The sequence below is a fragment of the Salmo trutta genome, chromosome 39 (genome assembly GCF_901001165.1).
Source record: "Salmo trutta chromosome 39, fSalTru1.1, whole genome shotgun sequence".
NCBI classification, from domain to species: Eukaryota; Metazoa; Chordata; class Actinopteri; order Salmoniformes; family Salmonidae; genus Salmo; species Salmo trutta.
In genome coordinates this window covers 19,018,158-19,134,788 of record NC_042995.1, presented here as the reverse complement: position 1 = coordinate 19,134,788, position 116,631 = coordinate 19,018,158, and the positions used below count along the sequence as shown (strand labels likewise).

General features: G+C 42.5%; 4 protein-coding genes and 1 pseudogene across 7 annotated transcripts; 4 read left to right on the top strand and 1 right to left on the bottom strand.

Moving 5' to 3' along the window:
• LOC115179269 (signal transducer and activator of transcription 1-like) overlaps nt 1–1,017 on the top strand; it is an 8,286-nt pseudogene extending 7,269 nt beyond the window's left edge.
• A 5,904-nt stretch (nt 1,018–6,921) lies between these two features.
• Nucleotides 6,922–18,298, bottom strand: LOC115179273 (formimidoyltransferase-cyclodeaminase-like). The gene is made up of 13 exons (XM_029740651.1): nt 17,566–18,298; nt 17,035–17,218; nt 15,522–15,650; nt 15,250–15,338; nt 12,612–12,791; nt 12,260–12,397; nt 11,894–12,087; nt 11,676–11,805; nt 9,770–9,931; nt 8,748–8,791; nt 8,082–8,220; nt 7,283–7,378; nt 6,922–7,112 (listed from the first exon to the last, which is right to left on the bottom strand). Exons 1-13 carry the CDS (start codon nt 17,617–17,619, stop codon nt 7,029–7,031), a joined length of 1,623 nt encoding a protein of 540 aa, XP_029596511.1. The 5' UTR covers nt 17,620–18,298; the 3' UTR covers nt 6,922–7,028.
• A 125-nt stretch (nt 18,299–18,423) lies between these two features.
• LOC115179274 (CCR4-NOT transcription complex subunit 9) lies at nt 18,424–31,238 on the top strand. Of its 2 annotated transcripts, none has more exons than XM_029740652.1 (8): nt 18,424–18,637; nt 19,074–19,253; nt 19,369–19,484; nt 19,607–19,716; nt 19,899–20,008; nt 30,031–30,129; nt 30,225–30,316; nt 30,542–31,238. In XM_029740652.1, the coding sequence occupies exons 1-8, from the start codon at nt 18,620–18,622 to the stop codon at nt 30,720–30,722; spliced, it is 906 nt and encodes a 301-aa protein (XP_029596512.1). In that variant the 5' UTR covers nt 18,424–18,619; the 3' UTR covers nt 30,723–31,238. The 2 variants fall into 2 exon arrangements, with proteins under 2 accessions (XP_029596512.1, XP_029596513.1); XM_029740653.1 differs by having other exon boundaries at nt 18,431–18,637; nt 30,554–31,238.
• A 1,316-nt stretch (nt 31,239–32,554) lies between these two features.
• LOC115179479 (1-phosphatidylinositol 4,5-bisphosphate phosphodiesterase delta-4) lies at nt 32,555–54,144 on the top strand. 3 transcript variants are annotated; one of them, XM_029741029.1, is made up of 16 exons: nt 32,555–32,692; nt 39,809–39,859; nt 41,930–42,088; nt 43,215–43,443; nt 43,683–43,812; nt 43,915–44,149; nt 44,382–44,583; nt 44,804–44,948; nt 45,686–45,838; nt 48,919–49,092; nt 51,234–51,390; nt 51,668–51,784; nt 51,937–52,115; nt 52,247–52,379; nt 52,518–52,667; nt 52,801–54,144. In XM_029741029.1, the coding sequence occupies exons 2-16, from the start codon at nt 39,835–39,837 to the stop codon at nt 52,890–52,892; spliced, it is 2,280 nt and encodes a 759-aa protein (XP_029596889.1). In that variant the 5' UTR covers nt 32,555–32,692; nt 39,809–39,834; the 3' UTR covers nt 52,893–54,144. The 3 variants fall into 3 exon arrangements, with proteins under 3 accessions (XP_029596889.1, XP_029596887.1, XP_029596888.1); XM_029741027.1 differs by having other exon boundaries at nt 39,806–39,859; XM_029741028.1 differs by lacking the exon at nt 32,555–32,692 and having other exon boundaries at nt 39,576–39,859.
• A 210-nt stretch (nt 54,145–54,354) lies between these two features.
• Nucleotides 54,355–79,665, top strand: LOC115179204 (protein FAM207A). The gene is made up of 6 exons (XM_029740597.1): nt 54,355–54,675; nt 54,926–55,046; nt 69,119–69,190; nt 73,890–74,058; nt 78,685–78,753; nt 78,969–79,665. Exons 1-6 carry the CDS (start codon nt 54,487–54,489, stop codon nt 79,096–79,098), a joined length of 750 nt encoding a protein of 249 aa, XP_029596457.1. The 5' UTR covers nt 54,355–54,486; the 3' UTR covers nt 79,099–79,665.
• The last annotated feature ends 36,966 nt before the right edge of the window (nt 79,666–116,631 follow it).

The window sequence follows — 116,631 nt, the reverse complement described above, 5'->3', positions numbered from 1 at the left end:
GAGTATATTCACACCTGCTCCATTAACTCCAGACATCGTCTCATACAATTCAAGGTATTACACAGATTACACTATTCCAAAACCAAACTGCATAGGATATTTCCTGGTACATCCCCTATGTGTGATAAATGTCAGGCGGAGCAGGGTACACTACTCCACTGCGTTGCCCTATGCTCTAACTTGTATTGGTGTGGAATTTTTGGGGTCCTCTCTGAAGTTCTGGAGACTTCAATAGACCCAGACCCGCTTCTGATAATCCTGGGAGTGTCCGATTCCCTAAACGGATTAACCAACTCCCAAAAACAATTAATCTCTTAGTCTCATTTCGGCAAAAAAATGTATCTTGTTGTTTTGGAAAAGGAGGGAAGCGCCCTCTACCAAATTATGGCTCAGCGAATTGGCAAACACTGTACACTTAGAAAGAATTAGATATATTCTGAACAATAAATTATCAACATTTGATCAAATCTGGCAGCCTTTCCTCTCTTACTTGGACCGCTGTGAATTTGCACTTTTTAACGCACTCTCAATTGTCATATGGTAATCTACCTTTGGGCAGCGTGTGCTGGTCCCGCCACCCGAGCAGTTGGGAGGGGAATAGGGTGGAATAAGGGGGGATAGAAGGGGGGTATAAGTGGGGGGGTTACATCTACCCTTTTTCTTTCTACCTGTCCTTGTTCTGTATGTCTTGTTTTGTAACATTTGTTTTGTGCCCAGAACTCTGGGTCTTGTGGTTAATGTCTGTTCTCTTATGTTTAGATAAGAACTGTAAATTTGTCTTTTATACCTATACACCATTCTTGTGTGTGTGTTCAATAAAGAAAATATTTGAACGAGAATTGATGAACAATGCCATCATTTGCGAATATGTCTCTTGCGTTTCTCGTCCATTATTGTTCTTTATCATACTACTTGCCTCAGGCGTCTGATCTCAGAGAGTTTTTACCTCAAGACTTTCAGGTATTGTGAATGGTGCCCCTTTCTCCGAATAAGCATGTCTTTGCTAGTAATAACAGGCTGTGGGTGACGTTTCAATTGTGCAAAATAATCACTTCTGCTGGCAAACCGTACCTACTGTAGTATCTTATAGTACTACGTGCAGTACAACTGTTTTGTGTTTTCAGCATGAGGCTCATGTATGCATGATTGTCTGTAGTCTGCCACATTTCCTGACCAGTAGGCAACATCCTCTAAAAATGCTTAAATCCCTTGAGATTGAATTTGTAATATGCACATTCATTCCAATGTCATCATGATGGCATTTATTTTGTCCCTCTGACCTGTGGTAGTTTTGCATCCATAAAGACATTTTGCTCATGTTGACTTTTTTATCATCCTCTGTAGATGACACCTGACTTGGACTGCAACTGAGCCAACAGACATGTGTGACCTGATCTTTTAGTCCAGAAGATGTCACGTCCTGACACGAGTAAGATGTCATTTTCTATAGTAGAGTAGGTCAGGGCGTGACAGGGGTTGTTTTGTGTTTTTCTACGTTTTCTATTTCTATGTTTAAGTTCTAGTTTTCTATTTCTATGTTGGGGTTGATCTCCAATTGGAGGCAGCTGGTCCTCGTTACCTCTAATTGGAAATCATATTTAAGTAGGTTTTTTTTTTCACTTGTGTTTGTGGGCAGTTGCATTCTGTTTAGTCATTGTACCTGACAGAACTGGAAGTTGATTGTTTCCTTTTGTTATTAGTGTTTTGAGTTAATAAATATCATGAGCACTCAACACGCTGCGTTTTGGTCCCCTCTATACGACGCCCGTTACAGATGTTTTATACTGAAGCCTATTTCATTTTCATCCTTTACTCTCCTTGAGCTTCAGTAGTCACGGTTCAGAACAAATACACATTATATATTACACTTTACTGAACTGGGAACAATTAATTTAGTGATATGTATAAACTTAAAGCACTTAACTACATTGCCTTTAGAAGGTATTCCCACATTTTGTTGTGTTACAGCCTGAATATAAAATGGATTAAATTGATATTTTGTGTTACTGGTTTACACACCCCTATCCTATAATCTCAAAGTGGAATTGTTTTTACAAATGAATTAAAAATTAAAAACGGAAATGTCTTGAGTCAATAAGGATTCAACCCCTTTGTTTTGGCAAGCCTAAATAAGGTCAGGAGTAAAGATTTGCATAATAATTTGCATGGACTCACTGACTACCTCATGTCGGTGTCTGAAAGGTCTTTCAGTCGAGAGGTGAATATCAAACAGATTCAACCACAAATGTAACGATGTACGCTGAGAGTCTGGAAGCAAGTTCAGGGAGTGAATACATTTTAATAAATAAATGAACAAAACAAGAAACACGAACAGCGCACCGACATGAAACAAACAATGACGACTGGGGAAGACGCCAAAGGGAGTGACATATAAAGGGCAGGTAATCAAGGAGGTGATGGAGTCCAGGTGAGTGTCATTATGCGCCATAACCAGCAGCCTGGTGACCTAGAGGCCGGAAAGGGAGCACACGTGACAACGAAGACCAGAGAGGTTTTCCAATGCCTTGCAAAGAAGGGCAACCTATTGGTAGATATGTTTTAAAAAATGACATTTGAATATCCCTTTGAGCATAGTGAAGTTATTAATTACACTTTGGATGGCGTATCAATACACCCAGTCACTACAAAGATACAGAAGTCCTTCCTAACTCAGAGAGGAAGGAAACTGCTCAGGGATTTCATTGTGAGGGCAATGGGGATTATAAAACAGAATTTAATGGCTGTGATAGGAGCACTGAGGATGGATCAACACCATTGTAGTTACTCTACTATACTAATCTAAATGACAGCCAAAAGGAAGCTTGAACAGAATAAAAAATGTTCCTGTTTGCAATAAAGTAAAACTGCAAAGAAATTAACGTTTTGTCCAAAATGTCACGACTCCTACCGAGGGTGGCTCCTCTCCCTGTTCGGGTGGCGCTCGTCGTCACCGGCCTACTAGCTGCCACCGATCCCCTTTTCCTTTTTCTGTTGGTTATGTCTTTATTAGTTGCACCTGTGTTCATTTAGGTAATTAGTGGTGTTATTTAAGCCCGCCTCTCCACCTGTTCTGTGTGCGGACTTGTTACGTTTAGTTTCACTGTGTTTGTGTAGAGGATCGTGTTTTGGACTTTGGGTTTTTGTTACGCCCTGTTGTTTTGGACATATTCTCTTTTGTGGTACTTATTAAAGAAGTATTGTACCAAACATTTTTCTGACTCCACACCCACGACATCCAAGCGTTACACTAAATATAAAGCATTACCTTTAAGTCTTTACTGAAGACATATCTCTTCAGTAGGTCCTATGATTAAGTGTAGTCTGGCCCAGGGGTGTGAAGGTGAACGGAAAGGCTGGAGCAACGAACCGCCCTTGCTGTCTCTGCCTGGCTGGTTTCCCCTCTTTCCACTGGGATTCTCTGCCTCTACCCCTATTACGGGGGCTGAGTCACTGGCTTACTGGTGTTCTTCCATGCCGTCCCTGGGAGGGGTACGTCACTTGAGTGGGTTGAGTCACTGACGTGGTCTTCCTGTCTGGGTTGGCGCCCCCCCTTGGGCTGTGCCGTGGCGGAGATCTTTGTGGGCTATACTCGGCCTTGTCCCGGGATGGTATGTTGGTGGTTGGAGATATCCCTCCAGTGGTGTGGAGGCTGCGCTTTGGCAAAGTGGGTGGGGTTATATCCTACCTGTTTGGCCCTGTCCGGGGGTTTCATCGGATGGGGCCACAGTGTCTCCTGACCCCTCCTGTCTCAGCCTCCAGTATTTATGCTGCAGTAGTTTATGTGTCGGGGGGCTAGGGTCAGTCTGTCACATCTGGAGTATTTCTCTTGTCTTTTCCGGTGTCCTATGTGAATTTAAATATGCTCTCTCTAATTCTCTCTTTCTCTTTCTTTCTTTCTCTCTCTCGGAGGACCTGAGCCCTAGGACCATGCCTCAGGACTACCTGGCTTGATGACTCTTTGCTGTCCCCAGTTCACCTGGCCGTGCTGCTGCTCCAGTTCCAACTGTTCTGCCTGCAGCTATGGAACCCTGACCTGTTCACCGGATGTGCTACCTGTCCCAGACCTGTTGTCCCAGACCTGCTGGAACCCTGACCTATTCACCGGACGTGCTACCTGTCCCAGACCTGCTGTTTTCAACTCTCTAAAGACAGCAGGAGCGGTAGAGATACTCTCAAAGATCGGCTATGAAAAAGCCAACTGACACTTACTCTTGTGTTACTGACTTGTTGCACCCTCGACAACTACTATGATTATTATTATTTGACAATGCTGGTCATTTATGAACATTTGAACATCTAGGCCATGTGCTGCTATAATCTCCACCCGGCACAGCCAGAAGAGGACTGGCCACCCCTCATAGCCTGGTTCCTCTCTAGGTTTCTTCCTAGGTTTTGGCCTTTTTAGGGAGTTTTTCCTAGCCACCGTGCTTCTACACCTGCATTGCTTGCTGTTTGGGGTTTTAGGCTGGGTTTCTGTAAAGCACTTTGTGATATCAGCTGATGTAAGAAGGGCTATATAAATAAATTTGATTTGATGTATGTTTGGGGCAAATCCAACACACCACATCACTGAGTACCACTCTTCATATTTTCTAGCATGGTGATGGCTGCATCATGTTATGGGTATGCTTGTCATCGGCAAGGAGTAGGGAGTTTTACCAAGACAGCATTGAATGTTCCTGAGTGACCTAGTTACAGTTTAGACTGAAAATAATTAGGTTGACCTGCACCTACACAGATAAACAATATAAACACTCATACATATTATGCTTCTTGTGCAACAGGGACTGGGGATACAAATCCAATGAAAGCAACACTGAACACTTGAGATGAGTTATTCAATAGCAATATCATATTCATTCATCAAATCACAAGTAAGTTGCCTTTAATACTGGAAGCATTAACTAACAATGACCAAGAATGGAACTAGAAGGAGGCACAGATCACGAGTGGTACCAATTGCTTATGTCCCTGTACAACAAGCCAGAGCAGAGGTCACCATCGAAAGTGTCTGCCAATTCTGTAGTTCTAGTTTAAACCAAACACCATGCAACTGTATCAAACCAAAACATTTTTTGGAAATGGTTAAATTTCCTTTTTCCTCAAACCAATAATCTACCTCAATATGATTTCCTTTCTTCCAATCTTTCATGTTTGGCCCCTTGGACAGACGTAGTCGGCGGCTCTCATATCTTTATCATTGAATGTGAGATTAAGTTTTGTCTTCTCACCTGTATAACAGGATCAACTTGTCATTGTGGGTGTTTACTGTGCTATGAAACCTGGCCTTTGTTGCCATCAAAACAAGTCCCTCAGGGTATTGTTTGGATTGTGGGTTATGTCAATGTTAGCTCCATGGCTACTGAGTAAATAAGGGTAGGGCACAATATTTTGACCATGAGATAAGGTTCCTTGTTGTTTGTGTTACTGTAATTTTTGTAAATCTTCAAAGGAAAATGTAATTTGCCCAACGGTTTGCTTCAATGGATTATTATCAATTTTACAGATGATTAAAATACAATTGAAAGCATGTTTATACACATTACAATGCAAAATACATGAATGATGTAGAGTGTTATTGGGCCAAGGTAATTCAGAAAATCATGGCTGAATTTCCCTTTGAGAGTAAAGTGTATTACTCTTACTCTTCAGTGCCTCTAAAGACCACCCCCAGAGTGGTGGTCTTTATCCCCAGGAGGACAGCCCCCTGGTCCCTTGGTCCCCCTGGGGCTGTTTCTGCTGATCTACTTCATACCCTGGGAGAGAGAATCAGTCAAAAGGAGAATTATCATTAAAACACTGCAAGGCAAAATATGTTCATAAAATGTTATATGCAGAGCAGACAAAACAATGAGGATATTTTACCTGAGCTGCTGCCAAACATTTTCAAGTCCCGGCGATGAAATATGTTACTTTGGTAAGAAAATTGCAACAAAGGATTCAATTTTATAATCATTGTTTTATCATGTTAATATAAGGCTATAAAACAGATTAACCTGCTCAAAAGTTCCTTGTTCAAAATCTATAGTTATTCCAATACATTACATGTAATCAAAAGGACGAATACTCATTTGAGATATACAAATACTGAATATGTGCCAGAAAGCAAAAATAAGTAATGCATATATTTTAGTTTTAACATAGAACGCAGATTAAATGAATCACCACCTTCCGGAGACACCTGAAACCCCACCTCTTTAAGGAATACCTGGGATAGGATAAAGTAATCCTTCTAACCCCCCCCCCCCCCTTAAAAGATTTAGATGCACTATTGTAAAGTGGTTGTTCCACTGGATATCATAAGGTGAATGCACCAATTTGTAAGTCGCTCTGGTTAAGAGTGTCTGCTAAATGACTTAAATGTAAATGTAAATGTAAGAGTGTACACGCCTGTAACTGGTTGGTCGATTCTGTCCTTTGTCTTGTGTGAAGGATGTTCTCTTACTTAAAGGAACTGGATAAACTACACCCTTTTATTCCCGTCATGTCATCCTGGCTGTTGTACTACACAGGTGGAGCTGAGGTATGGACAGAGTTCATATCCCGAAATGCATCACTTTGTCATTCAGAAGCAAGTAATACTACTCTATCGTTTTAGCTTCATGTGGAAGAGAGAAGAAGAAACCTTGTAGTACTATTCTATTTCGTGTGATTCAGGGCGGCAGGTAGCCTAGAGGTTAAGAGGTTGGGCCAGTAACCGAAAGGTTGCTGGTTTGAATCCCAGACCTAAGTAGGTGAACAATCTGCTGATGTGCCCTTGAGCAAGGCACTTAACCCTAATTGCGCCTGTTAGTCGCTGTGGATAAGAACACTGTGACATCCTGGCTTGGTGTAGGCTGCTGCTATACAGTACATTACGTAAGTATTTAGTGAATTCCTAACAGAGCAAAGGAGCACCATTGAGGAGTAGTTGATAAAGCATGTATTTATGTGAACCCAGTTTATTTGTAATAGAATTGATGGTTGTGAAAGCCTGGTTTGAGGCCGAGGCAGGCAGCGGGTGATGCTTTGGTAATGTGGTAACTTCTTCACTTTTTTCTCTCTGCAGTATCCAGGACTGCATTAGCACTCTCCCTGGCCTCAGTAAGCATAGCAGATGCTCTCTGTTGAGTCTGTAAAACACAAAACACGATTGTATGAGTATAACTATGTAATAAGCCACTGGCTCCCACCAATATCTGGTTTTTGATTCATTTCCCAGTATTGATAGATTACCTACGTTGTAACCTAGGCAGAATCCTTTTTGGAGTCAGAAAGACCTACAGGCTACATTGTAACTTACAGTCACTTTGAAGGACTCATCTGTGATATCCTTGAGGTTGATCACAACGTTGTAGTAGGCTCCAAACACTGCTGTTTCCAGGGCTTTAGCTGCTACCTGCAACGCCACGAAAAAGAACCACATAAGGAAGATGTTTTTGTAGGCTGTCTACAGTATAATGCATGTCATAGCTCTGGGGCATCTGTCAGAAAATGTTTTGCAACCATAATGGAGACACTTATGGGTGTCCTGGCGTTTTGAAATGCTGTTTTACAGTATGCCAGTAGGGTGGTTTGTGTGTATAAGCAGTTGGCACTTTCACGTCTGCTCCCGCTCTTCCCCCCCGCCGGCGCTAGAGGGCGCCAGGCTGCCCTGCATCACACACTCCTTCCATCTATTACGCACACCTGCCTCCCCTCGTCACGCGCATCAGCAATATTGGACTCACCTGGACTCATTCATAACCTGTTTATTTCCTCCCCTATATTTGTCAGTTCCCCAGCTCTGTTCCCTGCTGCTGCATTGATTGTTTTTTTGTCAGTGTTACCTGTTTGCTGACGTTGTTACCGTCTCGTTCTATGTCCATTCTATATTAAATGTTTTACTCCCCGTACCTGCTTCGTCTCTCCAGCGTCATCCATGTGACAGGCACAAAACAAAATGTTCCAAAGTCATTTATGCATGTCGGTGTCTGCCCTCAAGCAAATAAACAACTGCATAGAAGTCACTCAGGTATGCTTGCAAAGTTGCAACGCAAAGTCCATAGACAGGGACTCTGTTCATGGTTTCAGTCACTGTAAAACCGTCTCTCATACAGTACCTGGAGGTCAGACTTGCAGGCCACATTTCCGTAGATCACCATTTCCTTTAGACAAGGCCACAGCAGGTTGACTCTTTCAGCCAGAGACAGTGGGACCGCCACGGCCTGCTTCAGACCCTCCTGCATGGCAGCTTCCCTCCTGCGGCAGGAACAGGGGTAGGGGTAATGGGAAGGCAGGAGTAGGTAGGAATAGGGGAAGAGGCAGGTCAGAAGCAAGACCAGGGTAGGGGCAGAGGCAGGATTAGGCGTGGGGATAGGTATAAGGTATAGGAAAGAGGAAGAGCAGAGAGGTGAGATAGATTTGGAGCATGACAAGACTACACCATGACTACACCTTACGTACTGTTAGACCAAATGAGCTGACAGTAAAGGAACTACAGTAAACCAGTCTTCTTCAGGAAAGCCTGCTTTATGTGTTTACAGGGATGGGCCAGGTTGCTTGCCAGGTAAAACGAGGTGACGTGTGAAGACAGGTGAGGGCGGGATACAGGAGAATGTACAGTAATGAGTTTCCATAGATATCAATCTGAAGTAAAGATGGTTTGAAATAGTTCCAACGTGCTCTGCTGTTTGTGTGTGTGCGTAATTACACATCTACTTTAATGACATGCTTCTCTGACATCTTGGATTCGACAGAACTGCCATATATTGTAGCATGGCAATCACCTTTTAACTTCATCTGTTGTGTTTCTTGGCATCTTCAATGCAGCCTGAAAATGAGAAAGTTAAACCTTTAAAACAGGAGTGAAAGAGAACTGCATACAGTGTCAGCAAAGCCTATACAAGCCACATTCCTTTTCACATCACAATTAAACACGTAGTGTAATACCATCAGCTTTCAACAAAATTCAACAATAGCACCACCACACCTTGTGGTGAAAATGCAACAAACTATGACTAGTATGTTAGATGGAAGTAATTCATTGACAGGTTCATTGACAGAGTCAAAAAGATTTAGATAGTTGTACTAAACTCTTCTTTGTTCCCGGAAGGTTATATCAACACTCCTTTTCCACTAAAAGATTACATTCCACGACATTTTCATAGCAAAGCCACAAGACAGCAAACATCAAGACCATACCTTGGTTCGAACCTTCAAAGTAAGCATTTACAAGAAACAAAAACAGTTTTTATCACTCGTTCGTCACCTGAACTTTTATCATCAGAAGAAATATTCATCGTATTTTGTATGACATTCTGCTTAGCTAAAAGGCTGGGCATGGTCGCATCAGGTTGTGTCGCATCGAGCGGCAGGTAGCCCAGCAGTTAGCGCGTTGGGGCAGTATTCGAAAGGTCGCTGGTTCGAATGCCCGAGCCGACAAAGTGAAAAATCTGACGATGTGCCCTTGAGCAAGGGCACTTAACCCTAATTTGTTCCAGGGGCTCCGTACTACTATGGCTGACCCTGTAAAACAACACATTTCACTGCACCTATCCGGTGTATGTGACAATAAAACATTTATTTTTTCTAAATAAAATTCAAAGCATAAGTTGAGCTAAATCTTTTTTTCTTAGCCTGGAATCCAATCTGAAAATGCTCTGAAACGGAATAAAGTGAAACAATAGTGGAAAATATTCAGTTAGGATTTCAGTCTAGTTTTTCCCGGTATAGTTCCTGTTTTCCCTAGCCCGGTTAACCCAGACTGAAGGCTTCAATCTGGTTTAACCATGATATGTTTTCCTCTCACCATATAGCAACTGAACGCCTTGGAGTCTGCGTCCACCATGACCAGCAGTTCATTCATGGCCTGATGGAAGGGAGGGATGAGTCTCCTCATGATGCTGTCCAGGCTATCAAACTGCCTCTTCCCATAGGTCATCTGACCCACCATGGCTCCCAGAGCAGCCCCCTGAAATGCACACACACACACACACACACCCTTGACTCCTCCTTGTATTGTACATACTTTATATTGGTTTATTCATACAGTGAGGAAAAAAAGTATTTGATCCCCTGCTGATTTTGTGCATTTGCCCACTGACAAAGAAATGATCAGTCTATCATTTTAATGGTAGGTTTATTTGAACAGTGAGAGACAGAATAACGACAAAAAATCCAGAAAACGCATGTCAAAAATGTTATAAATTGATTTGCATTTTAATGAGGGAAATAAGTATTTGACCCCCTCTCAATCAGAAAGATTTCTGGCTCTCAGGTGTCTTTTATACAGGTAACGAGCTGAGATTAGGAGCACACTCTTAAAGGGAGTGCTCCTAATCTCAGTTTGTTACCTGTATAAAAGACACCTGTCCACAGAAGCAATCAATCAATCAGATTCCAAACTCTCCACCATGGCCAAGACCAAAGAGCTCTCCAAGGATGTCAGGGACAGGATTGTAGACCTACACAAGGCTGGAATGGGCTACAAGACCATCGCCAAGCAGCTTGGTGAGAAGATTACAACAGTTGGTGCGATTATTTGCAAATGGAAGAAACACAAAAGAACTGTCAATCTCCCTCGGCCTGGGGCTCCATGCAAGATCTCACCTCGTGGAGTTGCAATGATCATGAGAAAGGTGACGAATCAGCCCAGAACTACACGGGAGGATCTTGTCAATGATCTCAAGGCAGCTTGGACCATAGTCACCAAGAAAACAATTGGTAACACACTACACCGTGAAGGACTGAAATCCTGCAGCGCCCGCAAGGTCCCCCTGCTCAAGAAAGCACATATACATGCCCGTCTGAAGTTTGCCAATGAACATCTGAATGATTCAGAGGACAACTGGGTGAAAGTGTTGTGGTCAGATGAGACCAAAATGGAGCTCTTTGGCATCAACTCAACTCGCCGTGTTTGGAGGAGGAGGAATGCTGCCTATGACCCCAAGAACACCATCCCCACCGTCAAACATGGAGGTGGAAACATTATGCTTTGGGGGTGTTTTTCTGCTAAGGGGACAGGACAACTTCACCGCATCAAAGGGACAATGGACGGGGCCATGTACAGTCAAATCTTGGTTGAGAACCTCCTTCCCTCAGCCAGGGCATTGAAAATGGGTCGTGGATGGGTATTCCAGCATGACAATGACCCAAAACACATGGCCAAGGCAACAAAGGAGTGGCTCAAGAAGAAGCACATTAAGGTCCTGCAGTGGCCTAGCCAGTCTCCAGATCTTAATCCCATAGAAAATCTGTGGAGGGAGCTGAAGGTTCGAGTTGCCAAACGTCAGCCTCGAAACCTTAATGACTTGGAGAAGATCTGCAAAGAGGAGTGGGACAAAATCCCTCCTGAGATGTGTGCAAACCTGGTGGCCAACTACAAGAAACGTCTGACCTCTGTGATTGCCAACAAGGGTTTTGCCACCAAGTACTAAGTCATGTTTTGCATAGGGGTCAAATACTTATTTCCCTCATTAAAATGCAAATCAATTTATAACATTTTTGACATGCGTTTTTCTGGATTTTTTTGTTGTTATTCTGTCTCTCACTGTTCAAATAAACCTACCATTAAAATTATAGGCTGATAATTTCTTTGTCAGTGGGCAAATGTACAAAATCATCAGGGGATCAAATACTTTTTTCCCTCACTGTATGTGCTGGGCAAGGTCATACGGGGAATATAGTCATCTACATGATATTAAAGATGGTTGTACCATTGCAGCGATGGCAGCAGAGACTGACCCTCCTCCTGGAGCAGCGGTTCTGGCTCCCACACTGCGGACAAACTGCTGCAGAGACAGAGACACCAAACGCTTGTCCTCCTCAGTCCTCTCCACCATGTACCTAGAGTCACAACCATAGAAATAGATTTGAATGACTAGAATGGAAAAGTCCCATAGGCCATGGAAATAGTGCACTCATTGGTACTCACTCTATGATTCTCTCTTTGGGGACGAAAGGCCCAAGTGAATCAAGCCCAAGTTTACTGATGACCAGACGGACTTTGTGCTCCTCCTCCACAATGAAGAGCCTGTCTCTCTGGATGTAGAAGTCAGCACAGTCCAGCACAGCTCTCAGAGGCATGAGGCCTACAATCTGAGAGCCCACCACTGGCAGGTTCATGTCCTGGGGAGAAGAGGAAGGAAGGAGAGGTGTCAAATTGGCTCAACTTATTGGCATTATTAGCTACCCTTATGTCACTGGTTCAAACCACCAGATCAGTGAGAGGGTTTTGTACAATAATGCTGTACTGTTTTCAGCTGCGGTTGTTGGTGTTGTGGTTGTGGTAGCTCCTTACCTTGGCCGCACTGCAGATCTCTTCGTAAACAGTGTGGACGGGCGTCAGCTCAAAGTCCAGGATGTTGGTGGACACCTGGGCTATGTTCGCCTCTTCCAGGTACCAGCCCATTCCCTGCACCTTCTTCATCAGACCCGGCTACAATACAAATCAATCATGTTACTCTCTTTGGAAGCAGACAAGGCATATGACTCAAAAATAGACCTTTATTAGTTCATCGTCAGATATAAAAAAGAGGAAAACAATAGTGTCTTGTAAAAATGAGAGGAATCTCTTCCAAAGCCAAAGTAGCTGTGTGTCATTCATCTCTGACATTGGGCGATCAAGATGTACAGTAGCGAGCCTACCCTACCTGGTCTTTGCTTCTGCCTTTTTCCCGGATATCGAGTGCAATCCGATGGGCTTGTTCCTTGGTGCTGAGGAGGTTTATGTTGTAGGCAACAAGGAATTTGCGAGCCCCTGCTACTGTAGCTCCCCAGGAGGCCACGAAGGTGGCAGGGCCGTAGTCAGGAGCCCACTCTGTCCTCTTCAACTGAGGACAATAGACACATCGGCATCATTTAGTGCTTCCAACCCCTCTTAATCATTGTGTGTTTGAGCTACAGACTTTGTTTTTTTACATTGGATTCGTCTATTTCTTCTGCATCAGCCGATACCAAACATTAGCCTGGGGGTTGAACCATTAGCCTGGGGGTTGAGCAGTGTTAATGAGACAAAGGCGGATCCAGAAAATGGTTATTCTCACAAAAACATCTGTAAAGTCTGAACAGTTTAAGCTACAAACTATTATGACCCCAGTATGAAAAGCTAAGACTCTCATGGGCATTGCTCTATGACGCGCACAAGCCACACAAGAGTCATTAGAAAGGTAAGGGATCTCCTACATAGAAAATCATACACAATTATTGCACATTGTGTATAATACTGTAATAAGCTCACATAGTTGCTGTCACAAACACCAAACTCCACATAGTTGTCACTGACTAATTATTAATTTCCCACTGACCAAACAATCTGTACTTACAGGATTCTTATAAATAACATTTTTATCACGTTTTTGCTTGGCGGACCTTATTTTTTATTGACATTTATTGACAATAAAACGCATGAATGCAACTGTTTATGTCAACCTGTTTTGTGTTCCACGTGTATCCCTGGTTGTCTTGAAAACAAAATTGTAAAACACTTCAATGTGAGGATATAGAGTTGAAGTCGGAAGTTTACATACAGTTAGGTTGGAGTCATTAAAACTCGTTTTTCAACCACTCCACACATTTCTTGTTAACAAACTATAGTTTTGGCAAGTCGGTTAGAACATCTACTTTGTGCATGACACAAGTAATTTTTCCAACAATTGTTTACAGACAGATTATTTCACTTATAATTCACTGTATCACAATTCCAGTGGGTCAGAAGTTTACATACACTAAGTTGACTGTGCCTTTAAACAGCTTGGAAAATTCCAGATAATGATGTCATGGCTTTAGAAGCTTCTGATAGGCTAATTGACATAATTTGAGTCAATTGGAGTTGTACCTGTGGATGTATTTCAAGGCCTACCTTCAAACTCAATGCCTCTTTGCTTGACATAATGGGAAAATCTAAAGAAATCAGCCAAGACCTCAGAAGAAAAATTGTAGACCTCCACAAGTCTGGTTCATCCTTGGGAGCAATTTCCAAACGCCTGAAGGTACCACGTTCATCTGTACAAACAATAGTACGCAAGTATAAACACCATGGGACCACGCAGCCGTCATACCGCTCAGGAAGGAGACGCATTCTGTCTCCTAGAGATGAATGTACTTTGGTGTGAAAAGTGAAAATCAATCCCAGAACAACAGCAAAGAACCGTGTGAAGATGCTGGAGGAAACAGAAACAGGAAACAGAAACAAAAGTATCTATATCCACAGTAAAACGAGTCCTATATCGACATAACCTGAAAGGCCGCTCAGCAAGGAAGTAGCCACTGCTCCAAAACCGACATAAAAAATCCAGACTATGGTTTGCAACTGCACATGGGGACAAAGATCATACTTTTTGGAGAAATATCCTCTGGTCTGCTGAAACAAAAATAGAACTGTTTGGCCATAATGACTATCGTTATGTTTGAAGGGAAAAGGGCGAGGCTTGCAAGCCGAAGGACACCATCCCAACCGTGACGCACAGGGGTGGCAACATCATGTTGTGGGGATGCTTTGCTGCAGGAGGGACTGGTGCACTTCAGAAAAAGATGGCATCATGAGGAAAGAAAACGATGTGGATATATTGAAGCAACATCTCAAGACATCAGTCAGGAAGTTAAAGCTTGGTCGCAAATGCGTCTTCCAAATGGACAATGACTCCAAGAATACTTCCAAAGTTGTGGCAAAAGGTATTAAAGACAACAAAGTCAAGGTATTGGAGTGGCCATCAGAAAGCCCTGACCTCAATCCTATAGAAAATGTGTGGGCAGAACTGAAAAAGCGTGTGTGAGCAAGGAGGCTTACAAACCTGACTCAGTTACACCAGCTCTGTCAGGAGGAATGGGCCAAAATGTACCCAACTTATTATGAGAAGCTTGTGGAAGGCATTTGACCCAAGTTTAACAATTTAAAGGCAATGGTACCAAATACTAATTGAGTGTATGTAAACTTCTGACCCACTGGGAATGTGATGAAAGAAATAAAAGCTGAAATAAATCTTTCAGTCTACCATTATTCTAATATTTCACATTCTTAAAATAAAGTGGTGAGTCTAACTGACCTAAGACAGGGATTTTTACTAGGATTACATGTCAGGAATTGTGAAAAACTGAGTTTAAATGTATTTGGCTAAGGTGTATGTAAACTTCTGACTTCAACTGTATATGAGGGCAGAGCAAGCAGATAACTGAAAGTAGTGAAAGTACTGCCTTTGATTTTTAGCTTATTTTTCAGTGATCTATGCTCTTCTACAATGAGGGAAATGTTGCCCATAGTGTATGAATACAATGAAGTTAGGTCAAACTCACTTTCTCAGACAAGGCCTCATACTCTCCTGCCCGGACAGAGGGAAGAGATCTCCTGTTCTCTTTCCTCGCTGCTTCTCCAAAAAGATACACTATGGAGAAACGACAACGTGTCTTATTCACCTGTATGTGGCTTTTTGAGAGTAATACCATATGGGAAAGAATACACAGAACCAACGGGCACTGCACTGAAACTGACCTTGTGGCTTTGTCTACAGCAAAGTAAATGGCCAATATGTTAACTATTGGTCAATGGGTCAGAGAGGAAAACCTACCAGGTACATGCAGCACATCTGTTAAGTGTTGGGCAAAAATGTTGGCACAGTTGACACAGTCCTCCATAGTGACATTCTGGACAGGGATGAAGGGACACACGTCCATGGCTCCCATCCGTGGATGCTCCCCTACAACAAACGTACATATGATTCCACTAAACGACTTATCAACAGTACTTAGCCACACCTTATTTGCACTTAAAGTGAGGTGGAGTCACCCCTTATTTGCACTTAAAGTGAGGTGGAGAGGAGTCGTGGTATTTCTGAACTATGGCCTTTGAACATACACTACCCTTCAAAATTTTGGGGTCACTTTGAAATGTCCTTGTTTTTGAAAGTAAAGCACATTTTTTTGTCCATTAAAATAACATCAAATTGATCAGAAATACAGTGTAGACATTGTTAATGTTGTAAATGACTATTGTAGCTGGAAACGGCAGATTTCTTATGGAATATCTACATAGGCGTATTGAGGCCCATTATCAGCAATCATCACTCTTGTGTTCCAATGGCACGTTGTGTTAGCTAGTCCAAGTTTATAATTTTAAAAGGCTAATTGATTATTGGAAAACACTCCTGCAATTATGTTAGCACAGCTGAAAACTGCTGTGCTAATTAAAGAAGCCATAAAACTGGCCTTCTTCAGACTAGTTGAGTGTCTGGAGCGTCAGCATTTGTGGGTTCGATTACAGGCTCAAAATGGCCAGAAACAAATAACTTTATTCTGAAACTCGTCAGTCTATTCTTTTTGTGAGAAATGAAGGCTATAAATGAAGGCTATTCTCAAACTAGACACTCTAATGTACTTGTCCTCTTGCTTAGTTGTGCACCGGGGCCTCCCACTCCTCTTTCTATTCTGGTTAGAGCCAGTTTGCGCTGTTCCGTGAAAGGAGTAGTACACAGAGTTGTACGAGATCTTCAGTTTCTTGGCAATTTCTCGCATGGAATAGCCTTCATTTTTCAGAACAAGAATTGGCTGACGAGTTTCAGAAGAAAGTTCTTTCTTTCTGGCCATTTTGAGCTTGTAATTGAACTCACAAATGCTGATGCTCCAGATACTCAACTAGTCTAAAGAAGGCCAGTTGTATTGCTTCTTTAATCAGTACAACAGTTTTCAGCTGTGCTAACATAATTGTAAAAGGGTTTTCTAATGATCAATTAGTGATAAACTTGGATTAGCTATGATAAAATTGGATTAGCTAACACAACCTGCCATTGGAACACAGGAGTGATGGTTGCTGATAATGGGCCTCGGTACGCCTATGTAGATATTCCATAAAAAATCTGCCGTTTCCAGCTACAGTAGCCATTTACAACATTAACAATGTCTACACTGCATTTCTGATCAATTTGATGTTATTTTTTAACGGACAAAAAATGTGCTTTTCTTTCAAAAACAAGGACATTTCTAAGTGACCCCAAACTTTGAAGGGTAGTGTAACTGTTTGACTAAGTCATGTGAGAGGTCAGCAGTTTCTGTCTCTCTTTTTAGCTCTTACTCTCTATCTCCTACCTGAGTGTTTGGTCATATCAATGAGTGGGAAGGCAGTGCGTGCAGCGTTCAATGCACCCTCCACCACAGCCTGTGGCGAGCCTACGAAGGTGTAGACTGTACGGTTGGTGGAGGATCCAGGGTCCACGTCAAGAAGACTGCATCCCTCCGTGCTGGAAATGGCCTCTGCTATGGCATCAATCACCTGGAAGCAAGTCACATTGACTCTTAAAACATTTTCAGAAAACATTTTGTTGGTATCTCGAGATCATATTCAGGATTGAGATTATACTGTAAAATTGTTTGGAATTGGCTTGTTTGTTTGCTTAGGTATTCACAGTCTCCATGAGCCCCCCTTGATTCATAAATATAAATATGTAAATATAGAAAAATGTAAAATAAAAATGTTATTGGTAATCAAGATTGATGTTTCAGACAGAAAGTCTTCTTACATGACCAATATAAAGCTATCACACCACAGACTACTACTAACAGCTTCCTTCTGCTGTGCCAACAGGTAATCCACTTTCTGTATCTCCCATGCCTACTCACCTTTTTGTTCCGGCCCTCTGAGAAGTTGGGCACACACTCCACCAGTTTAGCCATGATGCGTAATAATCCCAGAGTCGGGTAATCCGAGACAAGGAATCAGACCAATTTAAGGCATAAGTTTATTCCCACTTTCTCTCTGCTCCACGAACACACACCAACCCATCCAGTCTCTCTTCATCCCCAAACGGGACATTTAAGCAGTCTGTCCATCTGTAACGCTGGTTGAATCATTAACTTGTTCTATTGTCCTCTTATCTAGGGCAGCTGGCAGTGATTCCCAGGCTACTCTAGTCTAATATTTACCAGGACCTGGTGCGGATGGTGCCAGCCTCACATGCAACATTCACAGACACAAGTCCCTGATTCACCATAGGTTAGACTTAAATACTGGAGCACCAGATAGGAAGGGTGAAGGAATAAATCCAGTATGATCAAAGGAAGTGTCCAGGCTGACAGACGGATAGCTTGTGAACTCTCCACTCTAGCTGTTACCTCTGCTTTCTCACCACAGCCACAGTAAACACTTGGCTAAGTCCTATTGGATGATATCTCAGGATCAGAGATGGCAATTTCAATAATTATGATTGAAATGTGAAGTGGTGCACAGATCTAGACCCACCACTGCATTATCATATTGCATTCATTGTGTATTCATCTCTTGTATTTATGGTATGCAGAGGCGCCCCTAAATGTGGAGTATGAATTAATTTTTACATAACTAATTTTTGCTATTACATCTACTATTATTATAGTGGCAACGCGGAACACTAATGATTATGAACATGGTATTTTGCCTACTAATGCCTGCAATGCAGTGAAGAAAACGATATAACAACAATAACGTCTAATGTAACTGGCCCCTCTAACAGTACAACTGACCCCAGAAAAAGGCGGAAATAGTTACGACACTTTCCCAGCGGATCAATTGAGGCACGTCTGAGTTGAAAAGTTAAACGCAGTTGCGCTCTCGCGAGATTCGTTGTTTGTTTTCACAACAGAACATATTTTTATATTTTACGAAACGTTTTTCTAAAATATCCAAGCGCTGCATATAATGCTGGCTACAGGAGCAGTAAGTACACAAACGGTATTGCTAGCTTGCATGCGTTATCTAGCTAGGTTAACAAGAGCTAACACAAGGCTTTTTTTATTTTTCTTGCTAGCACAAGGCCAATTACTGGCCTGACTTTGGCCAGTAGAGTTGCTATTAGCTAGCTAATGCTAAACTTGTTACAAAGCTGTTTAGAACCCCTCTTGTGGTAAACTGTTCGGATAATACTTGCATTTGAATGAGCTAGTTATGGTAGCTAACTAACTTTGTGGTAAAGTTACTGTATCCATGAAAGTAACGTGAATGTACATATTGTTGTTGACAGTTGTTAGTTACCGTTCGGTAGCTACCTAGCTAACTCATTCATTCATGAAGGTGGCTAGAAACGCATTGTTAACTGCATAATTCAAACACAATGTCAATTTAGCTCAATGTGTCCACCTCTCCTGTAAAACAGGCTGTAACCACGGCTCTTGCCCAAGTGGATAGGGAAAAGATCTACCAGTGGATCAACGAGCTGTCCAGCCCAGAGACCCGCGAGAATGCCCTGCTCGAGCTCAGTAAAAAACGGGAGTCCGTGCCAGATTTGGCTCCAATGCTATGGCACTCCTGTGGGACTATAGCTGCTCTCCTGCAGGTAAGATTGTGGACAACACTCACTGGCTAGTCTCCAGCAGGATGGAGCATGGTTTTCCTCTGTGAGTGTGGCACTAAACTTGATGATGACCCGCTTCATACTCTTTCATAAATAGGAAATTGTCAACATCTACCCCTCAATAAACCCCCCAACCCTCACCGCTCACCAGTCCAACAGAGTATGCAACGCATTAGCACTCCTGCAGTGCGTGGCCTCTCATCCAGAGACAAGGTGGGTCCCTTGATTTTTCTCTCATCATGATTGAATTGTACAGTGCACTTAACCAAAACAGTCAGTGTATTTTCTTCTATATGATGTGAAATGTGCAACTTATGTACTGTTGTTTTTCACAGATCGGCATTTCTGGCAGCACACATTCCTCTTTTCCTGTACCCCTTCTTACACACTGTCAGCAAAACACGACCATTTGAGTACCTCCGACTCACCAGCCTAGGAGTCATCGGTAAATATCCTTTATATCATTTTTGTGGTTCTATTGCTGTGATGCCTTCTCTCTGTCTTTTCTTCTCTCTATCTCACTCTCTGATGTTGTCATTGCCTAAGTAATGAAATGATCCAATTACTTTGACAATACACTATGTGTCATGTATGTTTCTCTGTAACTTGTTCCTGTTTGATTGGCAGGTGCCTTGGTCAAAACAGATGAGCAGGAAGTGATCAACTTCCTGTTGACGACAGAAATCATTCCCCTGTGCCTTCGCATAATGGAGTCCGGCAGTGAGCTTTCCAAAACGGTATCTCTCGCTCTCTCTCTCTCTCTCTCTCTCTATCTCTCTGTAGCTCTCTCTGTTAGAGGTCGACCGGTTATGATTTTTCAATGCCGATACCGATTATTGGAGGACCGAAAAAAGCCGATGCCGATTAATCAGCCAATTATTTTTTGTAATAGTGACAATTACAACAATACTGAATGAACACTTTTATTTTAACTTAATATAATACATCAATAAAATCAATTTAGCCTCAAATAAATAATGAAACATGTTCAATTTGGTTTAAATAATGCAAAAACAAAGTGTTGGAGAATAAAGTAAAAGTGCAATATGTGCCATGTAAAAAAGCTAACGTTTAAGTTCCTTGCTCAGAACATGAGAACATATGAAAGCTGGTGGTTGCTTTTAACATGAGTCTTCAAAATTCCCAGGTAAGAAGTTTTAGGTTGTAGTTATTATAGGACTATTTCTCTATACCACTTGTATTTCATATACCTTTGACTATTGGATGTTCTTACAGGCACTATAGTATTGCCAGTGTAACAGTATATCTTCCGTCCCTCTCCTCGCCCCTACCTGGGCTCGAACCAGGAACACATCGACAACAGCCACCCTCGAAGCATTGTTACCCATCGCTCCACAAAAGCCGCGGCCTTTGCAGAGCAAGGGGAACAGCAACTTCAAGGTCTCAGAGCGAGTGATGTCACCGATTGAAACGCTATTAGCGTGCACCCCGCTAACTAGCTAGCCATTTCACATCGGTTACACCAGTGTAATCTGAGGGAATTGATAGGCTTGAAGTCATAAACAGCTCAATGCTTGAAGCACAGCGAAAAGCTGCTTGCAAACGCACAAAAGTGCTGTTTGAATGAATGCTTATGAGCCAGCTGCTGCCTACCACCGCTCAGTCAGACTGCTCTATCAAATATCAAATCATAGACTTAATTATAACATAACACACAGAAATACGAGCCTTAGGTCATTAATATGGTCAAATCCGGAAACTATCATTTCGAAAACAAAACGTTTATTCTTTCAGTGAAATATGGAACCATTCCGAAATTTTATCTAACGGGTGGCATCCCTAAATCTATTGCTGTTACATTATGTACAATTCTGGCAAATTAATTATGGTCTTTGTTAGGAATAAATGGTCTTCACACAGTTCGCAACGAGCCAGGCGGCCCACACTGCTGTATATACCCTGACTGCTTGCACGGAACGCAAGAGAAGTGACACAATTTCCCTAGTTAAAATAAATTAATGTTAGCAGGCAATATTAACTAAATATGCATGTTTAAAAATATTTACTTGTGTATTGATTTTAAAGAAAGGCATTGATGTTTATGGTTAGGTACACATTGGTGCAAGGACAGTGCTTTTTTTGCGAATGCGCTTGTTAAATCATCACCCGTTTGTCGAAGTAGGCTGTGATTCGATGAGAAATTAACAGGCACCGCATTGATTATATGCAATGCAGGACAAGCTAGATAACTACACATGGTTGATGATATTACTAGTTTAACTAGTGATTGTTAAGATTGATTGTTTTTTATAAGTTAAGTTTAATGCTAGCTAGCAACTTACCTTGGCTTCTTGCTGCACTCGCATAACAGGTAGTCAGCCTGCCACGTAGTCTCCTCGTGGAGTGCAATGTAATCGGCCAAATCGGCGTCCAAAAATACCGATTTTCCGATTGTTATGAAAACGTGAAATCGGCCCTAATTAATCGGCCATTCCGATTAATCGGTCAACCTCTACTCTCTGTAGCTCTCTCACTTTCTATTTCAATTCAAGGGGCTTTATTGGCATGGGAAACATATGTTAACATTGCCAAGCAAGTGAAGTAGATAATATACAAAAGTGAAATAAACAATAAAAATGAACAGTAAACATTACACTCATAGAAGTTCCAAAACAATGAAGACATTACAAATGTCATATTATGTGTATATATACAGTGTTGTAACAATGTGCAAATGGTTGAAGTACAAAAGGGAAAAGAAATAAACATAAATATGGGTTGTATTTACAATGGTGTTTGTTCTTCACTGGTTGCCCTTTTCTTGTGGAAACAGGTCACACATCTTGCTGCTGTGATGGCACACTGTGGTATTTCACCCAGTAGATATGGGAGTTTATCAGAATCGGGTTTGTTTTCGAATTATTTGTGGATCTGGGTAATCTGTGGGAAATATGTGTCTCTAATATGGTCATACACTGCTCAAAATAATAAAGGGAACACTAAAATAACACATCCTAGATCTGAATGAATGAGAATCTTATTAAATACTTTTTTCTTTACATAGTTGAATGTGCTGACAACAAAATCACACACAAATAATCAACGGAAATCCAATTTATCAACCCATGGAGGTCTGGATTTGGAGTCACACTCAAAATTAGTGGAAAACCACACTACAGGCTGATCCAACTTTGATGTAATGTCCTTAAAACAAGTCAAAATGAGGCTCAGTAGTGTGTGTGGCCTCCACGTGCCTGTATGACCTCCCTACAACGCCTGGGCATGCTCCTGATGAGGTGGCGGATGGTCTCCTGAGGGATCTCCTCCCAGACCTGGACTAAAGCATCCGCCAACTCCTGGACAGTCTGTGGTGCAACGTGGCGTTGGTGGATGGAGCGAGACATGATGTCCCAGATGTGCTCAATTGGATTCAGGTCTGGGGAACGGGCGGGCCAGTCCATAGCATCAATGCCTTCCTCTTGCAGGAACTGCTGACACACTCCAGCCACATGAGGTCTAGCATTGTCTTGCATTAGGAGGAACCCAGGGCCAACCGCACCAGCATATGGTCTCACAAGGGGTCTGAGAATCTCATCTCGGTACCTAATGGCAGTCAGGCTACCTCTGGCGAGCACATGGAGGGCTGTGCGGCCCCCCAAAGAAATGCCACCCCACACCATGACTGACCCACCGCCAAACCGGTCATGCTGGAGGATGTTGCAGGCAGCAGAACGTTCTCCACGGCGTCTCCAGACTCTGTCACGTCTGTCACATGTGCTCAGTGGGAACCTGCTTTCATCTGTGAAGAGCACAGGGCGCCAGTGGCAAATTTGCCAATCTTGGTGTTCTCTGGCAAATGCCAAACGTCATGCACGGTGTTGGGCTGTAAGCACAACCCCCACCTGTGGACGTCGGGCCCTCATACCACCCTCATGGAGTCTGTTTCTGACCGTTTGAGCAGACACATGCACATTTGTGGCCTGCTGGAGGTCATTTTGCAGGGCTCTGGCAGTGCTTCTCCTGCTCCTCCTTGCACAAAGGCGGAGGTAGCGGTCCTGCTGCTGGGTTGTTGCCCTCCTACGGCCTCCTCCACGTCTCCTGATGTACTGGCCTGTCTCCTGGTAGCGCCTCCATGCTCTGGACACTACGCTGACAGACACAGCAAACCTTCTTGCCACAGCTCGCATTGATGTGCCATACTGGATGAGCTGCACTACCTGAGCCACTTGTGTGGGTTGTAGACTCCGTCTAATGCTACCACTAGAGTGAAAGCACCGCCAGCATTCAAAAATGACCAAAACATCAGCCAGGAAGCATAGGAACTGAGAAGTGGTCTGTGGTCACCACCTGCAGAACCACTCCTTTATTGGTGGGGGTGTCTTGCTAATTGCCTATAATTTCCACCTGTTGTCTATTCCATTTGCACAACAGCATGTGAAATGTATTGTCAATCAGTGTTGCTTCCTTCCTAAGTGGACAGTTTGATTTCACAGAAGTGTGATTGACTTGGAGTTACATTGTGTTGTTTAAGTGTTCCCTTTATTTTTTTGAGCAGTGTATATTTGGCAGGAAGTTAGGAAGTGCAGCTCAGTTTCCATCTCATTTTGTGGGCAATGTGCATATAGCCTGTCTTCTCTTGAGAGCCAGGTCTGCCTACGGCGGTCTTTCTCAATAGCAAGGCTCTGCTCACTGAGTCTGTACATAGTCAAAGCTTTCCTTAAGTGTGGGTCAGTCACAGTGGTCAGGTATTCTTCCCTTGTGTACTTTCTTTTTAGGGCCAAATAGCATTCTAGTTTGCTCAGTTTTTTTGTTAATTACTTGACACATTGGAAAGAATTATCTTTTTGTTTTCTCATGATTTGGTTGGGTCTAATTGTGTTGCTGGCCTGGGGCTCTGTGGGGTCTATTTATGTTTGTGAACAGAGCCCCAGGACCAGCTGCTTAGGGGACTCTTCTCCAGGTTAATCTCTCTATAGGTGATGGCTTTGTTATGGAAGGTTTTGGAATCGCTTCTTTTTAGGTGGTTGTCAAATTGAACAGCTTTTTTCTGAATTTTGATAATTAGTGGGTATAGGCCAAAATCTGCTCTGCAGGCATTATTTGGCGTTTTACGTTGTACACGGAGGATATTTTTTGCAGGATTCTGTATGCAGTCTCAATTTGGTGTTTGTCCCATTTTGTGAATTCTTGGTTGGTGAGCGGACCCCAGACCTCACAACCATACAGGGCAATGGTTCTATAACTGATTCAAATATTTTTAGCCAGATCCTAATTGGTATGTCAAATTTGATGTTCCTTTTGATGGCATAGAATGCCCTTCTTGCCTTGTCTCTCAGATTGTTCACAGCTCTGTGAAAGTTACCTGTGGTGCTGACGTTTTTTTTTTATTTGTTTATATATATTTCACCTTTATTTAACCAGGTAGGCCAGTTGAGAACAAGTTCTCATTTACAACTGCGACTGGCCAAGATGAAGCAAAGCAGTGTGACAAAAAACAACACAGAGTTAAACATGGGATAAACAAAAGTACAGTCAATAACACAATAGAGAAATCTATATACAATGTGTGCAAATGGAGTAAGTAAGGAGGTAAGGTAAGGCAATAAACAGGCCATTTAGGCAAAGGAATGTATAGTTTTTTGTGTGTTCTAGGGCAACTGTGTCTAGATGGAATTTGTATTTGTGGTCCTGGCGACTGGACATTTTTTGTAACACCATTATTTTGGTCTTACTGAGATTTACTGTCAGGGCCCAGGTCTGGCAGAATCTGTGCAGAAGATCTACGTGCTGCTGTAGGCCCTCCTTGGTTGGTGACAGAAGCACCAGATCATCAGCAAACCGTAGACATTTGACTTCAGATTCTAGTAGGGTGAGGCCGGGTGCTGCAGACTGTTCCAGTTCCCTCGCCAATTCATTGATATATATGTTGAAGAGGGTGGGGCTTAAGCTGCATCCCTATCTCACCCCACGGCCCTGTTGGAAGAAATGTTATTTTTTCAATTTTTTTGCCTATTTTAACGGCACACTTGTTGTTTGTGTACATGGATTTTATGTTGTATGTTTTTCCCCCAACACCACTTTCCATCAATGGGTATAGCAGACCCTCATGCCAAGTTGAGTCGAAGGCGTCGAAGGCAACAAAGCATGAGAAGACTTTGCCTTTGTTTTGGTTTGTTTGTTTGTCAATTAGGGTGTGAAGGGTGAATAAGTGGTCTGTTGTACGATAATTTGGTAAAAAGCCAATTTGACATTTTCTCAGTATGATGTTTTCACTGAGGAAATGTACGAGTCTGCTGTTAATGATAAATCAGAGGATTTTCCCAAGGTTGCTGTTGACGCATATCCCACGGTAGTTATTGGGGTCAAATTTGTCTCCACTTTTGTGGATTGGGGTGATTAGTCATTGGTTCCAAATTTTGGGGAAGATGCCAGAGCTAAGGATGATGTTAGAGTTTTAGTATAGCCAATTTGGAATTTGTTGTCTGTATGTTTTATCATTTCATTGAGGATACTATCAACACCACAGGCCTTTTTGGGTTGGAGGGTTTTTATTTTGTCCTGAAGTTCATTCAAGGTAATTGGAGAATCCAATGGGTTTTGGTAGTTTTTTAATAGTTGATTCTAAGATTTGTATTTGATCATGTATATGTTTTTGCTGATCTTTGTTATAGAGACAGATTGTAGAAGTGTTTTACCCATACATCTCCATTTTGGATAGATAATTATTCGTGTTGTTTGTTTAGCGTTTTCCAATTTTCCCAGAAGTGGTTAGAGTCTTCAATTATGTTGAGCTGATTTCTGACGTGCTGTTCCTTCTTTTTCCGTAGTGTATTGTTTTAGTGATTCACCATAGTGAAGGTGTAGACTCAGGTTTTCTGAGTCTCTATGTTTTTGGTTTGACAGGTTTCTCAATTTCTTTTAGGTTTTTGCATTCTTCATCAAACCATTTATCATTTTTAATTTTCTTCGGTTTTCTGTTTGAAATGTTTAGATTTGATAGGGAAGTTGAGAGGTCAAATATACTGTTTAGGTTTTCTACTGCCAGGTTTACACCTTCACTTTTACAGTGAAACATTTTGTCCAGAAAATTGTCTAGAAGGGATTGAATTTGTTGTTGTCAAAATTGTTTTTTGGTAAATTTCCACACGTCTCTCCTTCCATCTATAGCATTTCTTAATATTATTCAGTTCCTTTGGCTTTGATGACTCATGACTGAGCATAGCTCTGTTCAAGTAGAGTATGATTTTGCTGTGATCTGATAGGGGTGTCAGTGGACTGACTGAATGCTCTAAGAGACTCTGGGTTGAGGCTAGCGATAAAGTAGTTTACAGTACTACTGCCAAGAGATGAGCTATATGTGTACCTACCATAGGAGTCCCCTCAAAGCCTACCATTGACTATGTACGTACCCAGAGTCCAACAGAGCTGCAGGAGTTGTGACCCATTTTTGTTGGCTATGTTGTTGTAGTTGTTCCTAGGGGGGCATATGGGAGAGAGAATGTTGTCCCCTCCAGGTAGGTGTTTGTCCCCCTGTGTGCTGAGGGTGTCAGGTTCTTGTCCAGTTCTGGCATTTAGGTCGCCACAGACTAGTACATGTCCCTGGGCCTGGAAATTGTTGATCTCCCCCTCTAGGATGGAGAAGCTGTTATCGTTAAAGTATGGGGATTCTATTGGGGGTATATAGGAAGCACACATGAGGACATTTTATTAATTTCTAGCCAGATGTAAAATGTTCCTGTTTTGACTAGTTTAACCTCTCTTGGGGAGACCCACGGTTCACACTATTCAACAGCCAGTGAAAAATCAGAGCGCCAAATTCAAAACCACAAAATGGCATAATTCAAAGTTCTCAAACATACGACTATTTTACACCATTTTAAAGTTACACGACTCCTTAATGTAACCACATAGTCCGATTTTTAAAAAGGCTTTACGGCGAAAGCATAAAGTTAGATTATGTTAGGACAGTTCCAACACAAGAAAAAACACACAGCCATTTTCCTAGCAAGGACAGGCGTCACAAAAATCAGAAAACCAGCTAAAATTATGCACTAACCTTTGACGATCTTCATCAGATGACACTCCTAGGACATCATGTTACACAATACATGCATTTTTTGTTCGATCAAGTTCATATTTATATCCAAAAACAGCATTTACATTGGCGCGTGATGTTCAGAAAATATTTTGCCTCTAATACTTCCGGTGAATCAGCACAACAATTTAAAAAAATACTCATCATAAACGTTGATAAAATATTAAACTGTTATTCAAAGAATTATAGATGAACATCTCTTTTATGCAACCGCTGTGACAGATTAAAAAAAAGTATCACGGGGAAAGCACACTTTGCAATAATCTGAGTACTGCGCTCAGAAAAAGACATCAAGCAATACAGATACCCGCCATTTTGGAGTCATCTAAAATCATAAATAGCATTACAAATATTCACTTACCTTTGATCGTCATCAGAAGGCACTTCCAGGAATCCCAGGTCCACAATAAATGTTGTTTTGTTCGATAAAGTCCATAATTTATGTCCAAATATCTCCTTGTTGTTTGCGCGTTCAGTAAGCTACTCCAAATGTAGGAAGCGCGGCCAAAATTTCACGACGAAAAGTTTAAAAAAAAGTTATCTTTACGTTCGTTGAAACATGTCAAATGTTGTATAGCATCAATCTTTAGGGCCTTTTTAACATAACACTTCAATAATATTCCAACCGGACGATTCCAATGTCTTGAAAAACGTTTTGGAACACAGCTACCTTCTCACGTGAATGCGCGCCAATGAACTCATGTCCTTCCCTGAGTCACCAACTCCCCGGCCTTCTTGTTTGCTCTCTGTTCACTGCAAAAGCCTGAAACAAGGTTCTAAAGACTGTTGACATCTAGTGGAAGCCTTAGGAAGTGCAAAATGAACCCTAAGTCACTGTGTGTTAGATAGGCAAAGACTTGAATAGACTACCAGCATCAGATTTCCCACTTCCTGGTAGGATTTTTCTCAGGTTTTTGCCTGCCATATGAGTTCTGTTATACTCAGACATCATTCAAATAGTTTTAGAAACTTCCGAGTGTTTTCTATCCAAATCTACTAATAATATGCATATTCTAGTTCCTGGGCCCGAGTAGTAGGCCGTTTTAATTTGGGTACGTTTTTCATCCGGCCGTGAAAATACTGCCCCCTACCCAAGAGAGGTTAATAGAGCATTCCTAACCTAGCCCGCAATGTCTGCTGTGTGGATTGAGCAGTCAATTGAAAGAGTAAGACATTTTCAGCGAGACAACTCAAAGGCGAAACCCATTAAAGCCTTGATAATCAACCGTTCTCTGCCGTGGGTGATGTTGGCTTTCGCCGACTGGTCGAGCACCGGTACACACTACGAAATGCGCTATTTTTCAGATGTTGCCTTACCAGAGTTGCACAGTAATAGCGTCTCTGCTATTAGCTTCACGACATACATACTATGGAACGCCGTTTGGGTCTTTGCGTGTGAAAAAAGATACAGTAGCACTGTTAAAGCTTTACAAAAAAGTCTGCAAACACCGGCCACGAATGATGTGTTTACAAAACCGCGTTGGTAATAAAGCATAATTTGTTCGACCGCAACTTCTGGGGTAGCTAGCTTTAGCTTGGTACCAAGCTAGCACCAATACAACTAGCCTGAAAACAATGACCAGTAGAAACTGCAGTCATTTTCATTATTCTTAGCAATGATTTAGGAATCCTTGTGAGTAAGTATTACCTAGGTTGACATTTGTTGAATGCCTATTGAAATTGAACTTCAGTTCATGAAAATAAATAGCTAGCCAGCTACTTAACCCTGTTTCCCAAAGCTAACGTTATAAGCAGCCAGCTCGCTTCATCTGGCTAGTGAGGCTCGACCGGACCGGGTTATGTGTTGTGAAGCTAGCCACAATAAGGATTAGGCACAATAGTGGAATTTGCAGTTTGCCTTCAAAATAAAATTATGACATTGGCAGTGATGCAAATGAATATAAATAGTATTATGCCATACTTTTATTTTGAAGGCTAACGGCAAAGTCCACTATTGTGGCTAATCCTTATTGTGGTTGGCTTCACATAGATGGGTCCGATCACCATAAGAACTGTCTCATAAATGAGGGTTATTTTAGCTGATGACAGCTAGCTATATAGTTAGCTAGCTAACTATAGCTACTGAAACAGATTATGTTGTGATATTTGACACGTCAAATAGTGTTATTTGACATGTATCTTTTTTGACACGCAAAGACCCAAACTGCTTTCCATAGAAATCCTGGTTGAGAATGAAACGACTGAACAACAAAACAGCACAGCAAGTAAGTGAAAGAAATAGGTTTTGATTATGTTTTACTGGTAATAGGGATCTACGTAAATGCCACCAAAATAACTTTTTGGTCTGTTTTGTGTGTGTGTAACCTTTTATTTAACTAGGCAAGTCCGTTAAGAACAAATTCTTATTTACTATGACGGCCAAACCCGGACGATGCTGGGCCAATTGTGCGCCGCCCTATGGGACTCCCAATCACGGCCGGATGTGATACAGCCTGGATTCGAACCAGGGATTGTAGTGACGCCTCTTGCACTGAGATGCAGGGGCTTAGACTGCTGCGTTCGTGTGTGTGTGTTAACTATTTAACTGTAATAGAATGCTTAAAAGGCCGCTAAAATGTTAAATATCGGTTATCGGTATCGTTTTCTGTTTGCAAGTAAAATATCAGATATCTGTATCAGCCAAAAATGTCATATCGGTGCATCTCTAATTTCAGCCCTCATTTTTGTTTTTTTGTCTGACAGGTAGCAACTTTTATTCTACAGAAAATACTACTTGATGACACAGGGCTGGCATACATTTGCCAAACGTATGAACGCTTCTCCCATGTGGCCATGATACTTGTAAGTTCAAGGTTAACCAATATTCAAAATATTCTACTTTTCTAGACATTGGTTGCCTCCTGAATAATTTTTTTACACAACTGTCTCTCTTTCAGGGCAAAATGGTTCTTCAGCTCTCCAAAGAGCCCTCCGCTCGTCTTTTGAAACATGTTGTCCGCTGTTACCTACGCCTGTCAGACAACTCCAGGTATTGAAATCAACTCTTCGACCCGCTGTTGCTTGTCTCATTTAGCCTGCGTTCAGTCCTTCAGTGTTTTTGAAGTAATTTTCCAGGAATGACTAAAAAAACATATTGGGGAAATGATGTTGGGAACTGAAAACAGTGGATGTGATCATGGTCTTGATAGATAATAGATTCTGCTGATAGTGACTTACTATCATAACTAACATGACTTTGTTTTTCTCACCTCTGCCCCCACACCAGAGCCCGAGAGGCCCTCCGTCAGTGTCTACCAGACCAGCTTAAAGACACCACGTTTGCCCAGGTCCTGAAGGACGACACCACCACCAAACGCTGGTTGGCACAGCTGGTGAAGAACCTACAGGAAGGCCAAGTCACAGACCCCAGGGGCATCCCTCTGCCTGCACAGTAGCTCTCCTCACTTCTTCAGCAGGATTGCACAATTATGGTAACTTTCCCATGATTCCCAGGTTTACGAAGACTTTCCTGGAATCCGTATGGAATAATCAGAAAATCTGGGAATTTTCTAAATGGAATTTAGGGTAAACCTGGGTATTTTGCCAAAGTTACTGGAATTTTGAAACCCTACTTACCATGCAGCTGCACTGAGTGATACCCACCAGCAAGGACCCAGCTTCCAGAAACAGGAAAAAGCCACCAGTTTGAATGACAGACGGACTCATAAAGGGGTGCATATTTTGTGAAGAAAGACTGTATTGAATGAAATCCCTCTACTCAGCCGTTTTCTTACAGTATCTTTCATTCAGATCAAACTGTCTGCCCTATCTCCAGAAATATATGGATGCGTTTTCACTTGGCCTCAAACTATTAGTTCTATATTGTTTCTCAAGGACATTTGGAGTCTTCACTAAGTGTTCTGAAATTGAAGTACACGGCACAATAAAATGTTAAACCTTGACATACGTGACACTGTTTATGTGGCATACTTTCTCATGTAATGATTCATTGTAATAACATTACAAAGTAACTGCTTTGTAGTTACATGCATGTGTTATAGATATACACATCTCAAATAGGCTAGTTTATGGAAATCAACTGAAATCAAGCTGCTTCTGTGTTGTGTATATTACAGAGGTTGCTGCAAGGTAAACGTGTTGGCGTGCTTCAGTGTTAACAGATAAGGGACCCCCCATTTGAGCCTTGGCCCTGTCTATGTGAAACCTGAGCTGCTGCAGTGTATTATTGATGCTCTGGAACCTGAGTGGAGACTCGGTCAGAAAAATAATTTCATGTTCTGAGTGCTAAACTGTAGAGGAAACTCCGGCCTCAACACAGCCTTGTTCTCTGTCAGTGGCAAAGCAGGTTGCCTAGTTGTTAGAGCGTTGGGCCAGTAACCGAAAGGTTGCTGGATCGAATCCCTGAGCTGACAAGGTATAAGTCTGTCATTCTGCCCGTGAAGAAGGCAGTTAACCCACTGTTCCCTGGTAGGCTGTCATTGTAAATAAGAATTTGTTCTTAACTGACTTGCCTAGTTAAATAAAGGTAAATAAAAAAAAAAACATGATTGAGTAATGCCTCTTCTCTTTACACTCTCCTCCTCTGACCTGGCTTATTCATCATTATAAAAACACTGACCTGATGTGCCAAGTGGGAGTGTACTGCATCTTTGATGAGTAAGGTGTCTCCCTTTAGGTAATCGTCCCCTGTCTGTTGATCGCTTGAAGTTTCTTCGTGTGTGTTCACTTGGGCTCATTGCAGCAGGTTTAGTTGTCTTTATCTTGAACAAATCTCAAATAATTTCAATGCGTTAACATGTTTAAGTTCTGTTTTTATAAGTCCTTAAACACTGTATACAAAATCAACTCAATGATGTGTGGTATCCTGTACATACAGTAGAGTAATGCTGGTAACATGGGGTTAGTCATTTATGGAAAAGTATGACCCCAGTTGTTCAGTTTGGGGCACCTACATAACCTTTCACTGCGTTTATGAATGAATAGTGCCTTTTTATATTTATCAAAAGAAGACCTAAAATGTGTAGCTGATGCTTAAAGTAATAACATACTTTTTGATCTGGGCTGTTGGCTCAGGTACTTGATCTTTGTACAGGTCATTTCATTTCAAACTGACTGGTCATTTAACACTAGACAACCCTTTGAATGGAAAAAAACTAAACAAAGACGAGGTTGGATGAATGGAGGGGGGGAGAGAGTGGAGGATGGTAAGGGTGTGTCAGAGTGTTGTTGACTCAGTAAGGATCAGCTATCCCTGCCCGCCTCTCTCTCAGCTCTCTACAGCGGCATGCAGAGCCAGAGCTGACCCAGACAGACAGACAGGGCCAGCTCCCCTCCCTGTCTCAAGCTCCGGAACCACAACAGGCACAGGACGCACCTGGACCCAGCTGAGATGCCCCTCCATCGGGTGAGTCAGTAGCTATCCTCTCTCCACCTGCTGTCCCTTCATTTTATGTCTGTCAATACATTCATTCCTCCATGTTTGCTAGCCTACTGACTGTTGTACATAGGGAACTTGACCAGCTTCAATTAGTAACATTTAAATGTGTTGCAGGGTTCTTGGTGAGGATGAATTCAATTATTTAGGAGACATGTTTTTTTTCTGAACCCAGTGAAATGATGTGGTCAGACGGTATTACAGAGATTTAGAAGAGGTAGAGGAAATGGAATCAGTGGAAAGGATAGTTTTGACTACTATCTATATATCTATCTATATCTATCTATATATATATATATATATATATATATATACACACACACACACACACACAGAACCAGTCAAAGGTTTGGACACACCTAGTCATTCAAGAGTTTTTCTTTCTTTACTATTTTCTACAGGGTAGGCCATCATTGTAAATAATAATAATAATACCTTTAAGTCTGCCTGTCCTCTTCTCATACTGACACCAGTTATACACAAGTATAACACACTGTGTGTATATTCAGTACCAGTCAAGAGTTTGGAAACACCTACTCATTCAAGGGTTTTTCTTAATTTTTACTATTTTCTACATTGTAGAATAATAGTGAAGACATCAAAACTATGAAATAACACATGGAATCATGTAGTAACCAAAAAAGTGTTAAACAAATCAAAATATATTTTACATTTTGTAAGTAGCCACCCTTTTCCTTGATGACAGCTTTGAACACTCTTGGCATTCTCTCAACCAGCTTCATGAGGTAGTCACCTGGAATGCATTTCAATTAACAGGTGTGCCTTGTTAAAAGTTAATTTGTGGAATTTCTTTCCTTAATGCGTTTGAGCCAAAGTTGTGTTGTGACAAGGTTGGGGTGGTATATAGAAGAAAGCCCTCTTTGGTAAAATACCAAGTCCATATTATGGCAAGAACAGCTCAAATAAGCAAAGAGAAACGACAGTCCATCATTACTTTAAGACGTGAAGGTCAGTCAATGCGGAAAATGTCATGAACTTCGAAAGTTTCTTCAAGTGCAATTGCAAAAACCATCAAGCGCTATGATGAAACTGGCTCTCATGAGGACCACCACAGGAAAGGAAGACCCAGAGTTACCTGTGCTGTAGAGGATAAGTTCATTAGAGTTACCAGCCTCAGAAATTGCGGCCAAAATAAATGCTACACAGAGTTCAAGTAACAGACACATCTCAACATCAACTGTTCAGAGGAGACTGCGTGAATCAGGCCTTCATGGTCGAATTGATGAAAAGAAACCACTACTAAAGGACACCAATAAGAAGAAGAGACTTGCTTGGGCCAAGAAACATGAGCAATGGACATTAGACCGGCGGAAATCTCTCCTTTGATCTGATGAGTCCAAATTTTAGATTTTTGGTTCCAACCGCCGTGTCTTTTTGAGACACAGAGGAGGTGAACGGATGATCTCCGCATGTGTAGTTCCCACCGTGAAGCATGGAGGTGGTGGTGTGTGGGTGCTTTGCTGGTGACACTGTCAGTGATCAATTTAAAATTCAAGCCACACTTAACCAGCATTGCTACCACAGAATTCTGCAGCGATACGCCATCTCACCTGGATTGCTCTTAGTGGGACTATCATTTGTTTTTCAATAGGACAATGACCCAGCACACACTGTGTAAGGGCTATTTCACCAAGAAGGAGAGTGATGGAGTGCTGCGTCCGATGATCTGGCCTCCACAATCACCCTAAATTGGTTTGAGGTCGTGCTCAGCATATGTGGGAACTCCTTCAAGACTGTTGGAAAAGCATTCCTCATGAAGCTGGTTGAGAGAATGCCAAGAGTGTGCAAAGCTGTCATGGTGGCTACGTTGAAGAATCTCAAATATAAAATATATTTTGATTTGTTTAACACTTTTTTTGGTTACTACATGATTCAATATGTGTTTTTTCATAGTTTTGATGTCTTCGCTATTATTCTACAATGTAGAAAATAGTAAAAATTAAGAAAAATCCTTGAATGAGTAGGTGTGTCCAAACTTTGGACTGGTACTTTATATACACACACAGTATGTTATACTTGTGTATAACTGGTGTCAGTTTGAGAAGAGGACAGGCAGACTTAAAGAAGGTATTTTATAAGCAATAGGCAACATGAATAATGAAACTCAATTGCTAAACATACTGCAAATAGAACAGCATAGCATAAGTGATGCGTGAGTGTTGTGATGGCGGGGTGTGTCATTGATCACAATAACATTAGTTTTACAATGAATAATTCAAATTAGATTAAATAAATGGAATTGCTTTGCATTAACTTTATTGCTTTTCGCTCTGGAAGTTCAAAGGCTTGATAGGTGTGTTTAATATGCAAACCAACCATATACTGCGCATTTGTTTAACAAACGTTTCTCAGTGAGGATGCTGTCAGAAGTGTTTCCATTCGTTTTTGAGTGTGATGTTGTCAGCAGTCATGAATGTGGCCAAGTGTGAGATCATTTCCTGGGACAAGGATTAACCTCTTGTCCCACCAGACATGATTTTAGTTGGGTTTGAGTTCCACTGCAAAGGTTGATATAAGCAGATTATAAACTATTTTTATACCTTGTTCATAAATCTACCTAGATAGGATTGCTATGATGAGTGAATGGAATGTCATTCCAAACAATGGCAGAGATTAAAAAAACTGCCCTCAGAATTCTGCCCTCAGAATTCCACCTCTCAAAACAAGAAGAGGACAAAGTCATAGACTGACTACTCAGTGAAAACATGACACAGCAAAACAGAGCCGGTGCTTTCCACCCGCCTGGTACAGGCTGAATGGACAAAGATAGGAGGATGAGGGTAGGACAAAGAGGCTGCTGATCCTGGACTTAAAAAGTGCTGTGCTATGCAGCATTGGGGCGATTCTCATGAAACCAGTTTTAAGCATGTCTGTTTCAAATTGTTACAAAACCATGATGCATCTGCACAAATAAACTAGAATTCTGAAGACTAAGATGTCTAGTTTTTGGCATTTTCTTATTTTAAATCAATCTAAGAAATGTGCCTGAATTTTGTACATTTTCACCCCAAATTCTCATTACCGAGATGTGTCCGGATTAAATTCTCAGGTCATTATATAAAATTGTACTTTAGAAAAAACGTATTTTAATAAAACACAAAATATGATGCTGTAGTTTGTCCATCAATCCTAACAATTGTATACGAGTTGAAGTTTACATTAAACTATATACAGTTGAAGTCGAAGCCAAATACATTTGAACTCAGTTTTTCACAATTCCTGACATTTAATCCTCGTAAAAATTCCCTGTCTTGTGCCTGTATGACCTCCCTACAATGCCTGGGCATGCTCCTGATGAGGTGGCATCCGCCAACTCCTGGACAGTCTGTGGTGCAACGTGGCGTTGGTGGATGGAGCGAGACATGATGTCTCGCTCCATCATATGGTCTCACAAGGGGTCTGAGGATCTCATCTCGTTACCTAATGGCAGTCAGGCTACCTCTGGCGAGCACATGGAGGGCTGTGCGGCCCCCCAAAGAAATGCCACCCCACACCATGACTGACCCACCGCCAAACCGGTCATGCTGGAGGATGTTGCAGGCAGCAGAACGTTCTCCACGGCGTCTCCAGACTCTGTCACGTCTGTCACATGTGCTCAGTGTGAACCTGCTTTCATCTGTGAAGAGCACAGGGCGCCAGTGGCGAATTTGCCAATCTTGGTGTTCTCTGGCAAATGCCAAACGTCCTGCACGGTGTTGGGCTGTAAGCACAACCCCCACCTGTGGACGTCGGGCCCTCATACCACCCTCATGGAGTCTGTTTCTGACCGTTTGAGCAGACACATGCACATTTGTGGCCTGCTGGAGGTCATTTTGCAGGGCTCTGGTAGTGCTCCTCCTGCTCCTCCTTGCACAAAGGCAGAGGTAGCGGTCCTGCTGCTGGGTTGTTGCCCTCCTACGGCCTCCTCCATGTCTCCTGATGTACTGGCCTGTCTCCTGGTAGCACTGGACACTACGCTGACAGACACAGCAAACCTTCTTGCCACAGCTCGCATTGATGTGCCATCCTGGATGAGCTGCACTACCTGAGCCACTTGTGTGGGTTGTAGACTCCGTCTCATGCTACCACTAGAGTGAAAGCACCGCCAGCATTCAAAAGTGACCAAAACATCAGCCAGGAAGCATAGGAACTGAAAAGTGGTCTGTGGTCACCACCTGCAGAACCACTCCTTTATTGGGGGTGTCTTGCTAATTGCCTATAATTTCCACCTGTTGTCTATTCCATTTGCACAACAGCATGTGAAATGTATTGTCAATCAGTGTTGCTTCCTAAGTGGACAGTTTGATTTCACAGAAGTGTGATTGACTTGGAGTTACATTGTGTTGTTTAAGTGTTCCCTTTATTTTTTTGAGCAGTGTATATTGAAACAACATCTCAAGACATCAGTCAGAAAGTTAAAGCTTGGTCGCAAATGGGTCTTCCAAATGGACAATGACCCCAAAAATACTTCTAAAGTTGTGGTGAAATGGCTTAAGGACAACAAAGTCAAGGTATTGGAGTGGCCATCACAAAGCCCTGACCTCAATCCTATAGAAAAGTTGTGGGCAGAACTGAAAAAGTATGTGCGAGCAAGGAGGCCTACAAACTTGACTCAGTTACACCAGCTCTGTCAGGAGGAATGGGCCAAAATTCACCCAATTTATTGGGGAAGCTTGTGGAAGGCTACCTGAAACATTTGACCGAAGTTAATCAGTTTAAAGGCAATGCTACCAAATACTAATTGGGTGTATGTAAACTTCTGACCCATTGGGAATGTGATGATTCAAATAAATCATTCTCTCTACTATTATTCTGACATTTCACATTCTTACAATAAAGTAGTGATCCTAACTGACCTAAGACAGGGAATTTTTACTAGGATTAAATGTCAGGAATTGTGAAAAACTGAGTTTAAATGTACATTTTTACATTTTAGTCATTTAGCAGACGCTCTTATCCAGAGTGACTTACAGTAGTGAATGCATACATTTCATACAATTTCAGACATTTTTTTTTTCTGTGCTGGCCCCCCGTGGGAATCGAACCCACAACCATGGTGTTGCAAACACCATGCTCTACCAACTGAGCTACAGGGAAGGCTGTATTTGGCTAAGGTGTATGTAAACTTCTGACTTCAACTGTAGATACTTTACAGGCATATTGTGTTATACCGTTTGCCCATAGGATCCCATTCAATCCAGAAATGTATCTATAGTACCTTTAATACAAATATCCACATCCTAATACACCAATATTACCTGTAAAGACCTTGGATACATTATTTTTCTTGTCTCTTTGTTACTTTTGACTTGTAAATATACATGCATGTAATTACAGTACTTACAGGGCTGTCAGCAAGTATTCACATCCCTTGACTTTTTCAATATGTTGTTACAAAGTGGGTTAAAGGGATTTAATTGTAATTTTTTGTCAAAATACTTTTGTCAAAGTGGAAGTATTCAACCCCCGAGTCAATACATGTTAGAATAACCTCTGGTTGTTGATCATTGCTAGACAACCATTCAGGTCTAGCCATAGATTTCCAAGCAGATTTAAGTCAAAACTTTAACTTGGCCACTCAGGAACATTCACTGTCTTCTTTGTAAGAAACTCCAGTGTAGATTTGGCCTTGTGTTTGTTTTAGGTTATTGTCCTGCTGAAAGGTGAATTCATCTTTTCCTCTAGGATTTTGCCTGTGCTTAGCTCCATTCTGTTTATTTTTTATCCTGAAAAACTCCCCAGTCCTTAACGATTACAAGCATACCCATAACATGATTCAGCCACCACTATGCTTGAAAATATGAGGAGTGGTACTCAGTAATGTGTTGTATTGAATTTGCCTCAAATATAACACTTGGTATTCAGGACAAAAAGTTAATTGCTTTGCCACATTTTTTTTGCAGTATTACTTTAGTGCCTTGTTGCAAACAGGATGCATGTTTTGGAATATTTGTATTCTGTACAAGCTTCCTTCTTTTCCCTCTGTCAATTAGGTTAGTTTTGTGGAGTAACTTCAATGTTGTTGATCCATCCTCAGTTTTCTCCTATCACAGCTATTAAATTCTCTGTTTTAAAGTCACCATTGGCCTCATGGTGAAATCCCTGAGTAGTTTCCTTCCTCTCAGGAAACTGAGTCCAGAAGGATGCCTGTAGTGACTGGGTGTATTGATACACCATCCGAAGTTGAATTAATAAATTCACCATGCTCAAAGGAATATTCAATGTCTGCTTTTTTTATTTTTACCCATCTACCAATAGGTGCCCTTCTTTGTGAGTCAATGGAAAACCTCCCTGGTCTTTGTTGTTGAATCTGTTTGAAATTCACTGTTCGACTGAGGGACTTTACAAATAATTTTATGTGTGGGGTACAGAGATGAGGTAGTCATTCAAAAATCGTGTTAAACACTATTATTCCACACAACGTGAGTCCATGCAAAACTGTTGCGGTAATGACAATTGTTACATTGGTAGTTGTGGAAATTGTTATGAAATGCATAATATCAGAAAAAAAAGATAATTAGGATGAAATAGATAAAGTAAAGATCCTAATCAAATCCAATTTTACTTGCCGCGTGTAGACCTTACCATGAAATGCTTACTTACAAGCCCTTAACCAACAATACAGTTTTAAGAAAATCTCAGTGATCCAAGATTCAAGAGAATCTCAGTGATCTCAGTGATCCAAGAGAAAATTGTTTGAAAAATGACACTGGAGAATTTGTGGGTTAAATGCCAGTTTTGTGAGAATGACCATAAAATTGGGGTCAATTCCATTTAAATTCAGTCAATTAAAGAAATGCAATTGAACCCAACAGGTCACACATCACAGGTTGAGAGTCAAATCCAAAAACTGCTCTGGCAAAGTCAGGGAGTGATACAAAATATGTATTATTTGTTTATATCAAGTCTGCTGTAGTTTGAATATGACATTCTAAGTATTGACTTTACAGCACTGTGAACTATCATTTGGTTGTAAAATATTACAACTTTGCTTTCATCCTGTCTCATCCTAGCACCTATCCTCTCTTCACACATTCTGATGACTTAACCATACATTTAATTATCAACCGTTTTGCTGGGCAGCAGGTGGAAAAAGCGTAAAACGACCATCGATGGCTTCTACGGGAAGTGGCCGGCGTAAGTTTATTCTTGAGATATAAATATGCATATTGATCAAAACAATACCCACTGGGCACACACTGGTTGAATCAACTTTTTTTTCAACGTAATTTGTCACGTGGAATTAACATGAAAATACATTGGATTTGAAAAAAAGTCATCAAATTTCAACCAGCTTTGTAAGCATAAAAATTAGGGTAAAACTTAAACTGAAATACATCGACTTAACCTGATTAGCAGGTTGTTACATCAATCTAATTTCAACATAATCATCAGAACTATGTGTACGTTGCAACTGCATTGAAAATTCCACAGAAACGTAAAAAATAATTTTGTATGTTCAATTGGGTGGTTGAAATTATGCTGAAATTTAGATTTGATTAGACATGTTTTATTTAACCTTGTTTCAATGTTGTAGTAAGATGGTATGTTTGAATCATTGTTTCAACGTCATGCTACTGTATCAACCTAAATAAAGTGGTATATTGAAATAACATGTGAAGACAAAGTCCAACGATTTCTGCCTGAACAGTGACTCCTACTGGTATATGAGGGGTAATGCATTTCAGTGAGAACAAATCTACCATCCAGACACCTACATCTATGTACCCTGTTTAGCTTTGGAAACAAGCTGTGTTCGTTTTATCTGAGCTATCATCTCAATACATTTTGACCTTGATCAACTTCCATACTCATTTGCGTTGACTACCTAAATAACGTTAAATCGTTTTTAAAGTAACTCCTCTAACTTTTCTAACACAAGCTGTATGTGAAAGTCAATTCGGAGTGAGGCTGAGTTTATGTAGGCAACATTGACATCTGATTTACCCAACAAAGGACACTTTGGCTGCATTTACACAGGCAGACCAATTCTGATATTTCTTTTCACTAATTGGTCTTTTTACTCTGAAAAGGAGCTGATGTGATTGGTAAAAAGACCAATTAATGGAAACAATATCAGCATTGGGCTGCCTGTGTAAATGCAGCCCATCATTTCAACATGTTGTTAGGTATACTATCATTCATCCATGGTTGATTGGATCTTTGGAAGTTTAGAAGTAGTTACCATTAGCCCTATAAATAGGATGCAAAATTCATAATATTAATAATACACTTTTACCTTTGGATATTGTCTTTTATATGAAGGATGGTTGATGGATTTCTAATTTAATCTACAAATTATTAATATGTAGAATTTATGTCGCCATCTCAACCAAAAATCTAAGTTGAAGAATAGGACTAAATCAAATCAAACTTTATTTCAAGTTAATTTAAAGTTTGATTTGATGTAGTGCTATTCTTGAACTTAGATTTTTGGTTGAGATGGAGACGTGAATCCAACATATCAATTGCGTTCACAATTCAATATCCGGTTTGTCTACAAATTAATGATATGTTAGGGCTAGAGTTATTTAGGTAGTTTAGATCAGTGTCAATCTGTGTTTACATAATAGCTCGGCTGAAACGAGCACAGCTTGTTTTCAAAGCTAAGTAGGGTATGTTGGTGTCTGGATGGTAGACTTGTTCTCACTGAAGTGCATTTCCCCCTCATATACCAGTAGGAGTCACTGTTCAGGCAGGAATTTTTGGACTGTGCCTTCACTTGTTATTTCAATACCTCGTTATTTAGGTTGATGGCATGACGTTGAAACAATGACGTTGATTTAAAAAATACCATTTTACTATCAACATTGAAACAAGGTCAAACAAAATATGTTTATCAAATATGAAATTCAACATAATTTCAACCCCCCAATATATATTGAATATAGGATGGAAATTATTTTTAATGTTTCTACGTTTTCCACGTTGATCCCACGTCACAATATATTGACAAATGACGTTCAAACAACGTTGATTCAACCAGTGTGTACCCAGTGGGTAGTGCGTATGACTCTATGGGTCGAGACTGAGATGGATGTCCCGTTCACTTAGACTGATCCCAGATCTGTATGAGTTGACAAGACAGCACAAACAGATCTGAGACCAGGCTACTGTTGACTGATAATGAGCGGTTGCCATAATGTATGTCAGGACAGGACAGTTATCTGGGCCTTGACACCTACTTCCCCTAATGTGTCTGATCAGGTATCCAGGGGGATGACAACCTCCAGTCCATGATCGTTGGCACGGTGATGAGGAAGATTAAGTCTCGCACCTGGAAGAAGCAGCGCTACTTCAAGCTGCAGGAGGACTGCATGACCATCTGGTACAAGTCCAAGAAGGCCGGGAACGCCCACTCCACATGTGAGTAGTGACATTTACATGCTTAGGCAATGTTTACTGACACATTTTGTCACATATGATACTTATTATATCATTGTCCACAAGATTATGTTCGGCAGCAGGCTATACACTGAGTGGACAAAACATTCCGAATATTGAGTTGCACCCACTTTCGCCCTCAGAACAGCCTCAATTCGTCGTGGCTTGCACTCTACAAGGTGTCGAAATTGTTCCACAGGGATGCTGGTCCATGTTGACTTAGGTATCTCTTTAGGTATTTATCTCCTTAGGTTTTATTAGGCCCTTTGCTCCACTCGTGGCCAAAGGGAATAAGTCAAGTCTTTAGGTACATGGTAAACCCTATAGCCCAATATTATCAGTCACTTCAATGATGATAAAACTAGACCCCTGCTACTACAAAATTACTCAAATGAGAGTACAAAACATTAGGAACACCTGCTTTTTCCATGACATAGACTGACCAGGTGAATCCAGGTGTCACTGACCAGGGATCACTTGTTAAATCCACTTCAATCAGTGTAGATGAAAGGGGGAGACAGTGCTTCCCAAGGTTGTGTCAAATTGGCTGGATGTCCTTTGGGTGGTAGACCATTCTTGATACACACAGGAAGCTGTTGAGCGTGAAAACCCCAGCAATGTTGCAGTTCTTGACACACTCAAACCAGTGCGCCTGGCACCTACTACCATACTCCGTTCAAAAGCTCTTAAATCTTTTGTCTTGCTCATTCCCCCTCTGAATGGCATACATACACAATCCATGTCTCAATTGTCTCAAGGCTTAAAAATCCTGTCTCCCCCTTCATCTACACTGATTGAAGTGGATTTAACAAATGATACCTGGTCAGTGACACCTGGATTCACCTGGTCAGTCTATGTCATGGAAAAAGCAGGTGTTCCTAATGTTTTGTACTCTCATTTGAGTAATTTTGTTGTAGCAGGGGTCTAGTTTTATCATCACTGAAGTGACTGATAATATTGGGCTATAGGGTTCACCATGTACCTAAAGACTTGGCTTATTCCCTTTAGCCACGAGTGGAGCAAAGGGCCTAAAGAAAACCTAAGGAGATAAATACCTAAAGAGATACCTAAGTAGATAGTATTCAGCTTCTCTTTTCCCTTTCAACAGTCTCTGTGAGTGACGTGGAGACGGTGCGTGAGGGCCACCAGTCAGAGGTTCTGCTAAGCATCGCAGACGAGTTTCCCCCGGACCGCTGCTTCACCCTGGTGTTCCGTGGTCGCCGTGGCAACCTGGACCTGGTGGCAGACTCGGCGGATGAGGCACAGTCCTGGATCAAAGGCATGAGGAAGCTGATCGAGAACCTGGAGAACATGGGCGAGAGTGAGAAGCTTGACCAGTATCCTTTCTGACAAGCTAAACCAATCAATCAAATGTATTTACAAGGCCCTGTATATATCAACAGTTGTCACAAAGTGCTTAACAGGAACCTGGCCAAATATGATACATAGTCTTAGCTAGTTTGCTTAATGAAGTTAAGAAGTGCGCTATAGACGTGTATAGCAGAGTATCGTTTGTGTTATAGCTCTTAAGGTTTCGCTGTAGCATGATGACGTTTCCCTTAAGCGACATTTCCAGGTGGATCTGTGAATGGTTTAAGAAGGCTGATAAGAACAACGACGGCAGAATGAACTTCCGGGAGATCAGGGTCCTGCTGAAGATGATGAACGTGGACATGAACGAACATCACGCTCACCAACTCTTCATGGTAAAAGCCCTGAGATCATCTTAATAAGGCCGTATATCTTTGATTCTTGTACATTGCTGGTGTCTGTTGAGGCCTGAAGACCTTTCTCCATTTTATCCACAGACGGCAGACAAGTCCCAGACGGGGACTCTGGAGGATGATGAGTTTGTCCTGTTCTACAAGATGCTGACCCAGAGAGAGGACGTTCTCAGGGTCTTCCAGGACTTCTCTGGAGACGGACAGAAGCTGTCTCTGCGGGACCTGGAGGAGTTCCTGAGAGATGAACAACTGGAGGAGGTGGACGGGGTTCAGCAGCTGGCCATGGAGCTCATCGAGCGCTACGAACCCTCTGACACAGGTAGTACTGACCTCTGACCCTGGCATGATTTGTGGCTATAGCTGACCAATCACACCCTACGAATAATCAGGTCAATAACCATATCATCAGGTCAACATCATGGTCAAGCAGTTGTTATTTCAACCAAGAACCAATATATTTGAATGACTATCATGATGGTTGTAATGAAAAATATAAATCTATAGTTTGAACTGATAGCAATGTTTTCTTTTTTGACTTTGTTGTTCCACAGCGAAGATGCTGAAGGCCATGTCTATCGACGGTTTCCTGATGTACCTGGCGTCAGCTGAGGGCTCCATCTTCCACCCCAGGCAGCAGAGCCTGTACCAGGACATGACCCAGCCCCTCAACCACTACTTCATCTCCTCTTCACACAACACATACCTGATGGAGGACCAGCTTCGAGGACACAGCAGTGTCGAGGGATACATACGGTATGTACACTACGCCAGTGGTGGCGGATGGGAAGGCTTAGTAGGCCGTTCTTGAGAGTGGTTTATCCTTTGTATTGGAAGATGATTTTGATCTCTGTCTTGAGGTGAATTACGACACAACTTTTAGAAGACAGAATCAGAGGGATTGATCATTGTCCATTAAAAATGGATATACTCTGGGACAAAGTTCAAAAAGGCTAACTTGTTTCTTCTTCGTTAGGGCTTTGAAGCGAGGCTGTCGGTGTGTAGAAGTAGACTGTTGGGACGGTCCCAATGGAGAGCCTATCGTCTACCACGGACACACCTTCACCTCCAAGATCCTCTTCAAAGATGTTGTGAACGCACTGAGAAACTATGCCTTCAAGGTATTTGTTTATTCAGAAAAAATTGTGATGACAAGATTAAACCTCTTTGTATGGTATGCTTCACAGGTATTCTCTGCGGTATCGTGACATAATGTTTACATATCAGTGCAGAATACAGGGATGTTTTTAACTATTCAGATCCAATCATTGTTTAGCATTTTCATGGTCCGTTACCAGTGCAGTACTTTGCACACAGGAATCCAAGAACTTGCAGTACCTTGCAGTATCAACACACTCCTCACTCAGCACCTCATTATATGTGTATGAGTCAGGAGGGGGATCATTCCATCATGATATCCCAAAGCCACGGCCCTTTCAGAAAGCCGAGCCCTCACACAGTAAACCAGCATATGACCTGCCTGTCAAAGACTTATCCTATTCTGTGCCAAAACAGTCCTCCGTGCCGCCAAGTTCATGTTTTGTGTCAGGGTTTCAGGACACTGGTCAAAAGTAGTGCACTGCATAGGGAATAAGGTGCCATTTGGGATGCAACCACTCATACAGGACATCCCACAATGTAGTGGATGGACTACATAGAGGGTGTCGTTTGGGACGTACTCTCTGTCTGTCTGCAACTGGATGGTGGCCTGGGTTGCTCCATGCGACCCATATCCTGTCTGCCACAGTGGAGAAGTCGTTGGTGTATATAAACTGGTAGCAGGTATAGCCTTTCTCCTCACACTGAGAATGCTGCAGTCCAGTGTTGAATTATTCACTCCCCCCTTCCTCCCTCCCAGGTATCAGAGTACCCGGTCATCCTGTCCACCGAGAACCACTGCGGTGTTGAACAGCAGCGAGTCATGGCCCAACACCTCAACACCATCCTTGGGGACAAGCTGCTGAAAAGTACCCTGGATGGAAAGATACCCGTCAGCTTTCCTTCTCCTGAGGTAAGGCAGGCACCAGGAACAGTAGCCAGGTAATCTGCTCTGATCTGACTTTCACCACGGCATGGCAAGGGCAAACGTAGCGTGATGGTGGTGGTGGTGATAGGACAGAATTGTCCCACTGTCATAGGCGTCGTAAGGATTGGACCAAGGCGCAGTGGGTAAAGTGCTCATCTTCTTAATTTATTTAAAGAAAACACTTAAACAAAATAAACAAACGACGAAAACAGTTCCATAAGGCTCCCAGGCTATACAGAAAATAACCACCCACAAAACCCAAGTGAAACAAACACAACTAAATATGGCCTCCAATTAGAGACAACGACAACAGCTGTCTCTAATTGGAGGCCATTGCCAAAAACCCAACATAGAAATAGAAAACATAGAACCTAAACCAAAAACACCAAAACACACAAAACAAACACCCCCGCCACGCCCTGACCAAACTACAAATAACCCCTTTTACTGGTCAGGACGTGATAGTTGTACCCCCCCCCCCCAAAGGTGCAGACCCCGAATGCACCTCAAAAACAAAAACCCCATAAAAACAACCCCAAACTAAAAGGGAGGGAAGGGAGGGTGGCCACCGTCAACGACGGTCCCTGTGCTACACCCCCCCTTCCCAATCCTCCCACTACGGAGGTGGCTCTGGCTCTGGGCGTAGCTCCCGTTCAGAAGACTCTAGGCTGGGGAGCATTGCTGGAGGCTCCTGGCTGAGGAGCATCGCTGGAGACTCCGGGCTGAGGAGCGTCGCTGGAGGCTCAGGGCTGAGGAGCGTCGCTGGAGGCTCAGGGCTGAGGAGCGTCGCTGGAGGCTCAGGGCTGAGGAGCGTCGCTGGAGGCTCAGGGCTAAGGAGCGTCGCTGGAGGCCTCCTGCGTGGAGCTGGGACCGGTCTCCCTGGACTTACAGGAGATTGGGTGCGCAGAGCGGGCACTGGGCACACTGGGCCGTGGAGACGCACTGGATGTCTGGAGCGCACGGCCTGCACAACCCGTCCTGGGTTGTACAGGGCGAACTGGGCTGTGCTGGGGAATGAGGGCTGCCGTGCGTAGAGCAGGCGCAAGGTAAACTGGGCCGAGGAGACGCACTGGATACCAGATCCGTTGTGCCGGCACACTTCTTCCTGGCTGCCGGGCCAACTCTCGCCCGGCAACGCTGCGGAGCCCTTACTGGCCGCACCGGACTGTGCGTGCGTATGGGCGACACCGTGCGCATTCCTGCGTAACAAGGCGCTTGTTTGATCCGTCGCTCCCCATAATAAGCACGGGGAGTTGGCTCAGGTCTCCACCCTGACTCTGCCTAACTCCTCGGCCTCATGTAGCTCCCTTAATTTCCTCTCCCAGAAACGTTGTTCTGCCTCCCACGTCCATCCTTCTCCTCGGTGCTCCAATCCCCGCTGCTTGGTCCTTGTTTAGTGGGTGGTTCTGTCATAGGCGTCGTAAGGATTGGACCAAGGCGCAGCGGGTAAAGTGCTCATCTTCTTAATTTATTTAAAGAAAACACTTAAACAAAATAAACATATGACGAAAACAGTTCCATAAGGCTCCCAGGCTATACAGAAAATAACCAACCACAAAACACAATTGAAACAAACACAACTAAATATGGCCTCCAATTAGAGACAACGACAACCAGCTGTCTCTAATTGGAGGTCATTGCCAAAAACCCAACATAGAAATAGAAAACTAGATATAAACATAGAAATAGAAAACATAGAACCTAAACCAAAAACACCGAAACACACAAAACAAACACCCCCTGCCATGCCCTGACCAAACTACAATGACAAATAACCCCTTTTACTGGTCAGGACATGACACCCACAGAAATACAATTACTACAGCGGACATTACTATTCCAATTCAAGCCAGCGTTCTGCAATGCGTGGACCGGCGGCCATATTGAGTTTACCCATGTCAAATTGCCATGGGCTGCAGTCCAAACACATTATTTTTACCCCCTCAGCCCTTGCACTATCCACTTTACCTCGGGGGAATCCCAGTCAAAACCGGATGCAGTTTGATTGCCATCTTAAATGGAGGTCAAATTCACTAACGTTTCCCCCTCAGTCCTCAATTTAGCTCGAGGGAGTGAGTGAACAACTTTGGACCAAGTTTGGGAAACCCTGCTCTAGACTACCTGCCGCCCTCTAGGCTCCCTGCCGCCCTCTAGGCGGCAGGTAGCCTAGGGTGGAGTCACTTTAGGGTGGAGTCAGTGTACAGAATGTACATTATTAAACCAGTTTATCTTGTTCATAGAATGCCTCAAAGACATTCATTAGAATTCACACAGAATTTCAGATTCACTTTTTATAATCACTGTTTGATCATATTAATATAAGGCTATAAAGCAGATTAACCTGCCCAAAAGTTCCTTGTACAAAATCTAAATGTATTCCAGTACATTACGTGTAATCAAAAGAATAATAAATACTCATTTGAGACATGCAAATACTGAATATGTGGCAGAAAGCAAAAACAAATAATGCATATATTTGACAGTTTTAACATAGAACCCAGATTAAAGGAAGAGGGGGGGGGGCAGGACCGAGTTTAGGAAACCCCGCTGTAGAGTGATCTGTCGGTTCACCTTCACTTTCTACTACCTGTCTTGCTACCTACCTTTCTATCAGTGCCTCCCGGGCCATATGATCTGCGCTGTAAGATGCAACACTGGCACCGTGAATTATTAAAAAGACACAATATTGTTCCCTCAGCACTGAATAGAATATGATTGATTGTTCTCTTAGTCTTTCAACATTGTATTGGGCGTGACCTGCAGGTCCATGTAGGACAATGAAGGCAAATACTTTATATGCCCTGCATCTCAATGCAAAGACTATTGTCTTTCTGAGCTTGATGTATATTTGTTCTGCCTCAATGATTGTAGTATACTGTGCCCACAGTCATCAAGTATGCAGGTGACTCTAAATATCTATCTATGTTACATTACCAATATGCAATAGAGAGAGAGGTTGGGAGAGACGTGCTGTCAAGAGGCTTTCTGAAACATGCCCTGGTACAGAAGCATGATATCTATTCCCCGGTGATGAAACGATCTAGATCCATTGTTCTGACTGACAGGAGCTGAAGGGGAAGATTCTTCTCAAGGGGAAGAAGATCGGAGGTCTGGAGGAGAGTCGGAACGGGCCGGTGGAGCCGGAGGACTCCCTGACAGGAGAGGTGAGCGACGAGGATGAAGCGGCTGACATCGATGAGGACAGCCTCCACAGCAACAGCCTCCGACGCACGGCCAAGGTAGGCTACCGGTGTGCGTGTGTGTCTGTGTCTGTGGGTTGGTGGGGGGGGGGGGGGTGTGCCTGTGTGTGCAATTGTGCATGCGACATTGACGAGGATAACCTCTGCAGGGACAGCCAAGGTGGGCTACTGATCCTCGGCTGGAGCTGTCCGACCTCTCACCACTTCTTCTAGGGATCGACCTGCGAGACGTTTGTCTGTGTGTCTTGTCTAGGGTTTCAAAAGGAGGGTATATTACTGGACACTTTTGAAGTTTACCAGTAAACTACCAGAATTTTGGTATCTTTCACCCTTTTGGGTACTTCAGATTATCACAGGTGTTTGTAATTATCTCTGTCCCTCTGTGTGGCCTATCACATGTAAAATATAGGAAATAATTCAATAAGATGATAGAATGACAAAGCTGTAAAACATTATCCTAAATATAAACCATCAACTTAGTGAATACCATTGGTATTTAACATGAGTGTTTCAGCATGAAATATCCTTTTTCTATATTTTTTTACACACTTTTAGTTATTTTACTATGTCAATATTTGTTGTTAATGTTTTGCCACCAAACTGGTGGCAGTTGTAAAAAATGTCAATAGTTGGAAGAGTTGCAGAGTTCATTGAAAATAATGCCATTGTTGAATAGATGTTTTTTTTTCATTACTTAGGCTATTTTCTCTATATGGACGCAGATTTAAAAAATGAATACTATATATAAATACATTTTTTTTAAAGTTATTCAAGTTTAAATTACCAAAGTTATGTTAGACTGCCATAGATGTTCTGTCAATTATCAAAATGACTGAGGATTCCGGTAACTTTGTTAAACTACCGGTAGCTTTGCAACCCTAGTCCTGTCACTAAACTCTGGGCCTACCTGGATGTAGTCGTATATATTTCAGTCACTCCGTCTCAACTCCATCTCCCGCTCTCATATCCACTTAGCAGAAGACGTCAGTCACTCACTCCTCCACTGTCCCTCAATCCCATCAGGGCAAAAGTGGATCATCTTAGTCTGTATCTGCTGTGTTGACTTAACCAAGTTATAACACTGTTATAGGACTGATATTATCCAAGGGTTGCATTCAACTCTGACATTGCTCATGAAAGATATAGGGCTAAAGCCAGGGACTAGACCAAGTGAGCCTCCTAACGGTGCCATACGAACACCAGAGATAGCCATAGACAGAGAGCCAACAGTACCAACACTCTTTCAAGACTGTACTACTGTCTTGAGAGAGAAGACTGACTGACTGACTGACTGACTGACTGACTGACTGACTGACTGACTGACTGACTGACTGACTGACTGACTGTAGGGTAGAGGTAGAGAGCCCTCTAAAATGAGACACTTAATTGAAGTCAGGGATCACCTATGCAGCTAAACACTGATGCACCTTTGACTTTATTCTTGGTTCTTTCATGATATCGCTCAATAACAAGCAGTGCCCATTAACAGATTAGATGGGAGTCCATGGGTGTAAGGCATCATTTAACATTGATACTCTATGTTTAATGAAAGGCATAGATTAGAATGCCATACTAGGGTTGACATGGTTTGATCAATATGGTAATCAAGGGTAAAGCCAGTAGTCTACAGGAGCAGTGAACTCTGGGATGCCCTTGGCCCTGGTGTAACTGACTCTGATGACGGCTGTCCTGTCCTAAAGACGGACTGTAGCTCAGAGTCTCTGTTTGTGTTTGGCTCCGGATCTGCTTTCATATAGAGGCAACCCAGGTGTGCACTAGGACTGGGAGACCTGGTTGCATTGCTAATTAGTCTGGCCTTGTGCCCGCCTGCATACCTCAACCTTTCGGTCATCAAAGCCTGATTGGCACTGGCAGACCTACTGTGGTTGGCTTCATAGTGAAGTATCACTTACTCCATATTGGGGTTGTCTCGGTCCACTTGCTGCTTTCACCCAGGGCTAGCTACACTCCACTTCTCCTCTCAAACTGTACGAGTGCCACGTTGCTCTCAAAACTAGGGTTTTACTGTATATATCCAATCCTCCTAGTGCAGTATTGTCCAAGCCATTGCCCAATTTATATGTAGTTGAATTGAATGTAGCTTAGTAAGGTCAACACTCCAATTTCCCCGCTGTGGATCAATAAAGTTTATTCAATTCAACTCTCGTTCTTTTCCTCAGAAATCGAAGCAGCGTCTGTCAAAGGAGCTGTCGGACTGCGTGGTTTACTGCAAGAGTGTCCACTTCAGCAGCTTCAAGCACTCCCGCGTTCACTCCAAGTTCTACGAGATATCCTCCTTCACAGAGTCCAAAGCCCGCAAACACTTGAGAGAGGCAGGTGGGGCCTGAATCTCTACTGTAACTCATGACAACATCAGTCAGGGTCAACCAGTCTCTTACTCACTCAGGACAGTTTGTGTCGTTCTGTTTGGACCACAAAACAGAAGCCAAAAGTTGTTTACTAAAAGGACATTTTGTGAGATTTAGTCAGTTATTCATTCAGAGGTAAGGGCCGTAAACAGAGGCAGAATGACTAGAAGACACAGTGCTTTGTATGTGTACTGTTCAATTGCATGGTTCCTCAAGCTCATGGTTTAACTGCCTTTCTCTTCCAGGGGCGGAGTTTGTGCATCACAATACCAGGCAACTGACCAGGGTTTATCCCAGTGGCCTCAGAACAGACTCCTCCAACTTCAACCCACAGGAAATGTGGAACACAGGGACTCAAATAGGTGAGGGGCGTTTTAGGTCATTCTAAGGCACGACGCAATGATTAAACAAAATATAAATTTCTAATTTCCAAACATGACTCTGTGAAGCTAGTTAAGCTTATACTTCTGTTCGGATCAGTTGGTTAATTTCTCTGTTTTCCTTGCTTCCTCAGTTGCGTTGAATTTCCAGACGGCAGGGGTTGAGATGGACCTCAACGATGGACTGTTTAGTCAAAATGGCCGCTGTGGCTACATCCTCAAACCTGACTTCATGAGGATGTCAGAGAGGAGGTTCGATCCTGAGGTTCCACATAACCGGGAAGGCTACCGACCCCTCAGTCTCTGCATTCAGGTACAAATAACAAACTGAGACCTACCTAAGACACAACCTGAAAAACTACAGAAACCAAGTGGAACGCTAACCTTCCGATCTGACCTAAAGCTCTCTCATTGTGTGTGTATATATTTGTGTGTGTTTTCAAGGTGATCAGTGGACAGCAGCTTCCCAAAGTGAATATCAAGGAGAGCTCCGTTGTGGACCCGTTTGTGAGAGTGGAGATCCATGGAGTTCCTCTAGACCAGGCCAAGCAGGAGACCAGATACATAGACAACAATGGTAATATACACACCCATTAAATCCCAATCACATAAATGCTTATAATGTGACTTTTTACAGAAATGCTGATACAAAAAAACAGTATATTACAGTATTATATTCTATTATTTTATATACTTATGAATTGTGTTTGCTCAGGATTCAATCCAGTGTGGTATGATACTTTGCGGTTCACCATCCATGCGCCTGAACTTGCCCTGGTACGCTTTGTGGTGGAGGACTACGACAAGGCGTCAAGGAATGATTTTGTCGGACAGTATACCTTGCCTTTCTCATGTATTCAGCAAGGTGAGGCTCATCCATGTATTTAAGCATTTCGTACAAACTCATTATATAACCTCCTAATATGACAGTCACACGTAATGGCATTTAATACGATGGGATGAATGGTCTTCTACAGCTGTTTTACTCCCTTTTCCAGGATACCGTCACATCCACCTCCTGTCTAAGGACGGAACCAGTATTCCTCCCGCCTCCTTATTTGTACACGTTAGAATCACTAACCTTGTATGAGCTGAACATTCTCTCTGGCATTTACAAGACTTGTAGATGGAACACATGGAAGGTGGAAGACGCTGAAGGTGGAAGACACGACTAAAAGAGAACAAACCATTGCTCATAGTTTTCCCGGGCAGTTTTGACATTCAAGAGCTAGTTTCACAAACTATGTAATGAATACTTCCTGTAACTACTTCCTCAAAATAGTATCTAATGTTGTGGATATACTGAGCCAAATGTTTTTTGTAGGTATTAATGTACTTTTAGAAAGTATGATTGGTGTGGTTTTCACTTGTGATCTTACAATTCTATATTTATAGTGTGTATTCCCATTCTGATGTATTAGTTAAGAACTGGCTCTGGGATGATTCTGGTTTTCCAACTCTATTTCATCAAATGCTAGTCAACTACACAACTGTACTTGAGATTATTTTTTGTTTTGTTGCAATGATATGTAGCGGAGAAATGTGCCACCATTGGTCAAGAGTAATGACACATTTCAACATCATTTAAGTCACTCTTCTTATCCACACCACAGTACTTTCTATGAACCAAGCTCCTCAAGAATGTAACATTGATGAGACTGTTTGGTTAGAGTTGCCTAGGCTTACTGTAGGACACATTTCCTCCCTCTTTTGCCTATTGGCAAGTTTTGGTTTAAAATGGGTTATGATGCCAATGAAAACTAATATACTCCAGTCTTCATCTCTCTAATGCATATTATCATTTCCATGAACAATATTCTGAACAATTCGTTTAGTATAAACAGCAATTATAGCGGAACTCAAAAATGCCTCAACTTGTGTCATCTGTTTTGGATCATTTTATAGAAGATGTAAATATTTGCTGCTGGGTTAATAGTTGTATATTTTTGTACACACACTGTGTGTGTTTGTGATGTATAGCAGGGGTCTCCAACCCTGTTCCTAGAGAGCTACCCTACTGTAGATTTTCACTCCAATCCCAGTTGTAACTAACAACCAGCTTTATCAACCAGCTAATTATTAGAATCAGATGTGCTAGATTAGGGTTTGGAGTGAAAATCTACAGGACGCTCGCTTTCCGGGAACAGGGTTGGAGATCCCTGATGCATAGCCTATTGTATTGTGTTATAGCATATCTATTAACTCTTTTTGTATTATTGTCCAGTTAAGACTTCATAGACCTGTATTATTTGTATATGTATTTAACTATGTATGCATGTACTACAGTAGTTAGTTATTTGCCATATCCATTCGCAAATAAAGATGATTTTCATGTATCTAAAGAGTTCAGAGACTGGTGAGATTCGATCATGGATGTATATATACAAAGATGACGTACATATGATATTTTATCATCTTAATAATTTAGATACACGGTCTTGATTTACTTCACCCATTTTGTTTTCTTGTAGTCCTATTTTTTTTGCCCACTCCGTCAGTCACTGCGGGACTTTGTGAGGAAGAGGCGGAACTATAGTTTGCACAGAATTGTTTCCCCCGGTCACATATCACAGAGACGCACATTTTGTTGTCAAACGATTTTCCACGTTGTTAGCTAGCTCGAGCATGAATGTGGCTTCGGAGACAGATTGTATCTTTATTTAACTCAGTAAAGAAAAGGCAGTATGGTTGGAAAGATAAAGCGGGTCCGCGAAAAGCTTCATCAGGCTGCGGTTAAACTTGACAGTCCACCGTCCGGTGGCGCAAGATCCACAGATTTAGAAAAGGCACCGATTCCAAGTGGTTCATTCATCTTCGATGTAAACAAGACAAGCAATGCACAGTTGCACATAAAGAAGGATGAAAACGCGAAGGTATTTTATCAACACATAATTGAACGTTCGCTTGCCAACTGCGTCTCTTTTAGATGGTTTAGCTAACGTTGTAGCTAAAACTAATGTTAGAACAGTTAACGTTAGCTATTTCACTAGCTAGCTAGGATCATAATGTATACGTGTTTATGGGATCAACCTAGCTCACTATAGAGCAATTACTTTGAAGTGCGTATTTTTTTTCTCCAATATATTTATGTTTGGTGTCAATGCGGATGTTCTCTTCCAACAGACCCCACTGAGTTCCTTTCCAAGTGGAATCTTTGCTGGCACACAAATCAGCCCTGAAGCCCTCGTGCAAACTCTGAAGTTTGAAGAACCATCCAATGACACTGTTACACCTGCAAAGAAAGGTAAAGACACTTTGAGTGTCAACCAAATATTTAGCTACTTAATCAGTGGACATCTGCAAGAGAGTACTTTTCTGTGTGTCTCAATAACATGCATTTCATTTTCGTGACGTTTTAGCTCCCCAAGACGTCCTGGAGACATTGTTTATTTCCAGCAACATCAACCAGCACGTAGTATTTTTCTGTACACATTATGCTATTCTCTCCTACCACAAGAGGGCAGAAAATACAAAGGAATCGCTCGACAGCAAGTGAATTGTGATGTGACGATGGCAACAGCTCAGTCTATGCAGTATATTGCTTAGCATTGGTATAACCTATAGATAAGAAACGATGCACCCGCCAACCTCTTCCCTCTTGAGACCTAGGCTCTTTCGAATAAGCTTAAGCCCAATGTAAGTTAGTCAGAGCAGCTACTCCAGCTGCAGTGGCGGAGCTGCAGCAAGAGGCCCGTCTTCCTTGTTAGACAACAGAGGACGGGTTCTATTTATAGCCTCTCTGCAGCATAAATAGTTAATGAGTGAAATCAAGGTTCTGTTCAGTCGCCTAGCTCCCCTGCATCAGTGTTCCTCCCTGACTAGATGAGTCGTGGCACTGCTGACGCACAGAGGAGGCTGGTGTAGTTCTCTTGGTAGGGTACCTCGCTGCAGCCCCATGGGAAAGCATCAGGTGTTCCTGTCCCTTGTATATTACAGTGTATTAGTGATGATGTTGATACACAGCGTGTAGTAGTCTGCCCTGACTCTTTGTTAGAAAGACTGTTTGAGTGCCACTTTTACTGTTTGGATTTCTCATCAAGGTTGTTCCAATGTCTTGTTGTCTCTTGCTTGTTTAGGCTTTTGTCTGTAGTGCATGGTGGGAGGGGTGGGAGGGGGTGCCAGGTCCCTGGTTGGCTCAATCTCTGCAGATGGTGTCGGGCTGTTCCCTGTAGCTAGTGAGCAAGGATTTAAATAGCTTCAGTTTCTGCATTCTGCTGTTTCTTTCCTCTTCTTTCTTTCTCTCTCTCTCACTCGCTTGCAGACGCACACACACTGCTAACGAGTACTCCGTCTTCAGCCTTTTCTTGCGTCGAAACTAACAGGGTGTTTAATACGTTGGATGTGTGTGATCTAATAACGACGGGTATATTTAGCTGTGTCTATTGATTAGGCTAGCTAATTAAAGCAAGTGCTTTCCTGGCTGCTGACAAATGTATGAGAGAAAAAGAAAAAGGACAGGGCAATGAGATGCATTATTCCATCTGTTGCCATGGTGAATTGTTTGTCAGTGTGCTCTTGTTTTCCCAAAACAGTGTCTGTATATTGGCCTCTTTGTGAAATGGTAACTAGGTTCTGGAATGCAAAATCTAATTTGACAGTACATTAATAGGAAAAGAAAATTGAGGCGATATAAGTAAGGGTTTAATAAGAATGCTGTTTTTAATTCCTGTCCACAGAAATGGTATGAATTGGATTTTTCCCGTCTCATCTAAGCAGACAGACATTGAGAGCTGTCGGCTCTTCTAGCTGTGAAAGCTGCTGTGATTAAAGCACTGCCTCCTCCTGCACATTAACAATGAGGGAACGGAAGGGACCCGGCGTTACAGAGAGCAATTCTTTTAGCCTACAGCTTATCGTTTCAGCTAAACGCTGTCACGTTGTCGTGTTAATAGGGGTATTTCACCTGAAGGATCCCAAATTCACTTTCACTGACTCTACTACATTAATATGACATTTATTTTGGTTTGTCTTCGCGAACACCCCGTCCTCGGCGGTGTCTGTCTCTGCCCACAGGGATTAAAGCCCTCTGGTTTCTGGTTGGGCATCTGTCCAGCTAGCCACTCTACTTTGCTATGCTGTTAATTATAAAATACTCTGTTCTCTCTGCCAGAGCAGAAAGAAGCAAGCAAATTCTGTGTGTGTGTCATGTCTTTTCATCTGTTGCCTGTTGTAGGTCCCCCTGGGGGCTTGTATCCGAGCAGATATAAACTCTTATCTGCCACGTTTAATTCGATTGATTTAATTAGTATTATTATGCACACTTACTGTTTGTGCTTGGCATATTCGTTGGCACTTTGTGTGTGCATGTTTGTGCGGTCCTTTTGCCTAATTAAATAAAGGTTAGATAAAAATGTATAATTTCCCATCCTCCTGACTATCAGTCTCTGCAGTTGATTTTCTATTAGGCCTATTCATTAGTTCATAGTCTTCACTAGGGCTCTACGCTGACATAGTTACAATTATTTTTTTACAAGGAGCGTGTGTGCACCTAAGTTAAACAATTTAGGAGCACAATTAAAAATATTTAAGGCAGCAAGCTGTTTTCTTTGTAGTAATGGTGCAAGCATGAATCGTTCAGGTCCAGGTCGCACAGCAAAATATTTACCGTAATTTCCGGACTATAAGCCGCAACTTTTTTCCCACGCTTTGAACCTCGCGGCTTAAACAATGACGCGGCTAATATATGGATTTTTCCCGCTTTCAATTTTTTTTTTTTTTTTTAAAACACATTCTGTAACGTGCTCAGTTTTTTTGGCGGCATGAAGCTTTCATTAGACCAATGAAATTTCCGAACGGGTTAAGGTCAAACAACTTTTTTGTTTACTGTTTAGATTAAATCAAGCGCTCTCAAACTTCCCATCATTCTGATTACGGTAGTCATTTTGTCACCCTCATCATGGCAAACACACGGAGAAATGCATATGATGCAGCTTTCAAGTTGAAGGCGATTGATCTGGCTGTTGGAAAAGGAAATAGAGCTGCTGCACGGGAGCTTGGTCTTAATGAGTCGATGATAAGACGTTGGAAACAGCAGCGTGATGAATTGACTCAGTGCAAAAAGACAACTAAAGCTTACTGCTAATTTTTTATTTTTTGTTACAAGCCGTGTTTCGTTAAAGCCTGTGTAAAGTTCATTCGTTTCAATGTACCGGTAGGCACCTGCGGCTTATAGACGTGCGGCTTATTTATGTTCAAAATAATACTTTTTAAAAGATTCAGTGGGTGCGGCTTATATTCAGGTGCGCTCAATAGTCCGGAAATTACGGTAGCTCATATGCGAGTAAAACTGTTGCACTGTAGAGCCCTGTTCGCTTCCATATGTTACGTGCGTCTTGAACAGAAAAATCTCTGTTTCAAAGAGCAGAACTCCTTGCTGCCATACCGTGGTGTGATGACTGCGGCAGTTGATCATTCAGTGACCACCTCTGTTTTGACAAAGAGCCCTCTTTGCACTTTTAATAGGGGATATCAGTATCTGAGCCGGGACCCGGTGAAACCACCTCTTTATCTTGTTGTCAGCTCCCCAAAGGCACTACCCCTCCTCTCCTCCACCTAACAGAGCTGCCTGTCAATTATGCCAGACAAAAGGGGGAAAGCAGAGAGGCTAAGCGGGGGCAAACCCAAGCAGGAAAGGAAATATGGAATTCTCCCAATCACTCATAATAAAGCCTAATCAAGTTTCACGTTTTTGTCACGTGCACTAGTACAGTGAAATGCCTTTCTTGCGATTTAATCGGTGCTATCTATTTCACTGTGTGCTGAGAACCCAATCCTCTCTGGGGGTACAGGGAGGACCAGGGAGGTGGTAAGTAAGGCTCTCTTCCTCCACCACAAACGGCCCCAGGTCGGGTTGGGTTTCACCCATCAGCAGTTCAGGACCAGGGCTGTCAGGGATGGGGATGCAGCAGGAGTAGAGATGCCTATCTGGCCCCTGTACCTCTGCTGCTACAGCAGGACAACACATTTGTTGTCGACACTGCGGTGGCAGATTAAAGATTGGACCAGGCAGGAAGGAACTGGCCTGTGATGAAAGTTGGTGTGTGTTGCTGCTGGAAGAGCTGTATCTGAGCGTGGGCTGAAGATATACGTAGAAATTAAAAGAGAGAGATGAAAATACTTTTGCTTGGTTTGATGGTTAATTTTACGCCACCATGTTTTGGCTTGAGATAAACTCTGTGATATTGAAGCAGTTTCCGATATAAGGTTAGAGATTTTCGGCAAGGATTCATTAGTTGCCGTGATATACCCCGGGGGTTAAGAATGACCCTAATTTGTGATGTGGGGGCTGGGTCTTGTCCTGACTCGTCTATCGCCATGGCAGCAACAGCAGTGTGGGTGGCTGGGAATTGGTGAACTCATCTTGTCAGCGAGAAGGGAGTCAGTAACTTCAGTAGATCTAGGTGAGGTTGGGTGTGGCCCAGTTGGTAGAGCATGGCGCTTGGACCGCCAATTATCGTTGGTTTCATTCCCGCTGGGGCCTCCCATATGGAAAATATATGCAAACCTGACTGTAAGTCACGGGATAAAAGCATCTGCTAAATGGCATATATACAGTATATGAGGTTAGTTGGAGTCAGTGACACACTTTGTCTTCTGTAATAGTGATGGGGGAAAAATTTGATACAGTTACATATAGCATGTGTATATTATTTTGGATGATATTTTATCGATACTTTGACTCGAAAGTATCAATTTATGAAAACTATTTTGCTAGGTAGAGTTACCCACATGAAAAAATACTATAGTATACTATGGTATAAATACTGTAGTATTACTACATTTATATATTATTGTAATCCCTATAGTGTTTTTTGGTCTTCGGTCACCAAAACACTACAGTGAATACTGTAGAATTTACTATAGTGTTTTTGTTTTATCTTTTATGTAGCCACTACTTCTTTCTGCTTGACTAAACCTACTAGACAAATACCTAACGTGCACGTTTTTCATAACCTATAAGTTAGAGGTCGACCGATTTAATCGGAATGGCCGATTAATTAGGGACGATTTCAAGTTTTCATAGCAACCGGTAATCAGTATTTTTGGCCACCGATTTGCCGAATTGATTTATTTTTTTATATTTAAATATATATTTTTTTAAATAATATTTTTTAACTATGCAAGTCAGTGAAGAACACATTCTTATTTTCAATGACGGCCTAGGAACGGTGGGTTAACTGCCTTGTTCAGGGGCAGAACGACAGATTTTTACCATGTCAGCTTGGGGATTCAATCTTGCAAACTTACGGTTAACTAGTCCAACGCTCGAACCACCTGCTTTACATTGCACTCCACGAGGAGCCTGCCTGTTACGCGAATGCAGTAAGAAGCCAAGGTAAGTTGCTAGCTAGCATTAAACTTATAAAAAACAATCAATCAATCAATCATAATCACTCAACCACTACACACGGTTGATGATATTACTAGTTTATCTAGCCTGTCCTGCGTTGCATATAATCAATGCGGTGCGCATTCGCGAAAAAGGACTGTTGTCGCTCCAACGTGTACCTAACCATAAACATCAATGTCTTTCTTAAAATCAATACACAAGTATATATTTTTAAACCTGCATATTTAGTTAATATTGCCTGCTAACATGAATTTCTTTTAACTAGGGAAAATGTGTCACCTCTGCAACAGAGTCAGGGTATATGCAGCAGTTTGGGCCGCCTGGCTCGTTGTGAACTGTGTGAATACTATTTCTTCCTAACAAAGACAGCCAACTTCGCCAAACGATGATTTAACAAAAGCGCATTTGCGAAAAAAGCACAATCGTTGCACGACTGTACCTAACCATAAACATCAATGCCTTTCTTAAAATCAATACACAGAAGTATATATTTTTAAACCTGCATATTTAGCTAAAAGAAATCCAGGTTAGCAGGCAATATTAACTAGGTGAAATTGTGTCAGTTCTCTTGCGTTCATTGCACACAGAGTCAGGGTATATGCAACAGTTTGGGCCGCCTGGCTCGTTGCAAACTAATTTGCCAGAATTTTATGTAATTATAACATAACATTGAAGGTTGTGCAATGTAACAGGAATATTTAGACTTATGGATGCCACCCGTTAGATAAAATACGGAACGGTTCCGTATTTCACTGAAAAAATAAACATTTTGTTTTCGAGATGATAGTTTCCGGATTCGACCATATTAATAATGACATAAGGCTCGTATTTCTGTGTGTTTATTATATTATAATTAAGTCTATGATTTGATAGAGCAGTCTGACTGAGCGGTGGTAGGCACCAGCATGCTCGTAAGCATTCATTCAAACAGCACTTTCATACGTTTTGCCAGCAGCCCTTCGCAATTCTTCAAGCATTGTGCTGTTTATGACTTCAAGCCTATCAACTCCCAAGATTAGGCTGGTGTAACCGATGTGAAATGGCTAGCTAGTTAGCCCGGTGCGCGCTAATAGCGTTTCAAACGTCACTTGCTCTGAGACTTGGAGTAGTTGTTCCCCTTGCTCTGCATGGGTAATGCTGCTTCGAGGGTGGCTGTTGTCGATGTGTTCCAGGTTCGAGCCCGGGTAGGAGCGAGGAGAGGGACGGAAGCTATACTGTTACACTGGCAATACTAAAGTTCCTATAAGAACATCCAATAGTCAAAGGTATATGAAATACAAATGGTATAGAGAGAAATAGTCCTATAATTCCTATAATAACTACAACCTAAAACTTCTTACCTGGGAATATTGAAGACTCATGTTAAAAGGAACCACCAGCTTTCATATGTTCTCATGTTCTGAGCAAGGAACTTAAACGTTAGCTTTTTTACATGGCACATTTTGCACTTTTACTTTCTTCTCCAACAAATCAAATCAAATGTATTTATATAGCCCTTCTTACATCAGCTGATATCTCAAAGTGCTGTACAGAAACCCAGCCTAAAACCCCAAACAGCAAGCAATGCAGGTGTAGAAGTACGGTAGCTAGGAAAAACTCCCTAGAAAGGCCAAAACCTAGGAAGAAACCTAGAGAGGAACAAGGCTATGAGGGGTGGCCAGTCCTCTTCTGGCTGTGCCGGGTGGAGATTATAACAGAACATGGCCAAGATGTTCAAATGTTCATAAATGACCAGCATGGTCAAATAATAATAATCACAGTAGTTGTCGAGGGTGCAACAAGTCAGCACCTCAGGAGTAAATGTCAGTTTGCTTTTCATAGCCGATCATTGAGAGTATCTCTGCCGCTCCTGCTGTCTCAAGAGAGTTGAAAAACAGCAGGTCTGGGACAGGTAGCACGTCCGGTGAACAGGTCAGGGTTCCATAGCCGCAGGCAGGACAGTTGAAACTGGAGCAGCAGCACGGCCAGGTGGTCTGGGGACAGCAAGGAGTCATCATGTCAGGTAGTCCTGAGGCATGGTCCTAGGGCTCAGGTCCTCCGAGAGAGCGAAAGAGAGAATTAGAGAGAGCATACTTAAATTCACACAAGACACCGGATAAGACAGGAGAAATACTCCAGATATAACAGACTGACCCTAGCCCCCCGACACAAACTACTGCAGCATAAATACTGGAGGCTGAGACAGGAGGGGTCAGGAGACACTGTGGCCCCATCCGATGATACCCCCGGACAGGGCCAAACAGGAAGGATATAACCCCACCCACTTTGCCAAAGCACAACCCCCACACCACTAGAGGGATATCTTCAACCACCAACTTACCATCCTGAGACAAGGCCGAGTATAGCCCACAAAGATCTCCGCCACGGCACAACCCAAAGTAGAAACACTTTGTTTTTGCATTCTTTAAACCAAATTGAACATATTTCATTATTTATTTGAGGCTAAATTGATAGTATTTATGTATTATATTAAGTTAAAATAAGTGTTCATTCAGTATTGTTGTAATTGTCATTATTACAAATAATTACAAAACAAATCGGCCGATTAATCGGTATCGACTTTTTTATTTGGCCTCCAATAATCGGTATCGGCGCTGAAAAATCATCATCGGTCGACCTCTACTATAAGTAGGTAGGACTGGAGTCTGAATGGATAGTTCACAGCTTCTGCTCTTCTATAACCTGTAGAGAACACAACACATGGCATGTAGGTTTCTCACTCATGGTGCCACACATTGGGGAGGGGAATAGGTGGGGTATATGCAAAGTAAATACTGCATTTGTATTACTATAGTTAAGAAAGGGTTGGGTTTTTGCAGAAATTACTGTAGTATTTACTCGTTTTTTTTGTGGATAATACTGTAGTAGTTACTATACTACACAATTCTATAGTAAGTATTACAGATTCGATTGACACTACAGTGTATAGTATACTACAACATTATATATTAAGTACTACACATGATCAAGGGATACTACAGTGTGGAATATAGGTCGGCAGGCCCAGTAACCGAAATGTTGCTGGTTCGAATTCCCGAGCCGACTAGTTGAAAAATATGCCGGTGTGCCCTTGAGCAAGGCACTTAACCCTAATTGCTCCTGTAAGTCACTCTGGATAAGAGCTTTAGTATGAAATGGCCTTTTAGAAGTGCTTTGGTGTGCTTGTCAATGCACGAGTCCCTTTTCCCCCACCCGCAATTTTTATTAAGTCATACGAAACTTTTACCATGCGTGAAGTTTCAAGTTCATCCTCGATTTACTAAATGTGTCATGTATTTGAAAAATACATTTTATTTTATTTTTTATTTTTTTATATATAAGTACATATTTAATCAGTCTTATGAATTAAAGGTGAAAGGGGGATACCTAGTCAGTTGTATAACTGAATGCCTTCAACTGAAATGTGTCTTCCGCATTTAACCCAACCCCTCTGAATCAGAGAGGTGCGGGGGCCTGCCTTAATCGACATCCACGTCTTGAAGGGATGACGATGATGCGCTCTTAGCGAGAGGGAATCTAATTTGATTGGTCCTCAACTCACGGCTCAAACACTTCATTCAGACTAAGTGGAGTTAGCCTTACCCACAGCCGGTTAGTTCTGAAGGATTCGTTGCCATAGAAATGTACCTGGCTTAAAGGTGACCCACTTTCATGTATCTGGTTAGGCTATCCCGAGTCGAACTCAAGAGTTGACCAGAGTCAGCTCTCTAACTCCTCAATCTAGACTCGTAGTACACAACTCCGATCTCTTTGTGAACCAGTTGCTGCTGTTATCCTAAGGATGAGCTCTGGTCGGGATCCTTCAGTATTTGCTTCCCGGGTAAAGAAGCAATGAGAGCAGAGTGCAGTATCTGTTGCCTGCCAGGCCCAATGGTTTTATCCATATTGCTCATCAACCGTGCCGTGGTCGTTGAAATGACTAGAATTCTATTTGTTGGCTGACTGTTCTTTAACCTTTCAACCTTGTGGCTGGGGCAGCAGGAGGACAGCAGGACAGAGTAGAAAGCAGGCCAATGCAGCAGCACACTCACCCAGCATGAGCACTTTTAACCATGTTAGCTAGAGCATGACTCAGATATGGACATTACCTCAATGTAGATTATTTGTCAAAGTGAATCATTCCCCTTGGCATAATTTCAATGTTAAATACTAGTGTGAAAGGTATTATTGGTACTGTCCATACCAGTGTTGGGTTCCATTTAAATTCAGGAAGTACGCTGAAACCCCAATTCAAATTTTTCCCAGTGCGTTTCAATGAAAAGAATGTGTGATCTGAATTAGCTTTACTGGAAATGAAATTGACATCAACCCTGGTCCATACCATAATGTCTGTTTTGCATAAAGAGAGAAGCTGTAGGATGTTTTTAATGGCAGTGGATAGGCGAGGAGGTGGCAGGGGAATGATAAACAAGCACTATGAATTCTCTCACATGTGACTCACTCCCACTGTCCCACACTGACAGTTTCATTGCCGCAGAATGATATTAGCTACCAGCACACAACCCGGACATCCCTGCCAGCTCTCCCTGCCAACCGAGCTGCCCACTCCTCTCCTTTTTGTTTTTTCCTTCCTGCTATCATTAGTGGAGAGTCATTCCCCCAACAAATGTAGGCTGAAGAATTGATTTGCCTTTACAGTGTGGGCACTGTATTGTATTATCATAACATGATTGGAAATAGTTCTTTCCTCCTCACTTTTCTTGATAAGCCATATCAATTTCTAACACATTACAGTACCTATTCAAATACATTCTACAAGGCAGCTAGATTCAGAGATGGACAGGCACAGTACAGATGATTAATAGTAATTAGGTGGGTTCTTACATGTCCTATTTCACACATGTAAAAGTGTGTGTTATACACGTGTGTATCTGACCTCCCGCTGGGACACCCTCTGAGAGTGGGGTCACGGCCAGTAGCGTAGTAGCTACACTCAACCCAGTACAGTGATTAGGACCCCAAGGCCAATTCCAGCACACACACACACACACACACACACACACACACACACACACACACACACACACACACACACACACACACACACACACACTCCCATTCCCATGTGTTTTTAAATGTTGTACTAAATGTCTGTTTTCGAAATGCAACGCGACGACTGTGTTTTCAAAGCTTACATTTCAACTGGAAGTACCTTAAAGCTAGAATCCTTAATTGCTACTTCCGTTTTTGGACTTAATATAACTAATGACATACCCGTTGAAGAATATAACTTATGCAGGCCCCGTGAGCTTAGTTCAACTATCATACCCCAAAATATAAGCTTGTTTACTCCAATGTTTGTAAAGAATGTAAATGTAAACAAACACTGGATTGCCCCAAAACGTGGTTAAAACAAACCAAGAAAAATAATCATGGACGGTCAGGCCTTGCATCCCTAGCTCTGTCTATGGATTGGAGAGTGGTTGCATTTCTCCAGGCCCATCCCTCAGCGTTTTACAAAAACAGAGGCGGGGTGGAACCCATGCCACTGCCTCGTACCACCTGTCTGTAGGCTATATCCAACATTTAACAGGAGCTCATCTGCGTCTTTAAATGAGATGCTATTGATCTGGGAGGTGAAGGGAGTGGTGCCCCATTTAAGCAACATCTCTTGGCTCTGTGTCTCTGCTCTGCACAGTGCTGTAACCTCAAGCTGCCTTTCAATGATTGGACGTTTCTAATTGAACACTAATGATAGATACTACATCTACAATGTAATGATGATGATGTAATTCATCTGAAAAGGTCTGGATGAATAGACCTAGTTATTGATCCATCATCGTGGTTATTGTCATTGGCAGACTAAAACAACATCTATCAAACTAAACGAATCTCCTTGTTCAGTTTGACAGGAATAACTTAATATCGCTGAATCGGCAACCACAAAAGTGCTGTAGGAACCTCTTAAAATTAGATTCCAGGTTACAATGTAGCCTTTTCAGAGGAAATACATTGTGGCACTGTGTGTTGACATGAGGAAGATGAGAGTAAGAAAGGTCCCTACTAGAGATGCTGTGGCGTGTAGCATTTGGGTCCCATTGAGTTCCACTTTACCGTTCTCTCCGACATGTCAGTCAAGGACTGCGGCATTGCTAATTACAAAGCCAATTCCATCAGTAGGCTCTACTAGCTATATACAGTTAAAGTCGGACGTTTACATACACCTTAGCCAAATACATTTAAACTCAGTTTTTCACAATTCCTGATATTTAATCCTAGTAAAAAGTCCCTGTCTTAGGTCAGTTAGGATCACCACTTTTATTTTAAGAATGTGAAATTTCAGAATAATAGTAGAGAATTATTTTTGTAATCTTTTATTTCTTTCATCACATTCCCAGTGGGTCAGAAGTTTACATACACTCAATTAGTATTTGGTAGCATTGCCTTTAAATTGTTTAACTTGGGTCAAAGGTTTCGGGTAGTCTTCCACAAGCTTCCCACAATAAGTTGGGTGAATTTTGGCCCATTCCTCCTGACAGAGCTGGTGTAACTGAGTCAGGTTTGTAGGCCTCCTTGTTCGCACATGTTTTTCAGTTCTGCCCACAACTTTTCTATAGGATTGAGGTTAGCGCTTTGTGATGGCCACTCCAATACCTTGACTTTGTTGTCCTTAAGCCATTTTGCCGCATCTTTGGAAGTATGGTTGGGGTCATTGTCCATTTGGAAGACCCATTTGTGACCAAGCTTTAACTTCCTGACTGATGTCTTGAGATGTTGCTTCAATATATCCACATAATTTTCTTCCCTCATGATGCCATCTATTTTGTGAAGTGCAGCAGTCCCTCCTGCAGCAAAGCACCCCCACAACATGATGCTGCCACCCCTGTGCTTCACGGTTGGGATGGTGTTCTTCGGGCTTGCAAGCATCCCCCTTTTTCACCCAAACATTACGATGGTCATTATGGCCAAGCGGTTCTATTTTTGTTTCATCAGACCATTTCTCCAAAAAGTACGATATTTGTCCCCATGTGCAGTTGCAAACCGTAGTCTGTCTTTTTTATGGCGGTTTTGGAGCAGTGGCTTCTTCCTTGCTGAGCGACCTTAAGGTTATGTCGATATAGGTCTCGTTTTACTGTGGATATAGATACTTTTGTACATGTTTCCTACAGCATCTTCACAAGGTCCTTTGCTGCTGTTCTGGGATTGATTTGCACTTTTCGCACCAAAGTACGTTCATCTCTAGGAGACAGAACGCGTCTCCTTCCTGAGCGGTATGACGGCTGCGTGGTCCCATGGTGTTTATACTTGCGTACTATTGTTTGTACAGATGAACGTGGTACCTTCAGGCATTTGTAAATTGCTCCCAAGGATGAACCAGACCTGTGGAGGTGTACAGTCTTTTTTCTGAGGTCTTGGCTGATTTCTTTTGATTTTCCTACGATGTCAAGCAAAGAGGCACTGAGTTTGAAGATAGGCATTGAAATACATCCACAGGCACACCTTCAATTGACTCAAATGATGTCAATTAGCCTATCAGAAGCTTCTAAAGCCATGACATCATTTTCTGGAATTTTCCAAGCTGTTTAAAGGCACAGTCAACTTAGTGTATGTAAAGTTCTGACCCACTTGAATTGTGATACAGTGTATTATACATGAAATAATCTGTCTGTAAACAATTGTTGGAAAAATGACTTGTGTCATGCACAAAGTAGATGTCCTAACCGACTTGCCAAAACTATAGTTCAACACGAAATTTGTGGAGTAGTTGTAAAACGAGTTTTAATGACTCCAACCTAAGTGTATGTAAACTTCTGACTTCAACTGTATAGGGCCAGGCTGCAACACGGACACTTCATTTTCCCGAAGTCACGGAGCAGCGCATCGATCCTGTTTCTCTCTATTTCGTCAACAGAGCGTGAAATCATAGGGATGGATTTAATAAAAAAAAAAATGTTTAACACACCACAAAATACTGTCACCTGCCCTGTCAGATATCAAGGTCATGTTTTGTGTTCAAAACAATTCAACCGTTGTACTGTAGTTTAAATTAGTGATTTGCTTTTCTTTACCAACTCCATCTCATTTTCTCTCTCTAAAATGTGTACGTTTTCCACTAGACACCCCAGTGATGGTAGACAGTGACAATATTCAGACTGCCCAGCATCTGTTATTGTCATTGCGCTACAGGAAGCAACTGTCTGTGTGATAACCTCTGCTCTTATCGTCCAGTGTCAGTGATAGCGCTTTCTTTGTCAGGAAGGGCAGAGATGGGAACAAATGCTCACACACACCACTGGGGCTACCCTATCCACAGGGGGCCTCAACGTGGTTGTCCCAATTACTGAAAACATTCCATCCCAGGACAGGATGTTTTTCTAAAGAGGGGAAAACTAGATAGATATAGTAGGTAGTGTTTTCTGTTCTCAACCCGCTCCTTCCGACGGTATCTCTCCCCATTCTCCATGCCTTTGAACCAGGAAAGACAAGCCACATGTCCTGATCTAGTCATATCTTCTTCTGAGGCGCTCACAACAATACTGTGATTACTTTCTCCCTTCGGGCGTAAAGTTTTTCAGCCGTGGTTTGTTTTAATGACATGTCACAGGCTTTTATTTTTCCTGTCAAATCAAGCTCTCGCTGAGAGATTTCCATTTTTATACCCCAAACTCAAATCTGTTATTATAATTCTATTCGACTGTGAATTATTTATTTGGCAACGGGAACATTTTACTGGTTCCATTTATCTTGTGGAAAAAGATCTGGCGCATTTCAATTTCCAAAGCATTTTAAAAAGTCGCCACTCTTCCTTTTATCGTTGATGAATTGCTTTGAATGTTGGTGAATTGATTTGCTTTGAATCTTGGTGAGTTGAATTGCTTTGAATGTTATTTTCTATTGTTGATGATGACCCACAATGCATGTTTTCTCTGCTGAATGTGTGAAGTACCAGTGTAACATTGTGAATGATCACTCACTCACTCACTCACTCACTCACTCACTCACTCACTCTGTCTGTCTGTTCACAGCCCCCGAGGAGGAGAAGAAGCAGCAGACGAAGAAAGAGAAGATGAAGGAGAGGCGAGACAGGTGGCTTAACAGTGAGCATTATCATAACGTAACAGATCTGACTCGTACTGTTTCTTTGAGGGAGAAACTCCTATTTGACTGATCTGTGACCCACTGACACCTTTCCTTTGTCAGCAGGAGTAAGGCACCCTCAAAGAGTTACACATAATCGGGAACTTGATTGGCAGGAACATATGTGACTAATGCGGTTCTGTACAAAGAGAGATGATGAGTGAATATACTGTACATAATAGACATATCATGATAATGAATGGTTGAGCAGATACAAGAGCAATAATAATATGGGCCGAATAGTGGTGCTCACTTCCGCCCACACGCCATCACACATGTCCACTTGAAGAGAGACTGAGTAGGCTCTGAGCAGGCAAGAGGACTGTGTCCGGTTCCCTAGCAACCACCAGACCCTAGCAACCAGTGGCCTGGTCACAAAGGTCAATAGGAGATTGGGGAGCCAGTTCACGACCCCTTGATCTCTGGCACTGTTTGGGCCTGGGTGGAGTGAGCTTCATTAAGTGATAAGACTCATTAGGCAGGGGACTCCGTAACAAATCAAATGTTATGTCACATGCTTAGTCTACACCCGTTATTAACGAACAGTGAAATGACTACTTATGGGCCCTTCCCAACAATGCAAAATAAAAATAGAAATAGCATAAGAAATTGAAATAAAATAACACACAAATAATAACTCAAAAAATAAATACACAATGAGTAACAATAACTTAGCTATATACACAGGGTACCAGTACAGAGTCAATGTGCAGGGGTACGAGGTCATTGAGGTAGATGTGTACATATAAGTAATGCTAAAGTGACTAGGTAACAGGATAGATAATAAACAGCAACAGCAGCTTATGTGATGAGTCAAAAGAGGTTAGTGCAAAAAGGGTCAATGCAGATATTCCGGGTAGCAATTGGTTAACTACTTAACTAACTATTTAGCCGTCTTATAGCTTGGGGGGTAGACTCTGTTCAGGGTACTTTTTGTTCCAGACATGGTGCATCGGTTCCGCTTGCTGTGGAGAACGGTCTATGATTTGGGTGGCTGGAGTATTTGACCATTTCAACCTTCACGTTTTTACCTTTCGACACTCCTTAATCCCGACATTGGTGCTCTCTCCCAAAAGTTTGAATTCATAAAATGTAGGATTATGACTTTTTGTGTTTAAAAAATCTAATGTTTGAAAGGCAAGATATAGATACCTTCAGGACATAACAGCATTAGGTTGGTGCGATGAGGAGCTCCATCCCCACTGATCTCTGCTGAGGTTTCTGCGCCGCGCCAGCCCGCGACAGAGCTAGCTGTGTCTATGTAATTACAACCCCTTTTTAAAGCTACAGTCTGGCATTTGTTAGCCAGCAAATCAGCAGCCCTCTGAAATGACCATTGAACAGATTCCCAGATCCCAGATTGCGCTTTTAACACCACCACCTACTTTTCTAGAATTGTGATCACTTAGTAACCCAATCTGCTGATCCAATCAATTCTCTGTGTAACACAAGATGTCTCCTCTGTGCATATCATTAGGCTCTAATGGTTCTTTTGACTCCGTCTGAAATTAGAGACAGGCTGTGAGCCTCAGACCTCTGCAGTTTTCAGGAAATTAACAAGGAGAAAGAAAGAAAAAAATCGGATAATTGCTTTTCTGTTGTAGACCCAACTGTATTCCAGGAAAAGGCAGGGCTGTCTGTATCTGCAGCGTGGGGGTCCTCTGGATCTGTACTGATGAGGATGTGCAAAATATGTGTTGACGAATAAGGGTTATTATTCTGACTGTATATTCCACAGAGGTGATTTAATGCCCCATGTGTTCCTTCATTTAGCCTAAATAAGAGACGGAGGTGGCAATTCAATCAAAGCCGCATTGCGCGAGTATCTAGCTACAGTTCTACACAATCTGGAAATAGCCTAAGGATTAGCCTAAATGACATGAACGGTGAGTAATTTTTCAGCAGACATTTTAATACCTTCAACACGTCCTGTCTCTGATCTGATCGTATCTACCAAAGTCAGAATTTATACTTAAAGCCATGAAGTTTAATGCGACTCAATTTTCACCTGTTCACGAACTGTACGTCTGTACCGATGTCATCTGGTTTGAATATTCCTCCCTGGCTCTGATCACAGTATTTGTTAAAGTCTGTGGTGATGTAGGGTTTAGTGTTTCGCCGCTGATATGGTCACAGTCAATTTACATGGGCAAGTCTGCACATAAGAAACCATATGGCTCATAGTCATCATAACTCATGGCTGAAATGGATGGGATCAACACCACTCTATGATGAAAGTCAAAAGGCCCAAACCACAATGCTTTTAACCATATGTTTTAAATCTCAAGAGAAAGAGATTCTCCTCATACACTATATAGTGTATACAAAAGTATGTGGACACCCCTTCAAATTAGTGGATTTGGCTATTTCAGCCAAACCTGTTGCTGACCGGTGTATAAAATCGAGCACATAGCCATGCAATCTCCATAGACAAACATTGGCAGTAGAATAGCCTTACTGAAGAGCTCAGTGACTTTCAACTTGGCACCGTCATAGGACGCCACCTTTCCAACAAGTCAGTTCATCAAATTTCTGCCCTGCTAGGACTGCCCCGGTCAACTGTAAATGCTATTCTTGTGAAGTGGAAACATCTGGGAGCAACAAGTTCCAAACTGCCTCTAGAAGCAACGTCCGCACAATAACTTTTCATCGGGAGGTTCATCAAATGGGTTTCCATCCGAGCAGCCGCATACAAGCCCAAGATCACCATGTGTAATGCCAAGCGTCGGCTGGAGTGGTGTAAATCTCACTGCCATTGGACTCTGGAGCAGTAGAAACGCGTTCTCTTGAGTGATGAATCACGCTTCACCATCTGCCAGTCCGACGGACGAATCTAGGTTTGGCGGATGCCAGGAGAACGCTAACTCTGACTGCGAGCCAGGCCTAATTGTCCAACCTCAGTGCCCGACCTCTCTAATGCCCTTGTGATAAATGGTCCCCACAGCAATGTTCCAACATCTAGTGGAAAGCCTTCCCAGAGGAGTGGAGGCTGTTTATAGCAGCAATGAGGGACCAACCCCATATAATGCCATTGATTTTGGAATGAGATGTTCGACAAGTAGGTGTCCACATACTTTTGCTCATGTAGTGTATAAATGCCACTCTACAAAGGGTTATAGGTAATCTTAGTAAGGCTACTGATTGTTGTGGAGGCACATCTTTGACATGCAGTAAGTCTCTGCTGCTTGTGCCCTGATGGAAACATTGTAACCTTCCTGAACCATCAAACAAGAAAAGCGTCAATACAGGATTAAGATTGAATCCTACTACACCGGCTCTGATGCTCGTCGGATGTGGCAGTGGTTGAAAACTATTATGGACTACAAAGGGAAACCCAGGCGCAAGCTGCCCAGTGACGCGAGCCTACCAGACGAGCTAAATGCCTTTTCTGCACGCTTCGAGACAAGCAACACTGAAGCATGCATGAGAGCACCAGCTGTTCTGGATGATTGTGTGATAACGCTCTCGGTAGCCGATGTGAGCAAGACCTTTAAACAGGTCAACATTCAGATGGATTACCAGGACGTGTACTCAAAGCATGCGGGGACTAACTGGCATGTGTCTTCACTGACATTTTCAACCTCTTCCTGACTGAGTCTGTAATACCTACATGTTTCAAGTAGACCACTATAGTCCCTGTGCCCAAGGAAGCGAAGGTAACATGCCTAAATGATTATCGCCCCGTAGCACTCACATCAGTAGCCATGAAGTGCTTTGATCCACAGATGACGATGAAACAGGCTATAGGGAGGAGGTCAGAGAACTAGCAGTGTGGTGCCAGGACAACAACCTCTCCCTCAATGTGAGCAAGACAAAGGAGCTGATCGTGGACTACAGGAGAAAGTGGGCCGAACTGGCCCCCTTTAACATCAACGGGGCTGTAGTGGAGCGGGTCGAGAGTTTCAAGTTCCTTGGTGTCCCGCAGGAGACTGAAAAGATTTGGCATGGGTCCCCAAATCCTCAATGTTCTACAGCTGCACCATCGAGAGCATCCTGACCAGTTGAATCACTGCCTGGAATGGCATCCGACCGACCATAAGGTGCTACAGAGGGTAGTGAGTAAGGCCCAGTACATCACTGGGGCCAAGCTTCCTGCCATCCAGGACCTATATAATAGGCGGTGTCAGAGGAAAGACCATAAAATTGTCAGAGACTCCAGTCACCCAAGTCAAAGACTGTTTTCTCTGCTACCACACGGCAAGCGGCACCAGAGCGCCAAGTCTAGGACCGAAAGGCTCCTCAACAGCTTCTACCCCCAAGCCATAAGACTGCTGAACAATTAATCAAATGGCCACCGGACTATTACATTGACCCCCCCCCCCCCATTTGTTTTGTACACTGCTGCTACTCACTGTTTATTATCTGTGCATAGTCACTTCACCCCTACCTACATGTACAAATTACCTCAACTAACCTGTACCCCTGCACACTGACTCGGTACAGGTACCCACTGTATATAGCCTCATTATTGTGTTACTTTTTATAATTTTTTATACTTTTTTACTTTAGTAAATATTTTGTTAACTCTTCTTGAACTGCGCTGTTGGTTAAGGGCTTGTAAGTAAGCATTTCACGGTAAGGTCTACACTTGTTGTATTTGGCGCATGTGGCAATTTAAAGTTTTATTTGATTTAAATGCTTTTTTTGTGTGATATTTAGAGATCAGCTCCATCAAGCTGGCCAAGGAGCAACAAGTGGCCCAGGCTAAGAGGGCGGCCATGCCCGTTGTGGGTGACATGAGGCCGCTGGCAGACGCCCTGCCAGAACTCTGCCAGCTCATCCCCTCTACCACCAAGACCTCCAGAAAGGCCTCCAGAAAGAACAGGGTGTAAGTATACATCCCTGGGGAACACCCCAACAATGCTATGATTTCACACCATCCTCTTTTTCCTCACACCCACTGACTATTCTTACAGCTGTTGGTTTGTCTAGCAGGCCATGTTTCATCAATTAAATGGGTCAGCGTTTTCTTTACCGTCATGTCATAGGTTACATTTTTGGCACTCTGTCATCTCCTCACACTGTCCAACCCTTTGTCTGCCTTTGTCAAGTTGAGTTTATCCAAGTCAATTTCAATCCTATGTTTTAGGTCTTTCTTAGCATTTTTGTCATAGAATTAAAAGAGCTCATAATGTCCCAGTGTTTGGTTGGTCTCAGGGGCACCTGGTAGCAGGGGCCAGCCCAGCAGCAGTGCTTCAGGACGCTGTCACTGGGTTTAATGAGCCATGTTACAGGACAGACCAGAATGGACATACCCATATATTTTCCACACAGTACACTATGACAGAACCCCTACCTCTACAGTATGGCCTTCAGCACAGAATTAGCCAGGCGTTAGTAAGTCGTTTTGAGGTGTAGAGGACGGATGTGGCAGGGTTGCAAGATAATAAGGGAGCAATTGACTTCCGTTCAAAACAGAGGATGAAGGAAGAGAACTGGGGTGTATTCATTAGTCGGATTCCATTGCAAAACTTTTGTTCTTTCGCCAAAACGTTTTGCAACAGAAACCGTTTACTCCAAACAGACAAAGCTTTGCAACAAAACCTTTCTATTAGACAAATGCAGGTAGGTCCCTCCCCGTTTCATTCCCTTTGGTTCCTAGATTAATCGGTAAACACACCAAACGTTTTGCAATGTCATTCGACTAATGAATACACCAATGGTGAGATTATGCCGTAAAATGCACTAAGAGGGGAAGAAATTGCCTCCAACGGCAATCCTGCAAGTGAATGAAGTCTGATCTAGTTCTGAGGACATTTCAATTGTGCATTATACAATTCCTTTTTGATTTCTGGATGCTTCCAGGGTTATTTATTGCAGTCAAGTTCAGCTCGGGGAAGCCTCAGTGGAGCTTGTTTATTGTGATGGGCAGTTTTTCAATCAGTCATAAATGTCTGTATGACTTAATGCCTTGGAGCCAATGCCTTGCTTTTGTTTTTTAATGTGCTGCAGCTCTCTCTCTTTCCCTTTCTCTCTCTTGCTCTCTCTCTTTTTTTCTTTCTTTCTCGCTCCTGTCTGTTTCTGTGTCCTCTCTCTCTTCAGCTTAAAGATAAAGTAAACCAAGATGGTGAGCTCTGCAGAGCACACACAGGCCTACCTCCTAATTGTAACTATCAGACTCAAAAAAGCAATGCACCATATAGGTTATATAAAAGGGCCCTTTACACTGTTCCAATACATGCAATTAGCCTTGTGGCTCTTACAAAGCCTTCCATCAGAGTCCATGGAGACGTGGTTGCTAGGCAGTGGCGAGGTTAGCTCACTTCTCACAAGTGAATTCTTCCAGGAGTCCGAAGTAGCAGGCACTATAGAGCAGATCGAGAACAAGTCTTCGAGAAAAGTTATTTGTTAATGAAAGGCAGTCTTTTGATAAAGACCAGGAGATGGATGTAGAGTATTGCTTTTGAACCCGTTTTTGATATGCCTGTTGTATATTCATACAAGGAAATCATGTAAGGCCTAATACTGGTCTGTCAGGCTGACATATGGATGTATTTGAAGTGTGAAACAGGGATCCTAACGTAAGCCAAAGGCCAGAGATGTCAGCAGTGACTATAAGTGTGTGTGAAGTGTGAACAAGACAGGATTATGACCACCAGCTGTGTGACACTGGAATTCCTCCCTGACTGAAGTTAGAATTCTCTAGAGAGTAGATCAAACAGGTCAGACCATTCCTCCATACAAAATCCTTGATATTGTAACGTGTGCACTGGGAGTCAGGAAGCAAGTTCAGGGAGTGAATACATTTAATGAATAAACGAAAGATGAACAACGCACAGACATGAAACAGAAACAATGACACCTGGGGAAGGAACCAAAGAGAGTGACATATATCTATATAGATATATATGTATAAACGTCCCTTTTTCAGGACTCTGTCTTTCAAAGATAATTTGTAAAAATCCAAATACCTTCACAAATCTTTATTGTAAAGGGTTTAAACACTGTTTCCCATGCTTGTTCAATGAACCATAAACAATTAATGAACATGTACCTGTGGAACGGTCGTTTAGACACTAACAGCATATAGATGGTAGGCAATTAAGGTCACAGTTCTGAAAACTAAAGAGGCCTTTCTACTGACTGAAAATACAAAAAGAAAGATGACCAGGGTCCCTGCTCATCTGCGTGAACGTGCCTTAGGCATGCTGCAAGGAGACATGAGGACTGCAGATGTGGCCAGGGCAATAAATTGCAATGTCCGTACTGTGAGACGCCTAAGATAGCGCTACAGGGAGACAGGACGGACAGCAGATCGTCCGCGCAGTGGCAGACCACGTGTAACAACACCTGCACAGGATCGGTACATCCTGTGCAGTGTGCACTGGGAGTCAGGAAGCAAGTTCAAGGAGTGAATACATTTAATGAATAAACGAACCACACACAGACATGAAACAATGACACATGAGGAAGGAACCAAAGAGACTGACATATATAGGGCAGGTAATCAAGGAGGTGATGGAGTCCAGGTGAGTCTGATGACACACAGGTGCGTGTAACGATGGTGACAGGTGTGCGCCATAACGAGCGGCCTGGTGACCTAGAGACCGGAGAGGGAGCACTCGTGACAGATATCCTTTGTTTGCGCTTATTGACTGCCCTCTTCAATTCAAACCACAAGATTTCAGTGGGTGTCAAGTCTGGAGACTGAGATGGCCTTTGCAAAATGTTGATTTTGTGGTCAATTAATAATTTATTTGTGGATTTTGACGTATGCTTGGTTATTGTCTTGCTGGAAGATCCACTTGCGGCCGATTTTCAAGCTCCTGGCAGAGGCAACCAGGTTTTTGGTTAAAATGTCCTGGTACTGGGTAAAGGGCATGACGCCGTTGACCTTAACAAGGGCCCCAGGACCCAGTGGAAGCAAAATAGCCCCATAACATCAAAGATCCACCACCATATTTTACAGTAGGTATGGGGTTCTTTTCTGCTCATGCGGTCTCATTTCGAAGCCAAACCTACCACGGGGGTGTGTGGCCCAAGAGCTCTATTTTCATGTCATCCAACAAATGTAAACACCTAGAGTTTGCTAAACGGCGTTGGCACTTGGATTGGAACCGGTGATTTGGTCAGATGACTTGACAATCAAGCTCTTTGGCCACGCACACTAGGGGTGGGTTTGAAGTGAGAATGCATGAGCAGAACAGAACCCCCCCCCCCCACACCATCTTTGATGTTATGGGCTCTTTTCTTTCACTGGTCCTGGGGTATTACTTGTTAAACAAGATCTATTTCTCTGTGCAATTGTATTAGTATAAAATAATATAATTTCCCAATTATTTTAGCATATAATATAGATCAGTATTTGAATTATTTACCTCACCTTGGAGGTGAGGAAGAAATGTATGCTTTAAGTTAATTTCCTGCAATTCTACACATTTTGTCATAGGTTGGATGCAAATGTTTGCAGTTTTTAGTATCATAACTGATGATGAATGGGTCCCAACCCGGTCGGTAATTCGACCATGCTTACTACAAGTTTAAATAGCTGGCCACTAGACTAATTGACCAATCACATTTTTTGGGGCTGACATGGGCTAGTTCAGTGACTGCTGATACACAACCAACTGAGTTTTTTTTGTGTTTTTTTATTTGTTTAAATTGGTCCGCAGACCTACAAAGGGGGTACAGCCCATGGGCCGCCAGTTGCCAAAGCCTTCAGGCATTATTGACTGACTAGCTATTCAGCCAACACATTCTCTCTTCAGTTGCCAAAGATATCAAGTTCTCGGTTGTGTTCCATCTGTGTTATTATGGGAAGAGTTGCTATCTATGATGATAATATTTGATTCATTCCCGAGTTGAACTCTTGTAGCTGTCCTGGATGGACCTTTAGACTAGACTGTGTGTTTACTGTAACTCCACAAGGCTCTTTTCACCTTTGACCTTTTGGCTTCCCCACTGCCTCCAACCTAGCTGCAGTTCCCATGACCTCTGCTGAAAAACACATTTATTTGGATTGAAGTAGTTTTAATTCGCAAGCAAGTCCGTGTCTACCCTTTTCACTCTTGTCTGTCAAACTTGTCACAACTCGCAAGAGCATATGTTTTGTCCCGTCATGCCCTTGTTATATCTTTGCTGATGTGTTTGGTAAACTCAACATCCATTTTGCCATAGAAAACACGTTTTTTTCTGTACATCACAACTTGGCATGGTCAATTGTTGAACCAGGCCAGAATGGATAATTGGTGGATCAGCTCAGTTGGCCGGCCTCCATCTCTGTCTGTTATTAGTAAATTAAGTACTCGTCTGTCTGGCCCCAGTCCTAAATAACTAAACACATACAGGAAAGTCCTAACTATGGCACTGCCTGGAACGATCGCACATGGATAGCACATTGTGTTCCCAACTACCTTTTTTTGTTTGTTACCTTTTTCTTGTTTTTAACCATAATCATTCCATATGAAATCGATCACTTTTTGACCATCTTTGTCACTTTGTCTCTCCCTCTCAGGCCAGTGAAGAAGAAGCCAGAACCAACAGACTTCAGCCTGATGAAGCCAGCACAAAAACGCAAACTCCTGTAAGTCCTCACATTAACCTGTACCCGACCATGGCCAAACCACCACTAATGATCACATCTAACTTTATTATTCTCCATGAGAAAATGACATGAAGCTTAAATGGAAATGTTATCCTGCTTATTATCAGAGCAACCAAGATAATAAACTGCCCATCTGCTATTTACTTTTACCGTTATTATATCTCTACAACCTACGTGTTTTGTTTTGATCTCAGGGAGAGAGAGACCAGTCGGTTTAGTGAAGCTGTGAAGAACCTGGCACACAGCAAGACAAACCCTCTGGCAGCTATTGGTGAGCATCTGAGGAAGAGACTGAAGCAGGAAGAGGAGCAGGGGCCTAGCTAACGTGTTCGGCTGGAGACGCCATTTCGATCTGCAATTGAGCAGAGACGGGTCGTGTTTGAGATCGACTACGCCGCAGTCGGCAACTGCAGACTGACTGACTGATCTAGAAATAACCCTGCATCCTAAATAACTACTTATTATTATTATTATTCGTAGATCAGTCATAAATTGATGCTTTCGAACACGGCCATGACACAAGAAAGCCCCTGCCTTTTATTTAAGGGTGATGCCTGCATCCCTGTTCCCTGTGCCCAATCTACCAAACCTGCCAAAATCGATGAGCTCTTTTGATTGAAGTGGTTTGGGTCATTGTGCACTATACCAGTAAAACATCAGAGCACTTACAGGTTGTCTGAGTAACGGCAAAGTTTACAACACCTAATTAGATCATGCCCCCAGTTCTAGAGAAGTTGAAAATGAATGGTTACGTTTGTGGATGAGGAAAAACAAACGGATGTTGTAAATGTCAAGAATAGATCTGTCATCAAAACGTCTCCTTTCAATTTGTGTACAGCATCTCTTCCGCATTTCTTTTAGGCAATATTAAAAATGCAATACAGTACATTCCAACTTGCCTTCCATTTTGTATAACACTATGTATGTATCACGTCTTTGTGATATTGATGAATATGAATTTAGATCAGATTGTGATGGATATGGAACATGGAAGGTTCCATTTTGGAAGTTGTGTTCCGGATGCATTATATTCAAACTGGGATCTGTAATCCTGAGGCTCAGAACAGCAGCATATCCATGGAAACCAACCGGTCATATCAATGAGCATAAGTAGCAACGGCGGTGTCCTTACGCAGGTCCAGAAAAAGAAAGGAAACATCTTCAGCCTAGAACTGATGCTAAACATGGATGTAGATGGACACTTCAGACTGTTAGAGCCACAGAGGTTACGTCCCAAATGGCCCTTTATTCCCAGGTCAAGAATAGTGCATTATAGCAAACAGGACGCCATTTGGTACGCGGTCAGAGGGTACAACCGGAGGAGGAGGAGGAGGAAGATTAAGAGGGAACGGAGAAGGATATCAGAGATGGGGATTGGGCTACTTGTGGGGGGGGGGGGGGGGCTAGAGGTTCATTGCCCATTCAAGCACCAATCTGATTACATTGAGAGAAGACGAAGAAGAAATAGCCAATTAATACAAGGTATGTTTATTGCTGGCACAGGCCATTAGCACTCGTTCCTTGTTGGAGGAATTTCTGTAGGCCATAGTGCTGGGTGAGGCCTAATCAGAGTTGTGTAGCCGATACGTGCTTAGTACTCTGCGTGTAACAGGGACATTCTGTCCTTCATATCAACACAGGATGAAGATTGATAGCCAGTGAACCTACAGTAGACTGATCCTGTGGTCCTCTGTAGCTCAGTTGGTAGAGCATGGCACTTGCAATGCCAGGAAAGTGGGTTTGATTCCCGAGACCACCGGTATCTAAAATGTATGCACACGTGACTCTTAAGTCTCTTTGGATAAAATCGTCTGCTAAATAACATAGATTATTATGTTTTGTTGAATCGTGTCGGCCTCTATGGCGTTCAATGGCGCATTATTGCATTACACGGGTTTATGGCAGTTTATAGTGCAAATATCAGTCCGCCATTACCCCCTGGTTCCAGGCTAATGTTTTAATCATTACACTACAGGCAATTGCACTGCCATTCAGCACCACCTATCCATCTGGCTTTCATTTCAAATATTCGGGAATGGGCATGACTTTGTAACAAGAAGCAAAGCAGTTCAGTTCCCACCGCCTATTTTGAAATGATACATGGGATTTTTGTCCTGTATATGTCAGTAGGATTACACTAGTCTCTGGTAAAAGAGGTTCTGGGTGTGAGGTTAGGGTTACTCTGACTGCCTTGTGATTGCTCTAGTCTCCTGTCCAGTATAGGGGCTTTAAATGAGCAGTGCTTCTACTGGTATTCTGGGTAGCGGGGTGTCGTGTTGTGCTGCTGTTACTGTGAGGGCCAGTGGGACTGCACAGTGTGTGATATCTTTCTCTTAGTGTGTGATATGTTTTTAAACTAAACTGCAAATAATGATCTGTTGCTCTCCACTCTACATGAGTGACGTGTTGTCTTGTCTATTCATTTTCATGAACACATATCCTTGGATGGTTTGTAGATGTTTTTCTAGAACCAGGATGTTTTCATGTCTGTCTGTTGTGTATTCTGTCTGTTTTGTCTGTTTCTGTTCCTCAAGCCCAGCTGCCATATTCCTCATTCATGACTCCTACTGTAGTTTTATGTACCATCCTGGGTAGGCTTAGCTAAAAAAAAATTAATGAGTAAATGGTGCATTATAGAATACAGTACTATGCAGAATTACTCCATCAATGTTAAAGAAACGACAGATTCCCATATCCTAGAAAGAAGTGACTGTTAACCACAATGCTTTGTTGTCAGCTTTCAGTCTTCAGGACATTGGGGAGTGACTCACCATACACCAGAGTGCAGCTATTATGTGATTCATACATGAAGCCAACGGTGGTGTGTGTGTGTGTGTGTGTGTGTGTGTGTGTGTGTGTGTGTGTGTGTGTGTGGTTTTGGCTGGCTGGCTGGCTCCTGTGGAACGTCTTCAGGACTGTTTGCAGACGTGACTAGTCCCTAAGTCGTTCTCCCTCCAGGCAGGTGCGGTGAGTCAGTGAATCTTAGACACACATATACACACACACACAGGCGCATACACACACTTATTCTGTCGTCTTTATTTATCTGCCCTTTTATTTAGTGATTTAATGTAAATATTGAAACATACTAATCGGCCTACTGCTTTTCGTAACAGGATTCACCGAGTACATTCACTGTGCAGAGCAGTGCGGTGAAGACCTCTCAATAATGAATGACGTAGCACGTTTAAGGTATATTATGTGTTCTATTTGTTTGCAAATTTGGCCATGACAGCGTATTTACATATATTCTAAATAATTGATTGATGTGCAATGCTATGATCAATGAGCATACTGTAGTTATTGATTAAGTATCATCCTGTTCAGCTCCAAATTTAATATTCAAATATACCTAAATTATACACTGAAACGCAACATGTAAAGTGTTGGTCCCATGTTTCATGAGCTGAAATAAAAGATCGCAGAAATGTTCCATACGCACAAAAAGCATATTTCTCTCAAATTCTCTGGAAGAATGTGTTTACATCCCTGTTAGTGAGCATTTCTCCTTTGCCGAGATAATCCATCCACTTGACAGATGTGATATATCAAAGAGTTAATTAAACCGTATGATCATTACACAGGTGCACCTTGTGCTGGGGACAATAAAAGGCCACTCTACAATGTGCAGTTTTGTCACACAGTTTTGTCAATGCCACAGTGGCTCAAGTTTTGAGGGACTGTGCAATTGGCATGCTGACTGCAGGAATGTCCACCAGAGCGGTTGCCAGATCATTTAATGTTAATTTCTCTACCATAAGCCTCCTCCAATTCCATTTTAGAGAATTTATCAGTATGGTATGCCTAACCGGCCTCACAAACCGCAGACGTTGTGTGGGCGAGTGGTTTGCTGATGTCAACGTTGTGAACAGTGCTCCATGGTGGCGGTGGGAATATGTTATGGGCAGGCATAAACTACGGACAACAAACACAATTTGAATGCATAGAGATACCGTGACGAGATCCTGAGGCCCATTGTTGTGCCATTCATCCACCGGCATCACCTCATGTTTCAGCATGATAATGCACGGCCTCATGTTGCAAGGATGTCATGGTTCCACCTGTCACCAGAAGGCGGCAGAGACCGTCCTAGAGACATTAATGATACTCGGGTGTGTCCTATCAGTCATTATGATTTCCCTGTTTAAAGAGGTGTGTTTTCTGTTGTCCTTTGCAGAAACTTGAATTGTTTGCCCTGTGCGTTTGTCTCCTAAGTGAGTTTTCGAGACTTAGTGTTTGTTGTTTTTCCCCTGTTACTGTGATCCTTTGGTTACCGTTTCTCAGTGAAATATTATGTTTATCCTTAACCACTGATTCCTCGTCTGGTCTTTTCTCTGCGCCTGGTTCAAACCTCACCACGTCACAAAGGATCTGTACACAATTCCTGGAAGCTGAAAATGTCCCAGTACTTCTATGGCCTGCACACTCACCAGGCATGTCACCCATTGAGCATGTTTGGGATGCTCTGGATCGACGTGTACGACAGCGCGTTCCAGCCAATATCCAGAAACTTCGCAAGCCAATGAAGAGAAGTGGATCAACATTCCACAGGCCACAATCAACAGCCTGATCAACGCTATGCGAAGGAAATGTGCCGTGCTGCAAGAGGAAAATAGTGGTCACACCAGATACTGACTAGTTTTCTGATCCATGTCCCTACCTTTTTTTAAGGTATCTTTGACCAACAGATGCATATCTGTATTCCCAGTCATGTGAAATCTATAAATTAGATTACTTTTTTTAAATTGACTGATTTCCTTATATGAACTGTAATTCAGTAAAATCTTTCAAACTGTTGCATGTTGCCTCTATATTTTTGTTCAGTATGCAATAATTTATGCCTGATCTCTTCAAAGATTGTCATGTATCTTAAAGAAATGTGGAGTTTCACTTAAATTAAACTGAAACAAATTAAATAAATAAAAAAATTTAAGATTATGATGAGGGAAGGGAACTTTGCCATTTTGCGCATGTGCCTACATGATTGAGAGGATGCGTCACTTAAGAACGATGAGGAGCCATAATTAAGATAAACACAGCCATGGCAATGGAATAAATATTTGTGCCCTGTAAATTCTTGACATTGAAGGACTTCATACTGAAGTTCAGGGTGTTGACTATTAACTATTTAACAGTCTGTTATCGCTTTTTTTCACTCCAGGAATAATGGCCCCAATTATTGAAGCATTCATAAACCCTTTATAACCTTTTATGAGGCCCTGGGCAAATTGGCTCTGATAAGGCATATAATTCCTCAGAATATACATAGGTAATTGTCTATGCTGTTTTGAATGTTTTATATATGATGACTTTGCTGATAAATGATTTGTGAAGCGTATGTATAGTGCATAAAGCCTTTATGAATGCTCTATGAAGACATTTAATATCAGAATCATATAAATAGTTACACGTTTGAAAACAGCCAATGATGAGGATGATTGCGTCCAATCATCGTGCGCAATTCACTTGTCAAAAATCACCAATCTCGTCCAATTTATTCGTATCCACCTATTTTTTCCCCCTATCCAATCGAGACAGGCATCGTCTGACTAGTGTCCAATAAGGAAGCAACAGCATCGCTCCAACATTTCCTTATCCAATGAAGTCAGTGCTTCTCTTCATTTTTCTTTCTGGCTGCGTAGATTTTTTTTTGCCTGCCAAGTTTCGCGGCGGTTCATCACTATTGTTGTGCTCGGTGGTATTCGGCGTAAGCGCGTCTGAACACACGTCAAGTGTTTAGTGAGCGGGTTTTGACAAGAGGACGAGGGACTGTAGATTGATCACGGTGTGAGAAGAACAATTCCTTTTTGGTTGCCCCAGATACTGTAAGTACCAGCGTCTTATATTATGTATTGTATACGAGATCAGTCATGTTTTATTCTATTATCCTACGTAGGCTATAGTTTACCGTCTACACGTCTGTTCAAATAGCCATTCTGGTTCATTGCAGTAGCCTAGGCTACACGCTTTGTTTATAGTCATTCCCTTTAATAAATTGCATAACCCCCCAAAACCTTCCGAGTGTATTTTGGATTTCACATCGCATGCAGTGTTAAGGTAGCTATTCCCATCACGACAGAGATAGCATCCCCAAGCATCACCAAATAACTGTTAGGCCTATTAGAAACTTTCAGTCAAATCTCTGTGATCACGGGATGGTTTCATTTTATTTGAAAGGAACCTTGCTACAGCTCTTCATCACATAACAGTTCTCTGATACCAGAAGAGGTCCCAATTATTAGGCTAAATGGCAATTGCATCTGTAGTTTGACTTTCCATAAGGGCATTCTATACATGGCACAGCAAGTGTGCACAAGGTTATACAAGTTCACATTTCCCTAAATAGGCTACAGTGCTGTATACATCAATGACTAGGATGCTTTGGCAAAGTTATTGGCGAAAAAAATATTTTATTGTCACATACACCAGATAGGTGCAGTGAAATGTGTTGTTTTAGGTCAGCCATAGTAGTATGGCGCCCCTGGAGCAAATTACGATGAAGTGCCTTGCTCAAGGGCACGGCGACAGATATTTCACCTTGTAGCACGGGGATTCAAACCAGCAACCTTTCTGTTACTGGCCCAACGCTCTACTGCTAGGCTACAATCCGCCCTGTAGTCTAAAAGTGATTGCTGTCCCTTAGAAAGAAACCTCTCCCACATTTTTTTGTCATAACCACATGTTTTATCACTAAACATAGGTATAATGTGTTATTACTAATGTAAGCTATAGCATGTATAACTCTGCTGAATGCCTCTTCTCTTTGGTCCAGGAGTTTTCTTTTTATTCAAACACTTTTTTGCCTGTTATTTAAACGCTTTTTGGTTTCATTCCCTATTAAGTTCAATGTTTAGTACATTGAAATGAATCTATTACACTTTCTCCATTTCCCTATAACCAAAAACATGATTGGCGTAGACTGGTTTCAAGTAGGAAATTAAGACATCACATAAGGGCAAATAGTTTCACAAAGCACCATTGGACAAAAATGTATGTCCTCTCAATCAGTCAACCGATTGGCCTTTTGTCAGTTAGTGGTTAGTGCCTAAGGCTCTAAACATCCTCAATTGACTTATTGGGTGTTTCAATGCTTTACCAAGGTCAATGCTCTATGCCACTGTGTGCGTTTATAAATGCGTTTATAAACTTGGTTGAGTCTCTGGTTGTTGTGTAGAATAGTTCAATTGCTTTTATTCTCGCTTTTATTAAATTGCATCTTTTATTCTTTATCGTTTCAGTAATGAGATTTATCTTTGTTGTTTTATGTCAATAGATCTTTGATGAGGTAATCACTTTAAGCATCAATATGATATTTTGATGAATAATACTGGGAACACAGATCACTGGAAACAATGCCATCAAAGATGTTTGTGATTAAAAAAAATAGTTAATTGATCAAATTCTTTAATTTATTCATCTTTGTTTATTGTAGATTGAAATTGTATTTCTTTAAAAAAAAAATGTTTTATAAGGAGTAATGCTGAGACCAAGGTCTCTTTTACAGATGAGCCCTGTATACACAGCAATATACACATCAATATACACATCAATATACACTATACACATCAATATTCACATCAATGCACGAAAAGCAAAACACAAATCATAGAAAACAAAAAAAATCTTAAATGAAAAGGTCCACAATTAGCCTTTTGAATTGCACTAGAGGCACAAATTCATAACATTTTTGAGAGCCTTTGAACGTTTGATAAAAATATATATATATTAGAGACTATAGACTATCTATTTTAGTTCGAAAACATTGTTTTGAAAAGTGCTCAAGCTCGCCATCGATAGGCACAGAGATGGCCAGCGAAAAGTCCCCTCCACCTACATTCGAGAGGCCTTTTCTGTGATTCTATAAGCCCCTTTTAAAGCAGACTAGTGGCTTCAAATGAGTGATTTTAGAGCAGAAGGATGCTATGGCTAGTCTGGCTTTGGACAAGTAGGGATTTAGGGGAGGGGAGAGTGTAGTCAGAACTAGAGGTCATGGATTTGAGGGGAACTTGTTGTGAAGCCTCTCCATCAGTTAATGACCTTTAACCTCCATAGTGAGCCATTTCTAGTCCTCATCATTATAATGAGAATATCCCTAATATGGGGGACCTGCTACTGTGCTGTATAAAACGTTCTCATGGAACAGACTCGGAGGAGAAATGATTATTCACGTTGCTGGACAATTGTGTGATTTTTAGGGAGACAACAATACATTTGTCTTGGATGGTGTTATTTGTTGATGCCCCAATAATGCAGAACACGTGTACTGTAGGTATTTACAGCTTAAAGACCAAGGCTTTTCATACAGTAAATGAATTAAGTCCCCATTAGTGCTGGGAATTTCCAGGGACCTCACGATACGATATTATCACAATATTTACAGTATGTGCCAATATGATATGTATTGCAATTCTCACAATTCTTACGATTCTATGTGTTGTAATTTTATTGCAATTCGACGTTCCAAACATATTGCTCACCCATACGTCTGCTACAGACGGACAAGAGAGACCCATGAGAACATTTGTTCTGATCAATCATAGAAATAAAAGTGCTGAAAGCGAATGGGCTCCCTATTTAAAAAGAAGATGGGGGAACAAGCTATACTGGGGATTTGGTGCAGGTACAGCAAACTAGCGTAAGAATTATATTGCGATATTTGTCACTACGATACGTCATCAAAACGAATATATATGTGTAACGGTATCGGTTTTCTTTCTCCACATCACCCGTGACAGTTAGATTAACTGATTATAATGCATCACAGCGTTTGTAATGGTCTGGGGTTTAATGTATATTTTCTCTTTATGCCCTGGCGTGATGTGCTCTCATGTCAAGTGGATAAAGGCAATATTGTGTGCCTGAGGAAAACATTACGACTGGTCAAATGGTTGTAGCATTACGTGAAGGACATTGACATGGAGTGATAACAGGTTTGTTCATGCTGTTCTTAGGTCCATTTTGCTGAAGTCACGGGTGTATTTATAGCAGTTGAGAGTGAGGTGACTTGGGGCTTTTTATCGTAGGCAAGTCAGCTCATTGTAACCTGTCCAACAGTCTTGCTGATTTGAGGGTGAGGCCAGGCATGGCGCACACACATTAATGGACACACACGCACACACACACACACACACACACACACACAGCAGCGAGCAGTAAAATGTGATGAAGAAGAAAAGACGTGTTGTTTTCCACTCTGTCACACTCATTGTGACATTTAAATGGCAGGAAAGGATTTGTGAGAACAGTACAGTGAATCCTTTGTAATTACTGATAAGAGCCGGGGTTTTTTTACGAAGGAAAATTCTCTGTCAAACTTGGATCGATTTTTCTTTGGGGGGGGGAATGTAGGCCTAGGGCTACGACTATGAATTTCAATGTGGTTATATTTCTCAGCATCAAGCAACAGTGTTATAGGCTTCCAATTATTTCTCATAGTGTTTTGTCGGGATATAAGGCAACCTTCGCTCTTTTATTGTTGTACGCTGTTAATAATATAATATATAATAGTACTATAATCAAGGTGACTTGTTTTCTCTCCATTTAATTGTAATTGGGGATTTGTGTGGGTAGGTGGGTGTGAGTTAGTGTTGGTGACAACAACAGCACTATTGTAAAGGAATCAATTTAAGCCTCGTAGAGATTAGTGTTGCTTGTTAGCATATTAGCCTGCCTGACGTTTTCTACAGCCGTAATAATGTACAAATAGAGTTGCTTATCTGCAGGGCTGTACTGTGCGGTTCCGCTGCATGGCTCACTACCTCTTTCTATAACAATTCAAATGTGCCCGTCTCTCCAATTCAATTTCATTTAAGGGCTTTATTGGCATGGGAAACATATGTCTACATTGCCAAAGCAAGTGAAATAGATAATAAACAATACAAAATGTACTGTAAACATTTCACTTCCAAAAGTTCCAAAAGAATAAAGACATTTCAAATGTCATATTATGTATATATACAGTGTTGTAATGATGTGCAATTAGTTCAAGTACAAAAGGGAAAATAAATAAACATAAATATATGTTGTATTTACAATGGTGTTTGTTCTTCACTGGTTGCCCTTTTCTTGTGGCGACAGGTCACAAATCTTGCTGCTGTGATGGCACACTGTGGTATTTCACCCAGTAGATATGGGAGTTTATCAAAATCTGATTTGTTTTCAAATTCTTTGTGGGCCTGTGTAATCTGAGGGAAATATGTGTCTCTAATATGGTCATACATTTGGCAGGAGGTTAGGAAGTGCAGCTCAGTTTCCATCTCATTTTGTGGGCAGTGTGCACATAGCCTGTCTTCTCTTGAGAGCCAGGTCTGCCTCCTGGGGCCTTTCTCAATAGCAAGGATCTGCTCACTGAGTCTGCACATCATTTTGGGTCAGTCACAGTGGTCAGGTATTCTGCCACTGTGTACTCTCTGTTTAGGGCCAAATAGCATTCTAGTTTGCTCTGTTTTTTTGTAAATTCTTTCCAATGTGTCAAGTAATTATATTTTTGTTTTCTCATGATTTGGTTGGGTCTAACTGTGTTGCTGTTTTGGGGCTCTGTGGGGTCTATTTGTGTTTGTGAACAGAGCCCCAGGACCAGCTGCTTAGGGGACTCTTCTCCAGGTTAATTTCTCCATCTATCCTCCCCTCTCTCTATTTTTCCCCTTTTTTATTTATACTCCCCTCTATTTATCCTTCCCTCTACCTTTCTCCATCTTTCCTCAGCTCTTCCTCTCTACCTTTCTCCATCTTTCCTCCTCTCGCTCTCTTTCTCTCTATCTATCCTCCCCCCTCTCTCTCTATGGCTCTGTCTCCCTCTCCTCCTCTCTCTCTCTCTCTCTTTGGCTCTGTCTGCCTTCCCCCCTCTCTCTCTCTGTCTGTCTGTCTGTCTTTCTGTCTGTCTGTCTGTCTGTCTGTCTGTCTGTCTGTCTGTCTGTCTGTCTGTCTGTCTGTCTGTCTGTCTGTCTCTCTCTCTCGCCTCCCGCCTCTCTCTGTCTCTCTCTCTCTCTCTCTCTCCAGCTAGCGAAATATCCCCTCTCTCGCTCTCTCTCCATCTATCATCCCCTCTCTCTCTCTCTCTCTCTCTACGCTTGTCTCTATCTATCGTTCCCTCTCTCTCTCGCTCAATCTGTCCTCTCCTCTCTCTCTCTCGCTATCTATCCTCCTCTCCTTTTTCTCAGATAAACACCATCACTGCCACTGCAAAGAGAGAATGCCATCACTACACTTATTCAAAGTGATAGTGGCCACTTTGTTCTATTGCTATCTATGATCATATATGGCTGTCATGTTAACAGGTTATGAGAGGAAGGTACAGATGTCCATTGGTCGGTGACATTTTAGTAGGGTTTTTCTAAAATGACCAACTGGCTAGTATAACAAAGTATCATCAGTGCTGTGGACGGTGGTCTGGACAGAGCTTAAGACAGTGTGATTATGTAACCCTCTCAGGACACAAGCAGTGTAGACCTCCCAACCTCTTGCCCTTCACCAGAGAGAGTCTCTCCACTGCAGCAAAGAAAAGAGCTGTGCTTTTGTCCCTTCCCAGCCCATGGACTCTCAGCCTTGTCATCAATATAACACAGCCTCTCACTTTTATCCCTCCCTGAGCTTCTGTCCAGTGTCCTCTCTCACCTTTCTAGTTTAACTCAAGTCCCTCTTCATATACATGTAGCCTAGCTATGGGTACTAGCTACGGGTACTAGCTACGGGTACTAGCTACGGGTACTAGCTACGGGTACTAGCTACGGGTGCTAGCTACGGGTACTAGCTACGGGTGCTAGCTACGGGTGCTAGCTACGGGTGCTAGCTATGGGTACTAGCTATGGTACTAGCTACGGGTACTAGCTACGGTACTAGCTATGGGTACTAGCTACGGGTACTAGCTACGGGTACTAGCTTCGGTACTAGCTATGGGTACTAGCTACGGGTACTAGCTACGGTACTAGCTATGGGTACTAGCTACGGTACTAGCTACGGGTACAAGCTACGGGTACTAGCTACGGGTACAAGCTACGGGTACTAGCTACTGGTACTAGCTACGGTACTAGCTATGGGTACTAGCTACGGGTACTAGCTACGTGAACTAGCTATGGGTACTACTAGCTACGGGTACTAGCTATGGGTACTAGCTACGGGTACTAGCAACGTGAACTAGCTATGGGTACTAGCTACGGGTACTAGCTATGGGTACTAGCTACGGGTACTAGCAACGTGAACTAGCTATGGGTACTAGCTATGGGTACTAGCTACGTGAACTAGCTATGGGTACTAGCTACAGGTACTAGCTACGTAAACTAGCTATTGGTACTAGCTACGGGTACTAGCTACGTAAACTAGCTATGGGTACTAGCTACGGGTACTAGCTATGGGTACTAGCTACGGGTACTAGCTATGGGTACTAGCTACGTGAACTAGCTATGGGTACTAGCTACGGGTACTAGCTACGTGAACTAGCTATGGGTACTAGCTACGGGTACTAGCTACGTGAACTAGCTATGGGTACTAGCTATGGGTACTAGCTATGGGTACTAGCTATGGGTACTAGCTACGGGTACTAGCTATGGGTACTAGCTACTGGTACTGGTACTAGCTACGGGTGCTCGATGGGCAAAACGTTTCAAATCAAATGTTATTGGTCACATACACATATTTAGCAGATGTTATTGCTGGTGTAGTGAAATGCTTGTTTTTTTCCATACCATCTAGATTGCTGAAAGGCAAAATTATTCTGTTATATATTCTAAACAAACCGCTTCGCTATTCCGGTCCCCTTGACTTCATTGACTTGCTAAAAGGGAGAGAGCGAGAGAGGGCTCTCCTCTATTTGAGGCTATCACATAGGCTAATATTAGTTCTCTGTAGTAACACACAGACGAACGACGCAGGTGCAGAGCTACCGAATGACTGACTGACTGACTGACTGACTGACGGACGGCTGAGTTGATCCAGTAATTCTCTGCCAGGCTACAGAGCCGGTCGGTCTTTCTAAAAAAGACGTTGAATTTCAAGTAACCTTGAAAATATTACACTGGAAATGATTGGAAAACACCTCGATCCACAGGGGCCATTGTTCGTTGTGGGAGGGAATAATAAAAGTGACTGTGTAGCACGTTGTGCCCACTGTTCTCCTCTTGGTTGAGGACTGACGAACGACTGCTGACAGTCACAAGCTCATTTGGGTTTGAGAGGCCTCTCTCCCCGAAGGCTGGTTGTGGTCCCACTCTTCCCTCCCTGTCTATCTCTCCATTCCGCCTTCATCTCTCTCCAACACTCTAATCAACTGGGGTACAAAGGACACTGGTTCATTACTGGATTCCTAAATGTTGTCCCTGCCTGCTGGAGATGCTTGGCCAGAGCCAAGAAACCACAGGATGCCTTTTATGCTGTTTCAATAGACAGGATCTCCCTGTATCTCTCATTTGACCACCGCTGTTATTACCAAACCAGCGCCAGCTACAGACAACAAATATCATGCCGTCAGTACGTCGTTACAGTCGTTCAGTGGGTAAACATAGGCTAGACGTTATTCCTTTCACATCTTTGTCAATTTTGGCTAGGGGAACTAATATGTTCAGTTTCATGCATGCATAATCTGATCTCCTTCACATAATGAGACAAGCAAAGGAGTGTCCAAAGGAGTGTCCTGCATCACCTCTCCCCCCCCCCCCCGTAACACGGAGCCAGTGCTGTTCACTTCCCGTCTGTCCTCTGTGTTATTATTCTAACACAGGGGTCGTGCCCGCGTCGGTAAGATGGTGCTGTGGTCCTTTAATGATTCATAACCGGTCTCTTTAATAGAGATAGTGAACAGGCCGGAAGACTGTGTGTGCGTGCGTGCGAGCGAGCAGGCCGGAAGACTGTGTGTGTGCATGCGTGCAAGCGTGCGAGCGAGCGAACAGGCCAGGAGACTGTGTGTGTGTGTGTGCGTGCGTGCGTGCGTGCGAGCGAACAGGCCAGGAGACATGGTGCTCATTAAACAGGTCCAGCACACACCTCTCAGATCAACACTGTGTGATTCCCTAGCATCTCAGCAGGTGTTCCTCACACTGTTTGTGTATGTGCGTGCATGCCGTTGTGTTTGTTTGTGATGGGAGTGTGAATAAGAATAAACAATGCTGCTATTCCTGCTATCTGTATACTGTATATCACGTGTGGTGTAAAGCTGTTAACAAATGATCCTCAGTATGGTCTCCCTACAATTCAGTCTCAGCAGTCTGGTCTGGCCTCTCTCTCTCTCTCTCTCTCTCTCTCTCTCTCTCTCTCTCTTTTTCTCTTTCTCGCTCTCTCTCCCTCTCTCTTTCTCTCTCGCTCCCTCCCTCTCTCCTGTCTCCATCCCTGTCTTTTTCTCCCTCCCTATCTCTCTCTCCTCTCTCTCTTTCTCTCTCTCCCTTCCTCTTTCTCTCTCTCTCTCCCTCCCTATCTATCTCTCTCCTCTCTCTCTCTCTCTCTCCCTCCCTCTCTCTATCTTTCTCTCTTTACCTCTCCGCAGTGCTGACTGAGAAGATGAAGTATTATGGGCTAGGCCAGCTGGATCCTTTGTGACAAGGGGAGAGCGATGGCCCCCTGTTCTGTACAGATCCCTCCCAGCTGCCCCTGCACTTGTAGCCATTCAGCCTCAATGAATTATATATGATGTTGGGCTGGTATTAATAAGGCCTTTGAGTCTGTGGCAGGCTGCTTGTCTGGCCCTCCTGTTTTCAACAGACAGCGTATGGTATCAGAGGACATGTTGGTTAATGTATCCCCATTACAGGGAGATGAATGGCTGATAAGACACCGCTATCTACACTCTTAGAAAAAAGGCTTCCAAAAGGGTTCTTTGGCTGTCCCCATAGGGTAACCCTTTTTGTTTACAGGGAGAACCCTTTTTGGTTACAGGGAGAACCCTTTAGGGTTCCACGTAGATCCCTCTGTTCAAAGGGTCCTACCTGGAACCAAAAGGGTTATTCAAATGGTTCTCCTTTTGGGGACAGCCGAAGAACCCTTTTTGTTCTAAAGAGTGAACCTCTGAGACTGGTTCCGCTCAAGGTTTCTTCCTTCTAGGGGAGTTCTTCCTTGCCACTGTGCTAGTGCAGGGCTACATCCATCATGCTCAGTTCGAGAGCGGTGGAGAGATGTAGGTCACCGTGACCGGGACTGTACCGTGGGACTGGTGCAGTGTCGTCACCACTGCAGGTCAGGTGCAGTGCAGTGCAGAGCCGGGTCAGGTTGAGTGCCCAGCTGGCGGCTCCGTTTCCTGGGAGGTTATCAGCCAGGAACCCCCTACCTCCACCATAGAGCCACGGAAGGTGATTGACTGACACAGTAGCACTACCAGAAAAGTTAGGCAACACCTTCTCATTGGCTCCAATGCAATACATGTAATAAATAACAATCACCGATTGGACAGTGAAGCTGTCTTCATCACGGTCCCATCACCAGCCAGTCTCTGATTGGGCTTGCCGCTCAACAAAGTAGAACATTGGTATGTTGTTTGCCGCTAGTCTGACCCGTCAGCGCTGTACTGGTGCCGGGCATCACGTCGGCAAAGAGAGTAGTAGACCCACTGGACTTGGCGATTGTGTGTCTGTCTTTCTGGTTGCTGTATGTCCCATCAAATCCTAATCTGGACCCGGAAGTCAGTTCCACTGCTTTTTTCCATTCTTCCCCTCTAATCAGGGACTCATTTAGACCTGGGACACCAGGTGGGTGCAATTAATGATCAGGTGGAACAGAAAACCAGACGTACTTCGGCCCTCCAGGGTACGATGTGAACACACCCGCTCTAGCTCTTATATGTGGTGATGAGCAATGTTCCCTCTAAACTGCCCTGCAGTAGAAATGTCAGCAGCAGGAGATTGAACTTTTACGCTGTAACATGCTGACCACACGACGCGAGCGTCGCAGAAGAAACGTACACGTACATGTTAGGCGCTTGTTTTGATATCAAAGCGAGAGCTGCAATGTGCCACGCGCACATTTTGTTTATCCTATGCTAGTTAGTGAGTGATTAGCCCAGTTATGGTAATTTGTAGTCGGCAATAGAGGAGCGATTGCTTCCCACAAGAGCACAAAATGTGTACAGTGCTAGACATTTTTGAATACGGCTTATATTTGTCTTAAAGGGGCAGTGTTGTATTTCGAGGCAGGCTAGAATAAAGCTAAGAGGGTAGCATCGTTTGTCTGATTCTCTAATAATGGTCACGTGGTTTCTTGCGTTGAAACGACACAACGACATTTTCAGTCACCTCCTTGTCTGAAGGACAAGTGGATAAACAGGTTCATGTCCAGCCCTGCATTTTCTGTTTTTCAAAAGCCTCATGGAATGTAGGCCTACGTTGAACACCACACGTTGGCTGCTACTGTGTGAATGATAGAACAGCTATTTCCAAGTTATGGGAAGCATTTTCTCCATTGTTTTTGATGGTAGGCCACTCTGGTAGGCCTACAGTAGCCTACTTGGCCACTGTCTAAAACTGTAACTAAAAGCGGGTACAGCCTCAGTGTTCACAGTAAACACACACTGGAATTTGCACAGACTTTTCACAACGTTCAAGTTTGCGCTCAGCAGACCTGAAATATGCTCAGTGCCGGGAAAAATTAGAGGGAACATTGGTCATGAGTGTCCATCCTGTCCGAAGTGGTTATTTTAGTCCCACTCTACAGACCTGCACTCTCCCTAGTCCCTCCCTCGAGGGGGACGTGAAGTGGCCAGCAGAGTTATCAGAGTATTAGCCTGGCACTATTATCTCATTACCATGCCCCACTTTACCAATCTGTATTAAAACCCTCTTTGACAAACTGAGCTGAGTGAGCCTGGCCACCATGCTTCAGGGCATTACAGACGACCGAGGTTAAACCCAGGATTCCCATTGTTCTTTGACTTCTCATACAGATGTAGGATCTTAATTTGATCACTCTTTTGTTGCTGAGTATTTTCCTGCAGTAGGAAATGCAACCTTGCCCTAACAAAAAATGTATCAACCCCTACAATAAATGTCAATTCATTATAATTCACATAATAATTCACATTTCCTGTTGCTCCAGGATTATTATCCTGCTGTAGCAAACTGGCTCAAATTAAGATCCTACATTTGTATAGGTCAGTGGCTCTAGTTTAGCTGGCTACTAATGCCGTTTACTTAACATTGCTGTGTTGCTCTTGTACAGGGATGAACTGAACTGGCAGAACAGTGCGTAAACTGATTGATGACCCTTGACCCTGATCTACTTCCTGCTTCTCTTCTCCAAGATACTGTGAGTAACTAAGATATCATCTGTGGCTTTATGAAGGCTTTTCAGGCCATAAAAATAGAATTCATAACAGTTATTTTCTCTGGTTCAGACTGTGAGAGTCTGAGAGTAAGATACAGTAGCAGTAAGATGGAACAGTGGTTGCTTGGAGATGCTTAGTTGTAGTTATATCATGTCTGTGGCAAGTGCGTACATTTCAGAATGGAGTTCTGTAATTCCATTGTAACTCAACACTCATTGAAAAATTGTTGAGGATCTGTTGAAGAGATCGTTTTCCTGCGATGACGTGAAGAAATCCCTGCTTTTCTGGTTTATGAGAATGTGCCGTCACACAGGGGTTACTTTGATGACGGATTATTTAGACAAATCCGTTGTTGTCTTTGCCCCCTTAGACATGGAAGAGTCTAAATACCCTTGTTTCTCAGTGGTTATACCTCTTAGTAAACCTTCAGGTTGCTCTGTACCCTCCTATAGGTGAGCCATTTACCTGGTATCACTGTGGTTCAGTACCAGGCTGAAGGCACCACGAGGGTCCCCCACATGACCAGGGTTCCTCTACTCACACACAGGGGCCTTGAGGGCTACCAGTGGCCAGAGCAGCCTCGTATCCCTGTCCCCTTAGTCAGACCAGTGGGACTCAGATGAGAGGGGGAATAGGACACATGACAGGGTAGCGTGCAGCGCTGCTCTGCCCTGTGGGAGAAGGCTAGATTTGCTGAGTCAAACCCCGTCCCCCTGTCCTCTACCTCCCTGCCCCGATTTGGATGGCGCTGAGTCATAGCGCCGCACCCCTAGCCCTCTGGCGGGAGGGAGGGAAGGAGAAAGAGAGGAAGGACAGGAGTTTTCGTGTGTGTGTGCGTGTGCTGTGTGACGTTACTCAGTGGTGGCCTGAGTTATTATTCTCCACCAACACGCTAACCTGACCGGTCACATTCTCTCGCCGGCTCGTACCTCCAGCTGAAAACGTTGCAGTACAACAAAGGGACCTAGCCTAATGACGTGTTTGTGAGTTATCAGTCCTCTGAATGTCATTTTGGATAAAGCATCCAGCTAAAACGAATAACCAAATTCTATAGTACGGTAACGTAACCGAAGTTGCGAAGACAAACTGTTTACAAAAGTAGCAATTTGCTTACCGCACATTTCAGTGTCCCGTACAATCATCCTCGAAGAGTGTTGATAGCTTTCTTTTACTGAATGAGGCTAGAAATCTGAGCAAGTCACCACCCATCCATACCAGGTTTTGCTTAACTGCATGTTTTTCTCCTTTCCTGGTGAGAATTGTGATGAGTGTAGAACACTCTCAACAGCTTAAGTGCTGTGCTTAACTGCCTATGAAACGTATTTCATCTTCCGAGGGATGGGTTCTCATTTTCATTTGGCTACTGCCAGATAACTCAAGGCCATTGAGTGTAAGAACAGGAAGTGCCTCAGGTATCCTTGTGTCAAAGCCACTGATTGGCTGACTAATATCCCTCTCTGTGTAACATAGGCCTACACAGTCATTAGCAATAAAGCTCTCTACTGTCTACAATCGTTAGTTTAACGTTCTATTCAGGTTGGTGGTTGAAAAAAATGGCTAGCTGGATCTCATCTGAGCGGTTGGCTTCGGACGCCGTCACCCGCTAGTACTTAATGCTGATTGTTAAGGTTCTGACTCTCTGTAGGCTGTCTGGCGAGGACATTACGGATGCTTCTCAGTTTTATCTTCGTCAACATCTGTCACGAGAATTTTCAATCCCAATGATGATAACTAAACAATCATTTAAGCTTTGACCAATTCCCGAGGTTTGTAAGACTTTGGGTTTAATAATAATTAGGCAAAGACTCAGATTCTGCAAAAGGATCGAGGTACTTTATTCATGAGAGCTCTGAAGTCAACAAAATGTGAACACAGTCTTTATAACCCCCCCCCCACACACACACACACACCAGTAGGTGGGTTGTATCTTTTTCCACATTCCTAGTCTACTGTAAGTCGCTCTGGATAAGAGCGTCTGCTAAATGATGTAAATGTAAATGTAAATGTAGTTTATCACTATTCTACCAGCCTGGCAGTTTTCTGGCCGTTCCTCTCCTCCCTAGATTAGAGGGGCCTTGGCAGGGCCTCTTTCCTGTCGTAAGTTTTTTAGAGTTACAACCAGGTCATGTGTAGTTCAATTGTCCTTTGTTTTCTCAACCATACATTTCTCACCCTTAACTTGTCTCACACATACATTTTTGGATTATAGTCTTATTCTAATACATTTCACATAGTCTTATAATTCTAATACATTTCACATCGTTAATTACGTTTAATTACGTTTCAGGGTGGAATTCTTTAGTCATTACTTTAAACATATAAATTCCTTTATCACCATCACACATAGTATTAACACACACACACACACACACACTCTTTAGTTATTTAGGAATCAACCTTGTGATACTCAGAATGCCTTGTGTTTTTTCTTGGATGCACGCACAATGTTCCTAGAGTAAATAGTAAACTTGGTCGTCAGCCAAAACGTGCGTCTTCTTCTTGGAACAACACTCTGAGCTAGAGTGGGCGAAGCCATTGTCCAAATGTCCATTCAAGCACTCTGATTGGCTGAAAGGAAGGGCCTTTTTTTACAGTTATACACAAATAAAGGCCTTTTCCAGGTAAACAAATGCAGAACAGGGATCAATAAATCCAAGCCCTCTCACATCAGCACGGTCGTGAAGAAGGCACGGCAGTGCCTCTTCTCCCTTAGATCCTTAGGAACTTTTACAGATGCACAATCAAAAGCATCCTGACTGGTTATATCACCATCTGGTATGGCAACTGCGCCGCCCTCGACCGGAAGACCCTACAGAGGGTGGTGCGGACAGCCCGGCGCATCACTGGGGGGGAGCTCCCAGCCATCCAGGACGTACATGTCAGGTGGTGTCTGAGAGAGGCCTGAAAAATTGCAAAAGACTCCAGCCACCAGAGACATGGACCGTTCTCCTTGCTCCTGTCCGGCAGGCGTTACAGGTGCATCAAGGCTCTAAACATCTTCTATCCCCTGGTCATCACAATGCTAATGGCTAACAATTGCTGCTCCCCCTCACACCTAAGCTGCTGCTAAAATGATTATTGATTCCATTTATTCCTACCGCTATGCTGCTGTTCATTAATTATTGATTGCCATTACCATTAGTATCTATCTATCTATCTATCTATTTATCCTGCTACTGGTCACTATTACTCCTGTTTACATGTATATATTACCATTAGTATATATCTATTTATCCTGCTACTGGTCACTATTACTCCTGTTTACATGTATATATTACCATTAGTATATATCTATTTATCCTGCTACTGGTCACTAGTACTCCTGTTTACATGTATATATTACCATTAGTATCTATCTATTTATCCTGCTACTGGTCACTAGTACTCCTGTTTACATGTATATATTACCATTAGTATATTACCATCAGTATTTATATATTCCTGCTGCCAGTCACTTTTCATTCCTGTTTATATGTATATATTACCATCAGTATTTATATATTCCTGCTACAAGTCACTTTTCAGCCCTGTTTACATGTATATCCACCTATCACGCCTACACTCACATTCTTGCACACACACACACACACACACACACACACACACACACACACACACACACACACACACACACACACACACACACACACACACACACACTAACACCACAGATATAACAATGAGACAGATATTTCACCAGATGTACAGTACCAGTCAAAAGTTTGGACACACCTACTCATTCCAGGGTTTTTCTTTATTTTTTGCTATTTTCTACAGTGTAGAATAGTAGTGAAGACATCAACACTATGAAATAACATGTAGTAACCAAAAAAGTTAAACAAATAAAAATATATTTTATATTTGAGATAATTCAAATAGCCACCCTTTGCCTTGATGACAGCTTTGCACACTCTTGGCATTCTCTCAACCAGCTTCATGAGGAAGTCACCTGGAATGCATTTCAATTAACAGGTGTGCCTTGTTAAAAGTTAATTTGTGGAATTTCTTTCCTTCTTAATGCGTTTGAGCCAAACAGTTGTGTTGTGACAAGGTAGGGATGGTATACAGAAGATAACTCTATTTAGTAAAAGATCAAGTCCATATTATGGCAAGAACAGCTCAAATAAGCAAAGAGAAATGACAGTCCATCATTACTTTAAGACATGACGGTCAGTCAATGCGGAAAATGTCATGAACTTCGAAAGTTTCTTCAAGTGCTGTTGCAAAAACCATCAAGCGTTATGATGAAACTGGCTCTCATGAGGACTGCCACAGGAAAGGAAGACCCAGAGTTACCTCTGCTGTAGAGGATAAGTTCATTAGAGTTACCAGCCTCAGAAATTGCAGCCCAAATAAATGCTTTACAGAGTTCAAGTAACAGACAAATCTCAACATCAACTGTTCAGAGGAGACTGCGTGAATCAGGCCTTCATGGTCGAATTGCTGCAAAGAAACCACTACTAAAGGACACCAATAATAAGAAGAGACTTGCTTGGGCCAAGAAACTCGAGCAATGGACATTAGACCAGTGGAAATCTCTCCTTTGGTCTGATGAGTCCAAATGTGAGATTTTTGGTTCCAACTGCTGTGTCTTTGTGAGACGCAGAGTAGGTGTACGGATGATCTCCGCATGTGGGGTTCCCACCGTGAAGCATGGAGGAGGAGGTGTGATGGAGTGGGGGTGCTTTGCTGGTGACACTGTCTGTGATTTATTTAGAATTCAAGGCACAGTTAACCAGCATGGCTACAATAGCATTCTGGAGCGATACGCCATCCCATCTGGTTTGCCCTTCTGGTTTGCTCTTAGTGGGACTATCATTTGTTTTTCAACATGACAATGACCCAAAACACACCTCCAGGCTGTGTAAGGGCTATTTGACCAAGAAAGAGAGTGATGGAGTGCTGCATCAGATGACCTGACCTCCACAATCACCCAACCTCAACCCAATTGAGATGGTTTGGGATGAGTTGGGCAGCAGAGTGAAGGAAACGCAGCCAACAAGTGCTCAGCATATATAGGAAGTCCTTCAAGACTGTTGGAAAAGCATTCCAGGTGAAGCTGGTTGAGAGAATGCCAAGTGTGCAAAGCTGTCATCAAGGCAAAGGGTGGCTACTTTGAAGAATCTCAAATATAAAATATATTTTGATTTGTTTAACACTTTTTATTGTTACTACATGATGTGTTATTTTATAGTTTTGATATCTTCGCTATTATTCTACAATGTGGAAAATAGTAAAATAAAATAAAAACCTTGAATGAGTAGGTCTGTCCAAACTTTTGACTGGTACAGTGTAAATGTGAAGCATCCGGTTGGCGTTTCCGCTCACTACAGTATTGTAGTGAGAGGAAACCCAGTGGCCGGCCGTGGGAGAAGATCGAACAAGATGGATTTTGACCGACATTCTGTTAATTTACTCATCGATGAAACATTTGATCTCAATACAGTTTTCTGTTCCCACAACTACAGTCTTTTACAAACAGAGTGAACTAAGCTGTGACTTACCCTTTGCCAAAGTTTCAAAAGATTGCAAAGGCGAATTGAGTTATTGCACACGTGCACTTCCCAGAGTAGGCATTCCCCAATGGAAATATGCAAATACATGCTAGAACGTGCCAATATGATACCCACCTCTTTGCTTGTTCTGCCTACTATGGCTCATTTGTTCCCATTTGAAACGACAGGCTGTGGTATATCTTGGTTTAGTTATAAAAAAATTCTTTGCTAACACCCACCACGTACACTTACATACATACAGACACTCACCACCACCCACCCACTTATGCTGCTGTCATACTGTTTACTATTATTATTATTATTATTTATTCTGCTACCAGTCACTTTCTCCTAATCCCTACCTACAGTTGTAGTGGGAAGTTTACATACACTTAGGTTGGAGTCATTAAAACTCGTTTTTCAACACATTTCTTGTTAACAACCTATAGTTTTGTCAAGTTGGTTAGGACATCTACTTTGTGCATGACACAAGACATTTTTCCAACAATTGTTTACAGACAGATTATTTCACTTACAATTCACTGTATCACAATTCCAGTAGGTCAGAAGTTTACATACACAAAATTGACGGTGCCTTTAAACAGCTTGGAAAATTCCAGAAAATTATGTAATGGTTTTAGAAGCTTCTGATAGGCTAATTGACATCATTTGAGTCTATTGGAGGTGTACCTGTGGATGTATTTCAAGGCCTACCTTCAAACTCAGTGCCTCTTTGCTTGACGTCATGGGAAAATCTAAAGAAATCAGCCAAGACCTCAGAAAAACAAGTGTAGACCTTCAGAAGTCTGGTTCATCCTTGGCAGCAATTTCCAAACGCCTGAAGGTTTCACTTTCATCTATACAAACAAAAGTATGCAAGAATAAACACCTTGGGACCACGCGCCGTCATACCGCTCAGGAAGAAGACACGTTCTGTCTCCTAGAGATGAACGTGATTTGGTGCGAAAAGTGCAAATCAATCCCAGAACAGCAGCAAAGGACCTTGTGAAGATGCTGTAGGAAACAGGTACAAAAGTATCTATATCCACAGTAAAACGAGTCCTATATCGACATAACCTGAAAGGCCTCTCAGCAAGGAAGAAGCCACTGCTACAAAACTGCCATAAAAAAAGCCAGACTACGGTTTGCAACTGCACATGGGGAAAAAGATCGTACTTTTTGAAGAAATGTCCTCTGGTCTGATGAAACAAAAATAGAGTTGTTTGGTCTTCCCTGTGGCTCAGTTGGTAGAGCATGGTGTTTGCAATGCCAGCATGGTGTGTACAACACCAGGGTTGTGGGTTCTATTCCCACGGGGGGCCAGTACAAAAAAATAAAAAATAAATGCATGAAATGTATGCAATCACTACTGTAAGTTGCTCTGGATAAGAGCGTCTGCTAAATGACTAAAATGTAAATGTAATAATGACCATCGTTATGTTGGAGGAAAAAGGGGAGGCTTGCAAACCGAAGAACACCATCCCCTCCGTGAAGCATGGGGGTGGCAGCGTCATGTTGTGGGGGTGCTTTGCTGCAGGAGGGACTGGTGCACTTCACAAAATAGATGACATCATGAGGGAGGAAAATTATGTGGATATATTGAAGCAAAATCTCAAGACATCAGTCAGGAAGTTAAAGCTTGGTCGCAAATGGGTCTTCCAAATGGACAATGACCCCAAGCATACTTCCAAAGTTGTGGCAAAATGGCTTAAGGACAACAAAGTCAAGGTATTGGAGTGGCTATCACAAAGCCCTGACCTCAATCCTATAGAACATTTGTGGGCAGATTCTGAAAAAGCATGTGCGAGCAAGCTGTCAGGAGGAATGATAGCCTGTGGAAGGCTACCCAAAACGTTCGACCCAAGTTAAACAATTTAAAGGCAATGCTACCAAATACTAATTCAGTGTATGTAAACTTCTGACCCACTGGGAATGTGATGAAATAAAAGCTGAAATAAATCATTCTCTCTACTATTATTCTGACTTTCACATTCTTAAAATAAAAGTGGTGATCCTAACTGACCTAAGACAGGGAATTTTTACTAGGATTAAATGTCAGGAATTGTGAAAAACTGAGTTTAAATGTATTTGGCTAAGGTGTATGTAAACTTCCGACTTCAACTGTACATATCTATATCAAATACTTCCTCTCTTATTTCACTGGAGCCAGTACATCACTGGAGGTGAGATCCCTGCCATCCAGGACATCTATATCAAGCGGTGTGGAAGGAAGGCCCGGAAAATCGTTATAGACTCCAACCACCCAAGTCATAGACTATTCTGTCTGCTTCCGCACGGCAAGCGGTACCAGTGCATCAAGTCTATCCCCAAGTAATAGGACTAATAAGTAGCTAACAAAATAGCTACACGTACTATCTGAGTTGATTTGTATTTATTTGTATTTTTGCACTGTCTCTATGCACACTTATAGGGCCCTACATGCTTGCACACTCACTCACTCTGTCACCTGATCACTCACAGATAATTTGCACATTCGCTACCGTTCAAAAGTTTGGGGTCAATTTGAAATGTTCTTGTTTTCCATGAAAACATAAAAAAATGTATTTTACTTATTTTCAATGACGGCCTATGAACAGTGGGTTAACTGCCTGTTCAGAACGAGAGATTTGTATCTTGTCAGCAAGGGGATTTGAACTTGCAACCTTTCAGTTACTAGTCCAACACTCTAACCACTAGGCTACCCTGCCACCCCTTAAATGAGTTGCAAAATGAATAGGAAATATAGTCAAGACGTTGACAAGGTTATAAATAATGATTTTTTAATTTAAATAATTATTGTGTCCTTCAAACTTTGCTTTCGTCAAAGAATCCTCCATTTGCAGCAATTACAGCCTTGCAGGCCTTTGGCATTCTAGTTGTCAGTTTGTTGAGGTAATCTGAAGAGATTTCACCCCATGCTTCCTGAAGCACCTCCCACAAGTTGGATTGGCTTGATGGGCACTTCTTACGTACCATACGGTCAAGCTGCTCAGCTGTGCTAACATAATTGCAAAAGGGTTTTCTAATGATCAATTAGCCGTTTAAAATTATAAACTTGGATTAGCTAACACAACGTGCCATTGGAACACAGGAGGGATGGTTGCTGATATATACTGAACAAAAATATAAACGCAACTGCCAGATGGTGAAGTGTGAGTCATCACTCCAGAGAACGCGTTTCCACTTCTCCAGAGTCCAGGGGAGGCGAGTTTTACACCACTCCAGCCGACGCTTGGCATAGCGCATGGTGATCTTAGACTTGTGTGCGGCTGCTCGGCCATGGAAACCCATTTCATTAAGCTGCCGACTAACAGTTCTTGTGCTGACGATGCTTCCAGAAGCAGTTTGGAACTCGGTAGTGAGTGTTGCAACCGAGGACAGACGATTTTTACGCGCTTCAGCACTCGGTGGTCCCGTTCTGTGAGCTTATGTGGCCTACCACTTCGCGGCTGAGTCGTTGTTTCTCGTAGACGTTTCCACTTCACAATAACAGCACTGACAGTTGACCGTGGCAGCTCTAGCAGGGCAGAAATTTGATGAACTGACTTGTTGGAAAAGTGGAATTCTATGACTGTGCCACGATGAAAGTCACTGAGTTCTTCAGTAAGGCCATTCTACTGCCAATGTTACCTATGGAGATTGCATGGGTGTGTGCTCGATTTTATACACCTGCCAGCATCGGGTGTGGCTGAAATAGCCGAATCCACTAATTTCATATATGGACATGGCTGGACTGCTTTGACAGAACAGATTGAATCCTCACAAACATAACTCTCCTGTCCCTCAGGGATTGACGGTGGATCTACTTCACTGCACCACCTGATGGGAGAGCCATCCTCCGTCTCGCTCCCCTCCCTCTCTCCGTCAGTGTGTCAGAGGCCTGTTTGTCTGCTGCCTCCGTTGGCACGACCAGCCCATCCAGTGTGTGTGTAATACAGTGCAGATGTGGGCCATGGCAGCAGACAGACAGATGACATAAATAGTAAATAGTGTCAAGAGCAGTGCATTAGCAGATGTTAGCCCCTTCTTCCAGCCTGAGCTGATTCGTGTTGGGTGTGTATGCTGTCCAGACATCTGTCTGTCCACCAGGGATCCTGCTGCTCACTTCAACCCCCTTTCTGATTTATAACACACCACACATGGTATCTGTTCGTCATGATTTCACACTCGCTCTTTATGTTTCTGCATGGTGTGTGTATTTATTAAGTGCTATTTGCACAGCTGTAGGACATTTGGAACTCCAGGTGACCCTTGGAGATGTGGTGGTGTCACCCTGGGGTCTTTTCCTGACCTGCTTTGGTAGCCTAATGTACTGCCTGCTTCCACAGGCGTGTCCTTGAGAGAGTGTTTAGCAGCTGTTAAGTCTGTCCAGAAGAACATTGAATTCCGCCTGCTAGAAAAGCGAAATCAAAAAGGGATAGGGTCTTTATGTTTTATGGTTCTTGGTCCAGGGCAGTGTTTGCATTATTGCTTAACACTCCCAGCAATGGGAGCACATCCTTTTCTAGGATCATATTCTATTGTAAATCACTTTGGATAAAAAAAGGTATCTGCTAAGTGGCATAGATTTTTCAAAGTTAAAGGCTCTATTTGTTTGTGTCCTTAATTTGATCTCTCTTTTGTTGCTGGGAATTTTCTTGCACAGCAGGAAATGCAAATTTGTAGTGTATTAGAGTTTTAAAAAGGCTTCTAAAGTTTGTAATTTCCACTTTGAAATTTCAGATTTGATTTGCCCTAACGGAAAATGTATCAACCCCTACAAAAATGTCTGTTAGTTATAATCCACATAATAATTCAGATTTCCTGTTGGCTCAAATTAAGATGCTACATCTGTAGCAAAGCAGATTTCATGACCTGGCTCTCAGACAGGGTGAAACCTCCCTTTAATTTCTCTGAGCTTTTCTCTTTACGGCCACTACGGTGAATGAGTCCCCAGAGTACGGTAGAGTTACATGGAGACCGGGACCGCTCGATGCATTGTGTCTCTTACTGCATTAGAAACCATCTGTCTCGGTGGAAGCACTGTTGTTTGTATTGACAGAAGTGAGTCAAATGACTCCAAAGGGACACTTGCCTTTTGATTTTGGTTTTGAGAAGGAGCACAAGTCAGAAGGTATTTATAAAGTGTCTCAGAGTAGGAGTGGTGCCTTTCTAGATCATAATGAATAAGATTATCTGGACAGGGGAAACCTGATCTACATCAGCAATACTCGTAGGCTGCGTTTACAAAGACGGCCCAATTCCGATTTTCTTTTTACACTAACCACACTTTTGACCAATCACATCAGATCTTTTCACATCAGATCTTTTTCAGAGCTGATCTGATTGGTCAAAAGACCAATTACTGAAGGAAAAAAATAAGAATCAGAATTGGGCTGCCTGTGTAAACGCTGCCTTAGACAGGGTGAATGCAGACCAAGAACTCAGACCTCCCATGCTACGTAATGTTTGTCTGAAGACATTTGTCAAGAGGTCAGGTCAATAGCAGTACCTTGTCTAACCAAGTAGCCATTTCCTGCAGTCAAATGACCAAATCACCCTCAAATGGCCTCATAGGTGGAATGTTATTAATACTTTTCATAATTTCATAATTAATAAACAAAACAAAAAATGTAACGCAGAAAATCTGGTGTTTCTAAGTCAAACGGTTTTGTTGTATTTCAGTCTTCTGTGATGTATATAAAGTGTAATATTGGGATGCAAACTCAAAATGTAATACATTTCAATTCTATATCTGACATGGTACAGTTGTCTTCTTTTATTAAAGCCCATAACCATGTGTGTGAGGTCTATACTTCTGTTTCAAAGTAGATTTGTTAAAGACTACCAAGAATCACTCTGTGTGACCCTGATTTAGCTCACTGCAGTAAACGGTTAAAGGTAAAACATCTCCACCAGCTGTGAGGTGAAGAAGAATATGTACTGTACTCCCTGTCCCTGCAGGGCTTGTTTTTCCACTGATGGTTGGTGAACTCAGAGAGGAAAGATCACAAGAATACAGAAAGGATATAACACAGAAAGGTGACATTAACATAAATTCAGAGGCCTGTCTGTGAGGTTTTTCTGGCATTGTGTAAAATAGCTCTGGGAAGTTTAATAAAAAAGGTTTGCCAAGCTTCAGTTCCCACTGTATTCATTATTCCCGGTATCACAGATTAGGAGTGATGGCTATTAGCCACACCGTTTCCCACCTAATCATTTAAATATGAGCAACCAGGATGTTAAGGCATTCTGATGCAGTGGGGCGAGCATCCTCTCTCTTGGATCTCCTCTATTATATCTTCAGGGCAGATTATTTATTTCTGTGTGGATTATTTTTCTTTTGCCATCCCCCACTGCAGGTGCTCATCCTTCATACAGTAGGCCCAGTAATATAATCCCCTGAATCTTAATCTCCTCTCTTGGAAATGATTTTGGAAAACAGATTAAATGTAGAGAAACCAGGAGAAGCACCATCTGCCCCTGTGGCCCCCACCCTGATAGGAACATGCTGATCTGTGCAATATGGAGATATAGTGTGCAGGGCAGGCATCGCCCTTACTGTGTTGCCTTGAATTGGTTATGGATGTAACCTACACTAAAGGGGTTACCATGATTTTCACAGTAGCTTACAGGCAGCTAGGTGGCAAGTAAAATGTTGTATTTCATATAACAGTACACCTACTGTAATATAAATACGGTATCAAAGCAAGTACTGTGTAATGACACACAGTACAATACTGTAACATTGACTGTATTATACTGTAAAAAAAGTAAACACTACCTTAATTGGAATGGATGAATGGATGAATGAAATTCATTGAGGGAAGGGTTTGTATTTCACAGTATTTTACTGTAATTACAAGCGATTGCTGCAAGCAGGTTGGCTGCTAGGTAAAGTGTTTAAACATTACACCATATTCAAGAATATTTGGTGGCACTTTTAGAGGCCTTAATGAAGGCTTCCAAACTTGCGGCAACTACAGGGCAAAATTGAACAAAAGGACATGGGAAAATGCTCAACCATTTAAGGTTTAAGACTTGCTGCCACTCCATTATGTCCCCTATACAAACTGATGGGGCACTATAACTACACAGGAGTTAAATTGGTACAGCATTCTCACTCACGGGTGCAACAAATATAGCCTCTTACAAGGCATACCTCAAAATATGTTAATGAGACAGAAACAACAAACCATGCACTCACTAGTGGTCAAAAGGTTTTCGGTGCTACAAAGGTACCGTACGGCACTGTATTCTGTGGGGTTGATTACAGTACCATTGGAAATACAGCAATTCTTTCCCCGCCCACAACATTTTCCCACAATGCACCATAATTTACAGTATGCTGCAGTAAAACATTTCAGTTTTTTACTGTTGATAATACTCAAAATGACTATATAAATTACAGTTTTCCGTTACAGTGTATGAATAATCGATTAGGCATGTATAGTATGTACAGTCGGATATGTATGTAGGCCTGTCCTATGATCATTCCACCAGACATAGTGGTAGTGTATTATCAATGACATTATAATGGTGTTATAGACGCTTTAGAGCGTTGGGCTTGTAACCGAAAAGTTGCTGGTTCGAATACCCGAGCCGACAAGGTGAAATATCTGTCATTGTGCCCTTGAGCAAGGAACAAACCCTCATTTTCTCTAGAGGCGCTGTTCTACCATGGCTGACCCTATAAAACAACACATTTCACTGCACCTATCCAGTGTATGTGACAATAAAACATATAAAACATAAATATTTTGTTTTTTACTGTTGCAGCAATGCAGTATGATGGCATTTGATCACAGATGGGCAGTCCTTGCATCCATAGTTCTGTCTATGAATTTTAGAGGGGTAACATTTTTCCAGTCCCATCCCCTTAAAGAGATTCTTGTATACTTTTTAGCCAGTAGTTCTGAAAGTAGCACTCACGATCCAAAGGTGGTCCCCGAAAGTTGTGTACTACATCATATATGTGCAGATATGTGCACCACATCATTGCTCTATCTCTCTCTCTCGCTCACTCTCTTTCTCTTTGCTGTGTCCACTGAGTTGTTGGGCCTGCCCTGCAACCTCATTGGATAACGCTGTGCAGACCTCTTGCCAGATGTCACTTAAATGTGATGGGCTGAAGCTCATTGGCTAGAACTCAAATTGCTAGGGGGCTGGCCAACGTGGGGGAAATGTAGGGAAAATGGCATGGCACAGCTTCAAGAAAACGGTCGCTTTCAAACTAGGGATTTTGTGGCTAATTGAGGTACGACAGTAATTCTGCTCATAGATTATGCATGTATGAACTACACATTGACAAAATTCAGCCCAAAGCGGGAGGTTTAAAAAATGCTTTCTTAGTCGCTAAAGTACTGGAGCATGTCTTTAATGTTTCTCTCTGCTCGTAAATTAACCTAACATTACATAGGCTACAGTATAAGTTTCACACACCAATATTTAACAGTGAAAAGATCGCGCATTACAATATAATGTCAATGTAATGAAATAGAAATCGCTTTTATACACTGAATCCCATATGTTTAAAAGAGCCACCCCAGACCGCTCAACATCGGGACCGTTCGAAAGCAAAGCACTCTGACAGTGAGTCAACATCACTGGTTGCTGACGCCATGCTCCGTCCTCACTATTGCGCGACAGGAATTTGTTTTGATTCCCATACATGAGTTGTGTTGACGTGATGATGGGCTTGCCCTGCTCATTCAAGAGGCACACAACTGGAAGAGTTTGGACAAGTGCCCAGGAGCGGGAGGGAGCCGTACAGGCCAAGGGGTCGGAACAGACGAGGGAGGAAGTGAACACCCCTCAGGAAGAAGGGGGGGAAACCCATAGGTTCTTCGTCTCACAATACAATATGTACGTGCATTGTTAACAGCAACCTTCAACCTAACCAAAATGTTTTTCCTCTCATTCACTCTCATTCTGTGGTCCGGTTGTGGACAATGATAGCTCTATCAGCCCTTTACGAGGTCCACGCTCCGAAAGAGACTGTGTGTCACGTGTGCTCCCTCTCCGGCCTCTAGGTCACCAGACCGCTCGTTTATGGCGCACACCTGTCACCATCGTTACGCGCACCTGCACGTCATCCGACTCACCTGGACTCCATCACCTCCCTGATTACCTTCCGTGTATACGTCACTCCCTTTGGTTCCTTCCCCAGGCGTCATTGTTTCTGTTCCTGTGTCATGTCTGTGCGTTGTTCGTGTTATGTTGTGTTTATTTATTAAAACGGGCACTCTCTGAACTTGCTTTCCGACTCAGCGCGCTCGTTACAGTGTGTGCTCCTCTCAAACATTAGACTGTGGGAATGTTTGTTTTCTCTACATGGTTCAGTGTGGAGATATCCAGTCTTTCTTTTTTTAAATAGAGCTAGAGCAGGAATATTTGCATGTGGCTCCCACAAAATGTGCTTTTATTATTCTTTTTGTGTCATATTTCCTTGGCCATTAGAAGCACTATGGACTGTAAACTGAACCAATACTCTAACACCCAGAGTTTTCAATCCATTGTCACTTGTGACCACAGTCTCTCTCTATGCACAGGGAAATTACCCTAAACATCAGGAACCATAAAACATCAAATGGAATCACTGGTGTACCAAATTACCCTCAGCACATGTGGTTCTGCCTGAGTAACCTGCCCCATAGCCCTGGAGCCCTCTGGTGCGTGTGTCCCAAATGGCACCCTATTCCCTTTGTAGTGCACTACTTTTGACCAGAGCCACTGGCGCAGCCCCTGCACGGCGTGGGGGCCCACGAGCTCTGGGGGCCCGTGTGCCTGTCATCGATAGTCAATTTTTTTCTATCCTCAAAAAAAGTCATTCATAAAGCTTTTTCATTTCCATATGCAGTAGGAAGCTAAGTATTTGTTTTTTGGGCCTCAAGAATGTGACTGATCAAAGTGCCTCAGGCCTTGAAATAGAAATCATTGATTGAAAGCAAGGGGATATCGGTGAACATATGCCGTGGTAAAGGCTCCGATGGTGCCAGTGGAACGAGTGGAGCTTTCACAGGGGTTTAAAAGCACAGATCAGACCGAGAGCGTACGCATTGTTCCTAGGTAGAGTTTTACTTTAGAAAGCGATCTCTGCAGAAGTGACAGAATGGTAAAAACAGCTGGATTGCCGTAGCAACATCAGGGAAACTGGGAAGATACAGCAGTTCTGAAAACATCTTTAATTGAGCCTCTCGCGTTCTCCTTATTGTCTGGCCTCAACACGTTACGGAAAGAGACGACCTATCCCAGAGCTTCCTATATAGTTCATCTGGATACAGGACAGGAAATGAATTGGCAGATGCAAACAGATCATCCTTAGTGGATAACAGTTCTTAAGGGCTCAAGCAAATCAAACATATTGGTTGCTGATTAGTATGCTGTTGTATCGCCATTTTTTTTTTTACAATCTGCAATGTTTGAATTTCTAACTTGAATTACTGAACAAGTCATTTCATTAAATCACGGCAGCTTTGCGACACCATGTAAAGCTTCACAAAATGTTAGGCTTAACATGAGAAAAGAATCACCAAATAGGCCTACCAATAAATATTGATCCATTAGTTAAAGTACGCACTCACTGCTGTATGCACTCACTGCTGTAAGTCTCCCTGGATAAGAGCGTCTGCTAAATGACTAAAATGTCAATGTAAAATGCCTAAAGCAAGACTATAGGCTCCGTGCCCTGGTACCACAGAAAGACTATCATCGATGTTAGTCTGGCTGACGCATTCTACATTTGTTTTTTATGGAGGGGGGCGGCGACCTTGCGGGGGGTCAAGACTACTGTGTTACGCCAAAACTAGTGCACTAGGTAGGGAGTAGGATGGGTGCCGTTTGGGACGCAGCCCCCAGAGCCTCGGAGCGGGTTGGATGTTGAATGGGCTGACTACTCCCCTGTCCCTAGTCCCTAGAATCATGATGTGCAGGGGGAGAGAAATGATGCAGCTGACACCAGTAACTGATTCAGATGTCAACGTGTTGACGAGACCTGAATGCAGATGGGCTAGTGAAGCAGGGCGAAAGAGCAGACAGTTTGCTACGGAGTGCCTTTTCTTCATCACCACTTATCTGCGGATTGCTATCTGTGCAATGCACGCGAGAATGCTTCCATGGCTTTGTCATGAATAAATGTTTTGAGGAATGACCTGGAATGATCTATGATGAATCGAGGCAAACGAGATTCAGAGCTGTTTAAGTGAATCAATTAATGCATTTTGATGTTGAAAAGGCCAAGAGAACACGAGAGCGCGTACTGCTTAAACGTCTGAACCATGGCGCAAGCCATTGTGCTGTAAGTGAAGCTGCAGTTTTGGAATGGAGGACCTCGCTAGCATTATTCTGGAGCCGTGAATGCCCACAGCTGTCTGCAGAGGACGTCGTGATGTGTCAAAGGAAGTGTGTCTCTGTGATGTCCAGTAGGCAGCATCTGTGCCCTTGAATTCAATTCAGCTGTTGTGAATAGGATGCACACACACGTATTTTGCTTGATTAGCTACTTAAGAAGAGCGCACACTACGTTCGACTTCTTCACAGAACACGAGTGAGGGTAGCATGTCACCATAACAATACACATGCTATGTTCAATCGTTCTTGTTTTCTGATGAATATGGCCGGCCCTGGCTCCCTGCACCTACAATTGTCACTTTGACTTTTGAGTTCTGTGTGCTGCCAGAGTACGCTGTAACTGTGTTGATATTGGATAAGGGGAGAGTATAATTCTGCGCAGTCCTTAGTTCATTTCTGGCCTGTCGTTTCAGGTTGGGGTTAGAGGCAGATCCACTGTCAAGGGTCAGACAGACCCTGTGGCACACTGACAAACCAAGCAGTGAGTGGAGTCCATACACTCACCCTCCTGGTGTGTCCACTTCTGATCGTCATTACACCCCTTCATGTGAACTCTGTTTGTTACAGTGCATTGTCAACAGGATAGAGCACTTACTGAATTACCCTACTGTGGTGTGGGGCTATTCAGTGCTGTGTTGTCAGAGGTTGGGTTCTAATAGAGTGTTTGCTTACTAAAAAGGTGAGTAGTTCAAGAGTTCCATCTAGTGGTTGTTTGATGCTACTACATGATCTGTTGATGTGTCCACTGTTACCACAGCCAGAGGACTGCAAAGGCTTGGCTGTTTGAACTATACAGGAGGTTTACGTACTGTTTTAATTGTTTTTTTCAGATCACTGGATCCACCAAGTACACCCAGAGCGCTCAGCAGGTATAAACCAGGTGGGTGACCCGTTTTGTAATTGTGATTTCGTTTTCAGGCCCAGGGCCGGCCCGCTCTTTAGGCAGGATTAGGCGGATGCCTATGGCAGGATTTTCTGAGTTAAACTGACCAGGATGCACCTCCATCAACACATAATTCTGCCCCAAAACAATGACAATTCCTCTCAACCAGTGACATTTGGTCTTTTTGGGTGAGCGCTGATGCCGCCCTGTGATAAGCAGTGCCCGCTTTGTCAAAGTCAGGGACGCAAAAATATTTATCTTGTCCATTCCCAGCGCGAATCTCCAGGGTGCTGTTGTAGAGATGCATCGCTGTTGCGCTCCACCAACAATTTTTTTTTAACATAAATCATGTAGCAAATAAAGCAAAGAGTATGTGGCCTTTTCTGTAGCCTACAGGCTGGAGATAAAATGGATGACAATGTAATGAGACGGAAACGTTTTCACCATGTAGGTTTCTCAGATCAAATTGCCTAACCTAAATGGCACCCAGTCAAATAAAAAAAAATGCGCTGACGTGTTAACAAACAGTATATCCTAAAAACAGGACAGGTCAAAGTAAAATGGACAATCACAACTACCGTTCAGGAGTTTGTTCCCGTGGGCTTAATTGTCATGATCAGTGGTTTCAAGTTTGTATCCGTACATTTTTTACGATCATAGCGAAAAAATAAACGTTTACATTTCCCGCTGTGTAAACACATTGCAAATAGGTTAATGTAGCTGATTTTCAGAGCTTTAATAGCCAAATTGATTAGGTCACAGGAATCAGGACTAATAAAGCCAAGGCAACGGCCTGTTTTACAAACGATGGGCCTACCATACGGATGGGCATTCATAAAAGTCCATTGTGGCCAACATGGTAGACTACACTCCGTCTTTTAGATGTCTTTTTTTGGTCATGACCGGATCGGCCGTCCTTTGTTTTGGTGTTTTACAAAAGGTAGGCCTCCCACATAGATTGGCATTCCTAAAATTCCATTTCAGGCGACACTGTAGACTATACCTCAGTAAGCACGGACTGACACTGACGACTTTTGGATGTCTTTTTTTTGTCCTGTCCGGATGTCTTTTTTTTTGTCCTGTCCGGATGTCTTTTTTTTCCCGAAACTTAGCAGCGAGTGAATGATTACCATGTAAACACACAAGACTGATTAACTATGCTCGACAAGTATATTCTTCTGTCTTTATCTAGCTCTATTTGTGATATTTTACCTTGCCTCTCTGGCTTGCTAGCTTGCTAGGTAATCAATCATCCGTTGATATCTGCATTGTGGGGCAGCAGGTAGCCTAGTAGTTAGAGCGTTGGGCCAGTAACCGAAAGGTTGCTAGATCGAATCCCCAAACTGACAAGGTAAAAATCTGTCATTCAGCCCCTGAACAAGGCAGTTAACCCACCATTCCTAGGCCGTAATTTTAAATAAGAATTAACTGACTTGCCTAGTCAAATATATATTTTTTTAAATGTTGTGGAGGATGACCATCTTATTACGTGTTTGTTAACCCTTTAGACTTGTGGGAATTGGCCTATATGGATAGGAATATATTGAAATGTTTCTTACAGAAGAAATATGAAATGCATAAGCATGCACGCAATAGAAAGGGCACAGTTTGGGAGATTATGGGGAAATGATTAGACCAAAGTTGAGGACACACATGAGACCAAACATGAGTCCAAACTGTCAAACCCCCACTGTCGATTTGATGTGCGTTTTACATTTGCTGTACTTTTTGCCACATTTTGTTGATAACAAAATCTGAAAATACTCTGGATACATTCAGTAACATGATAAGAATATTCCTGGAAAATGTGGGGTAGGTGCAACATAAGACAAACAAATGACAAGGGTTTGATTGAGAGGACTAAGGGTTTTAGTTAGAGGTGGCCACACACTTCTCCAAAGTGTGCCCATGTAATTTCAATGCACTTTTATGACTCAACGAATAGTCTTTAGGTGCTTGTTTGAGGTCTCCTAGCTGTGCCGTTGAAGAACTAGAAAAGGAATCTTGCACGGTAGTTGTTTTGTTAGGAACACAGCCCTGAGGCCCCCCATCACACATTTACTGTTGTTGTTTACACAATCGAAAAACGGCCCATTACAAATCGCAATCTGGGTCAGGTGGGCATCATTTGAAAGCTTGTTCTATTGCCAACATGACTAGCTAAGTAATAAAATATAATCTTACAGTGTTAGGCTTTCACAAAGCAATTCAGAGAAACAGATTGTAATTTTGGTGAGCGTAGAAAGGAGTCATGAGTGCATTCAGGTGCGTGTTCTTCACGATAGACAAAACACAGGGTCATTCTGTTCAGGACAACCCAGGGTATGACACCATGTCATCTGGTAACTGTACATTAAACATACTGATCATAAACGTTGACACTGTATATGACATGAGTTTTATGATGTGGAAATGTGAAGTACACGTTTGGACGGGTATTTGGCTCGCTTGTATGACATCAAAGCGGTATTTATTATAATCCTAAACATCTCATCTTTTAAACGACACCGTGTCCTTTTAATCCTCTGGCTATGTTCCGGTCGAATTGGACCGATTTTACACGTTTTCGCTCTGAAAAATGTAGTTTATATAATCTGATTGTCATAAGGTTCCATGACTTTTTCCACACAGGGCATTTGAACACACAAAATACATTTAGTTGATTTTCATAAAACAAAATGTTAACTTTTGTACGCCTGTGGTGTTCCCAGTCAAAAATGACCGGTCATTAGAAATGAATGGGTGAGACTACAACTAGTGTATAAAATTGAGTTCAGGCACATGCCCATTCATCAGATGGACACACTTCCTCTCCCAGACATGCATGTGTGTTTGAACACACACACACACACACCTCACTCCCCTTCTTGGCTTCCATGGCAACCCCCAAGGAACCTTTCCCCAATAGAATCTTT

Coding starts and splice junctions, on each gene's coding strand:
- LOC115179274 (XM_029740652.1), top strand. Junction 19,485..19,606: donor GCCTCTCATCCAGAGACAAG/GTGGGTCCCTTG, acceptor TGTTTTTCACAG/ATCGGCATTTCTGGCAGCAC. Junction 30,317..30,541: donor CGCCTGTCAGACAACTCCAG/GTATTGAAATCA, acceptor TTCTCACCTCTG/CCCCCACACCAGAGCCCGAG.
- LOC115179204 (XM_029740597.1), top strand. CDS start 54,487: ATGGTTGGAAAGATAAAGCGGGTCCGCGAAAAGCTTCATCAGGCTGCG. Junction 54,676..54,925: donor AGAAGGATGAAAACGCGAAG/GTATTTTATCAA, acceptor CTCTTCCAACAG/ACCCCACTGAGTTCCTTTCC. Junction 78,754..78,968: donor GCACAAAAACGCAAACTCCT/GTAAGTCCTCAC, acceptor TTTTGATCTCAG/GGAGAGAGAGACCAGTCGGT.
- LOC115179273 (XM_029740651.1), bottom strand. CDS start 17,619: ATGGCTAAACTGGTGGAGTGTGTGCCCAACTTCTCAGAGGGCCGGAAC. Junction 12,088..12,259: donor AGATCTGCAGTGCGGCCAAG/GTAAGGAGCTAC, acceptor TCTTCTCCCCAG/GACATGAACCTGCCAGTGGT. Junction 7,113..7,282: donor ATGAGTCCTTCAAAGTGACT/GTAAGTTACAAT, acceptor TGTGTTTTACAG/ACTCAACAGAGAGCATCTGC.
- LOC115179479 (XM_029741029.1), top strand. CDS start 39,835: ATGGCTTCTACGGGAAGTGGCCGGC. Junction 39,860..41,929: donor TTCTACGGGAAGTGGCCGGC/GTAAGTTTATTC, acceptor GTGTCTGATCAG/GTATCCAGGGGGATGACAAC. Junction 49,093..51,233: donor GCCTCCGACGCACGGCCAAG/GTAGGCTACCGG, acceptor TCTTTTCCTCAG/AAATCGAAGCAGCGTCTGTC.